Raw genomic sequence first — 144,179 nt, forward strand, 5'->3', positions numbered from 1 at the left:
TACATTAATGCAGAACCAGCTGTGTTTAATCATAATCACGTGATCCTCTCGAAATTAGTTTATAAATAAACTTCACGTTGGACAAACCAGCAGGCTGAGCACAATGTAAAACATCTGAAATATTGTTTTGGCCATTTTAAAATGGCGTAACTATTTCAGGATTAGTGTTATTATATTATTAATGGCCTCCAGAACTGTCAAGAGCATTTGCTCTCTGCATCTCATGTCATTAAATGCCACCAGGTGTTCATTGCGTGTTGGCATCGTCTTCTGAGGTGAAAGTCATTTATTAAATAAGTAAAAGATTCACGCAGCTTCTCCTACCTCAATAAATTCTATTTTTTTACTGTTGATATTTGGCGCCAGTTAATCAGCAAGTGACAATTTTATTCTCTATGACTCCTTGGATGGAAATGCTGCTTTATTCGCATGTATTTTATGCGTCTTCCAGTTTTGCACATAAATTTAATTCACATTTTTTGGATGGAAACCTAGCTAATGAGTAATACATTGTAGTTTGTGCATTCTTGGGGCATGGCTTTAGATAGAGATTTGTAGGTAGGGTGGGATGTAGGCTTTAAAGCTACCAGACTAAAGTTAGCATTTTTAAGATCTGCTATTGTGCCTTTAATTCATTCATTGTCAATAGATCACTTGCTGATGTTGAAGAATTTTACATTAAATGTACCAAAATACTCATCTTTGTTTGACATCTTTGCAGTCAATTCTTGACAGAATGATGAGTCAAGACTCAAAACTGTTGTGAAAAGGATTTTCTCTGCATAACTGTAAAACTAAAGCAACTGTAGTGCGCATAGGAAACTGGCATCATATTCCATCAAACAATGCAGTATTGAGAGACCTGTCCTCCATTCAGTGAAGATTTACATTCATCTGAAGCAGTTTCTCTCCCTGTTCACACTGTAGTCTGACTTGCCTCAATTTTTACATGGTTTGTTTCAAGCTATCAAGACAATTCCTCTCTGGAGAACCACTGCAAAGGAACAACAGGACGGGGTAAGCTTGAATAAAAAAAAAAAATAGTCTAATAAAATCTCCAGTGAGATGTACCCGATTCATTTCATGCTTGAAAGTCATTTGACAATCTAAGTGAACAGTAGCAAAGCGCTGGCTCTGTTCAGGTCGCAAAACACAGGGAACCGTACCATTGTCAAATAACTCAAAACATACGGTGCTCTGCCAAGAATGCCATTATACAGTCTGAGAACAGAACTAGAATTAAAACTTTACCTTTAGGAAACATTAGAGTGATTGTTCGTAATGGAATAGCTTTGCTTTAAAATCATTCACGTCAGTCTTGTCTCTTTTCATCCGCAGTAAAGCTCACAGCTGCATATGCAATTAGATAAGCTAAACTTCAAACGTTGGTCTTTCTATTATCCATCTTAAAGAAATGGGGAAAAAGAAAAGTGATGCAGTCATTTGTGAGACACTGGACAAAAATAATCACCACTGTACACACACGAACACAGTTAGATGGATAGACAGACAGATAGATTGAAAATTGAATCCAGAATTGAGTGAATAGTTACACTAAAAAAAAAGAATAAACTTTCATGACAATGCAGATGATGGTTAAACTTCACAATTACTCTTCAGCTTAAAATGATTGTTTTTTACAGTAATGTTAATAGCAACATCTTGATGATATTTATAGGGCTTTGACTGAATGCATTACGACATTTTGTGTGATCTGTTGGTACTAAAATGCTTCTGAGGGCCAGAAGAGGTAATTCGGTTAAGTCGTAAGAAGGAACATTAGCCAGTACATTGTTGGAAACAAAATTAAAGAGCATTGAGAGTAAATACAAAGAAAAAAATGGCTAATAATTCTTACATCATTGTGAATTATTAGTGGTATATTGTTTCATATACACTACCTGACAAAAGTCTTGTCATCGATCCCAACTGTAAGAGCAACAAATAATAATTTGACTTTTAGTTGATCATTTGGTAGTGGCAGAAAGTAGATTTTTCAGATGAATCATCTGTTGAACTGCCTACCAATCAGCACAAATACTACAGAAGACCTATTGGAATCCGCATGGACCCAAGATTCTCACAGAAATCAGTCAAGTTTGGTGAAGGAAAAATCCTAGTTTGGGGTTACATGTAGTATGGGGGCGTGCGAGAGATGTGCAGAATGGATGGCAACATCAACAACCTGAGGTATCAAGACATTTGTGCTGCCCATTACATTACAAACCACAGGAGAGGGCAAATTCTTCAGCAGGATAGCGCTCCTTCTCGTACTTCAGCCTCAACATTAATGTTCCTGAAAGCAAAGAAGGTCAAGGTGTTTCAGGATTGGCCAGGCCAGTCACTAGACATGACATTATTGAGCATGTCTAGAGTAAGATGGAGGAGGAATTGAAGATGAAACCAAAGAATCTTGATGAACTCTGGGAGTCCTGCAAGAACGCTTTCTCTGCCATTTCAGATGACTTTATTAATAATTGAGTCATTGCAGAGTCATTGCAGTCATTGCAGAGATGTACAGTATGGATGCAGTCCTCCAAGCTCATGGGAGTCATACACAATATTAATTCTTTTTCTACTGCACCATGACATTATATTCTATATTGTACATTATTTCTGTTAAGTGACAAGACTTTTGTCTAAGTCAGACCTTACTGTCCTAATGAAATAATTAAAAATTAAAACATGATCATATTTTATTTTGGTAAAAGAAGTGTAATCTAGAGGTCTTTGCCTTTCATATAAGCCACATCTGATACCAAATGAACAACTAGAAGTCAAGTTATTTTTTGTTGTTCCTAAAACTTGCATAGGCGACAAGACAGATAGATAGATAGACAGATCTCACATTGATTGTAAAATGGACAGAAGGTTGTGTCAGAAGCACACAAAAAATAAAATAAAGTTCACATAATGCAAGTTATGTTTTATATGAATCACAATATTGGATCTGTGAATCAGCATCGTCTAAACATAGCAACAATATACACAAACACAACTCAACCAGACCTCGACCCCTTGGGTGGGAATTATTTAAATTCAGGTTATTAAGGCATGTACATGACAGAAAATCAAAACTACAATCTTTGTAGTTTAGGGTGCTTTCACACCTAGAGTTTTGTTTCGGAACCTGGCGCGTTTCCCCAGTTAGCGTGGTTAGTTTGGCATATGTGAATCCAGCAATCGCGCTAGGATCCAAGCCAAAACAATCGGCCTGAGATCACCTGAATGAGGTGGTCTCGGCTTGATTTAAACGAACTCTGGAGAGGATCGATTGTTAGTGAGAAAGCAATCCGATCCGAGCCAGGCTATATCACAGTGTATTATAGATATGTAATAGGCATATGAGTAGGGCGGGCAATATGAAGAGGACATTATGAGTAGGGCGGGATGTCATTCCTACCGGTAAATGTGCATTTCAGGTCACAGACGAAAGTGAAAGCATGTAACTGTTAATCCGTTAGGAAAATTGACTGAACTGCAGTCTTGGTTTATCTGTTATTTCTCTCTATAAATGTAAAGCCTATAAAGCCAACTTCGCATGTAGGAGAAATTCTTACCTCTGATTTATATTTGGTGATGATGTCTGTGGGTGTCACCATTCAAAATGAAAGCGCAGCTTTTCGCTTATAATGTCTTATTGCTCATCATCATAAATTAAAATAAGCACACATGACAGCTGAGCGGGACTCTAATCAAAATAAAACCATTAAACTCTGACCAATGTGAGGAGAGTTTACTCACACGTGACTTGTTTTAGCTCATTTTGGTCCGTTTAGAAACTTTGCCGTGTGAAAGTGAACCGCACCAAGAACAAAGAGCAACACTGTAACAATTTTAATCCCTGTTTCGGAACAAAAAAAAAAAAAAAAAAAAAAAAAAAAAAAAAAAAATCGATCCACAGGTGTGAAAGCATCCTAAAACAGTGTACAGTCAGTGTACATCATTCCGATTATCTTTTCATTCTTGCCTGCTATGAGTTCAAAACAATTTCAAGTCACAAAGACTCAATTTTCCAAACAAACATTGCTATTCTGCTTGATTTCACCTTTTGTGAATCATCTCTTTTAAAAACGGCTGCATTAAAGCATGATTACAGCAAGATTTTTAAACCCTTCTTTTGGCCAAATAGCATCCACCGCTTCTACTTTTCCTTATCAAACAAATTCAATGGAAACCTGAAAATACCACCTGAGACTCTGAGAAAACATTTGAGTATTTCTACACTTCTTATATTCCGTCTAGACTAGTCTCGTGTGTACACAAGTCCGTTTACGGAGACTTCACAGCAATCTGCCTCTTCAAAGTAAAGCTCCAGCAGCATTTCTACCTCATTGAATGCAACTAGTTGCTTTGATATTATCAGAAACTGGAATGTCACTCGAAAGGTCATCCGCTGACATTTGTAATTTCTTAAACAACCGACACAATAAAATGAATCTAAATGTGCAAGAAATAGAACGCAGTCTGAACTCAAATATACTGTTAAATGCTGACATTTCTCTCGGTGCACTTTCACAAAGAAAAAAAAAAGCATTGGTTTTATCCTCTCTAAGCCCTGCTAAGACTAATGAGTCAGAGAGACATTAGTCATTGCATCTACTGATAAGTGATCACAAATGGTCAAGTGCACTTGGAAATCCAATATTTATTTAGTTCTGCTTATGTGCATCCAACGACACCCGGATTTCCAATCAGAAGATAAGGAGATAAAGCATGATCGAATAAAGCACTCAATGAAACAAACCCGATCAGGGGGAAATGGACGACTCTCTGACCTTTTCTACATTGTGGGTTGGATCCAATGGCGTGTTTCGGTCTTATCAAAGCACTGAGCAAACATACATAGAAGGCGAGGGCTTTCCACTGCAAACAGGGCTTTAATCTAATTCCTCCATCGAGTTATCAGCTTCTCCTCGGTTTCACTTGTAAACCGGGTTTGGCTTTTAAACTTGCACTTGTAAAATCACAAATTCTCTTTCCTCTAGAGAGAAGCGAGTGTGTTTGTTGCACATTTAAAACCCATCTGATTAATTATTCAAGGGTATTATTTTCAGCATTCAATCTATTTCCTGCATCAGCGGTGCTGATAATGGGTCCCGGGGGAGTTGGGGAAATCAAGCATGCATATTCCTTGTTTATTTCATGCTCACCTGATAAGAACTTCACATATGTACTGTACCTGCCACAGAAATCAGTGCTCGCATGGGTATTAGAATACATTCAGGGAGCAATTCCACAAACAGGTGATTTGCAAGAATTCGGCGAGGTGTTGTGTATATTACTTTAAAGCTTTTTTTATATTTTGACAGTTTCACTAAGAGCTTGAGACACACTTGTTTATTTATTTATTTAAATATCTGAGTCCCCAGAGGTTGTTATTTTTCTTTCCCAAGGTGCATAATTTCAGGCTTTGTCAGCGGCTAAGTGCACACTGACACCGTGGAAGTACATTTTGTCTTTTTAAAGTTAACTACTTGCCAGAAAATAGGTGACTCCATTGACACAACTTGCAATTTCAAGAACAAAGTTGGAACGTTAAAGAAACAATTAGCGATAAGTGTATATATTTTTTCTATTTTTCAAAGTATTGCTATTTTTAATGGTACTAAACTTTTTCCTTTTTCATTCATTCATTTATTCATTCATTTTCCTTTGTTATTTATATATTTACTATTCCAGCATATGCTTTACACAGCGGAAGCCCTTCCAGCCACATCCCGTTAATTTATTCAGTTTACCTATACCGCATGTCTTTGGACTGTGGGGGAAACCGGAGCACCCAGAGGAAACCCACACAAACACGGGGAGAACATGCAAACTCCACACAGAAATGCCAACTGACCCAGCTAAGACTCGAACCAGCAACCTTCTTGCTGTGAGGCAACAGTGCTAACCACTGAGTCAACGTGCCACCTATTTTTTCTTTTTTTTTTGGAAAATAACAGATTTTGTAGATTATGTCTGATAGTCTGATAGATTATGTCCCATTATAGTTTGCTAACTAAACAAGTAATTTAATGAACAACTGTAACTGCAAATTTCTGTAATTTTAAATTTTTCTTATTAAAAAAAAAATTAAAACAGCATTAAAGAAAGAATAAATCTTGACTTGGCATATCTGAAATTGTTAGAACATTGTTAAAGTAAAAAATCTCTGATGGCCTTGAAAAGATTGTTTAATTAATCAAAGAATATTGCAAACAATAAACAAATCAGTTATACAGCATGTCACCATTTTTAGCAGACACTTCGTGTTTATAACTGCCATGAAGTAGCATAAGTCATTAAGTTTCAATTATTATTGCAAATTATAAAATAAAATGAATAAAAAAAACATTATTTATCAATATATTTATCAATTATATGTAGTGGTGTACGGATCATTTGGTTTTAACAAACAGAACTCAGAACCAGTAATTTTTTTCAAACTAAAATGAAGAAACAATCAGCTGAATAAAAATAAACTGTAACATTTTCAGTACTGTGAAAAATTCACTGTTACTACTGTTGCTGATAACACTAAATGTAGAAATCTAACATTATAATTTAATATATAATATTATAATATAAAAATATACTTATTTTAAGTCTCATTTACAATAATGGATTCAGTTTAGTCTCATCTTCAATAAATGATTCAATTATTCACTCAAAACTTCATGTTTCATTGCCAGATGTGTCATTTTTGAAGAATTATTCAGTGGCATATTTTGATGACTCGTTGTCGCCACCTATTGGATAAATAAAGTAATTGCTGCCTACAACTTTCATTTTGGGCATACGACGGTTATTTTAATCTTTACCATAAACATCAGTGGTTTTATCTAAATTATAAACTGTTATCCCTGTACTTCTGTGTTGTTTGACTGTTCGTAACTTCATAATAACTCAAAAGACTAACGACTCAATATCTTTCTTTTCAAACACAAATTTGAATGCAGCAATTTGAAGGATTAATAAACTTATGCAAATCACTATCATTTATAATTTATATTGAGTGAGTGTTGAAATCCCGATCTTTTAATGATTAATCGTGCAGCTTACACTGAATGCATTAATGCAGGCTAAACAAGTAGTGAAAGAAAACACCTTTACACTAAGAAACCCACCACATCCCAAATAACCCAACCACAACTTCTTCCGTCATAATATTTTACAGGAAAGCCTAAATGCTTTCATTCATGTTATTTGAATGACGCGAAATGCAATCTCTCAGTTACAAATTTAGGATTTATCAATGAGTAAATTCGTCCGCGAGTCACGTGTGTTCCAAACAGTGAGTTGTGATCCTTATGAATCACTGATCAACCATAATCCGTTACTAATTATATGACAAGTGTAATATTAGAATTTTTTGCTCAGCATTACATAATCTTTGTTAACGTTAACTTACTATAAGTTGCAGTTACTCAAAAAATACACACTAGGAAAAGTAAGTTGAGAATAAGATATAAGGACTAGAAAAATTTAGTTAAACAAGAAAAACTTAGTTATGAGAACTACAAAAAATAAGTTGCAGTAACAAGAAAATTTAAGTTATGAGAACTAAAAAATGAAGATGCACCTGGTAACACTTTACAATATGGCTATATTAGCTAAGATTAGCTAATGTATAAATTAACCATAAACGATGCATCTGTTATTGCTTCTCTGTTCTGTTATCTGTTAAGCGTTGCTTAATCTTTGTTAATGTTAACTAGGCATATTTAAATTCCAACCATTCAGCATTACAATATTTGTTAACTTAATAAAGTAGTATTTAATTAAGTACTGGGCAGCACGGTGGCTCAAAGGTTAGCACTGTCGCCTCACAGCAAAAAGGTTGCTGGTTCGAGTCCTGGCTAAAGGTCAGATGGCATTTCTGTGTGGAGTTTGCATGTTCTCCCTGTGTTCGCATGGGTTTCCACTGGGTGCTCCGGTTTTCCCCACAGTGCAAAGACATGTGCTATAGGTTAATTGAATAAGCTAAATTGGCCGTAATGTAATGTGTGTGAATACGAGAGTGTATTGGTGTTTCAGCTAGAAGGGCATCCATTTCATAAAATATAAGCTGAATAAGTTGGCGGTTCATTCCTCTGTTCAAGTCCATTCATAATAACTTAGTTAGTGACAAATTATGTTAGTAAAGTGTCCACAAATATGAATAACATGCAAGTTGAAGATATGGAGCTGATCCATCATTGTTCATTATTTGTTTGCTTTACTAAATTAGCAAACAAATTACTATATTTGTAGCTTTACATCAACAAAGATTTAGTATTTCTGAATAGATGTAGTGTTTATAGTTAAGTCATGTTTTCTACTCCTAACAAATAAATAATTTTTAAAAATTCATACGTTGCCTGCTTGATCTTGGCTAGTAAGGCATTCTCAGCCCTGCATTCATATTTTCTCAAGCATGCTTTCGACTTGAAGTCACACTAGTTTAAATGAATCATGAGTGCATTGAGGGAAAGAGATGAGGTGGTCAGGTGTACCAGACTGAAAGTTTGGATTTACTGAACTGAAAAACAGTCTACGGGGATGAAAGCTCATTAATGAAATCACCCCAGAACATGAATCTGCATTCTGGCACAAAGAGGTCAGGGCTCAAGTCAGGATCTGAATACACTTCATTTAATTTGTTAGGCTCTTGCTAAGGGTTGTTTCCTGACAGGAAAGTTACAAAAGAATGACTTTGCCAAGAACATGAAGGAGATGAGATTTGACCCTGCTACCATTTGGAATAACTACAATGTCTAAACAGCTCTGAAAATCTTTAATGTGACAACCTGGAAAAAAATAACAATTGGAAATCCTTTTCACGTAAAATAATAATCTGTTATTTATTTATTTTTATTATTATGGATTACTTGTCTGATGTGACAATCTGAGTAATAATAGAAAGAAATCTTTTATCTTCACGTTTAGATTCATAGACAGAACATCTCTCAAAAAATAAAACTCTAACAAACCCAACCTCTTGCTCTCAGAATGAATGCCTCTCTGGGTTTTGGCTAAACACTTAATGTGAGAAATAGCTCATTCGGTAAAATCATGTCGACTAAATAGGGACTAGTATCAAACACATTCATCTCTGCTCCTCAGATTAGCATCTCATCTGCTGAGCTGTGTATATACCGAGCCAAAGGCAATACGTTTCCTAATGAGCCAATGCACTATAAAGCAAACATTAATATTAGCCAACAGACAATAAATGGCTTTTTTAATGTTTATGTACAGAACTCCAAAAATATATTTGTTATTTGCTGTGGAGACCCAGTCAAATAAAAACGCCTAACATCCCTTTTGAAAAAAGAGCCAGGCGGGAAAAAAGGTTTATGAATTAAACAAACCCAATTCATGACCAATCATTAATTACAAATTAATCTTCACTAAAATATTCACACACAGAAAAAAGTAAATGAATCTACACGTCTGGGATATCTTATATTTTACATAATGACTGCAGATAAATATATTAATCAGAGAACAACCACATGCCATGGGTATTTATGAAACAAATTAGTTTCATTTTTAAATGTATGTTTCCCCCAGATTAACGCAACACTCGTTTGCTTAAGCAAATGTGCATTTGCCATCAGGAACTGATTATTTTGAGGGTTTCTTAACAATGCAAACACCCCAGTGGCCTCAGAGAAAACCTGATTTGGTATTCCACACAGCACACGCGATCACAATTACATTTTTATCAATGTCGCCATAAGATGGGGCTTTAATTTAGGAGGGAAACTCTTCTAAAACCACAACATTTCTATGCAGAAAGTGCTTCAGGAAGACAGCAGAGACTAAAAAATATGGTGTTCTCATCTAAATATTTCAGTTTCAGTTTTCAATTTATATTACTTTTAATATTAATCCAAAATATACATAATGTAGCCTGAAAACCTTATAAACACACAAAACTGATACATATGAAAGAAAATATCAATATACATGAATATGTTTTGATACTACATCAATTTTCAAAAATACTGCATTAAGTTTGTTTGTTTGTTTGTTTGTTTGTTTGTTTGTTTGTTTGTTTTTAACTTTGCTGTTTAGCTTTTTTGTTTTAAAAATAACCTATGGGCAAAAAAGTCAGCCAGGCAGTTATGGTGCTTGTTAAAGGGTTAAACTATCACTAGTTTGCAATCTTGTAAATGAGAGTAAACTGCAGCGAAAAGAGTAAAGCTGTACTATTTACATTAGCATTACCAAAATCAGCCCTCAGTAGTTAGTGCCATTGCCAAAGAGTTACACTGGCTCCCATATACTGTACAATATAGTGCAATAAGACAAAAAAGAGAGCTTAATTCAGTTGTCGCTCGTAGTTTAATGTGTGCAGACAAAGAAAGCAGGTCACTGAAAGCTTGTGAACACTGAATTGAGTTATTTTTTTTACGTTGTCTTGGGCGTGGACAGACAAATACATACAGACTCCCTTCTTCAGTAGTATGCCTATTAAGAGTACCATAGACTGCTTGGTAATGTAAGCAGTTGAGGAAGAATGTGATGTGTATCAGTATATTGGATCCGTGAATAAACGCAGCTTGCTGTATTAGACAGCTATGTTTATTCAAACAAAAAAAGTCCAACTAAAATCATTTGATGACATAATAACTCAATTTAAGGATCTCAGTAGAGCACCCAAATACTTATTAACTGTCATTTTAAATTTTAAACATTATACTTTGCTACTATCTTTCAAATGCTTAGTTTTTACCCATTTGCCAGCACAAAGGAGCAATAAATTAAATAACAAAAATGCACCATACTGTTGATTGTATCTCATTTTTTATAAAACCTACACTGAACAACTTCTCTCACAAATTGCATCTTTGGGAAAAAAAGTTCCCTTGCTATTTCAAACCTTAAGAAAACAGTATAAAATAGTCATGTTAATAATATAGCACAGCTATAACACTTATTTGAAATGTGCCATAGAATATACTAACACAATATAGTTATCTAATAATAATGATAGAAGGTATGTGTTTTAGGTAAGTGCAAACATTCTCCAGAAATGGTTTTATATGTCAATGAATCTTAGGAATTGGTCCAAGAATGAAATAGTCTGTTTTTACCTTATTTGGAAGGGTTGTGAATATTAATGAGCTCTGTTCTGATGCTCCCGCTTCCCATGTCAGTCACTGACATTGACTCAGCGTGATGTACTCTGAAACACACATACCAATTAATTACAATTCAGTTGTCAGAAAAATTATTTTCTTGTCAAATGACAATCGTTCAGCTGAAGTGATGGATAAAGTCCCATTACAGTGAGTGAGCTAACGTTACCTGTAAAGCAACCAGGAGTCTAATTTTCTCCTGAGTTATGTGTTGTGGATGAAATATACAGTTGGCCAAATTATAATTCATCCCGACAAAAAGAGCTGACAAAGATGTATTAGAGTTGTTTTTTGTGATTTAACATATGAAAACATGGGCAAATTAATACCAACCTCTACGAAAGCAAATCATCATTCTATTATCATCCCACCTGAAAATGACCATAACTTTTATTTTACAAAGTTCATTGCTGTCATTTCACTCCGAAATAAAATAACACAGTATTTTATAGTAAGAGTTAAATGAGACACAGAGTAGAAACGTGCATTAATCACTTGTACAGTAAGCGTAGTTTACTGTGATCCTTTGCTCAAATGAGATGTCATTTTATTTACTGAACTCTTATTATTCAACTATGACTAAGTTCGGTATACAGTTTACCATTCTATGACACCTTTGAACATACATTTTATACTTTTGTTGTTTGTCTTTTATATGTTTATTTGAGGGGTGACGCAGTGGCCACACAGCAAGAAGGTCGCTGGTTCGAGCCTTGACTGGGTCAGTTGGTGTTTCGGTGTGGAGTTTGCATGTTCTCCCTGCGTTTGCATGGGTTTCCTCTGGGTGCTTCGGTTTCCCCCACAGTCCAAAGACAAGAAATACAGGTGAATTGGGTAGGCTAAATTGTCCATAGTGTATGTGTGTGAATGAGTGTGTATGGATGTTTCCCAGAGATGGGTTGCGGCTGGAAGGGCATCCGCTGCATGAAAACATATGCTAGATAAGTTGGCAGTTCATTCCGCTGTGGCGACCCGGGATTAATAAATGGACTAAGCCGAAAAGAAAATGAATGAATGTTTATTTGAACATCATAGGGTGTCATGGTGGCGCAGTGGGTAGAACGATCGCTTCACAGCAAGAAGGTCTCTGGTTCAAGCACCGGCTAGGTCAGTTGGTATTTCTGTGTGGAGTTTGCATGTTTTTTTTGTCCCATGTTCACGTGGGTTTTCTCCAGTTTCCCCTACAGTCCAAAGACATGCGGTATAGGTGAATTGAATAAACTAAATTGTCCGTAGTGTATGTGTGTAAATGCAAGAGTGTATGGGTGTTTCCCAGTGTTGGGTTGAGGCTGGAAGGGCATCTGCTGCATAAAACATGTGCTGGATAAGTTGTCGGTTCAGTCCGCTGTGGCAACCCCTTATTAATAAAGGGACTGAGCCGAAAATAAAATGAATGAATGAATTAATTAATTAATATTATAGTGGTAAAAGCAAGATCCAGACAGTTACACAGAATGACAATCATATTTTGACCTTTTATTTTATGATGATTATTTGAAATATTCATTTTACTCTTTAAATTGCATTTAAAATTATTTCTGTGTTTTAAAACATATATATAAATTAATTTTTTATTTTTTTTATTTGATTAACAAACCAAAATGGAATGTTTCATCTTTGACCTGTGATTAAAACAACCAGACTTTAATCATGCTTAGCCAAATTAAATATTAGATAAAAGAAAGCAAATAAAGCCTAGCGAATCCCTAAACCAAAATGTTTGCAAAAAATGCCCAATTTATTTCAATGCAAAGCCCGATATGTGAAAGCCAGTCCTAAAGATAGCACTAAAACTTAAATGCCATATTCCACAAACAGTGACCAAGGCCTCAAAAGCCAGTTAAACTTTCAACAACGAGAAAGACCTGGTGTTGCAAGTCTTTTATTTCCGACAAAATTGAATTCGGTCTCTCCAAACACTGCTGCTCTTGATCTCCTATGCTCAAAGCAGCCATGTTAAAAATGAATGTAATAAGATTTTTTGGGTGCTAAATTAAAGTGACTCCGGCAGCAGCAGAAGCCATTATTTGTGTAATGGAGCATTTGCAGCGGAGACTCGGAGCATGATATCACAGAGAAGCTTATTTTCTTGTGAACAGCGTTGAGTCAAGCAAACACAACAAAGCTCTGCTCAAACACCACCCTAATCACTGGCAAACTCACACACAGACATACGAGAAAGGTGCAACTATCATGAACGCCCAATATAAAATGACTTGACTGCCCTCTGCTGGCCATAGCGGATCAGGAGCCAGAAAAAAAACTTCAGTACGCACCATGGTTGGCACTGAAGATTGGAGCTAGGGTTTAGGGTGAGATAAGAGTACAAGGTTATTATTATAGATTGACCTGTCCTTTTATTCAAATACCTCCTTTACAATTAAAATCCAGAATCATCATATTTATTGGCAAACATTCTGGTATGAGTGAGTCAATGATAAGGGGGTTCTTTTTGGTGCATGGGGCAGATTGAGACACAATTTTGGACTGGGAAAATCCACATCCGCCCAGGCCATTCTTTGGTAAAATGAACTATAAGTGGCTGAAAGTTTGGAAAATGGAACGGTATTCTATCTTTGATGAAGAAATGGGAGAGACTTGTTTTTAGGCTTTGCTGTGGATGGTAGTGACAAAAGAGATCTAGACCCTTAGACTGGGGCAGTACAAAATAATTAAATGCTTTCTCTCCAATGCTACCCTCTCTTCCTTTCTCTTTCCACAATTTCCCTAACATCTTTCTGCATCTTCCTTCGATCGCGATCATCAGCTTCTACACTGACTAAAAAAGAAAACTGGAAACTTGTTGTACTTGAAACTTAAACCATCGTCTGAATGGCAAAATGGCAAAAATCTGTGGAAAAAAAACTGGCCCAATTGTTTAACCTGCAACAGTGTTACAAACAGACTGTCTCCAAAGTCACTTACAAATTATGATTATTCTTTAATTCTCTTTTCGGCTTAGTCCTTTTATTAATCTGGGGTTGCCACCGCGGAATGAACCGCCAACTTATCCAGCATATGTTTTACGCAGCGGATACCCTTCCAGCTGCAACCCATCTCTGGGAAACATCCATTCACACTCATTCACTATAGACAATTTAGCCCACCCAATTCACCTGTACCACATGTCTTTGGACTGTGGGGGAAACTGGAGCACCCGGAGGAAACCCACGTGAACGCAGGGAGAACATGCAAACTCCACACAGAAACGCTAACTGACCCAGCCGAGGCTCTAATTAGCAACCTTCTTGCTGTGAGGCAACAGCACTACCTACTGCGCCACTACGTAGCTCCCAATTATGATTAGATATAATTAATATCAAAAAAAAAAAATGTATGCATTTATTCATCTCAAAATGACTAAAGAACAATGTTAAACAAACAATCGTAGTCATTTTCTTCTGTTCTCACTCCCTGAATGAATCAAAGGTGATCAACGCATCACAGCTAGTGCTACTGTTGTTGTTGTTTTAAGCAACTTGAAACAGGAAATACAATAACAGCAATATAACTTGAAATAAGAACAAAGTTTTAACCATCAAAAATTGGTAGAATATATATTTCTAAAACTTATATAAAAAAAATTCCTTACTCTTTGCTTTCCCTCAAGTTGTTCCAAACCATTGACTTTCTGTCTTCTGTTGAACACAAATGAAGATAAATTTCTAAAAACATGTAACCATTGACCACAATAGTAGAAAAAAACTATGAAAATCAATATTTACAGGTTTCCAGTTTTCTTCAAAAGTTCTTCAAACAGGGCGACACGGTGGCTCAGTGGTTCGCCTCACAGCAATAAGGTCAAGGGCATCTGCTGTGTAAAACATATGCTGGATAAGTTGGCGGTTCATTCCGCTGTGGTGACAAAGCTGAAGGAAAATGAATGAATGAATGAATGAATGAATGAATCTTCAAACAACAGGTCAAACTGGTTGAAATAAGTAAATAATGACAGGATTTTCAGTTTGGGTTAACAATCCCTTTAATAATTACAATATGGTTTGTTGGTTTCTTTGTTTTAGAAAAAAAAATGTTAAGTGAAAACATATTTATGTTTGCACTATAGCTCCAGTCTCCCTGCACCTTTACTATCTAAGGTGAATATCTGTCTAATAAAGGATATGTAACTTTTTTAAATGAATATATCATTCATTCATTCATTCATTTTCTTTTCAGCTTAGTCCCTTTATTAATCCGGGGTCGCCACAGCGGAATGAACCGCCAACTTATCCAGCAAATTTTATGCAGCGGATGCCCTTCCAGCTGTAACCCATCTCTGGGAAACATCCACACAATCTTGCATTCACACACATACACTACGGACAATTTAGCCAACCCAATTCACCTGTACCACATGTCTTTGGGGGAAACCGGAGCACCCGTTCGCGAACGCAGGGAGAACATGCGAACTCCACACAGAAACGCCAACTGACCCAGCCGACCTTCTTGCTGTGAGGCGACAGCACTACCTACTGCGCCACTGCGTCGCTGAATTTATCAATATATCATATTTTATTTGATGATAGGGGCGCTACCGCTAATATCCTGCTAATATTAGCGGTAAACAAAAAACTACGGTAGCAGATGAACAACTGACCTGAAACTGAAGCACTGGACAGACTTGAAATGTTGCCACTGCATCTTCTTGAAGCGCTTTCATTTTACGTGCCCTTTCTGCTCCACTTGGTAATTGCTCTCCACCCTGTTTTTAACCGTTTAAAAATGTTACTGTGCGAGAGCCACACCAACGGGTGGCGCTACAATAGGACCTCCAACGTGTCAAAATGCGTTAACACGCAATAAACGCGTTTACACGCATTTAACCAGGCCAAATAATGAGCTGTAATGGCTCCGACGGCCTTCCACAGTGTTTGATGTCCTCATTACTCGCCATATACACCGCAAGCTGCCCGAGCTCCACCTGACCAGCCTCGCCACCTTACGGTCACGTGACACAATTAAAGCGGCTGCTTTGAGTTTGTTGAGGAAGGATCTTCAGATGACTCAACCATGGGTGATCAGTTTGTGCGAGAAGTGCTCAGCTTATGCTTGCAAAGGCTTGCTATTGAAGAAGCTTCCAACTCTGAGCTCGGTAAGATACAATAGATACTGTTTATTTACATTTTTGATTGTCATTTATAAACCCTTGAGTTGACAGGTTCCGCAAGTGTACATCTGCTAGTGCAAATCTGTTTGATGTCTTTCTATGTATGCATGTGTTGAGGCTATGTAGTATGTATAATTCATGAAGGCTGTTTTTGCAATGATATATTGTACTTCGATCTCTCAAGTGTGTTGGAGAGAAGTAATCATGGGTAATCATGGATATAACATAAATAATCATGAAAATAAATAATAAATAATGATGAAATAATAATCTAGATCACTATTACACATTATTTTAACTATGTTTACAATAACTTTTGATAATTTTAGTATGCCTTTATGAAATATTATTTGAACAAAAGGAAATCATATATAGTAAGTGTTGGGGGTAACGCATTAAGTAACGTGAGTTACATAACAATATTACTTTTCTAAGTGACAAGTAATTATTTTTCAAAAATAAGTAATAATATTTGATTACTTATTTGAAAATGTAACAGGAGTAACTTAAGTTTAATTAATTAACTTTTAAAAAATAAATTACTGAATTAAAGTTAAAGTAGTCACAATGAATGACGTAGTCAATGAGAGAGTGTGTTTATTACTTTGAACGCATCGAAGAAAAGAAAAGGGAACTGTCTCAATGGCCAGTGATTTTTTTACTTAAGACAAATAGCACAAAAGTAGCAAACACATCACTTTAAACTTTTTAAATAATCTACATATATGGCATGTATAGCTCTGGGGTCAGGAAGTACTACGATAACATTATCCTAAAACATATTTTTATTTGTATTTTTAAAGTGTAAATGAAGGTTATACAGTGCGTTGTTAATTGCGAAGCTCCTCTATGAAAAAAAGAAAGAAAGAAAAAAGAAAGAAAGGGAAAAAAAAAACAAGCTCTGAAAGAGATCAAGCCTCAGCCAGGTAATAAAAAGTAATGCAAAAAGCAACTCAAAGGTAACATAACACATTACTTGTCATAAAAAGTAAGTAACACAACTAGTAACTTTTTCTCGGAGTAACTCAATGAAGGTGTTATACAGTAGCATTGTTGCTCCTCTATTAAAAAAAAAACAAGCTCAGAAAGAGATCAAGCTTCAGGCATGTAATAAAAAGTAATGCAAAAGCAACTCAAAAGTTCGTAACACATTGCTTCCTATAATAAGTAGCGCAATTAGTTACTTTTTCTTGGAGTAACTCAATAATGTAATGCACTACTTTCAAAAGTAACTTTTCCCAACAATGTAGTTGATGTACACGCTGTAAAATGTACTGAAGTATTTGCCAAGGCATGACCCAAACCATCAACATTAGCGAAACAGTCATTTCACTGAAAATTGCATATCCACTTTATCATAAATCCAATACTTGAACTTCAATAATATGTCTGCCTTTACCAAGGTCTTAGGTGAAAGGAAACAACCTGAATTAATGGCCAGTTAAATGTATACATTTTGAAAATTACTATTATTTTTAAAAGGACACCAAAAAGTGGGGAGCTCAGGTCAATTTCAGTGTAACATGAGGGATAATTTAGACATCTTAAAAAAAGTGGTGTTTTGTTTAAACAGTAATTTTGAAAACCAGGAATACATTTTATTCAACCTTTGTGATTTTTAGGAAGTAAAAGAGAAGGTGATTATTTTTAAAAGCATTTGTGTTATGACAAAATGTCCACTTTTAACATAAAACTTATAGTGATGGCTTTATACCTTTGTACCAGAATTCTAAGCAACTGCAGCTTTTAGAATATGCATGTTCTGCGGCGATAGCTGTTCTTTGATCTATATTGTCTTCTTGAATTCTCACCAGTTGTCTCTTATCTTCAAGAATTTATTGAGGTGGTGAGGAACTTTGAAGCCGCCAGGAAGAAATGGCTGCATGCAGAGCTGGAGCTGAAGAAACAGAAGGAGCTGCTTGTGAAGTCTGATGTGGCTCGAGCTGCTCTGGAGGTCAAACTCAAACATGCTCGAAACCAGCTGGATGTGGAGATCAAGAAACGCTACAAAGCTGAGGCGGACTATCAGTGTCTGGTTCGTGAGAAAACATCTATTTATATGCACTCATATCTTGATGATTGACAGTAGTTCCCATCATTTGTGCAGTGCGTAGAGGCTATGTTCTTGTTTGATGCAGGGCCATTAACATCCATAAGTGATTATGGTTTATTTATAAACTAATTTCGAGAGGAGCATGTGCTTATGATTGATCACGGCTGGTCCCGCATTACTAAAGCATGATTCACCAATCAGACGATTCCTAAAGCTGCAGTAACTGCACTTTTCTGCCCATTGACTTCCATTCATACGCACGAGAATGCGTCATACTGGAAATCCAAAAGTTGTACTGCAAGTTTTGCAGTTCACTGCGTTGGAAAGTTCAAGCTTGGTGACCTCTGACTTGCGAAATTGCATCACATGATTGCGTGAGACCAATCGAGGATCAAAACATGACCTCTCTGGACAGAAATTTAAAACATGGACCAATCGCGCGCTTTTTTTAATGTCTACTCATCTTGTGTAATCCCACCCCTTTTTGCAGCACCGTACTTCAGAATTTCGCATGCACAAACTCTAGTGTGACTGCGGCATAACTCACTATATATAACCAGAGTTTCCTACTTTAGTTATCTTTGTCTTGAAGAATCCACCCTTCCACCCCTACTCCTCCACCTTTCTCTTTATAGGGTGGCATGGCGGCCCAGTGGTTAGCACTGTTGCCTCAAAACAAGAATGTCCCTGGTTCGAATCCTTAACAGGCCAGTTGTCATTTCTGTGCAGAGTTTACATGCTCTCCCTGTGTTCGCGTGGGTCTACCCAGGTTCTCCGGTCATAAGTGAATTGATCAATCTAAGTTAGCACTATAGTAGAGCTCTTAAGCAGCAGTATATCTCTATATAGCAATTTATAATCTGTCATCAGCCCTGACTAAAGGGGGAGTTCTCAAGACCTACCTGAGCTCAAACACTCTTTTGCCCTGCAAACAGAAGGGAACCCTGGGCTCGAGGAGCTTATGAGCTCAGGGCTGTCTCCTGGGACAGCATGCCAAACGTGCTTCATAATCAATAATCAGCTAAGCGTGAACTCTTGAAAAGGATAATAGTCAACCACATGTTGAATTGGCATTACGTTTATGACCCCTAAAGAGTGTAAGATAGGATGTAAGTAGCTAAATGTATATTTAAAAAATGTCTTGCGATATAAATATAATGCAAGCAATGTTTTTTTTTAAAGAAGACTATTTGGAATTGAAGATGCTGTATGAATTTTTCACATAGTTAATATGATGTTGAATGTCATGTTTTAGATGCCTTTTTATTTATGCACAAATGATTGATGATTTTATTTTTTATTTATTCATTCAATCTTGTCTTGTCTATTTTCCCTTTAATTGTTTTTCTTTTTATATATTTTTTGTTTTTACATTTTATTTTAAATATTTATTTAATGAACAGTAATTTAGTGGCATGTTTTGCATCTTTATAAATTTTTTAATATTATTAAATTATGTACATATGTATCATAATTATATACATTTTATGCAAGTGCTTTTGTGTATTGTAAAACACATTTTCTCCATCTAAAATTAACCTTTTTTTTAACTGCACCTTGCAAAATAGAATACATTTAACGCATATTATATTATATTATATTATAATGTGATTTAGAATGTAAAATAATATTATAATTTAAATGCTTTTTAAGAAATATTTTGAGATTTTCACACTAGAATTGCTAGAGCCCCTTTAATAATATCATATCTCATTCATTCATTCATTTTCTTTTCAGCTTAGTCCCTTTATTAATCAGGGGTCACCACAGCGGAATGAACTGTCAACTTATCCAGCATATGTTTTCACGCAGCGGATGCACTTCCAGCCACAACCCAGTACTGGGAAACACCCATACACTCTTGCATTCACACCCACACATACACCACGGCCAGTTTAGCTTATTTAATTCACCTATAACGCATGTCTTTGGACTGTGGGGGAAACTGGAGCAAACCCACGTGAACATGGGGAAAACATGCAAACTCCACATGAAATGCCATCTGGCCCAGCTGGGACTCAAAACAGTGACCTTCTTGCTGTGTGGCGACAGCGCTACCCACTGTGCCACCATGTCGCCCATTTAATATTATTTAAAATACAAATCATATAGTTGTTCTTTCACATTTAGTAAATTAAATGTGCTCTATTTGCTATTGTACTGTACCTTGCCCATAAGACCTTGCCCGTTTGGTCAGCATAGCATTACATAGCCAGAGCACAAACCTGGTAGCGAAACAAAATGCTAAGTGCATCGCCAACGTCATATAAATGTGTGTGGTCAGGTGTTAATGTGAACAGAGAGTTCATTAAACACAAGAGCTCAAGGATTTATTAATGATACTTAAAGTGTCTGTCTCTCATTAATTCCTCTGACAGGAACGGCAGATGCAGCTGATATGTGACGTACTGGTGCATGACAGCAAGTCAAATGCCTGTCTGAATGATGAGCAGAGGTCAATGCTGACCAGCTTCAGTCATAAAGGAGCCTGTGTCCCGCAACACAGAGGAAAACGGTACTGTAACTATCATTTCTTTATTTAATCCTCACCTCACTGGGGCTTTTCTCAGTTTTCAATGTAATTTTTCCATGTCTTTTCATCAGGTTATCAGTGATAGATGAATCTTCGTTCCTGTCGCACTCTGACATTAGTTATGACAGAACGGATGATGATTTGGTGGAGTATCACTTTGTTTTGTATTTTATTCATCATGTAGAATTCTTGTTAGACATGCAGGGAAAGTGCATGCGTATAAAAAACACTGACAAGTTCAAATCAATTGGTTGTAGCAATTGTTTCCCTGGTGTGATTTCTAGGACTTGGACAGCACTGCGTTTGTCAAGCCTCTCAAGTCAAGAGCTCGCGAGAGAAGAGTAGGTGATGTCTGTTTTCTAGATAACAGGTTTTCAAACTCGGGGCCTCAATGGAGCGTTGGAGGGTCTTTGAAAATGTTTGGAGAATTTCGTTGAACTGATCAAATAAAAGTGAAAAGTATTTTATTAAGTCAAGGAAACAAATGATTGTATGAAGGAAATAACAAAATAAGTAAAATAATACAAGTATAAAATAATAATTTCAAAATATTATCTTAAAGAAAGGATATGACTAGTGTTTTTGTTACTATAACATATTTAATAAGTTAATCAGGTTCCAAATAATTTGTGTATGTTATACAAAGTTTAATTTAATCTTTTAGTCAGTTTTATTGATGCAAGTTGAGATGACTAGAAAAGTTAATTTGATTTAACTAAAAAATAAGGGCAGCTAAGAAAATTAGTTTACAGTTTAAGTACATATGTACAATAAATATATACGCTACTGTAATATGGAAAAGAATATAATGGAATTAAATACAAACATTTTTCAGGTAATATTTTAGACTAATTTCTAATGTTATTCTTTTTTCAGAGTATATATCTGGTTGTAATGTAAGAAATTATGGAGATGTATTTTTAGATTTTTACTATGTGCGTCAATTCTACAAGATTGATCATATGCGGATTATAAGTTAACATTTAATACAATTCGTCACCTTGGAAATATAAGGTTCTATCTGCGTTCTAAATGATCTTGAGATATTGAGCTTCAAAGTTTTTTTTTGCATTCCATATAACAAACAGTATGTGTGTAACCGTTCTCTTTCATTCATTAACATGACCGAGACCCTAAATGCACTCTAAATGTAAATTATCAAAGTTCTCTTACATTTACAAACTGGAGTAAAAAAAGCCACAGTAAATGCAGATTAGATGCAGAACCTTCTAATTCTGAAAAGTCATTTTCCACTTGGAATTATAAGGTTCTATCTGACAGATCATTCATTGAAGCATTACTTTTCAAGAAATACAATCAAAAAAATATATGAATTGGTGTTGTAACGACTATGTTGATGCTTGAGAAAGTAAAATTTTGCTTTCTAAACATTTCATGAATTTTTTTTCCTATTCAAATTAAATGTACAAGGCTGTACTAAATATATATTGTTCAGTGCAGATGTTCATTTTATCTAATTAATATGGTCATATTTATTAAATTGTATGCTTTATATGAATTAATGAATTATATAAATTGAATTATATGCCCCATGAATTAAATTCCGTTTTTACCCTTCAAAGCTTAATATTAAATTTAAAGACTTTAAAAGAAAACAGACAATGAGCAAATCAGTTTAATAAATGTTTCACTGTCTATATATACACAAATAAAATATTTCCCATTTAATATATCACATTTTTTAATATTAGTTTCTTTTTCAACAATGTAAAACTCAACATTTCATCTCAATGTCAAAAAATGCTTCCAAATCATTTCAAGTTCAAAACATTTACACGCATCTTAATTCTGTGTGGTAACCAACTTTGATTTTGTGTGAATTTTTTTTTTTTTTTTTTCCCTATTCCTGGTCTTTCCCGCTGTCAACGGAGCAGTCCAGCGAAATAAAAAAGAAAGCTAACTTTAGCTTGGCTCTATAAGGTTCTTTCTGTGAGCCAATCAAGAGTTCAACTTTGTAGATAAAACCTTTTTTGTTTTTTTAAATAAAATGTCTCAAAATGTAAACAACTTCACAAAAAAACATCCCATAATGTAAATAATTTGTCATTTCATAAGAATATGTCAATAACTCAATTTTGACTAAAATGTCAGATAGAACCGTATAATTCTAAGGTGACGAAATGTTAATATGTGTAAATGTTGTGCTGCTTCCCATATTTGTGTAAATGAATACATTTCATAATTATTTTTGATTAGAACATCAATATATTAGAAATGGACTGTTTAATTCATCCCTGCTTTTAATCCCTGGATTTTTACATCACAGCATTAGGACTCTTTGAAATAAGAAAATGTATATATCTATACTATGAATTCTTATATAAATGGTTTTGCTTACTAAATTTGATCTTTTAATTTCTTCTTAGATTACCAAAGTTATTTCATTGTGTCTGTTGTAATTATATACGCTTGTTTTTAGTGCGTCTCATGATATCGCTGCTTGTTTTCAGCGTTCATCGTTGGGCCCAGTTGTTGGTCTTCCAGTGCCAAAACGGGGAAGAGTCAGTGGCCGTTCAGGAGATCTGCTGGTCTCTAGACCGCTGGAGAAGGTTGGAAGATGTTTTCTATTAACTGATAAATCACTATTTCCTAGTACTGGCTACTGATTGCAGCCTTCAAAAAGAAAATAAAGAAAGCTGTGTAATGGGTTGTATTAATAAAACATTACATATTTAAGATTCAACATGGTCCGCATGATACATTTTTGATATCACTGTGCATAATTTTTAAAAATCAGAAAATCAGATCCTATCCGATCGTGAAAGGGGGGGGGGAACCTTTCAAGACAGATGTTAACATGATCACTCAAACCACGACACTGCAAAAAATGCTTTTCTTACTTATAGTTTTTGTCTTTTTTATAGTCTAAATATCTAAAAATAAATCTTAAATGGCAAAAGCATAAAAATATTGTCGTTTTCACAAATAAGTAAAAACGAAACGACCTTTTTTTAAAAAAACTTTCTAAATAATCTGGCATTGGGGTAAGCAAAATCTTGTTTTCACTTTGAAATAAGACTATTTTGCTTACCCTGTTGGCAGATTATTTTACTTAACCATTTTCTTTCTGAAATGTGTCCAAGTATAAATGCATTTGGTTGTTGAAACCACATAAATTTTATACCTCCAAAAAAAAAAAGAAAAAAAGCATGAGCAGCTGTATGACAGACATTAGTGCTAATGCAAAACTCAACAGCAACACCATTTTGGGATGTTTGTTTTTTTTTGTACATTTTTATTTTTGCTTAATATAAATGTTGACATCGATCATTAAGTGATTAAGCGATTTAAATTAGAATGTAAAATTTATTATCAAATGGCAGCATTAACAACAAGCGCCGCCTCAGTGAATGGAGTGGAAAAATAATAGTAAATGATAAAATTATAGTGTTTCTTTAGTGTACAAATGCACAATATTTTATTTTCGGGAAAGTATAGACTAATTAATGTAATGCAAATCTTTACAATTTTAATTGATGCCTTGCATGTATCTGTACAACACAAGTAGATGTTTAATTAAGCCTGTATTGACCAATCATGCTTGTGTTTTACTGGAACATGAATGAAGTGTGTGTTGAATAAGATGTATATAGCAAAAGTAATTAAATGAAGTGCATTTATCTGACATTTTAGTCAACGTAACCATATTTATGTGCATATAGCATAGGACTTTTTGGTGACTTATCTGGCCAAATGAAAATGCAACCAACTATGCAATCTGAAAAAATGCATGAAGTGACCAGTTGTGAACAGACCCTTAAAGTCATCATGTTTAATTCACCAGGTTTAAAATCTAAATAGATTCTAAATTGGTCATTTACCTCTGAATTAAACGGCCCCTCTTGGCTTGAATATCATTGGGAATTGTAGCATACAGTTGGCAAAGCATGAGGTTCATCTCCTGAAATGTACAACCTCCTTCATTACTTTTTTCTTACTTTCTATTAGTTAAGGGATCATATTCCCTCTGTAGGTTAGTCTAGTGTCACTTCTCATCCACTCGTGCCTTCATCAGTCCCCCGTGTTGTCCACACCCACTGAAATTCAGCTCAGATGAGAGCGGCAGTGGACTATGTCCTCTGTATCTCCCTCCACGGGACTCCTATCACTCCCTCAGCTGCCACTGATCACTGAGAGAGAAGCAAAGCAATTTGGCACTTTGAGAAACTACAATTGTCCTTGTTGCCAGGAATGTGGACACAAGTTAGATAACCAATTGTTATGCTCCTCTAAGGGCATTGCATTCCTGCGGAAAGAATGATTGGCTTTAAATGCAATTTCTTGTGTGTGTTTGTGCTTAGGAAATCGAGACGACGGTTGTGAAGGCGTCTGTCAGTACTCCAGAGACTGGAAGTCAGATTCACATGGTAATAGACATAACCCAGGAGGCTCCAGAACATCCATCCAGAGCTCTCAGAAATGAACATTTTTCCTCTGTTGTTGGTAAATAAGCCTTAGAGGCTCCACTTTTGATGACACATTCTAACCTTCCCAAACTAAGCGGAGTCCTCCGTGCAGAACAAACATCTGTGTGGGCTCACAGTGAAGTCATCCAGGCTGAGACGATGGTTGAAATGGAGGTGAGCGCCGTGGAGCCGGCCGTCCTTCAGGACCTCACGCCCACTGTGGAGAAAACTGTGCAGCATGTGTTCCAGCAGAAAACAGTAAGAAGAGCTTCTGCTCCTCTCAATGTGTTGTGAGGTTTTTATGTTTTGGCGTTAACATCTGTTTTATGAGTTATGGATCAAAACATGTATTGGAATTTTCTATAATATAATATAATGTACCTTACCTAAAGTGTATTTGTGGTGAATGGAAACTGCAGCAAATATAATTCTGTGCTTAGAAAAAAATAGAAAAATATCAAGTAAAAAAAAAATCCATGATAATGTTTCTTCATGAATGAGGAAAAATAAGTGGGTGGGAGTGAAGGGAGAAAGCTGTCAAAATGTCATTTATTTTCAGCGTAATATGATCAATTGTAGGTTATGTTCAATTTAAAAAATGAAAACATAGTAATCCGTGCTTAATTTACAATATTTATAACTATTCTCTATATTATATTATATGATATTATATTATATTATATTATATTTTACTCACCAGCCACATTATTAGGTACTGTCCAACTGCTCGTCAACGCAAATTTCTAATCAGCCAATCACATGGCAGCAACTCAGTGCATTTAGGCATGTAGACATGGTCAAGAGGATCTGCTGCAGTTCAAACCGAGCATCAGAATGGGAAAGAAAGGTGATTTAAGTGACTTTGAACATGGCATGGTTGTTGATGCCAGACGGGCTGGTCTGAGTATTTCAGAAACTGCTGATCTACTAGGATTTTCTTGCAGAGCCATCTCTACGGTTTACAGAGAATGGTCTGAAAAAGAGAAAATATTCAGGAAGCGGCAGTTCTGTTGGTGCAAATGCCTTGTTGATGTCAGAGGAGAATGGCCAGACTGGTTCCAGCTGATAGAAAGGCAAAAGTACCTCAAATAACCACTCGTTACAACCGAGGTATGCAGAAGAGCATCTCTGAACGCACATATCCAACCTTGAAGGATGTGTTGTGATTAAACATCTACAGCACCAGAAGGCCACACAGGGTGCCACTACAGTCAGCTAAGAACAGGAAACTGAGGCTACAATTCGCACAGGCTCACTAAAATTGCACAATAGAAGACTGGTCTGACGAGTCTCGATTTCTGCTGCAACATTCGGATGGTAGGGTCAGATTTTGGGATCAACAACATGAAAGCATGGATCCATCATGCCTTGTATCAACAGTTCACTTTGGTGGTAGTGAGGGTGTAATGGTGTGGGGGATATATTTTCTTGGCAAACTTTGGGCCCATTAGTACCAACTGAGCATCGTGTCAACGCCACAGCCTACCTGAGTATTGTTGCTGACCATGTCCATCCCTTCATGACCACAGCGTACCCATCTTCTGATGGCTACTTTTATCAGGATAACTGGTTTCTTGAACATGACAATGAGTTCACTGCACTCAAATAGTCTCCACAGTCACCAGATCTCAATCCAATAGAGCACCTTTGGGATGTGGTGGAATGGGAGCTTCACATCATGGATGTGCAGCTGACAAATCTTCAGCAACTGCATGATGCTATCATGTCAATATGGACCAAAATCTCTGAGGAATATTTCTAGTACCTTGTTGAATCTATGGAAGGATTAAGGCAGTTCTGAAAGCAAAAGTAGGTCCGATACTAGTAAGATGTACCTAATAAAGTGGCCACTGAGTGTATATTATATTAAAGCTTACAAAAAACGTTTTTGCCCCTGTATGATATCAATCTCATATTTATAGCAAATGATAGAAGCCATATCACAAAATTAATTTCACAAGTGCTGTTTTTGTCCCAAAAACCAATATGGTATGGAATGTGTGCTACAGTTTAGTAAATAATTTAATTTAATAATAAGTTTTATTTTAGACAAAGTTATTTTGTCAAAAAATGCTCTGAATGTTACCATTTGGAAGAAAAGTTGTTATAATAAAACAATGTTTTTTTTTTCAAACAGTTATCACAAATAATGTCAATACCAGTTCATTGTTTTACATTTTGTTTCAGGTGATTCGTCCTGAAACATGCATGCCATGTGGAAAACGCATTCGCTTTGGAAAGCTAGCTGTAAAATGCAGAGACTGTCGAGTGGTGAGCCATCCTGAGTGTAAACACCTGTGTCCGGAGAGGTGCAGTCCTAATGCTCACGGTTCACCCCACCCCAATGAGGTAGTCAGCTTCCATATGCACACATCCTTGTATAAAAAAATGAAATGGTAAAAGCTTGTGTTTGTCTCTTCTTCACAGGAAAAGTTAGAGAGCTTTGCCCCTTCCACACGTCCAAGGATTCCCTCTATCATTGTTCAGTGTGTTTATGAAATTGAGAGACGAGGACTTGAAGAGGTGTTTTTTACCAAATGATACACCAACACAAGGATAGTTTCTCAAACTGAAAGCATAATTACAGTGCTGGTGCAAGGCAATGCTGTGTAATTGAGCTTAATTTGGAGTTAAGAAACAGTCTTTTCTATCATATTGCAGCACATTACAACATTCAGTGAAAGTGCATACGGGTGATGTGTGTGTGTGTGTGTGTGTGTAGAAAGGCATTTATAGAGTGCCAGGAGGAGAGCGGCAGGTGAAGGAACTGAGGGAGAGGTATCTTTACGGGAAAGGCCCACTGATGCTCCACAAAGTAGATGAGGTTCATGCTGTCTGCGGGCTCCTCAAAGACTTCCTGAGGAAACTCAGTGAGCCTCTCATCACATTTAAGCTTCACAGAACCTTCATGGAAGCTTCTGGTAAGTTTTCGTCCAGTAGTGTCTGTTTAAATTCTGAACATGAGTTTAATGTGTGTGGTGGTAACTTTTGACCCAAGTTTGAATCCACTCTTTGCAGTACCGATTCATTTCTCATAATGTGGTTTATTTATAAACTAATTTCGAGAGGATCATGTGCTTATGATTGAACATAGCTGGTACCGCATTAGCTCCGTATATTTGCACAAATCAGATGAATACTGACACGCTATAAATTACCAGAGCTTTCTACTCAAGTCATCTTCGTCTTGAAGAACCCCCCCCCTTCTATGACAGGGTGGCACGGTGGCCCAGTGGGTATCACTGTTGCCTCACAGCAAGAATGGTTTGGCCCTCTCCTGGTCAGTCTGTGTTTCTGTGCGGAGTTTGCATGTTCGCCTTGTGTTTCGCGTGGGTTTTCCCCGGGTTCTCCATGTTTCCTCCCACCGTCCAAAGACATACACCATATGTAAAATGACTTCCTCAAAATAACATCTGAAGGCAACTCTTAGTCAGATATATCTCAGCAGTTCACAAGACCTACCTGAGCTCAAACGCTACTCTCGCCCTTCAAACGGGAGGGAGCCCCTGGCTCAAGGATATTCTGAGCTCAGGGCTCTCTTCCGGGACAGCATGCCAAACACACCTTATCATCAATCATCAGCTAAGTGTGAACACTTGAAGCATTCTCAAAAATAAAGGTACAGTACAAGCGTTGTTCAGTAGGTGTGCCTTTGTACTTCTTAGGTAATAATATGCAGTGGTGTAGCAGAAACTGTTTAGGCTCCTCGCAAAAATGAATTCAGGCACGTTACTGCACAATAAAAAAACAGCTTGTACTATTCGAATGCCATGTCGTACAGCCTACTAAACTTTATTTTGCATTAAAATAACTGCTATATATTTTTTTTTACAAATGAGAATGAAATGAAATTCTTTTTTTGTCATCTATTTTTTTACATTTAAACCATAAAAAGCTTGCAAACGAATCCATAAACATTTCACAGTGCTTCCCACACATAGACTTTACTTGGGCAGGCCACCCAGGTATATTAACAGCCACCCAACTAGATTTAGTAACACTTTTTTTTTTTTTTTTTACTATTATTATGATCCTTTTTTTTGTTTCCACCCAATATAAACAAACATCCGTGATCGAGTAGTGGAAAATATTCTTTCATACTGCTCGTTCTGTGTGCACGAGAACTGTCAACACTCCCACAGTGTCACGTGCTCTGCAGACCCACAGAGACCCACACCTTTTCCCATCCAGCCGGGGTTTCTAGGGCCCAATCCCAATTGTATTTTTGTACTCCTTCCCCTTGGCCCTTTAAAAATGAGTGTTAAGGGGAAGGGCTTTAAAATTTAACCCTGGGACAGCACTACAACACCTGCACACGTCGGCAATGTCATCACAATCTCATGCTTCATATGAGATCAGACGATCACGACTGCTGTAGTTATTCCAGTTGCGTTATTTTTTTGGTATTTATCCTTAGGAAATCCCTGAAGGCATATATTATGTTATCATCTAATGTGGCAATAAGATCGTAACGTACTACTGTGCATTTACACACTGGCCATATTCATCTATGTAATCACACGAAAACAATATTAACATTATAGCAGACACTGTAAAAAGCTCATTCTTAGCCACTAGACTTTTCTGACAGGGTATTTGAGTGTCATCGAGTGACAGAATGTTGTAGGACTACTATAAAGCAGTTATTATATGGGATTATAGATAGCGAAATTTAGCATTTTTTTTATTTTAGCTGGGTTTTTTAAAGCATTGCTTTTATGAATGTATTAAAACGTGCTTGTTTGTTGAAAAAATTCATAATGATGACAAAAAATACTAATTTGTGGATCTCCTTACTTCCTGGTGCAGCTGTGGCTGGTGTATTCTGGGAAATTTTCTTACCCCTTGGTTTCGAGTGGGGTCCTGAAAAGTCTTTGTTTGAAGGGGTATCTACCCATTGTCCTTAGCCTTCAAGCTAAAGAGAATTGGGACACCCCTATCCCTTGACGAGAACGCGCAAAACGAGGGGTAGGGGTAAGGGGAAGGGCTGAGGGGTAGAATTGGGATTGGGCCTAAATGTCTGGGATTTGGTTTTGCTTTCGTTTTCGATGCTGTCGTTAATTTTATGTGCACAGCTGCAGGTAAAAAAATATTAAATATTCAAAAAGTGAAAATATAAAATGGCTAAACAGTCTTTTATAAGAAAATGTTGATTTTTAGGGGTAGGTGTAAGAAAGGCTTCATTGTCATTTTCACTAAATATGGTATTTCAAGAGTTCACACTTAGCTGATAATCAATAAAGCGTATTTATCATGCTTTCCCAGGAGAGAGCCCTGAGCTCGTAATATCCTCGAGCCCGGGGCTCCCTCCCGTTAGAAGGGCGAGAGGGGAGTTCGAGCTCAGGTAGGTCTCAAACTCCCTGCTTGTCGCCGTGGGAGAAGTGTAAACTAAAGTTGTTTTAGGTGATAATTTGGTTTAGTCGATTGGCTATGGTTTGTTTTTGGGCGGTGGAAGGAAAATGGGGAACCCGGGGGAAACCCACGCAAAAACGGGAGAACATGTAAACTCTGCACAGAAACACCAACCAGCCAAATAAGAGGTTAGACCAGCTGTGTTCTTGCTGTGAGGCAACAGTGCTAGCCACTGGGCCACCATGTCGCCCTATCGGAAAAGGGGGAGGAAGTAGGGGTGGAAGAGGGGAAGCTTCAAGACGAAGATAACTGGAGTAAAACTCTGGTCATTTATAATGCTTCTGTAATCATCTAATGGGTCAGATTACGAGCTAATGAGGAGCCAGCCGTGTTGATCATAAGCACGTGATCCTCTCGAAATTGGTTTATAAATAAACCACACTTATGTATTTATACATCTTTTTTTTTGTATTGTAGACTACTAAAATACTAAGGTGCACATTTCTACTGCTATTTTTACTTAAGATGTGCACCAAATGACTCAATATACAGTATGCATTTTTACATGGATGGATGAATAAAAATATCTTTGCTAACTGAGCCAGATAGTAAAATACCTACACAAATGTTGCAATGGGCTCCAACTTGACTCAACCAACTGTGAGTTAAACTGAACCAATTGGGTCTTATCCTGCATACAAATTCAGAAAAGCAGGTCTTGATGCATGCTGGATGCAAACTTTTCAGCACAGAAAAAAAACTGCCAATAATGGTACAGTTGATTTGAACGCAGTCTATCCTGAACGTCTTATCCTTACCCCCTAAAAACTTTTTCCCCTGAATCATCATCGAGTCCATCAGGAGACCAATCTTCTCCTGACATTAATAGCCTCAATTTGACTTTCAAAATTTGGTATTCCTTGAGCAGCCTGACTAGATTATCCAAAATGGTTGCAATTTTGCAGAGGGTGGCTTCTATAACAGGCATCTGGCATTTGTGTATGCCGGAGGCGTGAGGACGTTTGATACCCTCATTCATTTAGGGCGGATGGTTATTTCCCATTACTTCTGATATAGTTGACAAGTCCCTGATGACTCGGAAACAATCAATGTCGAACGTTATCTCCCAAACCAGCGCTTGTCTATTCCAGCGTTTTAATTTCAGTCATCGCCGCTGAATGGAGGGTAAGTGGCAGATTTAGGAGCAGTCAGGGTGCTTCTGCTATTATTACGGAGCTTTTTTTTTTTTCCTAGCCCTCATAGATTCAGGATGACTCCAGGGTAAAGTACCTCCCTTTTAAATTATAAATTGGATTGGATGTCATGGGGAGAGCCATATTGTTTAATTTCCTTGGCCAGGAATGCCTGTATAGCATGTAAATGAGAGCAAGTCCTTCATAATGCAGCGCCGCTACAGGTGTTTTTGTACCTGCCTTGTGAAAACTGATATCCTGAAAGTCAAAAAAGTTGCTAAACTGATTAATTCATCCATAATATCTGATTCATTGCCTTTGCGATGCAGCGTAATTGAATCTGATACAGTGGCTGGCTCAAACAAAGTCATTTTTTCACTCTCAGAGATGGCTGACGAAGACAAGAGCGTAGAAACGTTATTAAAGACTATCAGAGAGCTGCCGCAGCCTAACAGAGACACCCTGGCCTTCCTAATGCTGCATTTACAGAGGTAAAATAAACTTATGTGGACAGTTCTGCTCTTTTTATGCTCATTTTAAAGCATGCTTTCTTGTTTTGCTTCTGTTTTTTAGGGTGATGCAGAGTCCATTGTGTCAGATGGATCTGAATAATTTATCCAGAGTGTTTGGACCTACAATTATTGGCCACGCAATGTCAGAACCTTCTCCTATGACCATCATGAGAGACACAAACACACAACCCAAAGTGAGTATCAAGAAAATCAGAAGTTGATTCTTCACATGTGTGTTTGAAGGAAGGAAGTCCTGATGTGTTTAAGTATGTTGTCCCATGCTCTGCGTTTCAAATGGCTCAGTGGTTAGCACTGTCATCTCGCACCAAGAAGATCGCTAGTTCAAGTCCCAGCTGGGTCAGTTGGCATTTCTGTGTGGAGTTTGCATGGTCTCCCTGTGTTCGCATGGGTTTCCACCGGGTGGTAAGATTTCCCCCACAGTCCACAGACATGCGGTATAGGATAATTAAATAAGCTAAATTGGCTGCAGTGTATGTATGTGAATGTTTCCCAGTACTGGGTTGCAGCTGAAAGTGCATCCGCTGTGTAAAATCATATGCTGAATAAGTTGGTGGTTCATTCTGCTGTTACGACCCCTGATTAATAAAGAGACTAAGCTGAAGGAGAATGAATAAATGGATGAATGAATGAATTTTGTTTATATTTTGCACCATTCCCCGCCCCCTGACGACCACAGCAGCTGTGAGAAAATTTCGTGAGTTTTTCGAAGTCAACTGAATGATGTCTCGCTGAAACGTTCAGGTAAAATTATATTACAGCATGGGCGGGTTGGGTGGGTAATAGTACACCACCTTTTTTTTTTTTTAGGACTACACCACTGGTGTGGAGTATGCTGATTTTAGTCGCATTATTGAAGTGCATTACTTATTACTTATGAACTATTACCGTCATGTAGAACTTTTTCGCAGCATTTTGCCACAGGATAGTCCATACATACACACACACACACACACACACACACACAGCTGTTTGACACTCTTTGCACCTATCCAGTCAGCGCAGACCACTGCATCCTGAGTTTTTTTTTCTTCCATTCAGCATTCGGTATGAACTTCCATTAAAACAACACTCTTCCAGCAGTTCATAGTTGCATCCAATATCTCGTTTATCACGGAGGCATGCATGAAATGATCCTGAATGAAAGTGAAAGTGCCAAACTGCAGTTAAAGTCGACAAATTAAAAATGAAACACCCGTAACTGACGTTAATCGAATTATGTGCTATAACATGTAAAACGGGATCATGAAATAACATTCAAAAAGCAACTCATGTAAACACCTTAGTCTTATTATTCTCTTAATTAGATTAAAGCAAATAATTCGATTACTGATGTCCATGTAAACGTAGTCAGTGTTAATAAGATGTGGTGGCCGTTTCTCTCTGTCTCGTGCTGAACGCTGTCGACCAATCACAATAGACTGGGTCATCAGACCAATCAGCGCAGATTAGCATCGCACTAAGGAGGTGTTCGGGAACAAATGAATCGCTGAACAAATCATATGAGAGTCAGTGGGATAATTAGGTAAAAATAAATGTATATTATAAGACAATGAAAATGATTTTTGACATTGCATGCATATCAGCCTGTTGTCGGAGACCCCCAATACTAAAATATGATCTTTTTAATGCACAATAGGGGCTCTTTAAAATGTAATAAATGTGCTGAAAATATGGTTATGAAATTTCTTTCTTTTAATTTTCATAAAGGATATTCAGAAATACGATGCATTTATTGATCTTGACAATGGTGCATAGGAACAAAACCTGAATTGAATAGAATGAAATGAGTTGATTTGCTGATTGCAGCAGTGATGAAAGTTGAACATTCAGCTGCATTCACATTGTCTTGTAATTACAGTGATTCCAACTAGTGATTCACATCCTCTTACAATTCTTTGACATAAACCCGCACGAGGACTAACCCACCTGACAACCCTGATTCATTTCATTTGGAGTTGATAGTGTTGCCAAAGAAATATATAATTTCGTCTGAATGACATGCACAGCTCACAGTAGAACTTCACGTGCTGTCATCTCGAAATTATAAGGCAGATGTGAATGAAGCTAACTCATTATATCCGCGTAGCTACCATTAGTCCTCCCATATCAGACGAGCAACCACATGAGTAGGTGTTTTAATGTATTAATTAAAACTTGATACATTTAAATTGAAAGTGAGTAATACTTTATTAGAAACTAGCTGAAATAAGGCACTTTCTCTTCAGTTAACATGCATATTAATAAAAATAACTTTAGTTTCCGTTAACTGTAATAACCCAGGTAAAGCACTATAAAACAAATGACTGACTTGACTGTCTTCTTTAAACAGGTTGTAGCTCGCTTACTGTCCTTCCCTTCAGATTTCTGGGAAGGTTTTCTTGCTGAGGAAAATGATCCAGTCAACCCTCCTGTGATCGAGAAGAACATCGCTAGTGTTTGTCCAAGCACTAGCAGAGGTACATGCATCTATATCCTACATTTAATGAGTTAAACTCAATATATACTGTAACAGTTAAAGCCCTTGCTTGCTTACTGTTTATCTAATGCCATTTAATTAATGTTTAATCAAACATAACCTTAGTCTTGTTTAATTGTATTTTAAGATGTTGCTTTTTTCCCCCTCTAATCATTTGTGTACTTCAGATAAGATATTCAAACCTCTGACCTCTCCTGAGCTGAGCAAATACTCTAAAACTACATCCGGCGGCTCAATCAAGGGTCGGATAAAGCATTTTGGTGGCACTTTCAATAACCCGTAAGCTATTATTCCTAATGCAGATCTTTTCATATCCTGAAGGCTTCCATAACCATTCTTTTATTTACTTATTTTCAGAAGCAAACCAAGAAATGAACCTGGAAAAAAGAAATTCTTCACTTCACCCAAATGATTTGCTATTTTTTTTTTTTTTTGTGCCAAAAAATTACACTGTGACAATTTGCTTGAACTGTTTCTTTTTTTTTCTTACAGTATAAAAACAAAACACTTTATATCCTTATAATACCTTATAATATTATAATATAAACGCAAGTCTGTCCAGAAAAGAGAAAAAAAAAAAAAAAGACTAAACTGTGTTTTTCTGTAGAATGTTTGTGTATTTGTAAATATAATTATGTATGGAACTGTCCTGCAAAATATCTAAATGTGGCTTAAACACATGGTGATGAAGTATATGTAATAAAGCAGATGAATTCATGTTCTGTTTAATTAATATATATATATATTTTTAAATCCATAAATGAGTGGACTGTGTCTGTAGCAGTGCCCTAAGAAGCGTATATGTGTACCCCATAATGGTGCCATCAAATTAAATTTACAAAAATGATTTTATATACATAGAAAGCTGTTAAATATAAGTAAAATAATTTTATTTGTGAAGGTATGAGTGAAAAAAACTGTATCATTCAGTGTAACAGATACGTTTGTCTTTTAATCTGATCTGTACTTCTTACTGTGTGTGTTTATGTACACACCAAGCATGTAATACAGAATATGTACTTAAAACATGTACACGTGTGTATATATACAGTGTATAGTATTCGTATAAATGCATACACTCAATGGTCACTTTATTAGGTACACCTTACTACCGGTTTGGACCCCCTTTTGCTTTCAGAACGGCCTTAATCCTTCATGGTATAGATTTAACAAGGTACTGGAAATATTCCATTCCATATTAATATTTTTGTCCATATTGACATGATAGCATCACACAATTACTGCAAATTTGTCGGCTGCACATCCATGATTCGAATCTCCCATTCCACCACATTCCAAAGGTGCTCTATTGGATTGAGCTGATGCTTAATTGGTAGTAATGGGCTCAAAGTGTGCCAGGAAAATATCCCCCACACCATAAAACCATGCTTTCATGTTTCATGTTGGTGATGCCAAATTCTGACCCTACCATCCGAATGTCGCAGGAAAAACAAAGACTCTTCAGACCAGGCAACTTTTTTTAATCTTCTATTGTCCAATTTTGGTGAGCCTGTGCAAATTGTTTCCTGTTCTTAGCTGACAGGTGTGGAACCCAATGTAGCCCATCCGCCTCAAGGTTGGACGTGTTCAGAGATGTTCTTCTGCATACCTCAGTTGTAGCGAGCGGTTATTTGAGTTTCTGTTGCCTGTCTATCAGCTGGAACCAGTCTGGCCATTCCCTTTGACCTCTTTTGCTTTCTCTTTTTCAGACCATTCTCTGTACACCCTAGAGATGGTTGTTTGTGAAAATGCCAGTAGATCAGCAGTTTCTGGTCGGCGCCAGTAGTGTGTTTTGTGCGTCGACACATGCAATCCGGTGCTCACGGCGACCTGAGTTCGATTCCGCCTCAGTCCTATGTTGATCCTTCCCCTTTCTCTGCTCCCCATGCTTTCCTGTCAATTCTCTCTACTGTCCTATCGAATAAAGGTGAAAACCCCTAAAAAATAATTATGAAAAAAGATCAGCAGTTTCTGAAATACTCAGACCAGCCCATCTGGCACCAACAACCAAGCCACAGTCACTTAAATCCCCTTTCTTCCCCATTCTGATGCTCGGTTTGTACTGCAGCAGATCCTCCTGACCATGTCTACATGCCTAAAGGCACTCAGTTGCTGCCATGTGATTAGCTGATTAGAAATTTGCGTTAACAAGCAGTAGGAAAGGTGTACCTAATAAAGTGGCCAATGAGTGTACACAGCTGTATGTCACATAATACTATAAATTGCGTAATATAATTTAAATATAGTATCCATGGTATACTGTATAAATGAAAAGCTGTGGGACATTTTATCGGTTGTCAAATTGTTCACATTTTTTTTTTTTTTTTTGGTCACCCCCGAAAATATGATGTGAAGTCTAGTTAATTTGTCTCAATCGTCAAGGTTAGGAAAAATAATTGATCCTCATGTAGCTCTATAACCATAAATACAGATGGTGATTTCTACAAGGGCAGCAGTAAATCACTTCATTACCCTTTGTGACTTAATCAAAATATAATTTATTGCCGATGTCTAAATCTTGCACTCTGCTCAGCTTTCATACAGGGAGCAGTCACAGAAACATCAATTATTCAAAACAATTACCAACACGGCTAGTCTGCAATCACAAGATTTTACCATTTGTCTTCCCTTTTTTTGTGCTGCATACTGTATATTAATTGCTGGAAAAAATGGTAACAGAGTTCACAAATAGCATTTCATTTTGACATTTCACTGCCACGAGCCAACAGCAAATAAAACATTTCAAGTCATTTCAAAAACACTTTTCTTATGTTTTTTTTAATCCAGCTTTGGCATAATAACACGTCTGTTAATCCATCTGCACTCTACATCACCAAACATCTAAACCATCTAAATCTTAATGTTTATTTTCTTTTGTTTATATCCAAATGTCCAAAGTACTCACGAAAGTGGAACTACAGTATGATCTGGTTCTTAAAGCTTCTGTTGAGGTCTTTGTGCGGCAGGACGATAGAGTTGAGAATGATGACCTCAGATGGGATGTTTACATTACAGCCTGAGAGAGAAAATCACATTAGATGAATCGCTTTCGAATACATTCATGATGACGTCCCACACAATTACCTAGAATTGTAATGGAGGGAGTTAGTTTTCCATCTCTGAAGAGCGTCTCGCTGTCAATTTTGGCGTATGGGTCATTAGGATTGGGGTCACTGGGAGTTCCTTCCACTCTGGCCCATTTGCCAATGGTGCTTTCCCAACCAACAATGCTGTTCAGCACGCAGCTGTGATCCTATAGAACACACGGTCAGGTTATATACTGCATATTGCGATAGGAGTCATTGGGTTTAAATGGCAGACTAAAAGCAACATGGAGAGAAAGAGAGTGGATGGGGTGTACTCACTTGTAAAGTAGCACCATGAAGGATGATGGACTCCCTCACCCGAACTCCTGCGCCGATCGTTACACCTGTTCCTATTGACACATTTGGACCTAACTGGGAGGGAAGAAATAAAGAAACACCAATTAACCATTAATTAAAGGGACTCTGTATGGTTATTATGTTTTAAAGGTCCCATGAAGTGCTTTAAAATGTGCATTTTCTATTCAAAATGTGATGTACGTAATCTCAACTGAAACATGAAGAAAGGGCAGGGCATATAGTAGCTCCTCCCCTTTAAAAAACAGCCAATAGCATTTTGTTTTATCACAGCTCTGCCAGAGAGAGGGGTGGAGCTCAAGCGCATCAAATGAAAAGCAAATGAGAAGCGTCTTTGAGGAGGGGCATTTCAGATACAAGTGAGCATTTGATTGGTCAGGATTTTATGAGATACTGAAGTTTGAGATGATGTAGAAAAAAAACGTTGATCCATTTAGGCGAAAGTGACGAACTGCAAGCTTTTGATGTTCATGTCAGATTTATTTCTTCTGAATACAAATTTTGTCACTGTTTCGGAGCACACCAGCTTATAGACATCCTTAAAATTATCATACTAATACGAACATGTAGAAAACTTTAGTTTAATTTTACAGGACCTTTAAGCAGTGTGTAATGTAGCTGAATGCAATACTGCAAACATTTTGAACTGCCTGAAAAAAACATGTCAGTAATTCCAATCTTACTTCCAGCACAAACCTACACAAGTTTGAAACATAATGCCTTGTATCTTTAATTCCTTGGTGAATGTTGTTGTAAAACAGAGATGCCCAAACCAAGGCCTACCAGACAAAATTGGCCCATGAAAACTTTTGAATTAGAATGTCATGCCAGATCACAAAAAAAGGGAAAAAAAAAAAATATATATATATATATATATATATATTTTTTTTTTTTTTTTAAATGTTTAATTTCTCGTTTATCTGTTCCATTAAACGTAAATATATATATGTATGTAATTATAAAATTTATTTATTTACATTTAATATAAAGTATATTCAAAGTATAAAGATATAGTATAAGGTCCCGTTCAAAGTATAAAGGTTTTGAAAATATGATAAACACTTTACTGCTGAGCTTGAGACTTTTCTTTTAATCAAGTCTACAGTGTTAAAATAATATAAACTCACTCAAGCTGATGACTGTGAACCAATGACTGATCTGAATTACATTTTTATATATTATTTTCATAATTCTTTACTTTTTTAATTAAATTCATTTTGGATTAACAAATAAAAACTTTGTATATAAATGTACCATTATTAATTAATTATGTGTTTTCCTCAAAAAATCAGATTTGCTGCTTATTGATAGTATTTAAATTGAGTTTTAGGAAATTAGCTGAAACTACATTTCATTTAAAATTAAATTTAAATTACATTTAGTAATATTTAAGTAAATCAATATTATCATGAAATATAAGCCATTAAATGTGCTTTATAATTGCTATTAAACAGCCAGTTTGCTAGTAATATGCTTTAGTAATATTATTTAGTAAGATAATATGCTAGTATATGGTTAATAGTCAATAGTGAATGTGTTCTCTAAACTCAAAATCTCTGAATCTTTTAGCTACAAATATCAGTTTAATTATAAAAGAGAAACACTCACCACAGCAGTTGGATCAATGCTGGCAGTAGGATGTATGTAAACATTTCCTACAATAATAATACATAAAAATATTAGAGGAGGTGCATGCTGAGCAATTTAAATAAATAACTAAATAAATAAAGTTTAATATTTCCACTTAACATTTACCTCTGGTCTTTGGTCCTCCCTCTGTATTAGTAGCTAACCTATCTGGATGCGTCTTGTGATATTGATTCAGATACAAACGGCTTGCATAAATAGCAGATCTGAAAGTAGAACATAACAATAACTACAATAATACCACAACTACAAAATGCAACAACATAATCAGAGCATAATTGGGAAAATAATGTCAAGCACTAACCCAGCAGATTTGATCTGGCTCCAGAATCGGTCTGTTTTGTACACATAAAGCTTGCCCTGGCCTGCCAGAGCAGTGAAGATGTCCTGCTCCAGACGGATCACTTCTGCCCGATGCCAGCCATTGGACTGCTCCTCTCTGTAGACCACAAAATAAGTCCTCATTTCACTCTCGGGTCATATCATTTTCTCTAACACAGATGACAACATAAAAGACAACATAAAATAATACTATGATTGACAAACATATAATTAGTAAGGGAAATTTGAGCAGGTAGAAATGAATTATAAGGATGAATGGTGTTTAAAAACAAGATGAAATAGCATTTGCAGAATGTTCATTCATTCATTTTCTGTTCGGCTTAGTCCCTGTATTAATCTGGGGTCGCCACAGCGGAATGAACCGCCAACTTATCCAGCATATGTTTTTACACAGCGAAGGCCCTGCCAGCCGCAACCCATCTCTGGGAAACATCCATACACTATTATTCACACACATACACTACGGACAATTTAGCTTAACCAATTCACCTGTACCGCATGTCTTCGGATTTGTGGGGGAAACCGGAGCACCCGGAGGAAAACGACGTGAATGCGGGGAGAACATGCAAACTCCACACAGAAATGCCTACTGACCCAGCTGAGGCTCGAACCAGCGACCTTCTTGCTGTGAGGCAACAGCACTACCTACTGCGCCGCCACGTCGCCCATTTGCAGAAAGTTCTATTTTCAAAATGCATTGCTAGTCATGGGAGTAACTAAGTATTTTTAATTTGTTAGTGTTCTTAAATATATAGTTAATAATAATATTAATAATAATAAGTAAATTTCAGTAAGAATTTTTATATCATTCACTTGCTCCTATTTGAGTTTCTTTTGTTGATGATGCTTTGAGGAATATTGAAAGCCAGTAGCTATTGACTTCCATTGTATTTTTTTTCTACTATGTATATTACTGATTGACAGTTTCCAACAATTACATTTTTAATAATGCCAGTAACTGGCAGCCACTGACTTGCACAGTATCATCAAAGACTACCAGTTTCCAACATTCTTCAAAATATCTTCTTTTGGGTTCAACAGATTAAAGAAAATCATAAAGATCTGGAAACACTTGACAGAGAGTAAAGGGTAAGTAAATGTCATATTTTTAATGATAACCAACAGTATGTGTACGTTTTTCTGTACTTGATTGACTGCTTTATTTTTTTTTTATTATGAAAAATGTTTACTACAGTACATAAAGTACATTAAAATGAAGTATTACAAAAGCAGCAGAGGCGTAGCGGACATTTTAAAAGTGGGGGGGACAGCTGAATGAGATTCAATATTTTACGTTCATATAATTATTAATCATCTGTTTCTAAATGGTCGGTATAAAAAAGTGAGGGGGACGTATCCCCCCCGGTTGCTACGCCCCTGCAAAATACCATTCCTGGAATAATATCCATGACTTATTCAAACCTGAAAAACAACATACTATATGTGACCACAACATGCAAAGATCACACAAGCAGGTTTAATCACTACAAAGCCTACATCACACTTGCTCCTCTTTCTACATCATCATGACCAAACCATAGTTTCAGCCCATGTTCAGACTTACCCCTCATATGAATATCTGATGATGGAACAGGAAACAGAATGATGGCAGACAGGAAAAATTTGAAGGGGAAAAAGAGAAATGAAGAACCAAGGAGGGAAAATATATATGTATGTATGCATGCACTTCCACCCGAAAACCTGACAGGCTTTGCGCCACTCACAACAACATTTCCTGCTGGTTCTTCTGGAAAACTGATCCGATGTGCTGGAAAATCTCCGGAGTAAACAGGTATATTCCACAGTTGATGATGTCGCTCACAAACGTGCCAGGCTTCTCTACGTAATGCAAGACCTGGGAGATATGATGAGAGAGTTATGATTTCATTTGTTTTTGCTTTAAAGTGACAGCACACCCAAAATTAAAAGTACGATTGTCATTTATTCTCTCTCCACTTGTTACAAACATGTTTGAATTTCCTTTCTCTGTTGAACACAAAAGATGAAATCCTGAACTATGCTGGAAACCACTGACTCCAATAGACTTTTTTACTTACAATAGAAGTCAATGGCTGTTTCTAACATTTTTCTAAATTCTGAGTTCATCAGAAAAAAAGAAACTCATAAATGTTTAGAACCACCTAAAGGAGAGTAAATGATGAGTAAATTTTAATTTCGGCTAAACTAAAGACTTTAAACTGTGAAAATGACATTTAAAAAGGATTATGGATTAAATCCTATATTGTACTCCAAGTCCAAATTCAAAACTTACCTCATCAGTTTGTTCATTCTCAACAATACAGCCATAATTCAGGGACTGTTTTCTGTTGGCCTAAAACATACAATTTAAGTCTATCCATTAGATTTACAAGCACAACAATAAAATAACAAAACATTAAGGATTGATTACCAAATATCAAGTTTAAAGCCATCATTTAAAAAAATCTGTTTATTATAATTGTCGGCTGGTAGAGATCCAGCAGCTGGCTGGTCTTGCGTCATAAAAGGTCTATGTTTAGATGCTTAAATACAAAGTAAAAGAACTCCTAACAGTGGTGCCGAGGATGACAAAGCTGTAGGTGTCTCCATGCTCCTTCTGGAAGTCCAGCATCTCTGGTAGAGGAAACTCTGAGCACACATCAGCATTCATGACAAAAAACGCCTCTGGACTACCAGACAAGATCTGATCTCTGAAATGGTAGATTCCTCCTCCAGTTCCCAGAGCAGCGTATTCCTGAAGATATCTAAGGGGGATTGCAGACAATCAGTGTAACACTAATTTAAGGGGAAGTACAATTTTTAAATGTCAAAATAAATCCCCTTAATTCAGTTTAATGTTATTGATACGCAATAGCCTAGTGCCTAGTGTACCTAGTGTAGCCTTGTAAATCTAATGGTTAGCGTGTCGACATATGGTGCAGTAGCATGTCAGGGTGCCGCGAGTTCGAATCCCGGCTCGATGACATTTCCCTACCCTACCCCCCTCTCTCTCTCCAACTTCGCTTCCTGTCCTAAATACTGTTCTATCTAATAAAGGCAAAATGGCCAAAAATAAATCTTTAAAAAAAAAGAAACACTGAGAGTGGGCAACTCAAATCTGTCAATCATTGTCCAGTTCAACCAATAGCGAGAGTTAGGGGTGTGGCTACATTGTGAGACAGGCAGAAACAGAGGTTGTTTAGCTGGTCTGGGATCATCATGACTGATGCTTTACATGAGAAAAGAAATTCAGATTTGCAGATTTATGTAATACAAAACTTAAAGGCTTGACAAAATATGCACAAGGATAAACAAATCTCATGCTTCTATAAGATGGATAAATTGAATTAAATGTTTTAAATTTAATTGAGACACCAAACTTGCAGAGTTTCTTCTCAATAATTTAAGGTTTCGGTGCACATGTTAGATCTTTATTGTCAAGCCCCATATAAAACAGTAAAAAATAAGAATACATTTATTTTTAAATCTATATATCTATGCAAAAGGGCATACAGACTTTGCAAAGTTCTTTTAAAATATTCTTTATATTTGTGTTTCTGATAGGTGACACTAATAGCGCAGGAACTACATACTTCACTTCCAAAGGAACTTTTTCAGTTTTTACACAATAAACACAAATGGAATATAAATATTATACAGAGACGTACCTTATTAATATTTTAAAATCTTGTTGAGCACATGACAAAAATCTGTTTAGTTCTTCATTGGGCTGATAAAAGCCAATAAGTAAGATCTCCTTCATATTTGGAAGCTGTTAGAAAAAGGGACAAAGATTATTTAGTTCACAAATGCAGAACATCTCCCATTAGGAACCAAGTTTATCTATGGTATATATTTATCTCCATACACAAACATTAAGAAACTTTAAGAATTGTCAATGTTTTAGAAAGAATTCTCTTCTACTCACCAAAGTTGGATTTATTCATTCATTTTCTTTTCGGCTTAGTCCCTTTATTAACCAGGGGTCGCCACAGTGGAATGAACCGCCAACTTATCCATGTTTTACACAGCGGATGCCCTTCCAGCCGCAACCCAACACTGGGAAACACCCATACACTCTTATATTCCAACACATACACTACGGCAAATTTTGCTTACCCAATTCACCTATATAGCATGTCTTTGAAGGGGAAACCGGAGCACCCAGAGGAAACCCACAAGAACACAGGGAGAACATGCAAACTCCACACAGAAATGCCAACTGACCCAGCCGAGGCTCGAACCAGCAATCTTCTTGCTGTGAGGCAATCGTGCTACCCACTGCACCACCGTGCAGCTCAAGATGGATTTACTTGATTTGATATTCAGTTGATTTGATGTTGTGCAATATTATAATAAATGTTATTTATTCATGTAATGTTCAGAAATCATTACTGATGTGCTAATATATCGTATTGTTTCCAAACCAGTACAAAATGAGCATATATGCTTTACCTTAGAGCAGGCCTCAATGTGATGCTGCAGCATTGGCACTCCAGCCACTGGAAACAGAGGTTTGGGCACCTCAAAAGACAGTGGCCGGAAGCGGGTCCCTGTTTAAACAGCAGGAAATCCCAAAATCAGACTCATATATACATAACAATTATTGTTGAACTTGAATACCTGACAAATTGCTTTAGTTCCTCTTTTGCATGTCACTTCAGATTAAAAAACATGAGCCAGATGCATAAAAGTAAATGTATTTTAGGGTACATATGATGCCCACTGATAGTTAAATAGTTACTTTTTCTAACAGTTTTCTTCAAGCAAATGTGCCCAACAACATATAACATTTTTCAATAAATGTAAGCTTCTTATATATATATATATATATATATATATATATATATATATATATATATATATATATATATATATATATATATATGTGTGTGTGTGTATGTATGTATATACAAACTTGTTACTATCTAATATGTTAACTTGATTGTTAGAACAAAATATTTTAGAAACAGAAGTTATTTTATTGAAAATACATATTATTTTTAATGTTTTGTGAAAATAATGTCCAAAAAGACATTAGCATATTCACTGATTACTTATTCTTTTAGAAATAAAACATACACTACACATACACTTACACATTGAGGTAAGGTTGGTTTTATATTCACACATTCAGACATTCTCCTTAATATTATAAATTCAGAAACTTATTTGCGAATACTAAATAGTGAAATCTTATTGGCAGCCAATAACTATCAGTGTACAACATTGTTTACAGTCAAATAAATAGTGGTAATGTTGTTTTGAAGTCATATTTACATGTGATTTCAGACACAATATTCAAAGTACCATGGTAAACAATATAGAGAGCATGTCACAGGTTATCACTGAACGAATGTGCGAATATAAAACCAACTTTACCTCAATCACTTACACACAGGTACACATACACACAGGTGAAAGTCGTTTACATTTAGCATGTTTTATATTTTTCTGATTATTCCATTCACTTCAAAATTATGACGTCAATCTGCACCACTGAAAAGAGTCAGACGAGTGTTTACTCACCTTTTTGGGGGCCTCCGATAAGAATGACAGCCTTCAGCATGCTTGCTTGCTTGCTTGCTTACTTCCTGTAGATATGTATATGCATAAGGCAAAACCAACAGACTGTAAAATGCTGCTGAGTTTGGAGTAAACAGATTGTCAAGTAGGAACTAAGTGCTCGAGACCCTTCAGTGAATCGTTTTGATGCATATATTTTCTTTCATCCTTGACTTCAAAACGCAAAGCGTAACAAAAAAAGCTCTTTACAGCACCAATTTCTAGGTAATCAACATGACAGCAGCGTAAACCCAAAAAGCTCACACAGTGGCAGTTCCGGAAGTGCCGAGATAAACAGTTTCAAAATAAAAGACTATACTCCTTACTGTTAGATAAATTATTTTTACGTTGTTGCACATACACAAACTATTATAAAGTCAAATTGTATCTGGATGCAGCCTTTATGATGCTTAATATCTAACACAGACATGTCTAAAATGACAATAAATAATAAGCTTTTACCATCGTATCTAAAGTAGAGTGCAACATTTATCAAAAAAAAGGAAAAAAACTAATTTACTGAAGGTTTAGATTTAAATATCTAAAGAAATATGAGTTTATATAGATTTAAATATCTAATTTAACTATCTAAATTTAGTGTACACATTATAGTATTTAAATATATCACAATAAGTTAAATACAAAATTAAATCATTTGTTTGAAGTTTAATAAAATGAAGTACAACAATTTAGCAACATATTCAATGTTCATATTCAATGTTAATGGTAACAAATCCATGCAGGTAAAAAAATTGCACTTATATATTTCTAAGGTTCAAGTGTTTGATTTTTTTTATTTTTTTATTTTATTTTATCTTTTTGTGTGTGATTTAATTCATTTGCCTTTTATAAATTCTTCTGGCTTTTACAAAAGGTGTGTATCGTAGAGTTTTGAAACTGTGAAATGTAGACTGAAATGAAATCTGCAAAGCAGAAATGCAGCCCTGGACAAACATTAGCATAGCTGCTGCATTAGCACAGCCTTGTCTTATCCATCAGTCAAGACCTCCAGCACTTTCCTATTGTAATCTTTACATACATTTCAGTTTCTATTAATTCTAGTACCACAAAGAAATTATACTTAATGATGGGCAAATAATTTCCAATATTGATGCTGTGTTCATGAGATCGGGGAGAAAAAACTCTCTGACTTCAGGACTCAGATAAGCAGATCTTCTGCAGGGTATTTCAGACTCTTTGCCTTAACACCAGTGCTAAATTATAAAGATGGGCACATGTTACACTCATACATTTTTACAGCCAATGGCTACCACAATGGAAAAAAGTACTGGAAGCTCAATACCCAATTTTACACCAGAATTTACATGAACAACCCAGACAATACAGTATACAGTATTGCTCTGGCTTCCTCCACAGTTCAAAGACGTGCACTATAGGTGATTTGAATAAGCTAAATTGGCTGTAGTGTATGTGTGAATGAGTGTTTACAGTATGTGTTTTAGAACAGGGTTGCGGTTGGAAGGGCATCCACTGTGTAAAACTTATGCTCGATAAGTTAGCGGTTCATTCCGCTGTGGCAACCCCTGAAAAATGATTGAAATAATTTAGAACTATTTTAATAAAGCCATAGACAGTATTTGTTAATTTGGCTTGCTGCACAGTGCACACCTAACAGATAGTGAAATGTTTTCAGTAGATAAAAAAGAATAAACTTTGTAAAATTAACAAAAACTATTTACTCTAAATTATTAGATTTTAAATATAAATACCTTGAACCACACGTGTTCTACAGTCTAAATTTGAACAACTTAAATTTTATTTTCATTCATTCATTTTCTTTTTTGGCTTAGTCTCTTTATTAATCTGTGGTCGCCACAGCGGAATGAACCGCCAACTTATCCAACATGTTTAACACAGCAGATGTGCTTCCAGCTGCAACCCATCACTGGGAAACATCGATACACACTCATTCACACACGTACACTGCGGACAATTTTAGCATACCCAATGCACCTGTACCACATGTGTTTGGACTTGTGGGGGAAACCAGAGCACTCGGAGGAAACCCACGCAAACACGCGGCGAGAACATGCAAACTCCATACAGAAATGCCAAGCCGAGGCTCGAACCAGCGACCTTCTTGCTATGTGGCGATTGTGCTGCCCTACATTTCTAATTATTATTGTATTATTTCACATTTTGTAAAAGTCTTTAAATCTTAAAAACCTTATCAACTAATAAACAAACAATCCAGTCTGATTAAAACTCTGGATATAAAGTTGTCTTAGCGCCGTATGTAGACTGATTTTACAACAGAATAACTGATGATGATGATGATGATTAGCACAAACATCTTACACTTAAAGTAAGTTTACAAAAGTTTATATGGGCCGGTGCTGATGACCCCATATCTATCTTTTCAAGCTAATAAAAAAGAATTTACATCACTTTCAAAACGAAAACCGGTCACATAATCCGGTACCTAATTAGGTAAGATGACTAGACTAGTTCTAGAAACAGATATTGAGCGCAGCCCAGTGAGAACTGAAGCTGGAAACTGGAGACGGACTCCTAGTAGCGTTGCTTAGCTCCAGCCAATCAGAGCGCTCCAATGGGCACCTCGCGCCCTCACTGCATCAGCCGCTGTGTCACTGACGTACAGCAGAAAGAGTTCAGTCTGCGAGCGCTCGGTTAACTAGTGCTGTTGTGAACGTGGTAAGAAAAATATATTTGTTTATTTATTTATTATAATGATGATTCCACACTAACAAAACAGCTAAGAACAGATTACTTTTGTGGTACTTTTGTCGTAGAAACTTAACTAACGTGAGAAAAGTGCTTTGTTTACGTTATATAACTTTGCTCTCTTCTTGTACTGCATTTGAACATTTGTTTATTCCATAACGCATGTGTTTAATTGTAAATAAAGAAAATTATTAGTATTAATCACCCAAATAGGGTAAAAAAAGTAGTTATTACAATTTATGTATTCAGACAAGCTGTTTACAAGAATTGAAAAACCGTAATTTAACAATAAAACAAGATAAGCTCTAAAATGTTACGTTGAAATATGCAAATGTATCATTATTTAATTCAATGTGCTTATACGAGTCCAGGGTAAACAGTATTGTAACAATAGATGAAGTCAGGTTCAACAGTTTAGTTATGTTTTCACTTATTAGTGAACTTTTTTATAGAGGCGATCTTAGAAATCTTTTTAATCACTCCAATCCAGAAAATCTTGTAAACAGCCAGAGAACAAAAACAAAGAACAAATCTTTTTCTAAAAAAAAACCTGTACACAAGTTGATGTAAATATGTATGGCCTCATACAGGAGAGAAAAAAAAAAAAAAACACATTTTGAGAATATACAGACACGAACTGATATGACAAAAGACACACCTAAAATGGTATTCTGAATGTTTTGAAAACCCCCAAATCTAAAAATTGGCGTGTCATATGCATGAAAATGTTTTCACTTGCAGTTTCTCATCATAATATGTCATTGTAATAATGTGTAAATGTAATAACATGGCTTTGGTTTCAGTGGCATCAAAATGTCAAAATCGGATCCGCCTCCAAGTTACGAGGAGTCAAGACAGCAGTCTTATGGCCCACAGCATGAAACCTATCCATACCCTCCCTATGGATTTTCAGCTCAGCCGGGGGTTTACACAGGCCCGGGACAGGCTGCCATTCACCCACAGCCAGGGCTCTGGCAGGGGCCTGGATATCCCTCTACAGCAATGCCATCTATGATGCCGTCCTTTATAGCACCAGGGATGTTTTCCTCCAACATGAGTAAGAATCAAGTATTTTTTAGTGTGATTTCTATAGCATCATCTGTTTACTTGTGTACTTCATATATACTTGCTTTTTTTTTTTTTTTTTGCATAATTCAGTTTATTTTCCGGCAGTGTTCTGTACAGCGCAACTTACCTTTGTACTTTTTATTTTTACCATGTTTTGACATATTAGTCTGCTTTATGAATAAAATTGTAATATTATTGTATAATACAATTTTATATATATAAATATATGGTGTATGGAGTCTCTGAAATGCAGATGTAAAAAAAAAATGTACATTTGCTTAGTTTATCTGGATGTACTGAATTTATTAGGTGTGGATTTGAGTAAAATTCCAAAATTTTAGTACACTATAAAATCGACTAACATTTCATTCTAAAATTCAAATAGAAATATTATATTAATTATATTATATTTTATATTATTTCCATAAAATCAGAACTGATCAGAGTAACAAATGCTTTGTGAATGCAAATCAGGGTTATTTCAACAAATATTGATTTATTAACTTTTCTGAAGATTTTGTCAAAGTAATTATATCAATTTTTACAAAATCTTCAAAAAAGTTAATAAATCTTTAAAAAAAATCAGAAAACAAGGCACCTTTTAGTCGTTTTATACAAATCTAATATAAAACTGTTTGATTTTTTTTTAAGATGGAAGAAACATCATCAGTACTTTACAGAATAAAACAAAAGTTACATTTTATTCTAACACATGACTAGACATTTTAAATCCAGAGAGTTTTCAAGTGGTCTTTTAATGTTTTTCCATTACTATGCATTTAAAATGTTCCTTATAAGTCAAAATGCATTTGTTGTAGCCACCAGTGGTGAAAAGACTACTGAAAAATCATCCTCATGTACACGTACCATTACTTGCCCCAAAATGTAGTGCGAGTAAAAGTATCTGTTGTAAATATTACTCAAAGTATAAGTGAAAAGTAGCCCTTTTAAAAATATTCAGTGAGTAGTGAGTATTACGCTGTAAAAAGCTGATGTGTTTACAAGTAATGTGTGCATGTGTGTGTACACGTAACATTCTGTAGTGCATTTAGTTATTAGTCATGAGACAGTCAAAATCCTTTATACAATTGACATCCATCATCTTCTCATCAGTGACAGGCATCTAAACAGTCTCTTGGTCAATGCGTGTAAAGATTTTGGACATCTTCTTGGACCCTTTTATTGCTTCCAAACAGTTTTGTGTCTTGAGGTAGTTCAGTATAATGTGATTTACCTTCTATGTGGGATTTGATTGGACAGGAATCACAGGACTGATTTTTCTTTTCCCCATAAACTAATAAATAATGCAGATGCAGGTTGAAGGAAAGTAGTGGAGTAAAAGTACCAAAGCTGCATGAAATATGTACTCAAGCGAAAATAAAAGTACACATCTTTAAAACTACTTACTATTTCTGAGAAAACCTACTCAATTACAGTGATAGTATTTGTAACTTGTTACTTTACACCACTGGTAGCCACATGTATGATGTTTACAATCAAATCTGATGTTTGTGTGTTATCTTTTGTAGGAGATGCAGAGGACGTTTCATCAGCTGGTGTATGGGAGAGTATGAGTGTTCGACATACCTTCATTAGAAAGGTATTAAAACTATTATTAAAGAAGAGGCACTACAGAACATACAGTATATAAAAGCCTTACGTAGCAATAAAATGCAAACAAAGTGATTTGTATGGATGTTTGTTCCAGGTTTACCTTATTTTAGCCGCTCAGCTGTTTATCACTTCTTCAATCATTGCAGTGTTTGCGTTTGTGTGAGTACAGTAAATCTATTACAGAACTTGTAATGAATGGAATTGAGTACATTGTGCTTACTAACGTAATGAGAGGTGTGTGTGTTTGCGAACATTCTGTATCTTACAGTGAGCCTGTACGCCTGTTTGTCATCCAAAATCCTGCTCTTTACTGGGCGTCATTGTGAGTTACTTTGCTGTCTAAATAAATCATAACATCATAAATCCTGCACTACATATTACAGTAAAACGTTTGGGGTTAGTAAGAAATGTCAGTGTTTTCGAAATCTTTTATGCTCATCAGGCCATTTATTTGTTTGGAAATACAGTAAAAAATAATACCGTGAAATATTACGCTAATTTAAATGATTTATTTTATGTTTTAATATATTTTAAAATGCATTTATTGCTGTAATGGCAAATCTGACTTTTCATCTTCATTATTGCAGTCACTGATCACATGATGTAAACAATAGTAAAAATTGGCATTCATATAATAATAATAATAATTATTATTATTATTAAATAATTTGTATTATTTTTATTTATTTATTATTTTATTTATATTAATATGTTGATTTTCTGAACAAATAAATATTAAATAAAACAATTATAAAATATAATAATGCATTAATTATAGAGTTTGGATATCAAGTAATCTTTTGTAAAATTATAAATACCTTTACCGTAACTTTTTATCAGTTTGTTGACTTCTTATTGATGCATCCTAAGTATTAACATCTAAATATTATAATGCTTCCTAACCCCAAACTTTTTATACAGCCTACATTAAAGTAACAGTGAAAAATTTACACAGCCCGATTTATCTGGTTACTTACCTGATGCTGGTTTGCTGTGAAGGACCAAGGTGAGTTCATGAATATTTCAAGTCTATTAATTGTACATTATTTGTACCAGAGCTTCTATTTAATAAGGCCTCCGTCTGTGCTTTTAGGAGACGACATCCATGGAATCTCATTCTCCTATTCATTTTTGTAAGTGATGATTGCATTCTAACTGTTCTTTCGCATACAGTATGTATTGTAAGTTAACAAGTCTCTTCTCTGTCCTCTGCAGACCCTCACATTATCTTACATGACGGGAACAATATCAAGGTTTGATTAGAATTGCATTAGTTTCACACACTTCATGTGTTTGGTTTCATATCTTACATATTATTAATTATATTTTTTTGTTTTTTACAGTTATTTTGACACCAAAGCAGTGTTTCTGGCCCTGGGGATCACAGCGATAGTGTGCGTGATCGTCACAGTTTTCTCTTTTCAGACGAAGGTAAGACCTGCTGCGGCTCAACGCACGCCTCTGGTCCACCACTGAATGCCACTTTGTTGCTTGTGTAAAATAACCCCATTGTATTTGATTACAATGATGGCCTGTCTCTTTTTAAACATTCATGGCTTTCTGGTCAATGTCTCATGCCTCCTTGAGACAGCTTTTTTGCATGTTTGTCCTGCTTTTTTGATGGATCAATTTGTTTTGTGCACAGTGGAATATCGTCTTTTTTAAATCTACTTTTATGTTCGTTTTCTATTACTAAAGCTACAGTTTGGTTATAGTTATTATATATATGAAATAGTAACTAGTATGAATAAGCTGTAGTTATAGTTACATGTCATTGCTTATTCGGATGGGTTTTAATCTGGATGTCTTAAAGATGCATTGATGCAGAATATTTAGTTATTTTTTTAAGAGAAATACTTATTTTAAAATAAATCTTTCTGCGTGATTTTTGGAGGTATGGTGTATGGACTATCATTTTGTTAAATCAATATCCCCATATCTAACATAGCAAAAAACAAACAAACAGTTTTTCTTGCTTAGAGTTTTTGTTTCTAGTCCAAATATCTAAAAATTCTTAGATGTAGACTAAATATTTTCTGGACACATTGATGATCACTTTTTTTTAATTAAAAAATATGAAATAATTGCAATTTAAATACAATTTATTTCATTTTTATTTATTTTTTTCAGACTATTATTTATAACCCTGCATCACAAAGATTAATATGGCATTATGATTTGTTTAGATGAGACAATATTTGGCTGAGATATTAAAATCTGGAAGATTCCAAAATCTGAGGGTTCCTAATCATTAAGAAAATTGCCTTTAAAGGGAACATAGTTTACCTCTTTTTTATGATTTAATATTAATATTATGGTTGTTCTGAGTGTGTCAATTTAGGTTCAGTTCAAAACACAATTCAGATTTTTTTATTATAATGTGTTAAAAAGTGTCATATTGGGGGCGTGTCCACAGTTCGCTGATTTAGGGGTGTGTTGCTTCACATGTAAATTAGTTTCGACTTCCCGCCAACATAACAAGGGGGCGGGCCCATGAGCTCACCCGCTCTGCGTTTGCAAGTCTGACAGGCAGACGGAGAAGGAGAGAGACTCTGTACGACTCTGACACAGACCAAGCAGAGAGTACAAAATCGTTTGTGTCTTTGTACAGTTTTACAGCCAACTGTGTGCTAGTTTCAAGTGCCGAGCTTGTACACAGAAACTAATAACCACGCACACTGAATTAACTTTGACTGAGGCACCGGATGCGCCGCTTGAAGCCACGACACGGCACACCAGACACTCTCTGTGGCGCGGCAGAGACATGAAGTGTCCCGAATCGTCGCACCACGCGTTTTTAAATTCTAAACATAGGTTTCTGCAGCGGCCCGCGGCGCTCAGCCATCGACTTGAGTGTACCCTGATAGAAACCTATGTTTAGAATTCTAAAACGCATGCTAGTTAAGATCACAGGGAGCTTCTGGGATCGCGAGAAATGCAAACGGTTGAAGTATAAGGTAGACTCGATGAGAAGTACACATGTTTGCAAACCTACCTAAAGATACAACCAATAATTCCAATTATAGCGATAATCTGGAGAATATTGCTCTTGTGTTGAGCCCAATGAGCCTTGCGTCTAAAAATAGAGCTAGGGTGTTCCTTTAGTGATATTGCTTTGACTCACGCTGAAAATGGCGGCCGTGAATCAACAAACTGAGGATATGATGATGCGCCTGTCAATCAATATTGGTGGGCGGGGGGACCGCTCTCCTACGTCAGGTAGCGGTCGATTTGAAAACAGCTCCAATTGGTCCACCGTTTTTTATGTTGTTAAGTTGAAAAAAAAAAAGCACTGGGTGTGCTTATATCACCCAAATATGACAGTCTATAACCATACATGCACATATGGCTGTCCAAACAGCTTAAAAAGTAGATTTTTTACCATAGGTGCCCTTTAAAGTTGTCCAAATTGGGTTCTTAGAAATGCATGTTACTAATCAAAACATTTCTTCAAGATGATATTTACTTACTATTCTATGTAATTAATATTCACAGTATAATGTGATGTATATGTATTCTCACTTAAACGCCTATGCAAATAAGGTGTTATGGTCCAGGGTCACATATATGCTGTTTGGGCTATCATGAAATGTAAATTAGGAAGAAAATGAAAACCCATTCATTCCGGTGGGGTTAATACTGATAATGGATCTCAGATTTTATGTTCTTATAAATTTCAACATTGATATAATTATATAAAATGATCATCTATTAGAATAAATGCATTAATAACATAATATTCTAAGCTTTGACCCAAAAACAAGTTGCCTGAAAATTTGATTGGACATGGAATTTATCTTAAGTGTTAATTAATCCACCTTCTCATGCAAGTGTTTTCCTGGTCTGTGTGTGTGTTTGGACAGGTTGACTTCACCTCATGTACAGGTCTGCTCTGTGCTCTCTGTGTGGTTCTGCTGGTGACCGGCATTATCACTTCTATAGTGCTCTCTTTTCAGTATGTAAGTGACACTGTTTTTATCTATGACTTTACATTTCTTTAAAGTATAAAGAAGCAGAAGGGTGAAGGAAATTGTAGATCTAATTCCTTTTGGGAAGTAATCATTTTGTATTCAATCTGTCTAATAATATTTTAAAATTGCCACTGAATTCTCATGAGCATTTAGAACTTAGAGAAAAATCCAATTATTGATATTAATTTTAATTCACAGAAACAGTAAGTATCCATATGTTAAACTTAATCTAAGAGGCCTTTAAATATTGTTTTGGACAATTAGTTTGACATTACAGCTTATGGTCATGGCTATTCTAACTCAATGAAGTATTTGGGAAATTAATGGCTAATTTTGAACAATAACTGAAATGTGTGACAGATGGATTGATTTTTTTTTAAGGAAGCATTAAGCTCCATACGTCAGCATAATTGTCACAATGGTGTCTGGAGATTCTGTGAAATAATAGGAAAGATATTGTACCAATTCTTACAATTTAACTACTACTTTACTGCATATTTTATAGTTTACGTACACTAGCAGAACTTCTTTCCAACTCAAACCTATGCCTGTATCTCATTTGGTGAATAAATAATCTGCTTCATAATGATATAATGTATGTTTCATCGATGTCTCAGGTACCCTGGCTGCACATGTTGTATGGAGCTTGTGGAGCAATAGTTTTCACCTTGGTGAGTTTATCAAACATTATTTAATGTTGTTGTTTTTTATGTGAATATGTAGTCACCGTTCATTGAAAATCAAAACTAGCTCTTGTGAGAAACAAGTAGGCCAACACTTTAGTACTCTACAATGTGTGTGGGAAGGATTGTAATGTTTCAAAATATCCAAGGGCATGTTAAATATGCAACTTAATGAAATGTCACTATAGTTTAAGAATATTTTATATAACTATTTGGACCTGTTAATTGTCAGTATCCCTGTGGTGAGATGCTTATTATGCTTCCTAGATAAGATATAATTCTTATAAAATAACAAGTTCAATAAAATTTACTTTCTGTTGTCTCTGAAACAATACTCTAAATGCTTTTATGGAGCCCCTCTGCCTCATGTTTCTTTACATTTACTGTGCAAGTATTCTATAATGTCTATAAAATTTGTCCTAATTTTGGTTAAAATACATTTTGTTGGAAATGCCTGGCAGTAAAGATTTATGTTATGTGAAAGAAGTGATAATGTGTGACAGAAAAATCGACAGGAAATTGAGATTATGGCAAACAAACAATTAAAATGGTTTGGGTGTCACCTGGTGGCTATTTTTGGTAAAGTGTTCAAAGAAAATGTCCTCGATTCTTAACGTATTTTCTATATCTAATATTTTAAGAGCAAATTGAATGACTTTAATTTTTAACAAGTAATTTCTAACATTTATTTATACAATACAGTACAGCTTGAGTCTTTAAAAAGAGACCAAAGCACTTCTTCAGTTTAGTGAATTTTGTCATCTAATTCTATAAGGTTCTTTAAAAAAAAAAACACTTACACTATATGAAACACTATATATAACACTATTTATATATATATATATATATATATATATATATATATATATATATATATATATATATATATATATATATATATATATATATATATATATATATATATATATATATATATATATAGTTATATATATAACTATATATATATATAGTTATATATATATATATATATATATATATATATACTATATATATATATATATAGTTATATATATATATATAGTTATATATATATATATATATAGTTATATATATATATATATATAACTATATATATATATATATATATATATATATATATATATATATATATGTATATATAACTATATATATATATATATATATATATATATATATATATATATATATATATATATATATATATATATAACTATATATATATATATGTATATATAACTATATATATATATATATATATATATATATATATATATATATATATATATATATATATATATATATATATATATATATATATATATAACATATATATATATATATATATATATATATAGTTTTATTTATATATATATATATATATATATATATATATATATATATATATATATATATATATATATATATATATATATATATATATATATATATATATATATATATATATATATATATATATATATATATATAAATAAAACTATATATATATATATATACACCCAGTATTTAATATTTTAATATTTTTTTCCACACAAACATGGCCATTTATTTCAATGTTATCTGCAATGTTTTTTTTTTTAATACATATAATTTGCACATTTAATATATATTTTACAGTCAGTTGATCTACAGTCAGATACTCATTGCTTGCTTGTGTTCTTGTAGTTTCTGGCTTACCACACTCAGCTGCTGATTGGAAACCGAGCGAACAGCATCAGTCCTGAGGAATATGTCTTCGGAGCTCTTTCCCTCTACGTTGATATCGTCCAGATCTTCATCTTCCTCCTTCACATCACAGGGGGCTCGGAGTAAAACATTCCCATTTTAGAGACTGAGCTTTCTTTGAGAATATCTTCACTTCTTCAAAATCACATGAATCTCAGATATCGGCCTTCAACACTACTGACGGACTTTACAACGATGTTATGTTGTGTTGCTTTATCCGTTTCTCATATTGAATGTCACTTCATTAATAATAAGCACTTTATTTTTGTAACTTGCACTGTGAAAACTGTACTGCAGAATTGTGTGAGTGAGTGTGTACTAAAAGAGCTACACTGTGATTTGATAAATATCATTTAGCTTGTAACTTGAAGGTAAATAAAATGACAAACTGTCAGTCAATGTATTTTTACAAAGTGCTCATGATTTCATAAATGTAGGTAAACAGTGTGCATATTTTCGGCAGTCATAAATGCAGTCAAACCTACAGTAGAAAAAAAAAAAACTCAGACAAATAACATTGTTAATTTATTGTGCATGTGCGGTTTAAATTATTTGTTATAATTCTAATCAAAGGAACATATGTCAGTAGAAAAAACCTACATGTAAAGTGTGATTTTAATAACGCTTGAGCTGAATGTTACCAGTTAAACATTGATTCCCTTCAATGGCTTAAAGCACAGGTGTCAAATCCAGTTCCTGGAGGGCCGCAGCTCTGCACAGTTTAGTTTCAACCCTAATTAAACTCACCTGATCAAACTAATTAAGTCCTTCAGGCTTGTTTGAAACCTACAGGTAAGTGTGTTGAAGCAGGAATGGAACTAAACTGTGCAGAGCTGCGGCCCTCCAGGAACTGGATTTGACACCTGTGGCTTAAAGAGACAGTTCAACCAAAATGTTAAATCATTTATTCTCCCTCATGTGTTTTTAAACATTAATAATTGTCTTTCTTTTGTTGAACAACAAAAAGAAGATATTTTGAAGTATGCTATAGTAATTTTTTTTTAAATGACTATAGCATTCTTCAAAATATCTTCTTTTTTAATCAACAGAAGACAGACAATTATTAACGTTTAAAAACACATGAGGGAGAATAAATGATGACAGTATTTTACATTTTGGGTGAACTATCACCCTTAAGCTTAAGTACATTAGTTTCCATCTAACGTCCTGCTGCGTCTGCTGATAAGTGTTAAAAAACTGGCGTTATTTTTGTGGATTAAACACCATGGCACTTCCAGATCCCTGATGGCTGGTGTCCTAGAGGTTCTACTGTTTGAGGTGGGATGGCAGATGCGAGGCCGATCGGCTGCTCTATTGCTTATGGAGTGAGGCGTTTGGGGTCACGAGGGAACATGGAAGTCTGGCGTACATTGTGTAGGCCGAGATAAAGCATGGTCACTCTCTCAAGACCTATGAGATAAAAAAGAAGACATACAAGGGATCAGTTTAATATTGAAAATACTCCACGTTTAATCGCTTAAAATGGCTCCTATCCCATCACACTGGATAAGGTCCGGCTCCAGCTTTGAGATTGCGAGTTACATTCCAAGTGTGCTAGAAACAAAATGTTTTAAATACAGAGTAAATGTATGATCAACTGTTTAGTTATCAGCAGTCACTCACTTAATAATGTTAAAAATGAATGTTTTGAAGCCGGTATGCAGAATGAAGTAGTGGAGAAATCACACGGCTTACTGTACAAGTGAAGTTTTACAAACTAATTTTGAGAGGAGCATGTGATATGACTGATTGCAGCTGGTCTCTCATCTGTAAAGAGCAATAATCCAATCGGATTGACTCAAGCCTACAATAAATAGACAGATTTCGCCCTACTGCCTTATCTTCGTTTTGGAAGAATTCCCCCTACCACCCCATTTCCTCCTTTTTCTTCCTTTACCAGGGGGAGCTCTCGAGACCTACCTGATCTCGGACACATGACCAGGCGGGAGCCCAGGGCTCAATAATCTCCGAGCTCAGGGTACTCTCCTGGGACAGCATGCCAAACCTACTGTTAGCGTCAAGCATATCTAAGTGTGAACTCTTGAAGTATAGTATTTTCTTTGAGTGCATGTAATAATGTTTACAATATTGCAACAAAGAGGCTATGCTCAAGTGGTGAGAGTTTGAGTGTACAAACTAAGAGTTTATAGCGCAACGTTGATCATTATACATGTTCTCGGTCTGATATTTTAAAAACAGAAAATATATATGACTTAACCGCACCAGTTTCTGGTTGTTTATTTATATACTAATAAACAGTCTATATATATATATATATATATATATATATATATATATATATATATATATATATATATATATATGTGTATATATATATGTGTATATATATATATATAATATATATATATATATATATATATATATATATATATATATATATATATATATATATATATATATATATATATATATATATATGTGTGTATATATATATATATATATATATATATATATATATATATATATATATATGTATATATATATATATATATATATATATATATATATATATATATATATATATATATGTGTATATATATATATATATATATATATATATATATATATATATATATATATATATATATATATATATATATATATATATATAAATAAAGGTTAGCACTTTTTAACAATTGTTGTTTTTTTAATTCATCAATAGTTTCCTGCCTTTATACTGTAAGCTGTAAGTTAAAATAAAACAAAAAGCAAAAATTGTTATCAAGCGCAACTGTCTTGGTTTAATGAAGCTATAACAAATAAAAATCATAAACATGACAATACTAAAAGTTATCGATAATTAAACACTGCATCATTAGTGTTGGTATATAATCAGACACTTGCACTCAACATTATATGAAAATCAAGCTCAAATCATCTAGACTCAAAGTGATGATAATCTGTGTTATGTCTGTCAACAGGAAGGCTGTCTTTGATTTTTCTATTCTACTGAACTGAACTTTTGGAGACTCATTTTACAACCTTGCATTGATAAAGGAAAATAGTTTTATGCATTTAAAATAACATGCATTGTGAGCTTTTAAAGCATAATCGGTTCAAAAACATGCATGCAAATGCAAATATGTTTATATATGGTAAATATGTTCTCAAATAAAGCACATAAATTCTCACATTTTACCTTTAACAATGCTGAGAACAAGCATGCTGCTCAATATTTCAAAACCAATTTGCTTTTCATGATTCTTTGATTAAAACATTTATTTTAAAATACTAGTCTTGAAACCATTCCAAAAAGAAAATTAATTACAAGACTATAAATAAAAATAATAGTAAATAAAATAAATAAAGTAAGTAAATAAATAAAGAATTTAAATGTTACCTATGCCACCACCAGCATGAGGAGGAGCTCCATAACGGAACGAGTCAATGTAGGCCTTGATCTTCTCCAGGTCTGTAAAACAAAGCCAAAAACACATCATCTACCAGAAATCCATTAGTATTTACCAAAGAGATGAAATAATCAACTACGATCGCTCAGCATTTCCATGTGTTGAACATTTTTGTCTAGCAAATCATCATGTTTTGATAGCTCTGCTGTTGTTGTGTTTACCGATGTTGTGGTGCGTTGCTCTTTCAGTGAGCAGTTGAGCATCGTGGATTCTCTGAGCTCCAGACAGGATCTCTTCTCCTCTCATGAACATGTCATAGGAGTTGGAGTATTTCTGCAGGAACAACGTGTGGGGATTGATATCGACCATATGGATTCAGAGCAACAAACTATGTATGTATATTCATCAGGTCTGAAAACACGTACCGGATTGTTGGGGTCAGGCATAGTGTAGAACGGCCTCACAGCCAGTGGATATTTGTCCAGCACATAAAAGTCAGTGTCATACTAGAATAAACATGAAGAGGAGGTTCATTATTATGCACCATTTTACATCTGTTTGGAGAATTACACCAATTCAGGAAGGATTTACTAGTAATAAAACACTGATACATTAGTTTGGTTAGCATCAGAATGGTTTGGTTTTAGCTATTTTTATAAATTATCTTGGTATGCGTTTTCACTTTTATAACAATATATCCAATACAATTATTCTGATACTGAACCATTTGAGGTCAGTATTACTATTAATTTTTTAAAATAAATAATCAAATATTAAAATATTCCACAAAGACGCATACAATTGAATTTATAAACTTACACTGAATTATTAAACTTGAAAAAATTCTATTTTAAACAAAAAATAATTTGTCCCACTTTATATTAAGTGTCACTTAAACCTGTGAACTTACATGGTAACTGGATGTGTAAGTAGTATGTAACCACAGTGTATTTACACACAGGTACATAGTATTTACTTGTGTAATACTGGTATAACTACTGTCGGAATTCTCAATCAATTCCATGCGTGTTCAAGAAAAAAGGTCAGGAGAGGTGTTTCTTCAACGTCAAAAATCGTAACAATCTATTGGATACAAACGAATAATTCGATTCACAGAATTCTGTTATCCTCAATGCAATGCAAAAGTTACATTAAGGAGGAGTGCAACAGTTTTCATTTCCTGACTTCAACTTATATAGGCAGCTGATATTAACAGGTGGCCGCACTCCATTGGCCGCACCCTAGACATGAGTCCTCTTTTTCTACAAATGTTCTGCACAACGATAAAAGCATGAGACTTTCTGTGTTCAATTTTAACATCTTTCTTCAAACAGGAAGTTTCTGCAGAGCTGAATTTAATTTAGGACCAGCATTTATATACTTCTGCAAAAATGCTAATTAGTATGCACAGCATCACACACATGTAACGACACACTGAATAGTATGCGTAAGTTCAAATGCGTAACAGGACATTAATAACACAATCTTTAGTAAACTACCCCTTTAATGTGAATTACTGATGTGATTCTACAATTTACCTTAAAGCAACATAAACATAAGCTATTGCATATTTCCACACTGAAAAAAAATGCAGGGTTCCACCCAATTCATTCATGTTGTCCCAACACAAATTGAGTTAACACTTTTAACAAATTTATGCTGATTGAACATAAAAACATAAGTTTCCCAAATGAAATCTCAAGAATTGTGTTGTTTCAGCTCATTTTAAATAAGTACTTTGAATATATATATATATTTTTGAGTGTCTTTACACACACTTTTTTGGCAGAAGTTTGCCGTAGTTAAAAAGTTGCACAAAGGCTTAGGTTTTATATATTACACAGTAATTTGTGACCATTTTACACTTTATATTGAGCGGACAATTCCTGAGGATTTACCCTGTAATAACACTTGTATCACAAGGTGGAACCTTCTAATGCAGCATAAGTTCTACCATTCTTATTCTAATACAGTGTTCAGAAGTACATGGTATGCAAACAGATGTGGAAGTGGGAAAACACCTGCAAGTACATATTGTTGTTACACAATGCACTGATGTAATTCTTGTTACAGATGTGTATTTTTTTGTGTTGTTACCAATGTCCTGTTACACATTTGAACCTTGACATACTATACAGTGTGTACTGTATGTTACATGCGTGTAGTTACACCAGTATTACACAAGTAAATACTATGTCCCTTGTGTACATACACTGTAGTTACATACTACTCACATGTCTAGTTCCCATGTAAGTTCACAGGTATATACGACACGATATAAAGCGGGACCAAACATTTTTTTATAAATGTTTCCGCAAATTATTAGCCATAACAATGGTTTAAATATAAAAAATAAAGCAATAATAATATCAATAATATATTTTAATATATTAATAATGTACTAATATCAATAATTTAATTACAATAACATTACATAATGCTAATCCTACTACTGTACTTTTTAATATTAGACTTAAACTGGATTTCGTTGCCTTGTACTTGTACATGTGTAATGACAATGAAGTTGAATCTAATCTAATTTTTAATAAAAATAAGTACAGTGTTTTTAAGTAGTGTAATTTACACTTCATTACATTTTGTACCGTATTACTGATCAATTAAATGCTGCATCGACGACTGCTAAATAAACATAGTAAAACCCCTTTATTTTAAAATAAGGTTTACTTTAAAACCTTAAAAATTACTAACAATAAACACTAATAATCTTAAATTCATCTTAACTGCTGTATTCACCAATGAGCTGCTTAAATCAAGAGTAGCATCTGTTTAACAAACAATTAAAACATTAAAATGATAATAAGAATAGCTCATTAATCATATTTACTTCATGTTACTCATACTGTATGTATTATCTACTGTTATCTTACTACAGGAAAACTTCTCTCTGATTGGTTAACCATGTCATCCAGCAGTTTTGCTATCCCCCAATCACAACCATTAAGGCGCTGACAACACAACTTGACATTATCCTAATGAGATGCTCTTTACCTTCTCTTTCACAAGACGACCAAGCAGCTTTTCATTGGGTGTGCTAAAGAATTAGAAGAAGAGCTGATTAGAGATCTGTCAGATAAGAAGCGTGTGAGTTTAACTTTCTGAGAGACTGACCTGAGATCTTCTTCATCCCCCATCTCCACACCAGCGGCTCTCAGCATGGCCAAGCCTTCCTTGTACTCCAGCCTCAGCGTGGGCTCCAGGAACTTGAACGGCTCGCTGGGATACTGCTTATTCACCGTCTGGATCTCCGTCTGGAAGCTGGAGACCGTTCACAATACAGAGAGAGCATAAGAGAGATGAACTGGATAGAACACGCAATTAAAATTCAACTCAAGACCACAAATAATACTGATCCTGAAGCTAAACTGTTTATCAATCAAACTATTTCATGATTAGATGTTAGTAATGTTACTTATCAATGTGGTTAGTGAATGCTGGATAGAATTACTTATGCATTCCATGTGTAAGCTTTCCATTTTATATGTAACATCTACCACATGGTTAAAGTCTTGCAATATACAGCCTTGAAATAAAGAGAGTGACTGTTTTTCTGGATTTAAGTTTTAGCTATTTATTTTTTATTAGTTAAGGGTTTGGTACACTAAAAAATGACTTTTGCTGCTTGTTCAGACTTATTTAAAACCACAATTTGCAGGTTTTTTGGGGACAATTTAACTGTTTTATGATCATCCCACTTAAATTTGTAAAAAATGATTAAGTTAACTTAATTTGTTTTGGGACAACATGAAGAAATTGTGTAGAACGCAGCATTTGTTACAGTGTAAGATGTTAATATTCGTTTTATTCTATAAAATTCTCACTGCATTTCCTCCAAATTCAAATAAAAGTTTTTTTTATGCTTTTAATAACTTACATTTTTAAATATTACAAATATATTACAAAACTTACATAACATTACAAAAATATACATATCAAATCAATTCACTTTTATTGTCACATCATCAGCAGCATGTATACTATGATGAGTGAAAAGCTTAGGTGCCGATTCCAGACAGTGCAAAATACAACAGCATACTCCAAAAACTAAACAATATACTATTAGCAATGTTGACAGTAAATACTTAAAATACAGTAAATACGTGAACTATTATTTTACATTAAAATTTGTTATTATTTGCTGTGACTGAAAATTATTGTAATTCAGGCAAAAATATAGATTTTTTAAGCTCTTTTGAACATAAAACATCAATATTGTGTTGTCTAGGATTTTATATAAACAATATGGCTTCATTCTCTTGTTTTTTTATGGAAGACATGTTACTCAAACACATTAATAACAAATAATAAATCTAGACAATTTTTTGGTTGGTGTCTATTTTTTCCATACATATGTAAATGTTTTGAAAAGAAGTCTCTAACGTCACCAAGGCTGCATTTATTTGACCAAAGTAATGCTGTAGTAACTGTAATATTGCTTTGGAAATATGTGTAGAATTTCCATATCGATTAAAAACATTTGGGGTCAGTACAATTAGCAATCTTTAAAATATACTCTTATATTAACAGATGACTAAAAATGTACAGTAAAATAATAAGAATATAAATATTTCTGCGGTGTTTCTCAATGCTTTAATTTAAAACTTTTATCTTTCAAACTATTTCAAACTAAGCATAGCAAACCAGATAAACTGTTTACATATTCAATGGAAAGACACTCCTGGAACATATTTGCATTACATGTAACACTTATCACAATTCAATGAAAAGACTTGAGTTCTAAAATGATAGATGTGTAGAAATCAATAACCACATAAGCCCCTGTCCACTAGATGGCAGTGTACATTCTTGTATTTTTAAAACTCGGAGCAGTTTTTTTTCACATCAACTCAGATTCAAGTAAAACTCGTGAATTAATTCCTAATAAGATGAAATGGAACTTGGCTTTTTTTTTTTTTTTTTTAAGAACTTGAAAGGATTTAGTCTGGTCTCTCACCGGTCACGCAGTCCTTTAAAGATCTGAACCATGGTGTCAGTAATGGAGTCGATGACCTCATGGTAATGATAACTGAAGGCCATTTCAATATCCAGACCCACAAACTCAGTGAGGTGGCGATGAGTGTTGGAGTCTTCAGCCCTGAACACTAAAAGAAACACATTCACAAACCACCATATTCACACCAACACTAATATTTTAATTTACACTTGTGTCCAATACAATGTTAGACACATTTATCTGTTTGTAAATAGAAACTGACATATATTTCTCATAAAGCAAAATATGCAATTTACCAATTTAAAATACTTTAATTGTACATAATATAAGTTGTAATAAAATATAAATATAACATGAAAAACTAAAATAAATTAGGCATGTTGACTTGTCAGCTGACTGAAATTAATGAACTTAAATGAGAGAAAAATAAAAATAAATTTATTATTGAATTATTAGCCCCCCTGTTTATTTTTTCCCCAATTTCTGTTTAACAGAGAAAGGATTTTTTCAACACATTTCTAAACATAATAGTTTTAATAACTCATTTTTTAATAACTGATTTATTTTATCTTTGTCATGATGACAGTAAATAATATTTTACTAGATATTTTTCAAGACACTTCTATACAGCTTAAAGTGACATTTAAAGGCTTAACTTGGTTAATTAGGTTAACTAGGCAGGTTAGGGTAATTGGGCAATTTGTATTGTATTGTGTGGGTTTGGTTTGTTCTGTAGACAGTCGAAAAAATATAGCTTAAAGGGGTTAATAATTTTGACCTTAAAATGATTTTTAAAAGTTTAAAAACTGCTTTTATTCTAGCAGATATAAAACAAATAAGACTTTCTCCAGAAGAACAAATATTACCAGACAAACTGTGAAAATGTCCTTGCTCTGTTAAACATCATTTGGGAAATATTTAAAAAAGAAAAAATAATAATAATAATCAAAGGGTTTAATAATTCTGATTGCAACCATACATATTTTTTTTTAAAACTAAAATGTCAACAGCACATAAAATAAAATTAACCATGAAAAGCTAATTGAAAATAGTGAATAAAATGTTGGAATATTGCAATAAACGTTACTTGAATTTCTAAAATGTAAAAATAAAATACATCCCACACATAAATATATACAGTTGAAGTCAGAATTATAAGCCCCCCTTTGAATTTTTTTTTACATTTTTTATTTCCCAAACGATGTTTAACAGAGAAAGGAAATTTTCACAGTATGTCTGATATTATTTTTTCTTTTGGAGAAAGTCTTAATAGTTTTATTTCGGCAAATATTTAAAAAGCAGTTTTTAAAAACCATTTGAAGGACAAAATTATTAGCCCCTTTAAGTTTTCGACCTTTAAGTCTACAGAACAAACCATCATTATACAATAACTTGCCTAATAACCCTAACCTGCCTAGTTAACCTAATTAACCTAGTTAAGTCTTTATATGTCACTTTAAGCTGTATAGAAGTGTCTTCTATATTTACTGTCATCATGGCAAAGATAAAATAAATCAGTTATTAGAAATGAGTTATTAAAACTATTATGTTTAGAAATGTGTTGAAAAAAAATCGTCTCTCTGTTAAACAGAAATTGGGGGAAAAAATAAATAGGGGGGCTAATAATTCTGACTTCAGCTGTATTGATGTATATATATATATATATATATATATATATATATATATATATATATATATATATATATATATATATATATATATATATATATATATATATATATATATATATATATATATATGCAGAGATGAGAGACAATATTTTAACACGTTTTTGAATAGTTTTAATAACTATAGTAGATAGTTTTAATAGCTATTCTCGACTAACTAATTTATTTAGTCTTTATTGCCATGATGACAGTACATATTACTAGTATTCAGCTAAAAGTTCAATTAGGATAACTAGGCAAGGACAACAGCGCCTTGTTCTGTAGCCAAATAAACAAAAGTATAATTCCTTAAAGGGGCTAATAATATCGAAAGAAAATTCCACCCAAACTAAAAGAAATAAGTATTTTTCCAGAGGAAAACTATGATAATAGCGCAAAAAATACCTCTCAAATAACTGAAAATTGGTTTTACATTTAAATGACTTAAAGCTTCTTTATAAAAAAAGAATAGCACTGCTTAACTTTTTTAATAATAGCTAAATCTGTAATATGTGACCATGTTTAAATTTCAGTGTGAAATTTAACACTGAATACTTTTCCAGTTATATTAAAAAAAATATATATATATATATAATTTTTCTCATCAGCAGAGGTCCCTGATGAGCTGTTTTTCAAAACTTTACAGCCCGCGTTACTGAAAGTCAGATAGTCTTCCACTATTGAGCAATTGAATTTCCCGCCAAACGAGCAGCAGAACATCCTGATCTGCAGACATACTGCACTTCACTCAAAAATATAAGTACAGTCCTCCTTTACTTACCCTCCAATCAAACAAAGAAAACTATATTCATTTTGAATGTAGTAAACCGGTGGCCAATGACTTTTTGGTTTCCAACCTTTTTCAAAACTGCTCATTTAGTGTTCAACAGAAGAAAGAAACTGATAAAGGCTTGAAATCACTTGTGTGAGAGTAAATGATTAGTAAAAGTAGACTATTCTCCTCCACACACATATACACTAATGCAGACAGCAGACATTTTTAGGCCTGTCTCTTCTGTAGTATGATGGCAGTAATAGTGCCGTTCACACCGAATGCATGTTTCCTTTTGAACATGCTACTTTTCTATTGCTTTTCAATGTAAACACATGTATGGGATGTGTGTAACTTATGTTTGCATGTTTTGAAGCACCACGAACGTGATCTCTATGCTTTTTAGACAGTGTTAACTTTGATCTTCAACTTTCACACAGAGCACAGCACATCACCATCAGTTCCATAGAAGTGGACCACTCAGAAGAGCTTAGAGGTGGGGCAACCGTTTCAAAAGCTTCCGTTTACAGGCACTTCATGATCAGATACCCTCGTGCTGCATGTTGTGCTTTTTTCCCCAAAACATTACAAACCTTTGCATCTCAAGCCCTATGACAGTTTTTGGACGTTCAGTAGTTTTTGTTTTGTGTTTTTAAGATGACCTGAGGGTGGGAAGAGCATATTCATTGGGGATAAGTATGTATTGAGGGTGTATTTGTATGTTTCACCTGGTCCGACGCAGAAGACTTTGTCAAAATCAGCACAAATGCACATCTGCTTGTAGAGCTGAGGAGACTGAGCCAGATACGCGCTGGTCTTGAAGTAGGAGACGGTGAAGACGTTTGCTCCACCTTCACTGGCAGCTGTTTAAAAACACACATCTGGAATGTCAAGCAATGAATCATTTATTGTTATTATTTGTTTTATTATTATTAAACAGATACAAAAATATCAACAACAATATATATTTTGTATTGTTATATTGATAAAATTATTCCAAGTGATTATGACAATGGTGATTAACAACAATATTAAAATAATATAACAACAAGAACATAATAATAATAATCTTATTTATTGATACATAAATGATTCACCATGTCATTTTAAAATATGATTATCTTTAATTCTGACTTTACATGTAAAATTGTATTAATATTTTGAAATGTATCTTATTTTTTTAGACAGAAATGGACATCCATTGAAAAGAAAAGGTTTTGAAACCAGTGAACTATTCAATCAAGCTTAAAAAATACAAAAGTCTCTAAAATATGTTAGATTTTTCTACACAAAGAGATTTCGGTTGGCGCCTAAAAACACACACACCCACACAAATCAATACAGTGACCATGGGAAATATGGTTTTCATGGTCATCATGAACACGATGTTCTCTATAGGGCACGTACATCTGGGTGTGTGTACCGGATGCCATGCGGTTTTACTGAAAGAACATGATGTTGATGTGTGGCAGATCACACCAAATAGGCGGCAAAGTTTTGAATTCAAAATGCGTCATGTAGATGGATTTTGATTGGCTGGCTGGGTACAGAGGAAATGAAAGTAACTGTTTTTCCTTAACAGCGAAAACCACATAAACACAACAGTGGAGCTGCTGAGAGAAAGTGTTGTAACACCCCTGAGACCATCAGTGACGCAAGTCCCAGCCTTTAAAATCATTGGTGGCCTAAAAAAGCAGCATATTTAAGTGACGGGTGAAGATGTAGAATGGCATCATTTGAGCATTAAACCGCCATCTACTATGACAGCGCCCTGTTCAACAAGCAATGAATTACGCATTTAAAATATAACGGATAACAGTAACACAATTGCAACAAAAAAGACCAAATAAAATATTTAGGTATTTGTTTTAGTAGATTTTTTTTTAACAGATTGATTAAATTAATCCATCAAATTCAGTCAACGTCATGTCAATCCGGATTGTTAACCTTGAAACTCACTTCTATTTCTACCTCAAAGTATAAATAAAAAAAAAACCAAGGTCAAATATAAAAATGTACGTTCATAGTGTGACTTTATACGTAAAGAAATTAACTCTTATTTTTAAATGTATCTTACAATTATGTATATTTTTAGAGGTAGAAACTGGGTTTCATACAAAAGCCAAAAATGTTTAAAAACAAATAAAAGTTTGTAAAGTCACTTGATCAAAAAAAGTACTGTGAAATATGATATTTTTTCTTTGTGAATATATTTTAAATCCTACTTATTCCATTGGTGTTCATCATACTGTCTGAAAAACGAAATCATGGTTTCCACAGAAACATTGCTTAATGTTTCTGTGGAAAACATGATTTCGTTTTTCAGACAGTATGATGAACAGAAATTGAAAGAAAAAAAACATTTATTTGAAAAATGAAAATTTTGTAACATAAATCAACTGTTTAGCAGCAAAAATTCTTAAGCAATTCAAAATACACTCACTGGCCATTTTATTAGGTACACCTGTCCAACTGCTCGTTAACACAAATTTCTAATCAGCCAATAACATGGCAGCAACTCAATGCATTTAGGCATGTAGACATGGTCAAGACGGTTGACACAGCGCATCAGAATAGGGAAGAAATGTGATTTAAGTGACTTTGAACGTGGCATGGTTGTTGGTGCTAGATGGGCTGGTCTGAGTATTTCAGAAACTGCTGATCTACTGGGATTTTCTTGCAGTCATTTCTAGGGTTTACAGAGAATGGTCCAAAAAAGACAAAATATCCAGTGAGCAGCAGTTCTGTGGGTGCTAATGCCTCGTTGATGCCAGAGGAGAACGGTCAGACTGGTTCGAGCTGATAGAAAGGCAACAATAACTCAAATAACCACTCGTTACAACCAAGGTATGCAGAGGAGCATCTCTGAATGCACAACATGTTCAACCTTGAGGCAGATGGGCTACAGCAGCAGAAGACCACACCGGGTGCCGTCAGCTAAAAACAGGAAACTGAGGCTACAATTTGCACAGGCTCACCAAAATTGGACAATAGAAGATTGGAAAAACGCTGCCTGGTCTGATGAGTCTCGATTTCTGCTGCAACATTCGAATGGTAGGGTCAGAATTTGCTTTCAACAACATGAAAGCATGGATCCATCCTGCCTTGTATCAACGATTCAGGCTGGCGATGGTGGTGGGGGATATTTTCTTGGCACACTTTGGGCCCATTAGTACCAATTGAGAATCATGTCAGAACCACAGCCTACCAGAGTATTGTTGCTAACCACGTCCATCCCTTTATGACCATGGTGTACCCACCTTCTGATGGTTACTTCCAGCACAATAACGTGCCAAGTCATAAAGCGCAATTTATCTCAGACTGGTTTCTTGAACATGACAATGAGTTCCCTGCACTCAAATGGCCTCCACAGTCACTAGATCACAATCCAATAGAGCACCTTTGGGATGTGGTGGAATATGAGATTAGCATCATGGATGTGCAGCCGACAAATCTTCAGCAACTGCATGATGCTATCATGTCAATATGAACCAAAATCTCTGAGGAATATTTCCAGTACCTTTGAATCTATGCCACAAAGAATTAAGGCAGTTCCCGGTACTAGTAAGGTGTACCTAATAAAGTGGCCAGTGAGTGTATATATTTCATTCTGTCTAACAAAGCACAGGAACTTACACCGGATTAAAACAAGTGAGTGAGTGAGTGAGTGAGTGAATGAATGACGGCAACTTTCATTTTGGGATGAACTTTTAAGAGCCGGGAAAGCAATCAATTCACCCGGATTTGAGTCAAGTCAACAGAAGCAGTCTGTGAACTCTTCACAGAGACAGCTGTGCTCATGAATTGCAGCAGAAGCGATAGCACTCTGTGTACCCACCATCTCACCAGTGCCAACGTGCCATCCTATCAGTGACTGGAGACATATCTCCTTAATAAACAACACTTTTTTCCTTCAGCCAGTGTTTTGACAGTGTCGCTGTCTCCATGTTTTTTTTTTCCTCAGAAAATGAAAAAGTATCAATCCTTGAAATTGAAATTTTTAGAGACTGAAGGTGCCGAGAAGGAACAATAAACTAAGTTGGACAGCATGAGCAGGAAATCATTCAGCGGAGATAAGAGCTGCTCTACTCAGCCCTGCTGTCATGAATACAGATCCTCCAGTGTGAACACTATTCCCCTCGCGTCATTTTTATTCGAGTCGTGATGTAACGGAGGGAGCCAAGGATGTCTTCTTACATATCGTGACATATATCTAACTGAAAAAGATCAATGATTTAAAATGACTGTAGAACGGATTATGTGAATGTGCGTCTGATTGTAAGAATGAGAAATCTGTTGGATCACAAAATGAAAGATTTGATTTCGGAGTAAGTTGTGTTAGAAGTGTGCTACCACCATTTTTAAGAAATTCTGTTACTGATACACACAATTTCTTCTGGAGATTTTCTGGTAGCCTTTTATCCCTTCCCAACAGGGCTCAGAATACTGACCGATACAAAGTATTGATCCAATACCCGAATGTATATCTGTATATACAGCAGTGTACAGAATGTAGCCCTGAATGAATTGTTAGAACTATTTTATGTACTGGTGTGCTTTAGACTCATCCCTTAAATAAATGATGAATAAAAACGTTAGAGAAGTGTAGTATTTTTATTATGCAACACGCATTTGAACTAAACAGTAATATTTCTAAATAGTTTGAAATAATATTAATATTTTACTGAAAAAGTTTTTTATATATATACACACATATATAAATACATATACATATATAAATACATATACATATTTAAATACATATACATATATAAATACATATACATATATATATACATATACATATACATATACATATATATATATATATATATATATATATATATATATATATATATATATATATACACACACACATATATATACACACATATGTATATACACACATATATATATATACACACATATATATGCACACATATATATATACACACATATATATACACACTTATATATATACATATCTATATATATCTATATATATCTATATCTATATACACACACACATACACATACACATATATACATATACATATATATATATATATATATATATATATATATATATATATATATATATATATACACATATATATATATATATATATATATATATATATATATATATATATATATATATATATATATATATATATATATATATATATATATATATATATATATATATATATATATATATATATATATATATATATATATATATACGCATATATATATATATATATATATATATATATATATATATATATATATATATATATATATATATATATATACGCATATATATATATATATATATATATATGTATTCTGGCTAAAACGACGATCACGATTTTTTATATGTTTTTTGCTTGAAAATAAAAACGTAGACGTAAAATAAAGATTAATATGAGCAGGCTATTATTATTGTAATTTCACATATGGTAAAACAACAATAATAATATTGGACCTATGTATTATTATTCCCTCTAGCATTATATTCAATATATTATATTATTATAAAGGCTAGAGTAGTAACACTGACCCAGTAAACATTTATTTTCATGCACAACACTTATAGAAAAAATATATCAAATGCTTATCGTAATCTTCAATCTAAAATGCGATACGATCATTTAAATTATGTGCGCTTTAGGTTTCACTTTTACTGCCGAGTGCGCTTATGTCATAGCTGCTGTCACTTACATACTGTACATGCAAATCATCCCTCCCCGCACAGCTCCCAAACTATCTCTCTGTGCAACAAACTGAACATTATTTACAACTTTTTTATCTGTTATTGACCGCCCATGCAGGTTCTGTTCACTAAAATAGACTTCATTCGCGGACACGCGCACGTCCTCTCTGTAGTAAACAAACATTGCGCCAACTCATGCGTGATATCGCAGTCGCAAATACGTCATTACATTAAGACAGAAATGACATTTTTGCAGCCACTTCTGTATTGTGGGTTCACATGACTAAACCATTCATACCACCAAGAAAATGCAACTGAAATGCCAGCATAGTTTAGAGCTCCAGACATTCCTCTTGCTGGTAGCTTAGGGGGAGACCTAGTCCCGGATCGAACAACCAAGAATGAAAATGATGTCACAGCAGTAGAAGCGGTGCAACTATATCCCACCCATTTTAAGTGGCACTAAACAGCAGTGGAAGTGCAAACCAAGCAAATCTGAGCAGTACCATGAAGCGGAATACCATCCATGCACTGTATGCCCGAAGTTTAAACTGACAAGACTATAAAACTCAAGCAGATGTTTAGTTTGTTGAAGGAATACCTAAGGCACAAGCTTTAGTTCCCCCCACCCCTTTAAAAAGAAACTCATTTGCATAAAGACACACATTTGCTTTCAATGTTATACAAGACTCAGGTTTACAATAATTATAAGGTATAATTTATGTAAATTATGTCCTAATATATTCAAGCCTTACATTGTTACAAAAGCTGTAAGATTTTATAGCACAAATACTTTTTTTAATGTCAACTGATTTCTATCCAAGCTTTTAAAGGGGTCATACAAATAATCAATGGAGCGGTCTACTCCAAATTCAAAAATCCAAACACTTCTACTTCCATAAATCTTGACATTCAAATGAGCGAACATCATGAAGACGAGTATAGAATTGATATTTTTGTCTGAAATGACAGTTTAAAGTTATCTGGGGGGAATAGTCATTTTAATTAATTCGTTTCTCTTTTATTTCACCAACATAAAGGTTAGAACTCTGTGAACTCTGACTGAGCTGTGAACAAAAGATGAAGTGCACTAGGAGATGTCCATACCAGAGATGATTTTGGGAGTCTGGATCTCCACAAAGCCCTTGTTGATGAGAGTATCTCTGAAGAGCTGACATACGCCCGACTGCAGCCGGAAGATAGCCTGGCTGGTCGTGGTCTGTGAGAGAAGACACGTGTGTTAGTAAACAAGTTATGTAACCTGTTAGTATGGGTGTGCCATGTGCTGATGTCAGTGCTTCTGTTTTTCAACCTTCCACTTTGCAGCATATGTTTTGCAGATGAAAACATAAACGCTAGACCTCAGAAGACCTTGTTTTATTGTGTTATAATAAAAATCTCTCTGGCAGTGGAATATATTCTCATCGTTTTCTCAGAGATACAAATAAATTAGGTCCTCTTCACAGTACCAAAGGGACACGGCACTTGCGAAATCAATCAAACCTCCTGAATCCTCCATTCTTGAGCAAAAGAGCTTTCTCAGCAGCCTGAATTTCCTATGAATCAGATCACTCCCTGATGACCCGTGATATGGGACACGTTTTCTTTTATTCTCCCTGCCAAATACAGAGTTCCCATAAATCCTACAGAAGCAATCGGGTTGAGTATCAATATTTCAGGGCTCTTGTTTATTGAATTTGATTAAGTTAGGACAGACTCGCTTTTACAAGCAACAATTCATTGCGTGATAGTATAACAAAGATTTCTCTGGAGATTTAAATTAATAAGATCTATCCTGGTTCTGTGTTTGTACTCTCAACCTCATTATAACCACATTAAAAAACCCCAAACTCCCTAAGGGGATTTCTGACATGTTAGTAGCATAGATTAACTCTGTCTGAAAAGCAAAGTGAGCTGCAGACTACTGTATATAGGCAGCCATCTTTTAAGCGATTATCCTAAAAAATATAACCTCATTATTAACTAACACCAACTCTAACACTAACTTTGCAAGCAGATCTACGTAGTATATGCATGTGCATTACCTGGGTCTGTTTTAGGCATGGGACAATAACCGTTTTCAAAGTACACCATGGTTTGGAATAGTCAGTAGCTATGTTTCCATCCAAAAATGCGAATTAACTTTAACGCAAAACTGGAATATCGCATAAAAGATATGCGAATAAAGCAGCGTTTCCATACAACGAGTGAAAGAGAACTAAATCTTCACTTCCTGATTAACTGGCACCAAATATCAACAGTAAAAACAGAACTTGCTGTGGTAGGAGAAGCTGCGTGAATCTTTTCTTCATTTAATAAATGACTTGCACCTCTGAAGGCTATTCTGACACGCAGTGAACACGCGGTGGCATTTAAAGGCATAAGATGTGGAGCACAGTTCTGATGGTAATTAATAATATAATAACACTAATACTGAAACAGTTAGGGTGTTTTAGAAAGACCAAAGCAACATTTCAGATGTTTTACAATATGCTCAACCTGCTGGTTTATCCTTTCACACATATCTTTATTGATGATCTCTTATAACAAAGTCGCATGACCTTTTTTGATGCGCATACTGGAATTTGTTCAGTAAACAGTGTTTCCATCGCAGTTCATGCACATCTTTTCTTATCGAATAAAAAGTTTACCCTACTCAGTTATGCGCACGTTTTTATGCACTTTTTTAAAATGTATGCACATCTTGGTATTTTAATCAACTGTTTTATATTCGCATATCAAAAAATGCACATAAAAACAGGTGGATGACAACGTAGCTAAGGTTTTCAAAGCACCAAAATTCTGTTACACCATTCCTATGTTATATGTAAGAATTTTTTAATGTTTTTTTTGTTGTTGTTGTTTATTTGAACAACAGTATCTCGAGCAGAAAAGATATCCAAAGAAGCCGTTTTAAATTGTAAAGAAATCTGGATTTTTGAAACTAATGAAGACAGCAGAATTCAAGGATTCATTTGAATTATTTAGCCTGACATGTTTACAGCTCCAAAATGTTTAAAATGTTTCTCCAAAAAAATTATTGGCTGTGTCCAAAATTGCAAACTACTCAGTAGGCATTGCATTTGAATTTACTACTCGACTAATAGAAAAGTACGCTCCATACAGTAAGAATGTGAGTTGTATATATGGAGCTCGCACTTCAGATTCTCACCAGAAGTAGTAGGTCATCCAGGTACTTCTCGCATTTTGTTCGCATATTCAATGAATTTAGACACACTACTCAGCTCACATACTGATTTTAGCGTACTATATAGTATGGAAGTATTTGATTTCGAACACAGCAATTGTGTTCAAATCGAAAAAAGTTTTTAATCCAGACATTTTAAAAAATAAAACACAACTGGCTAAAAGTTTGGGGTCAGTGGGATTTTTAAATGTTTTAAAATAAGCTTATCCTGCTCACCAAGAATGCATTTATTTCATCAAAAATACAGTAAAAATTGTGAAATGTTATTGCACTATAAAATAACTGTTCAAAAGTAGTTTATCATTTAATCATTTATTCCAGTGATTTTAATGATGAATTTTCAGCTCTCAGAGTCTCAGATTTCAGTTTTCCAGTCTTCAGAGTCACATGATTCTTCAGAAATCATTCTAATATTAATTATTATTATTATTAATATTATTACTATTATTGGTAATAGTAATAAAAGCAATAATGACTGGAGTAATAATTTCATTTGAAACTACATACAATAAGAAAGCATTTATTTAAAATTTTAATAAATATTTAACAATTAACCATTTTTATAAATAAATGCCGCCTTGATGAACATAATATATTCTCAAACAAACATGAAAAAAATATACATAAAACTGACCCCAAACTATTGATGATTTTGAGCAGTAATCATAAAACCGTGAAACCGTGATATTTTTATCCAAGGTTATCATACTGTTCGAATTTTATACTGGCCCATGCCTAGTTTGTTTTAGTGTGATTTGAGTTGAAGAGGGTTGATTTATGACACAATTATAGCGGATTTTAAATCTAATATTTGACAAGCAGGCTTGCCAAACAGTTTTGGAGTTTCTCGTCGCCAAGCAGATAAGAGTTGCACTTACTGGTAAAGTGTATTTATCACTGTGGCAGCTCCTAAAAATATGTACACTACAGACCAAAATTAGATTTAAAAAAAAAAAAAAAAAAAAAAAACAGCAGTTATTCCAGCAAGTCTTTATTGTCACTTTTGATTACTTTACTGCATCCTCCTTGCTGAATAAAAATATTCACCCAAAAATAAAACCTACTGTAGTGTATATTTTATAACTAATATCAATTCTCATATGGAAAACTACAATATTATTCTGGGTGTTTGTCATAATGCATTCTGGTATCGCCTTCTTAAAATATGAATGCAATTCTGCTTCAGAATTTGGTCAAAACAAAATATCTAGGAAGGCAACACATATTTCCTGCCTTCCTTTTGTAAAACGTTTACATCTAGGTAGACAGCTGTAATTTTCATGACCATGGGAAAGCTGCAGAAATAAAATGTTGTTGTTGTTTTGTTTTTTTTTTTATAGGAGTTATTGTGTAATAATTTATGACTATAAAAATCAGGCAGTAAATGTACAGTAAACAGGACGATATGACTTCCTCTTATTAATCTGCTAATAAACATGATAAAGTCAACTAATTAAGATAGGCTGTCTTTACTTTAAATGCAGACCATGATAACCCACTGCCAGGGACATGCTGGCGGGACATTTAATGACTGGTCTGTGAAGCAGAGTGATTGTACAGTTAATATGCAAAGCTGTTATCAGTGGAGTGTGTAAACACGTAGGTTTCAGTTGGCGTCTCTCGCTGGGGGTGTGGGGAAAGGAGCTGTGTGCGTCACACTAATGTTCACAAGACTGTAGTGAGAACTGAAAAGGTGCAAAAAAATGCTGTTGTCCTGTGGTTTGACTCCCTCGCTTTGCACTCTCTGATTTCTGCCATCAGCTTCTGGAAGTTCTCAAAAAATGAGTTGCTTTCTCGGTGCACCGACAGTCTTATAGCCCTGCCTGATTTCCATCTCATTTGGTGTGTATGAAAAAGAAAAAAATAAGTTGGTTGTTGTGTGGGTGCATATTAATACAAAGGCCTTGCTTTATGACAGAGCTAAGCCTGCCACTGCTGGAAACAAAAAATTAAAGTGTGAAAGCAGGCTTGGTTTGTTCACACATACTCACAATCTCAGAAACAGGTGCTCTCATAAACGCACACAGAGCCTGAGATCCACAACCACATCAGGGCTTCGGAAATCTGAGCTATAGACTCTAAAATTAGATTTCTAAAATGTACAGATTTGTTTATGTTTCCCAACGTCAAACAGGACAGGCCATTTGCACACAAAACATTTTTCTTTAGTTTTAAAGACATGAGACTTATGTCAGTGGGACAAAAATGCAATGTTCTAGAAATGAAAAGTGCAACTTCTTTTTAGATGGCAAGCTGTGCACAAGACAGATGCTAGTGCAGTTAAATGCATCATAAAACTGTAGAAAACAACAGTAATGCAGTGGAATGGAAAGAAGTGTTCTATGCGAATGGCCCTCAAGGAGGCCTAGAGTAACTGAAGAAATCTGTGTGTTTTGACTTCAGACGACCACATCAGTGTGATGTACACCACTAAAGAGAGATGATGATAGAAATGTCAGAAAAAAGATGAAGGACTTCATTGTTGTCATACATTTGACACACATACACATTTGTGTAGGAGTTTATAATAGGGGGCTGTATGAATGCTTGATTGTGGTTGGTGAACATTCTAAGTTAGGTCCCTGGATGTGCATTATTCTCTAATAATTCATCAAGTTATGCAGCTTATGTTGAACTTTATTCTTGTACACCTGGGTGCTGTTAACCAAAACTTAAAGGATGGTTTACCCAAAATTTCCACACACCTCTTTCTCCTGATATTTTGAAGAATGTCGGAATGCTGGTACCCACTGACTTGTATGTTTATTGTCCTACTGTGTGTTTCAATAGCTACCAGTATCCAACATTCTTCAAAATATCCTCATTTAGCCTCAGCAAAAAAGGAACTAACAAAGGTTTGGAACCACTTCAGGGTGAGTAAATGGTGAATGCTGGGAATGGGCCGATATAAGTTTCCGAAGGTATGATAACCTTGGATAAAAATACCACGGTTTCACGGTATTGTGAGTACTGCTCTAAAATAAGTGCTTTTTAAATGTCTGAGTATAAAATAATGATAATAAATAAATAAAAAAATGTCTTTATTGAAAACAATTTATTTGAAAAAACATTTATAATATTTTGTAACAGTAAATTCTTTAAATGGCAGGCTAAATTAAAAAATTGACTTCTCTTCATTAGTTTCGAAAACACAGATTTGTTTCTAACACATAAAAAATACATTTAAAAAAACAAACATATACCTTGGGAACCGTATAACAGCATTTTAGCGGTATTAAAACCTTGACTTTTCCAAACTGCAGTAAACCTTGAAACCGGTTGTCGCCTCATGCCTAGTGAACACATAGAATTTTAGGTGTATCTATCCCAAACATTAAAAGTAGCTAAGAAATGTTTCCGTTCTGAAACTTGTTGAAACATCTATGTATTTGACAAACAGTGCATCTTATCCACTTCATCTGTGAAAAAGTACGCAAACCCTGATGAGTGTTACTATGTGAAGCAGATAGGGTCTGACACTTACATATTTACTGCTCACCTGACTAAATGCAGCAAAAATTGCCAATTGGTTAAATCCAGCCAAAGACAAAAATACCCATTTTACATTTGCTCAGCTTGTATAGGGCCAATCATCCATAATCCGAGTCACATTGAGAAAATCACCTGATTCATAAATGGCATGAGACTAATTAAGGGGCCTTGCTTAACAACCACATCTGAGACTTACTTTTGTTATTAAACAGCATTTTAGAATGAAAATGCTCCTTATCTAACACACACTTTACATCCGAAAATGCATAATACATGACCATTCACGATCCATAGGCAAACATACATTTTGCCAGAATCTGTAAATGCTGTATACCCCTTGTGAAATGGTCATATGAGTGGAGATTGTCAAATCAGAGAATAATACTCAATAATAGAAAAAAATTTAAAAAGAAAACACTAGTGTAAATGGCACCTGAGTGTATGGCATAGTTGAATCCTCTAAAATGAAAAGAAAGAAAAGAAAACGGGCTTACTCTCAGATCGATAACTCTGTTGTCTAGTCTGGTGTCCTGATTGACAGTGGCTCTTGCCTCCTGAAAAAAAATGACAAAAGATCATTTATAAATGATAATGAAGGTAATGAACATGTATTTTGAATTATTTTGACATATTAACTTTTTAAAAATCAGCCTGCTCCAAAGTTACAGCACACCAACAACATAAATGATTCCTCCATCAGGGCTCAAAAACAATTTACATATTTAAACTTGCACTGCCAACTAGCCCAAAGAGTGACAGACAGACAGACAGACAGACAGACAGACAGACAGACAGACAGAGACAGAGATTATAGACTGGGGTACAGTTCAGTTGCTTTCAGGAATATCACAATTTTTTTCTGCAAATTCTACACAATGCCAGATAACATAATTTTACTAACAAATCAGCAGAGTTTGCAACAACAGTCTGGATCAGATTTAAAAAAGGAACCCATCCTATTGAGCCCTATAAAAGTTATATGCTTTCAATAAGACAAAACATGTGGGAAGCTTGTTTCAACCTGATAAAGCCAGAGCTGCAGATAACCGTTTAAAGGTCTGGTGTTTGTACTTTTTTCCCTTTAATTATTAAATCAATTAATAATTTACCAGAAATAAATTGCATTTTAGAACATTATTTATTATTTAACCAATCGCCCTTTAACGCCATGCCAGCTTCAAGGCTATCTTCGTAGTGGTTTCACAATACATTAAAAAAAGATATAAATAACATAATGCGAATGAAGATTTTTCAGATTCACACCAAAATACAAACGTACTATCTGAATAAATCAGTGTCTACTACAAATAATAATAATAAAAAAAAATAAATAACTGACTGTTTTCAATAATATTTTACAATGTTAGTCTTTTGTCAAAGATAATACTTTAATGTAGGTCTCAATTCACAGTATTAATAAACCATTAACTAAGACTACCAGCTAAATAAACTACTAATTATATATTCATTAATAGTCAGTAAGGTAGAAGTTAGGTTTAGGGTAGGATTAGGGATGGAGAATAAGATCATACTATTTACCTACTAATGAAGAGTTAATATCTCAAAAATAGGCAAGTAACAAGCAGTTAATAGCATTGTGACCTAAACTAAAGTGTTACAGTGTCTATTTACATAAAGTATGACATAAAAATGTACATAAAACTAATTTAAATAATATTTCACAATGTTAGTCTTTAATAATACACATTTAGAAGTTTTAGCGCATACAATTGAAACCAAATTCTCAATGTTTCTTGTAAAGTCTGCACCAAGACCAAGAGGGTTAATTTTCCTCTGAAGCCTGTAGGAGCCGAGACTGATCAACAGGTTAGTCATTGTCAGAGCGGGCCGATAAGACCCAGGCGTAATGAGGCGGCAGACGCTCTGTCTGACTGACACTGTGGAATCCCTACAGAGAACAACACCTGGACTGCCGCTGCAGATGGTTTTGTCTTGCTGCAAACACACTACGCAAAACCATCAGCTTTCTGATGTCAAGTATAAGGGTAGCGTGCAGTATGTATACTGAGAGAAGTATGCAAACAGATGACGCCACAAGTGATATTACACACCACAATGCAATGCTCTCAATGATAGCTTATTAGTATAATATGGTTTAAAAGTTTTCAGCTGCATAATCCATATGAAAAAATACTACTGTACGCAGTGCATTACGAATAGAGTAAACATACTTTCTGTTCTTAATAGTAAAGCAATAGTTCAGCCAATAATGACATTGATTTTATGTCTTTAATGTATCCTCAAAAAGTCATGTATATTAATTTGGTTTAATTAAATATGCTTTTTTGACTCACCAAGACCACAGATAAAAATCTTTAATGTTCTACTAAAGAAAAAAAAAAACGTGGATGGCCCGAGGTTGAGTAAATCAAAAATGCATTTTCATATTTGGGTGAATTTTTCCATTCTTTTAAAAGAAATACAGAGAAAGAGAGAATTTTATTTTTTAAACACTTTATCGGATGCAGAAATATATATGGTAAAAATTGACATTGATCATTTATTATTATTTTTTTATTTCTAGTTATAGAAATTTTGAAAGTTTAACCCTAAGTTTAAAGTTTAACCCCTAGCTTCGCTAGATCCCATTTACTGGGGCACGTGCCCCAGTAAAAATATCACCAGTGCCCCAATAAATGCTTTGAGATATGATTTACTTTATATGCAAGTGTATTTATTAAGAGGTATTCCCAGAATATAGACATTATTCTCTATGGGCAACCGAACCAACGCTGATGAAAGCAATGTAGTTTAACCAAAAAAGCAAACTGAGCATGTGCGCAGAAAAAAAAGCCTCACGGATGCACCTCTCCTGCTTGACGCTGACGGGCTGCTCTACTCCTGGTTGTGAACATGCATGTCGAAAAAATAGCCGCAAGCCGACGAAACATAGTTTAAATAATATGATGGTGATCTTATTTAGACTAAGCATGGCTTCTGATAGATTTTTTGTATGAAGCAAAAAGGAGGGATGATAAGTCAGGGAGGTAAGACTTATTAAACCTAATTCTCTGCCATGTGTCGGGTCTAAGACCACAGATAATTCTATAAAACATCTTTTTTTGTATTCCATTGAATTGTCTATAGAATTTCATTGTAATAAAATGAATATTCATGCAAAAGATTTCTTAAATTATCTTAGCATCACTCCAGTTTTGTCTTTCGATTGTTTTTTCAGTTACATTTAGGATTAATTTCTGTTATTTATTTAGAATAATAATTGTATAATAACAATAATACTGTTACATATTTATATATACTTATATATTTTCTATATATAATAAAATAGGGGCGTGTGCCCCAGTAGAGCTTTATGTCTAGCAACGCCTGTCAGTAACACTTTAGAATTTTGCACTGAGTACTTAAATGAGAGTAACTGTCTAACTGAACTTGGACAAGATTATCGTAAAGACAAGCGATCAGTTTAACGTTTTAACTTTTGTTAGGACTTTTCACCTCGGACTCTTCACCCACAGCATTTTAACTTTGTCACCGCTCCATTTCTCACCTCATCTCCTTCTCCTTCTGGCCTGACAGCATCTTCCAGCTGAAGGGGGAGTCTGGCCTCAGACTGACTTATCACAAAGATCTGGCACACACACACACACACACACACACAAAAAAAGCTTAAGTTAGGACTTCAACTTTAATGCAAATATCTTAACAAAATAAGTAATCGAGCAGAATGCTCAAGCTGCTCTTTTTCAACACAATTTAAGTGAAGAATGACGTCAGCTGTCCCTTATTTCTCATCCCCCTTCCACTGTATGAACTATGAACTGGAGGGATGCAGGCCTGGCGAAAGAGGTGCATCGCTCTGGACGAGCATTTCAAGTACAAATTCAAGAGTAATTCCAACTTACAGCAACACGGAGACATTTCTTCATCTACAATTCTGTAAAGCTGCTTGCTTTAAATCACTCGTGTATAAAGTGCTGTATAAATAAGCATTAAGTGACTTAACTAAAATGCCAAAATGCAGAACTCTGATGCTTTCTTACCACTGTTATGTGTATGTGTCTTACCACTGTTAGTTGCATGATTATTTTGTAATTATTATTTTGTCATCTTTACATATTCATTCAAATGTGACTCTCAGTAGTGAGATTCACTATAAAACATTACTATAAAAGTAAACAGTATACCAACTGTATAAAAGCATACCATTATTCTTAGAAAAATTGATTTGGGTTGCAAGTATATCAGGGCATTAATGGGATAGTTCGCCCAAACAATTGTAAATTCAGTTTCATTAACTTAGCCTTTACTTATTCCAAATGCGTCTGAGATTTTTAGTTCTGCTGAATACAAAAGATATATTGAAGAAAGCTGAAAAACCTGCAACTACTGACTTCTTTAGTATTCGCTTTTCCTACTATGAAAGTCAGTGGTTACAGGTTTCCAACATTGCTCAAAATATATTAGTTTGTGTTTAACAGAACAAAAAAAAAAAACTCAAACTGGTACAGAACAAGTAAAGAGTGAGTAAATGACGAATAACATTTTTTTGGATTAACTATCCATTTAAAGTAGCTTGTAGACTTCTGCTAAACAACTTATTTAATGTTCCACGGCAGAAAGAATGGTTTAATACAACATGAGGGTGAGTAATTTATGACTCAATAGATTGTATTTCAAATGAGTTCATTTGTGATGCTGCATGATCTTGTAAGATATAAAGATGATACAATCCATGATGACAAATGTTTACATTTATATTTCAATTATTACACTGAACAGTTTAGCAATAGGAAAATAGAGATTAATGTGTGATCTCTACCCTCTCCACGTGAAGCTCCACATCCTGCTGAGAACAGCTCTCAATCTTCTGCTCCACCTTCTTTACCACGGCCTCCACATCAATGATGCTCTCCTTCGTGATGCTGTGGAGGACCGAGAAAAAAGGCATTCGGACAGTTGACAACATGAGAGCAGTCAAACAATGCTCTCCAAATATGCTTCTTTATTTTTAATATTTGCACTGACATACAGTTTTATGGGAAGTTTTAGTCATAATAATTCCACTAAACAAATCTAGGGCTTGTAAAAATGTATGTTTTTGTTCAAATGTTTTGCTTTAAATTTGATCAGGAAACCAATTTCCTTGAAGTTTCTTTTAATTAGTAGTTTAAACCTGAATGAGCTAACAATTAAAATCCTTATAATCGGTTGAAGATTTATTATCTGAAAAACAAAAAAACAACAACAAAACAAAACCGGATACCCCCGCAGAATTCAGAAACAGAAACTGCAAAGCAGCTTCATGGAAACAGAGATCATACGGTTAGGAAACAGTTTGGTTGAAATCCTATTTTGTTTTAAACCATTTCTCTCTTGAATTGCACACAGTTCTCCTTTTCAACACACACAAACAGACTGCTGTGATGATAGCAAACCACATCTGATTTATCTGATGAAACTGTATTTTACATTCTTTACACAACAAATCTAAAGGCCACAGGTTTCTCACCACCACAGGTACCACAAAATAATATTTGCTTAAAAGGAATTTTTCTAAAAATTAATTTGAAGCTCTGTTTGCTCCAGAGTCATATGAGTGTTTCTATTAATGGAGATACAATTTCCATTTAAAAAAAAAAGTGAAAAAAAAAAAAAGGAAACTCATTACATTTAGTCATTTAGCAGACACTTTTGTCCAAAGCGACTTAAGACTGAGGAGGTATTCAGTGATTCAACAAGAAGAGGCAATACACAAGTGCTAGTTAAACACAGTAACTTCTTTGTGCTCAGAGAATTTAGTGCTAGGATTTTGAGGGAGTGAAAGAGAGAGAGAAAGTGCTTCTATGTGGTCTTGGTTTTATTAACCAGGGTTAAGGTGCTCTCAGAACAGATGTGTTTTTAGCTGTCTTATTGAAAACACACTCAAGTTTAATGAGTCAGAGCTTGACAAACAAGTCACTTCCTTTTATAATTGAAAAAAAAAAAAGAAGAAAAAAACATTTGTCAACTCTGTTACACAACGGTAATCCTGTTGTTCTACCTTGGTAACCACTCTACCACTATTCTGCTACCTGTTTGTTATGTTAAATATATTCCCACCCCCACACACAAATAAATATGTGACCCTGGGACACAAAAGTCATAAGGGTCCCTTTTTGCAATTTCAGATCTACAAAACTGCATTGCATAAACAAGCTTTCAACTGATATACAGTTGAAGTCAGAATTATTAGCCTTTGAATTTGTTTTCTTTTTTTAAATATTTCCCAAATGATGTTTAACAGAGCAAAGAAATTTCCACAGTATGTCTGATAATATTTTTTCTTTTGGAGAAAGTCTTATTTATATTATTTTAGCTAGAATAAAATCAGTTTTTAATTTTTTAAGGACCATTTTAAGGTCAAAATTATTAGCCCCTTTAAGTTATATATTTTTTTCGACTGTCTACAGAACAAACAATCATTAAACAATATCTTGCCTAATTACCCTAACCTGCCTAACTAACATAATTAACCTAGTTAAGCCTTTAAATGTCACTTTAAGCTGTATAGAAGTGTCCTGAAAAATATCTAGTCAAATATTATTTACTGTCATCCTGGTAAAGATAAAATAAATCAGTTATTAGAAATGAGTTATTAAAACTATTACGGTTAGAAAAGTGTTGAAAAAATCTTCTCCCCTTAAACAGTTTGCTGGAGTTGCCACTACTCTGAAGAATCTAAAGGGTCAAAATAAAATCTAAATGTTATAAAATTTGCATTTAAAATTGTTCAAATCAAGTTCTTAGCTATGCATGGTATTAATAAAAAAATAGATTTTGATATAACATGAAATTTACTAAATATCTTTATAAAACATGGTATTTAGTCAATATTTTCATGATTTTGGCATAAAAGAAAAGTTAATTCTGACTCAAACAATGTGTTGTTGGTTATTCCTAAATCAAAAAGGTATCAGTGCAATTTTAGATGAAATGTCAATTTTTTTTTTGTTCATCACAATCTACACTGAAAGAAGCACTATAAAAATTAAGGTGACTTGACTTGATCAAATGTTCCTGCGCTTTTAGAATCACTATGACAAGCTATATTTATTTACACAAAGCTAAAATTTCTGATCAATCTTTAAACCTAATTTTTAACGCTTGACCCACATTGTCACTATAAACTATCAATCAAGATCTGTCAACCAAATGAACAAACCAAGCCCCTTTGTTGCGACACGAGGACGAGTAATTGATGGCAGAATTTTCATTTTGGGTGACCTATTCCTTTTAGAGAAACAATATTAGATTGGAAAGCCTCATTCTCTCTCTCTAAGGTCAAATGTAAAGACGACGGCCAACTGTCTGTTTGAGAAGCAGACGGCATAAATTGAGATTGCAACCTTCAGCTCCGGTCATTACAAAAGGAGTAATGAGAGACCAGAGAGAGATGAGAGAACGAGGCGCGCAAGTCCCTGCCAGCTGCTGCTCTGGGATCAGCTCCGCTCTCTAACAACCTCCATGCAGACCCCGCTGCTCTTCATAAGTCCTGATTAAGTCTGGTTACTGAACACTAAGCCGCCTGTGATGGGCTCAAGCATTAGTGCTTGTGCATTGAAAGGACATTGGCCTAAAGGGAGAGGTGGCTTTAAAGAAAGGATTATACAGAGCGAGTGTGTTTGACCTGCTCTCTGATTGTGCACATATGCTTTATCTCACACCACATTTGATTTTCAAGAACATTTACTGAAGAAGCAGAGTAAGCGCTGCTAATAAGTATGAACCAGAGCATCTGCAGGGTTTTTTTAAATAACATTTAAGACTTGGAGAATTAATATGAATACCATAATGATAAGCAATATGGTAATATGGAAACTATGAAATAAAAACTACTATAAACACAATCACAAACTCGACTGATAATAAATACTAATTTTATTTGTTACATACATAGTCATACACAGTATGATATGCAGTGAAATGCTTACACAACCACTCGTGACCTCAAAAAATAATAACAACAATATCAAAAATAATAATTGATAACAATAATAAAAAACAATAATGATCTAAATTATTGAGATATAGAAGTTATGCCATATAAAATAAAAGCTATTCTAAAATATTTACAGACTTTAGATATAGAGTATGTGGTTGTAGAAAATAAAAATATTAATGATAATAATAACAACAACAAATATTCTATGTCATTTTTTTTCACAATAATAATGAAATAAATAATAATAATAAAAATGTAAACAATAAACAAAACATTTCAGACTTGTGAGTAGGCCCACATGAAATCTGCGCGTGCAGAGTTCCGCAGCTTTCTAGCTCATCATTTGAGTCTACTTATTTACGCGTGTAAATGTGTGTAAATGTATATTTATTCAGTTTTTAAATTAATTTCAGTAATATTATTGACTAATACGAAAATATACATTTGATTTATTTACAACAGTTTGTGAAGTCATATTTTCTGTCTTTTAGTAGATTTATTATATGAATAACTTGCTTCTTAACTAAATAAGTGGATCTTATTGTATCTGCATTGTAAACATTAAATAAAAGTTAAACAGGTATTACTTTTTATTTCATTTATTAAGGTTTTAGTTATGACACTTCCAAAATTATTCTGCATAAATCCGCAGATCTTTAACACAATTCTGAGCATAAATAGCAAAAAATGTCTGAAGATTCCGTCTGGCCCTACTTATGAGTCAAAATTTTGATTTGATTTATGTATATGTGGCCAAATGAGCCGATTTGTTATCTGCATTATATTACATTTTCAAAAATGATTTGAAATGCATAGAAAGCGAATTAAAAATACATATTAAGTGTCTAATTCAGGGGTGTCCAAACTCTGTCCTGGACACTAGGCTGGAAGTTTTAGTATACCTAGAAAGAGCTTGATTAGCTGGTTCAGGTGTGTTTATATTGGGGTTAGAACTAAAATATGCAGGACACAGGGCCTCTAGGACCGAGCTTGGGCACCCCTGGTCTAATTAATGTTTTAAAAGACTCTGAAAACAAAACATAAGCACACAAGGGAAATAATCGTCATTCAAAAGTTATTCTTATTTCTTTTAGCTTGGCTGGAATGATAATAAAGTTAAGACTCACAGAACTACAGGCTACCGAATAAAGCACTGTTGTCCAAAGACTTGCCTAATTAATCTAGTTATGTACAATATTAAGTACTGTCAACTTGCAAAGACAAAAACAATTATTAGACATTAGTTATTAAACATATTATGTTTTTCAAAATCTTATATTAAAAAAAAATCTCTTCTGTAACTAAAATATATATTTTTTTAACTATGTATTAAGCTTGATTATTGAAAACTGCATGTCCACTGACCCACTGATCATCAGCTAGAGGGAGCTGTGATCCATTGCACATGGTGCTCGGGTGTTTGAGCTGGAAAACTATCAGGATCGGGAGCGTCATATTTTCAGGAAGAACTGCTTAGTAATAACACTTTGATATGACATGAACAGGAGGTAAAGAGGTGTAGAGTAGCAGGTGATAATACTGTGGGAATTAGCATTGGCTTTACAACTTGGACAAAATAACTAAATCATTTCAATAAATACATATAAGGTGTAATAAAATAAATATTAAGCATGAGAAGCTGATTATTACAGTAATTCTCGCATTGTGCAAGATTAACTTATAAATGTCACTGCTATGCATTGTAATTAGCTTCAATTATTGTTTTTAGAAAATTGTTACCAAAAAACACAGGATTAAATGAATATTTACTGTAAATAAAACAATATTTTTTGCCAAGTAATAGAACACTTTCAGACAGATTTTAGATTCAGAACTACACATTTTGTAAAGTGACTCTTTTTTTAACTTGTATGATTTTTCTTGTCAGGAAAAGCCTTCAAATATTAGCAAATTCATAATAAACATGCCAATAGAGACAAGGAGGAACTGTGATTTTTCAAAATCTAAGCTTGTTGCCTTTTATAATAATATAAACAACATTTTATACATTTAATTAGGTTACATAAAAACACTGGGGAAATCTAAAAAATACATAAACATTTTTGAGTACGTTTTGTGAAGTTCGCATTATTATGATGAACTTAAATGTCCAGTGAAGGGCTTTGAAACGTGCATTTTTATTCAGTGTTCATATATTCAAACCTCAACTGAAACACGAAGAGGGTGGGGCATACAGTAGCCACTCCCCTTTTAAAAAACTGCCAATAGCATTTTGTTTCATCACAGCTCTGCTAATGAAAGTGACTGAGCTCAAGTGCATCCAATGAATAGCAAATAAGAAGCGTTTTGAAGGGGACTGGGCATGTAAGATAATAGAGCATTTGACTGCTCAAGATTAGAGGAGAAAATATAAGGTGACAATTGTTCATCCATTTAGGCAAAAGTGACAAACTGTAAGCTTTGTTTATATTAGGCTTATATGATCTAAATGCAAATTTTATATCTAGCTTATAGGTATTCTTAAAAACGAACATAGTGATACTAACATCCTAAAAACATTAATTTCACAGCACTCTTAATTTATATTATTTGGTGATTTTACTTGTAAACTATTTTAGGTACACAATGAAAAACATGACATTATCATTTCAGGTCATATCCCTAATATTAACGACATAATTGGAAAATCAATTTGGGTGTGATAAGCAGTGGCATGGGGGGGCTATATTGCAAAAAGCCCCTGATCTTTTGGAATACGTTGCACTTATTATTTAAAAAAATAAATAAATAAATAAGGTTGAATAACGTTTGTTGTCCAAGTACTAAAAATGACCACATACATCACGTGCATTCCACTTAACGCAGCTTTTGTGTCGGGTAATTAAATAGTCCGCTGCTCAGCAGTACCTGTTTCTACCAACAGGTGGGAGTGAGACTGTTGTCACTTGGCAAGTGTTAAAAAAAATCCCGCCACTGCACCGTCATCCTTCATTAATTAATTATTTTGAGGAGCTGAAGCTGATGAGGTAATAATACAACTGTTTCGTGAAAATGAATAGTTCTAACTACGGCTGAAGCATAATATTTGTTTTCACAGTATACAATGTGTGTAATTTTGGTGAAATAAAATAACTAATCAATAAAATGTATGTCATATTAATGCGTCATATTTATAAATACATGCGAATTATTCCCAAAAAACGTTAATTGTACTAGTTTTACAGATAGGATATAGATATCTAGACATATTTATCTAGATATGTATAGCCAGTCACATCTGTTTCTGTATTAGTTAAATCACAGTGAGTCCATGCATATAGCTCATTATTTTATGGCTACTGTAACATGCTATGTCAGTTAGCATCGTAATATAAATCGACTTTATTCTCATGAAAATATCTAAAATGGCTGGAAGAATACATATAGACCATTATTGTTGCAGTCATGTAAATGGTGAGTTAAAGCCTTTTTATTTTTCTTCAGATCTTACTTTCATTCATTCAACTACAGCAACAGCTGGATGCCTTCACTTTTGTGAGGCATGTGTGTAATTTCTGCTCAAGAGCACCCAGTATGGGGGTGTTCAGCAGGGTGAATTAGTGATCTGTTTTTTAATTGTGGGGGGATTTCTTTGGAGCTAAGCCCTTTATACTTTTCAACTGGAGCAACAGCCCTGGGGATAAGAATACTGCAACAAAATTCAACAAACAAACAACAAAAAGTCTACATATTATGTGGCAACCAGATTTCATTAACATCCCCTAACTGAATTTCTAACTGAACCGTTTTGTTACTTCACTGAGATTTACGTAACACAAAGAGAGGAACTTTCTCTGCAAAGCACAAAAATCAGCTTCAATGATCTTGCGAGTTTAAGGAAACGCTCATCTAAGATTTGCTGAGGTGAAATCTTTCAGTTAGATAAGAAACAAGCGAGTGCACAGATATCAGGCAGGAGCCTTTTCAGTCAAGAACAATCGCATTCAACTGTGAGCAATGGGAAACTAAATCCGCCACGTAAGGAACTGGAAAGGAACTCCCCAGACCACAACACCCTTCCTAATTCATGAGCGATAATGCGAATAGAGTTTAGCCTCCATTCAATGCCGCATGAGCAAACAGAGGATGTTAACATGGTCGAGCACAAACCCTCTGACCCTTTAAAGGACTTGAAGTGGACTTAAAAACAAGTGGACAAACCTTGTCTGTTATATAGTTCGGAAAGTTTATCAGATGAAATATTTCATGCAGCAAAACAGACATTCACATTTTCATAAGTCAATTCACACTTTCTAACTGTCCAGAATAGAATAAGTAATAAAGCATAACCAAAATTATTATTATTTTAGCTATAGACTACATCTCTGCACAAGAAGTTTGGCAAGAGGAGAAATGGTCGTGCCTAACTAAGCCTAGTTTCTCTCAAGGTTTTATCCTTCACTTTCGTCAATTGGTGAAGTTTTGTTCCTTGCCACTGTTGCCACTGGTTTGTGACCTGTGGAACTGCACATCGATGGATTTTCTCTTCAGTGTTTGGACTTTCTGCAGTAAAAATAAACTACCTTTAACTGAACTTCTGAAAACTGGACTGATGCAGTTTCAGTTTACTAGAACTTCTATGTTAAGATGCTTTGACACAAACTACATTGTAAAATTATTTATTATTATCATTATTATCATTATTATCATTATTATCATTAATTAGCTAATTATTTTGAAGTTTTTCTTAAAAGAAATCAACACTTTAAAATGATCAACAGATAAATCAAATGCAATTTCCATAATTAAAATCAGTATAAATGCTTTTCAGTATAAATGTTTAAAAAATATTAATGCAGATATTTTTAAGACTGGAAATATTTTGTTCCGCAAATAAACATTAAAATGGATTTTGTTACGCTGAAGGCTATAGTAATGATGCTGACAAATAAATAAACTTAAAGTATATAAATAAAATAAGAACAATAAGGTAATTATTATTATTATACATTAGAACTTACTAATAATATTTTTAAAATATTATTTTAATAATTTTTTTATTGTAATATTGGCCAAAATTTTACAAGAATAAAGGTCTTAAGGTCTTTTTTCTGATTTATGTCTGAAACAGACATTCCCATTTTAATACATCCAGACTAAATTGATAAATATAAAACTACCTGGTACCTAATGTGCCTCAACTGGTTGTGTTTTTGGCTGAAAGTTGGTCCTATTGTCCCACAAACCTCTATTTGACCCCAAACTCATTCATTCATGCCAGACTTTTAGGTCGACGTGTCTCTCTGATGTATCTCCTGTTTGTTGTTTTAAAGGGAACGACCCACTACCATGTTGAGGGAAAGCTGTTTCCGACTTTAAAAAAAATGGAGCTTTTGTTTTGAAGTGAAACTTTATCGATCGCCACTTAACATGTTAAAATGGAAGGAGTCACTAGGACTTCACTTTTTCCCACAATTGTTTGACAGGAAACGTGGCCTATACTCACTTAGCAGCAAACTTGACCATCTGCTTGCTGGCACGATCTCCCACCGCGAGCAAAGCCTGAACCGTGAACTGCTGGTGACGCAGGACTAAGAAGCACTGCTTCCCTGGAGAAAAAAATAAAATAAACTGTCAGAAAACATACCTGAGAAAAGAAAAATGTAAAACAATGCTTGCTGGCTGACTAGAATAAAGAGCACAATAATAGGACATAAACTGGTGGTCTTTGTTTGTTGTTTAAGATATTAATACTTTTTTTCACCAATTAAAGATTTAAATCCATTAAAAGCTACAAAAAAAGCTTTTATAAATGTTACAAATTATCATTTGAAATCAATTTTTATTCGTCAAAGAATTCTGTATTTATATAAAAAAAAAACGCTTTGCCGTTTCTGCAAAAAATATGATGTATTTTTTAAATAATAGTGACTGTTTTCAACACAGATAATAAAATTACTACAATAATTTCTAAAGGATCATACAACAGTGAAAAACAGCAATAGTTTTGCTTTAATATAAGAGGAACAAATGACATTTTAAAATATATTAATATAAATGTTATTTTATATATTAATAACATTTCAAAATAGTAGTTTTTGTTTTTGTTTTAGGTTTTTGATTTAACAAAAGCAGCGATGCTGAGCATAAAAAACAAGAGATAAAATGAAATGCTGTTTTAATCTTTAGGCAGTTTTAGTCTGCTGTTTATTGCTTTTAGAAATGCAGTATAATAAAATGGTCACAATTTACAATAAGATCAATGTTTTTACTAACATGGACCAATAATTAACAATACTTAATCATAGCTAAACATTACCTAATGCAATATTAAAATCTAAATTCATGCTTGTTAACATTAGTTAATGTGAACTATCAATGAAAAACTTTTCAATTAGCTAACCTTAACAAACATGAATAAATAATAAACATTTGTTCATTGTTTGTTCATGCTAAATACATTTACTAACACAACTTTATTGTAAAGTGTTCCAGATAAAACACAATCAAAGAATAATTAATATAATATAATATAAAATAATATAATATAATATAATATAATATAATATAATAATAAAAATGCGAGCTATATATATATATATATATATATATATATATATATATATATATATATATATATATATATATATATATATATATATATATATATATATATATATATCAGAATCAGTTTTATTGCCAAGTATGCTTCACACACACAAGGAATTTGTTTGGCTAAAGAAGCTTCCAGTGTACATAAAGTGACAAGTGACAACACAAAATAAATCTGAAAAAGTTAAATAATAATGATAAAAAAAGATAAACATTAAACAGATGCGGTTAGTGAAGAAACCTGGATGTTGAGTTGTATGTACAGATTGTTATAAATATACAGGTTATAAGGTGCTGTGTACAAGTGCGAATGTAGGAAGTATTGCATTGAATATTGATATAAGGTGCTGTGTACAAGTGCGTATGAGAAAGTATTGCACATATTTATTGCACAGTAGGGGAATATTTAACTGTTCATAAGGTAGACAGCCTGAGGAAAGAAACTTTTCCTGTGTCTGGCTGTTTTTGTGCTTGGTGCTCTGAAGCGCCGACCAGACGGTAACAGTTCGAACAGGTAGTGTGCTGGGTCTGAGGGGTCCAGAGTGATTTTGCGAGCCCTTTTACTCACTCTCGAAGAGTACAGTTCTTGAAGTGTAGGAAGGGTTGTGCCAGTGATTCGTTCAGCAGTCCGGACTATTCGCTGTAGTCTACGGAGGTCGGGTTTGGCAGCTGAGAAACTGTTCATTTATATATATATATATATATATAAATCTGTAAATATTTATATAAATTATTTTATCAATAATCACATGCCCACTTTCACACACAAAAAAAGGATTTCTCTGAATTTCTTATGCCCTTCAAATGCCATGATCATGTTATCTTAACAAAAACATGTAATGTAGACAATTTGTGATTACCAAACCAGTACGACAAGAATGAGATCTTCAACAACACATTTTCCTGAGAACACTATCATATTTGACTCCAAACACACAGAAACCAGCTCTACAACTATGATCCCGGTTAGAGATTATTGCAACACGGGCCATAAAAGCACCAAGTTTACTAGCACCAATCAGCCGTCAACAGACTGCACAAATCTCTTTGAAAGACACAATATACACAACCCTGTCTTGTCACCAAATTGCTTATCAGACACCTTGAGAGTGAACAAACTGGGATCTGTGTAAACCTGCCACGAAGCAGGTCAAGATCAGAGACCACCCAAACACTTTGAAGCCTGACAGATAGTCGAGTGCTAGTTAAAAAACCAGAACCCTTCATCCCTGAACAAATCAGGATGTTGTTGTGCTAAAGGACATCCTTCAGCTTGGAGCTCACTGACAGAATGAGGGAAGCTGGAGGTTAAAGGATTCTTGACATGGAAGTAGTCCGGGAAGGAAACTTCGGGAGATACAGTCATAATACATCGTTAATTCATTAGCGCACTCTTAAAACAGACGGGTTCGTATGAGACCCTCAGACCTGAATTGTGTGGGGCAGATAAGGGAAAGCCACAAGGTTTCACTTGGGCTGTGGATTCAACTGTTCAGTTTCCATTGTCATTAATATGAAACAAACGCAACCACAGAGGGAGTTGATCAATTCCCTGGTTTCATTAGCCTTCATTCCCTTTTCAAATAAGTCAAAAACTAATTTGATACTAAATAATGTTACTGTTAATCCTGTATTAAATCAAGTGTGGATTACAAGACGTTAAGATTAAGTTTTTTTTAAATAATAATATAATTATAATATAATAATGATAAAAGTATTATATTATTATTAACAGGCAATGGACACTAACTGGTTTCAAGGTTTACCCCGATTAGAAAAACTCAGTTTAAACAGCTAAAATTTTCTGATATACCATATCTGCGGTATATCCAAGTTGTTTTTTACATGTTGTCAAAGACTATTTATTTATTTTCTAGGGCAACAGTATCTCCAGCATCAAAGGAGCATCCACATCAACAGTTACTGGTCAGCACACGATTCTGGAAAGAAGAAAAAGATATCTAAAGATGCCTTTTTAAGTTGTAAAGAAATCTGTGTTTTTGAAAATAATGAAGACAGCAGAGCCTGACAGGTTTACTGTCTCAAAATATTGTGTCAATGTTTTTAAAAATATATTGTGTTTAATGGGGGGAAAAGTTGTTGTTTTCTTACCCAAACATTTAAAAAGACTTTACTTTAAAGGAGTAATCACAATACTGTGGTACAATGAAACTGTGATATTTTTATCCAATGTTATCATACCATCAGAATCATAATTATTTTTTATTCAGGGATGTAACGGTTCACCGTGAGCCGGTTGAAAATTGATTCAAATATGTGATGATACAAACCAGTAGAAATGTTGGACGAATTGCGATACATTTTTTGAGCAGAAGGGGCGCTGTGTTTACTCGCTTTACCTGCACATCACTCTTGCAAGCAGACTCGCAGAGTAAAATGACAGCGGTGAAGTGTGCCAGACAAAACACAAACTGTGAGCAAATACTGCAAAAAGAGGTTTACTTGCACAAACAGAACAATGAATATGATGCACCTAAACCGTCAGCACAAAGAAAAACTGTCACACACGTCTATACGCCAAAAAAAAAACTGCTAATAAGCCAAACCACGCGGACCGGATGATTTGCAGCGCCACTTGCTCTGAAGAGCGTTACGGAGATCACCCGGTGCATCAGTGTTTTCATAGCGAAGGTGTGAAGATGTTTTTCAGACTGAAAGAGAAAGTTCTGTTCCAGAAGCAGGTATCAGATTATTTTTACCCTTTCATTTTCAAATTAGTTTATGCATATTTTAATAATTTGCTTATTATTATTATTGAATATTTAAAAATGTTCAAGATTATCTCTTCTTAAGTGCATCACATTGATACTTATACCAATGTATCATACAATATTAATTATTCACCTCTATAATTATGTTCAACTCCTGTCTCTATCCTACTATAAAATTAGTAATTTTATAATCAGTATTTTAAGCCAGTGGCCCGTTGCCTGGATCAGAGGGCCTAATGACCACCTCTGTACCCACTGCTCTCTGGTTTAGAAAAGGCTTTCCTCTCCACACCAGTCACCTCAGACCCCAGTGAAAGAGTTTTTTCAGCAGGGGAGATTATAATGTAAAATTATTGTTTATTTTAAAGATTCTTCTTTAGTTTGTATTGTTCTTTTCTTACCTGGATCAGAGGGCCTAATGACCACCTCTGTACCCACTGCTCTCTGGTTTAGAAAAGGCTTTCCTCTCCACACCAGCCACCTCAGTCCCCAGTGAAAGAGGTTTTTTCAGCAGGCAACATTATAATGTAAACTTATTGTTTATATTAAAAGATTCTTCTTTAGTTTGTGTTGTTCTTTTTTAATTTATTTGTATTTAAAATAGCAATTTAGTTATGGCAGAAAACATTATTTTGCAAAAAAAAAAGTGCCACATTTAAGAAAAAAAAATGAAAGGGCTCTTCACCTTAAATTTGGTTCAAATAATTTTGTTTAAAAATCTGTCAAAAATGAGTCAAGTCTATATTATATTATATTATATTATATTATATTATATTATATTATATTATATTATATTATATTATATTAGATTATATTATTAAAAAATATATATAAGATATAAATATGGAAATTAAATGGTAACACTTTACAATAAGGTTCATTAGTTAATGCATTTACTAACGTGACCTAATCATGAACAACACTTGGGCAGCATTAATCATAATTGAACATTTACTAATGCATTATTAACATCCAAGTCCATGCTTGTTAACATTAGTTAATGCACCGTGAGTTAACATGAACTAACAATGAACAACTGTATTTTCATTAACTAACGTTAACCAACATGAACAAATACTGTAGTAAATGTTATGTTAGTAAATGCATTAATTAACATTAACTAATGAACCTTATTGTAAAGTGTGACCAATAAAATTGCCATCTTTATGAACTGTTATGCCACTATTAAGACTAAGAATCTAATAATTGTGACTTCTGAATTTTTTCAATGCGCATTACACACATTAAGAAACCTAAAAAAAATTGGAATAGTTCATTGCTGTGCATACAGCTTGCTGTGTATTATGCATGTATTGTATACTACAAAATGCTTTAATCAGTAGTAAGCCAAAACGTTGTCAATGATTACATATAGCATGTCATTTTAAGAAAGTGGAGTCCATTTATCAACATTTTACATTTCTTTTTCAACTTTATGTTAAAATCTCACAGCTTTTATCAGATAAATTCACTTATGCACTTGTCCTTTTATCTCACATTTATAAATTACATGCGTTTATAATTTGTATATTTCATGTATATTTATGTTTGAACTGAAAAGTTAGCTTTGCACAATATTCATAGCAAATGTATTCAGTAACTCACAAGTGGTTTACTTTATTATTCAAGTTGTGTGTCATTCTTGGAAGTATAGTCAAATACTAAACCGAAAGTGAGAGATCATAACTGTTGTTGGCATTACTTCCTGTTCATTCATCAAGAAACTAGAAACAGAACGTACTGTGATTTCAGGGAAACTACATATGTTTGTCAAATGCAGTAAAAGTGTGCTTTCATTAGCTAAACCTACCAATAAAAATGGACTAGTGTATCAGCAGTGTACAAAATACATTACACAGTATATATGAAGTATAACGTTCCTTACATTTAAATGCACATGCTTTCAAAACATATTTAATATAGTGTGCACAAATGCAGACACTTGTACTTTGTACTCTTGAAAATATTCATCCTCATCTATGTCTGCACGTTTTCTCTCCAAAAGTGATAACCAACCAAAAAAGTCTTAGTACTCATTTAAAACAGTCATCGCCATCTCAAATCTCCTTTCATGTTGTCATTTTAAGGCTCCTATTTAAAGTATTAGTTTTGACATATACTTAGAAACTGTATAGTTAAAAGGCAGTTTTTTAGGTAGTTAGAAACTGTATAATTCAGTTATGGATTAATTAATTATTCATAAATAATTAATTCACCGTCCCCTTTGACGACGATGCCATCGTCTATCACAATGTTTTACATTAGACTCGTACGATGCCAAATTGGTTGACATCACTCCCTAGTTGACAGCAACAAAAACAACTGAAAACACATGCAACATGCAAGAAGCACTGTTACATCTCGTGTGTTTTGTTTACGTTCACTTTTTTCTTACTCTTGTCATTATGTGTGCATTCTTATTTCACTCTTAGGTTCTCCAATTTCTCCTCTCCATATGCACCAGACACTTTATTAATGTCACTCGATGTTTCTGAATGTGCCTCACGCAGGTAAGTGGGCCTGAAAAAAAAAAAAACCTGTACAAACACACTCTCTCCTTGAGTCAAGGTGTGTGCCACAGCAATCTGATAGATTTTTATAGATTAGCTCTTTAGTTATTGGTTAGTACTAACTTTGTGAAGTGTGAAAAAGTAGGCTGGTGTCCATGTTAGAATTTCAATCAAAGACCAGCGTTCATGCCAGTGTTTTGAGCTTCTTAAAAACAACTCTGATATTTTTGTTTATTTCAATTTTTGTTATTTTTTATTTCATTTTGTTCTAAATTAGAATAGTTTTGTTAGAACATTTTTGGAGAGTTTTGCCATCTTTGTATTTTTGTTTCTTTAATGTAAGTAGTTTAGTTTGGGCATCATGTGCTGAAGATTTTGGGTTTGTTTCATTATTTTGTCATTAGTAGGAACGTTACAAGGATTGTTTTATTTTGTTGATTTCTTTGCTTTGCCTTGTGCTCCTTTTTGTATTTGTGCAAAACTTTGTATATTTCTTCCGTTTGTTATTGTTGATTATTTGTATTTTTCTTATTATTTTGAATTGAATTGAATAATTTTCTTATTTGACAGATTTTAGACAAAAAAAATAATAAAAATACAAATATCCTATACATCTTGAAATAAAATCATTGAGGATAAAAATCCAATAAAGCCCTGGGCTTGTTTCCATTGTGGTCCTCGTTGTTTAAAAAACTAAGTATGGCTGCAAAATACAGTTAATGCATAAAACAAACAGTACCTCCACATTTTAAAACAGGAACAAAATTATTCACAATAAAAAAAAACGTATAAAAAACATCATCCACCATGCTAACTAACCATCTTTTGATGGCTTTTTTGAACCTCCTTAAGTCTTTTATTTCCTTGATCGATTTTGGTCATTTGTTCCACATGATTGCACTGGTGTATCAAAACTTATATGTTTATATATATATATATACATACACATATATATACATACACATATATATATATATATACACACATATACATATATATATACACACACACACACACACACACACACACATATATATATATATACATATATATATATATATATATATATATATATATATATATATATATATATATATATATATATACACACATATATATAAATATATAAATATAATATAAATATATATATATATATATATATATATATATATATATATATATATATATATATATATATATATATATATATATATATATATATATATATTATTATTTTTTTTTAACAAATATTAAAATCCCATCCCCTAGTACTATATGAATGCTGTTGCCTCAGCATTTGAAACCATTCACTAAATAAATACGAACCACATTATTAAACATTTGACTTATCACTTCCAGTTTTAAAAAAAAATACTCTTTAACAATACTAATTCTTTAAAAAACTCTGTGCAAATGTGCTCTAGGATACATTTTTTTAATTATCCATACAAATTTGAGTAAAGCCTGCAGAAATTTATCCTCAATTTCTTTTCTTTATTGGTCTGTCCCACACAATATTCACTGTTATTCTTAAATCTTACAATATCATACGGTCACACTTTATTTTGATGGTCCGTTTGTTGAAATTAAGTTACATTCCATCTACATGTCAACTAATTCTCATTAGATTATAAGTAGACTGTAGGGTTGGGGTTAGTATAAGTTGACATGTACTTGCAAAGTTATTTATAGTCAGTTAAATGTCTGTTGAAAGAGCCGTATCAACAGATATTAAGCAGACAGTCTAATACTCATATGGACCATCAAAATAAAGTGTTACCTATCATACTTTCTAAATATGTAACAAGCACATACATCACACTCAAACTTAGATAAACTACTTACAGTGCATGAATTCTGTGCATATGACAAAAGCATATGCAGAAAAACTAAAGTATACCTTTTATTTAAGGCCACTTCCTAAACAGTCACTTTTGTTTTGTCAGTGTGCGATCTTGAAAGTGTTGATTTACTTTGATGCAAAATTACCATGGAGAAACGTTGCCTAAAATTCTATTGCACAAATTCCAAATAATACGACAGCACTTTGCAGTTTGTACCACAGTGTTTAGCCATGAAAGGTTCATTTGTCCACACTAATCACCTGGGTATTGTATGACTTCTGAACTTTCTGCATGAACATGATAGTGTGTCATCCATTGTGACTCTACAATCTGAGGTGAACCATAATGACTTTCCATTAATGCAATAACACAGCCAGCAACACCAAATAAGAAACCTTTACGCTTTGGTAAGAGCAGCTTCCACATGTTGAAACGAATTGAGCAACAGCAGCAGATGAGCTTGTGTAAGAGCGAGGAGGAGTTTACCTTTAGCTCTGCTGGTGTGAATTCTGGCACGCACCCAGATCTGCTGCTCAGCCTTCTCCAGTGTCAGGTCCTGGACACGCACCAACGCCCTGTCTGCCTCCATCCAGAAGAGAGAAAAAGAAAGACGACATCAAAGACGACAGGCCTCCCCCCTTGTACACAGATCCCCACAAAAGACATTCGCTCGGATTACAAAGCCACCGGGAACAGAGCTAATAAATATGAAATGTTACAGGGCCCCGTCTGAAAGGTGAGCATCACGTGAACAGTTCTCCGATTTGGCAAACCCAGCGTCACCCTGCCTCCGCCGACTCACTTTATGACTTTATTATGAGGTAGCAGAGACGGGGCGGTCCCGCTCAGCGCCAGTGAAAGTGCTCAGGGCGTTTGGCTGATCCCGAATCCACCCACATGAAAGCCTGGTCTATCGCTGCCGAGAGGAATGCTGGTGGGGGACCACTTTGTTCTGTAGCAGCGGAGCTTAAAAATCTCACCGCCGGACAGTCGGGAGTAAATGTCACCCTAATTCCTCATCCCAGATTTATCTCATACTGTTACTTAAGATTATTATGTGTGACAGTGAAGGGAGGAACATCAGGGAGACATCAGGGGAGATCCCAAGAGCTTTAGGTTATGTCTTGAGCTCAAAGACGTGCCTAAATTATCATTCTATATTTTGCATAGGAAAGCCTGTCTATTGATATCCTGTGGGAGCGAGATGCCCTCGTAAATCTTCACTTAAAGACTGTGAAGGGCACTGACCCAGTTTCTGCTGGGATTGGACCATTGGACAGATCCCATAGCGATCCTTGGCAAAGTCCTGAGAGAAGAAGAGGAGAATATTAATGAAACATTTCTGTGCAAAAGAAGTCTTCTGTGTCAGCATTTATTCACCCTCATGTTGCTCAAAATGCAAAAGACTTCATTTCTAGAGTGTAATATTAAAAGCGGCCCTGGTTTAACCCTTTATTGGGCACTTGGAAAGTCTGGAGTCTACTCACGACCATTGAACTTGTATGACTTTTAAAAAATGTATCGTGATCAATGTCAATTAAGTTACCACATTTGGTTCTTTGTCCAATAAAGGGTTAAATTATGGTTGGAATTATGGATTCCAATCACAAGTGCTCAGTTAAGATGCATTATCATTTCCACATGTTAATGCTCTTTAAAGATTAAAACTTGTATTTGATATTCTTTGAGAGCGTTCCCTCTGGATCACTTTCGTGTGCTTTCTTTGCTTCAGAAGAAGAAATCTTTAGTGTTTATTCAAACATTCTGGACTAAATGGATAAGCAATGAAAAAACTGACTGATTGTGTTTTTCAACTACCACTGGAACTAACTAAAAATGGACAAGCTTAAAATGTTCTAAAAACCTGTTTATGCTTGTATATGGCATCACCCACTTGTGATTGATTTGACAAAAACTTTTGAGGAAAAGCACCAAAAAATTGTATAGAAGTCCAGATGATCACTACAAAAACAGTCAAACAGTCTTTACAAGCCATTATTCATTGTTAATCATCAACTCCAGTAAGATGTTAATTTTGGATCATCTGCAAGTTCAATGTAATAAACAATCTGATCATTTGAAATAACTAATCTGTACATTCAAAATTTTTAAAAAATCTAAATAATAACAGCACCGCAAAAAAAAATGTTTTTGTCTTGCTTCTAGTCCAAATATCTTTAAGAAATTTACAGTCAGCAAAAAAATATTTCAAGTAAAAACTAGATTATTTTGCTTACTCCATTGGCAGATTGTTTTAATTGTTTTAAAGAAAATCTCATTGCTGAAAGCAAGACAATCATTTTTGCTCATTTCAGAAATGCTTACTGATTTAAGAACTGAAATATTTGTACTAGAAACAAGATAAAACTTAAAGAAAAGCATTTCTGCAGTGTGTAACGGGTCTGGAACACCAAGAAGGAGAGTGCATGAAAAATTTTACTCTATGCTTGAAAACAGTAAGGAGTTGTGAAATTCAGAGGGAATAAATGTACGTTACTTACATCTTCCTCAGTTTCTTGCTGCTCTGCGGCCTGAATCAAAGACAGGAACTGATTTCAATAAACTTCAACAGTAGAAGGAAATCAGGCACTCAGTAAGGGCTAACATCAAGATCAAACATACTGATTATAATTTGCACAGGCACTGCAAGTTCACTATAAAACTAAACTACATATGCTGTCCTTTTTAAAGTAGTACTAGATTCTACAGAAATGATTTAAATAAATGTCAAACATAGTAAGCATTTAGAACATTTGTTCTGCTGTTATTTCATGAAATTTGTGTCAAATATCAAAGGGGATTTTAAAGTAAAATAAAAGTTTTACATTTGTTTTTTCTTTTTTTTCTCTGAGCAAAAATTATTTCACAGTGATTTACAGAAGACAGATGTCATTCAGTGTAACAATACATTATATGCCAAACAAAAATTTTGTTAGGTATGTTTAGGACAATAATCATTTGATGGCATATTAAAAGACTCTATTTAGGGATCCCAATGCAAAAATTAATTACCTGACGTTTGAAATCTTTGAACTTGGGCATTATCCATCAAATCCTCTACGTTTTACCTCAGATGTTTTAATCATTTAGTAGAGAACAGAATATTTTTTAATATATATTTTTTAAATATATCTGCAATGCTGAATGGTGATGGAAAATTATTTTGCTCGTATATTGTCATGCTATTTTATAATTTGTCAAGTTATTGAAGACATTGAGGTAGACAGTTTGTTTGCATTTAATATGCTATATACACCTCTAAAATTACTTTTATAATTGTATTTCATGTTGAAATATAAAATAAATGTTACATTTAATGTATTTCTTTCATTCATAAGTTTTCAATTTATTATAGTTGTTTTGAATGCATATGTTTTCTCATATTTTCTATACATTTCAAATAGATATAGTTTCATATACATCATACATAATTACTTTCCCTGTTTTTAGCTTCTTTTTTTTTTTTTTTACTCAAATAAATTTAAGGACAAAAGTAAACGCAAATACAAACTGTTCAAACTGTTCTTCTATGCATCTTTTATTCTTTAAGACTGCATTGTTTGGTCAAAAGAGACAAAGGCATTTATAATGTTTCCAAAGAATTGAACTGAATTATATTATATTGTATTGTATTGTATTGTATTGTATTGTATTGTATTGTATTGTATTAATTTATATTACATTACATTACATTACATTACATTGTATTGTATTGTATTGTATTGTATTGCATTGCATTGCATTGCATTGCATTGCATTGCATTGCATTGCATAGCATTGCATTGCATTGTATTGTATTGTATTGTATTGTATTGTATTATATTATATTATATTATATTATATTATATTATATTAATTGTATTGTATTGTATTGTATTGTATTAAGTTATGTTGTGTTGTGTTGTGTTGCGTTGTGTTATGTTGTGTTATGTTGTGTTATGTTGTGTTATGTTATGTTATATGTTATATTATATTATATTATATTAAATCATTAGGCATTTCTGTCTTCAAATATCAGAAATAAGAAATGTTTCTTGAACACCATGATTTAAAGCATCATGAAACACTGAAGACTGGCATAACGGTGGCTAAAAATCCAGCTTTGCCACCACAGGCAAAAATATACAGACTATGCCAAATATATGCATCCATTTCATTCCCTTCAAATGAAATAAGACCACAAAAAGAAAACAAAATATGCCATATCCTCGGTTTGGATGTTTAAAATGTTGGAGAAACATGGACAAATGCCATTCTTTTTGGACACATAAACAGTTTTGTGAGCGCAGGAAATGCGAAACAATAGCAGGCGGGGATTGATTGGTGGGCATGACTGCACTCACCAGCTTGGCCTGCTTCTCTGCCTTCTTCGCCGCTTTCTCTGCTTCCTTCTGCTGTTTCTTCAGGGCTTTCTTGGACTGGGCCTGCTGCTCCTCCTCGCCGCCTCTAAAACAGGAAGACAACGCACAACAAAAACAGCTCTGTCAAACTTCCATCTACCTTTTTCTTCTGTTTCCTTCCGGGAAGCTTTTCTGATAGACTGGGAAAAAGCATTCCAACCCAGTTCACACACACACGCGCGCACATACGGGCACAGTGTCCCGCTGGCGTTTAGTGTTACTGTGTCTTTGATCTATTGTTTAAAAAACAACAGAGGCTAATTTAGACTTTCATCAGTGATGTTTGCTTGTTTGTGCTCTCCTGTGGTTTAGACAGTCCAGTTATAGCAGTACAGGAAGAGTGATGTCTGTCTACTGTAACACATGGAAAATCATTCAGACGAAACAGCAGAGGTGTACTGTAATGGCTAAGAGAATGAGCAGCTGAGCACCTGGAAATGACAGCATTGCTCAATAATATATATATATATATATATATATATATATATATATATATATATATATATATATATATATATATATATATATATATATATATATATATATATATATATAATTGCATAAATATTTGGAGTTAAAGTGGTCCTTGAATGTTATTTAAACTTTTTAACTGTAGTTAGGGTGTAATATGTTTGCTTTATGTACATCTTACTGGGAAAAAAGCAATATTTCTAGGCATTTTATTTGTTATTATTCCATATTATAATGATCACTGACCAAAACATTTTTTAAAATCCACTTAAAAGACTCCAGCACCCTACCACTGAATATAACAAGAAATAAGCTTACTTACAAAGAATAATAATAATTATTAAATGTTTAAAAGACATGTGTCCTAATAATAACAAAAATGCAATCCATTCCACTGCAATGACATTACCCTTAGGCATTAACACCTGAGCCCGTAGGTCACCAGATAAGGTCAGACACTTGGTTTACCAAGTCCATTAACCAAGTGAGTTCAACGTTTACCAAGACCACCATCCATCCATCATTAGTTAACATGGCAGAGATTGATTACCAACCAGTATTTAAAACAAACACAATTACAGATAAACTCCAACAATATATAAACTGATCACAGGAACCCTAAACCTCTAAAGGGAATTCCAATCCTTGAACCTTCAGCACACTGGTTAACAGGACTTTAAATGCAACCACTTGGAATAACTCATTTGATGACTTCCAAACTATTCTTTAGACTCCCATTTTAAGGATGTTAAATATGGGATTGCAATAAATGACACAATTTAGGTGGTATTTGTACTAGTGCATTTTCATTTGAACAATGTTTACACTTTGTTTCAGAAAATATCTCTATCCACACTACGTTAATGCAAACTAGCTGGACGATTAATCGAAATTAAGTCACAAACATAATTGAGCAAAGCTGCGATTGTCATTCATGTCTTGTCAAGAAAGAATGGTTGTGTGCTCAGTAGTAAATATCATGCGAACGCCATGAGCACCCTTGCATGGAAAATACAAACACCCACAATGGAACTAAGGAAATCCCCAGATCATTGTATAATAAAAATCCTTTTAAAATCAACTGCTTTCATTGATCCAGTGCAACTAATAATCACATGACTAGGCATGGGCTGGTATAAGTTTCAGACAGTATGATAACCATGGATAAAAATACCACGTTTCAGGGTATCACAGTATTGTGATTACTGATCTAAAATAAATTGTTTTTAGATGTCAACAACAACTTTTTTACCCCATTGAACACAATATATTTTACTTTAGGAAACATTTATAATACTTTGGAGCAGTAAACATGTCATGTTAAATCATTAAAATCTTCATTAGTTTCAAAAACACAGATGTATTTACAACACATAAAAAAATAAATGAACAATAAAACCTTTCATTTATCTTTGCAATGGTATAACAAACAATTCTAGTGGTTTTAAAACCTTGACCTTTCCAAACCGTGGTAAACCTTGAAACCGGTTATCATCCCATGCCTACACACGACTTAGTAATAGTACTAGTATTTGCTAACAATCAAGATAAAAGTAAAACATATATAGATAAATATATAATTACACCATAAACCTTTATGTACAGATTAAATTCAACAATTCATATTCATTAAAAACTGCATATTTCTAGTATTAAATTGATTTGAAGAAAAAAACATTTCTTTCACTTAAGTATTCGACTATAACTTAAGTATTCTAAAGAAAAGAGATAAAAATGTGAAAATCTATACTATAATATACAAATGAGAATGGCAATTGTTATAAACTGTGAAGATATAGTATGCTAGGCATATAAATGTCTTTGAAATTAACTGAATTTAACTAAAGCTAAACAAACACTTCACATTTGGAACTAATGCAATTTTTTTTGTAATATTTTTGCAACCAAATACAACAAATTCAGAAACACCAAATACAACAAATTTAGAAACAACACTATAAAAATTAACCACATACAATAAATTCAAAACAACACTATGAAAATTGACTAATATTACTCTTAAAAAGAGAGTAAATTTTGCCTGTTGCTTTTAATGTGTTAACTTCACATGTTCACAAGTGAATAAACCCGTTGCCATAAATGATTTAGTATAATAGCTATGTGCATAATTATAACCAATTAAATCAAATGAACAGTTCCAACTTACAACTATTTTACTCACTTTTTAAATTAGTCAACTTGTAGCTTTAAAGGCAACTAGTTTACTCACTTTAAGTAACTAATCACTTTTAACAGTGAAGGCTTTGTACAAAAGTTGTGCTGTGCATTTTAAAATGACGCACTTGTGTAAAAATAACCTTAATCTGAAACCAAAAGAGTAACAGGTGGTCAACATTACTATGAGCAGGACAAGCCTGTGCTCCTCCTCCAGACATTTAACACACTTTATTATTACACTAATTGCAGCACAAACAGAGAAACTAAGAATCCGCTGCATAGTTCTGCTCTTTATCCAACCCCAGATCTACAAAGGACCCCCAAAAAACAGTGTAATCTGGGCAGGCGACCATATGGCAGCCCTCAGGCACCAGAGGATCAAGTGCCTGCACACAGAGAGCAAGAGAAGTTTAAACACAATGGATCAGTGAATGTCTTCCTCTGCAATACCGCTTGCCAACACAAGAACAGAGCCGCCGCGGGCACCACTGAGGCTCAACCGTGCCAAAGTGGGCAATAAACAATCTCAACTCCCCCCTTTGCATTATGCATCGGCACGAATGGACATAAAAGGGCCACGGTGAAGGTATGCGTGGCACGGAGGGTTTTTCAGGGGAATTCATGGACGATGGTTCCCCAAAGCATCGCTGCAATTTCTGCTCACAGGAAATTGGAAGCAGTGGGGCAGAGAGAAGAGAATGAGAAGGCTGCCGATAATTAAAGGCCTGTGCCAGGTTTGGGGTTATGTATTTACACAGAAACACAAGGCCCGGGGCAATGCTGGGATATAAAATGAAGGGTGGAGCTTTCGGATGCCCTCTACACCACCACAGACAGCAGCTGTTATCATGTGACTCATCAAATTGTGGTTTATATATTAAACCATTGTCGGTGCTGGTTACTTATCCTTGCTGTTGGCAGCACGTTGTTGTTATTGAAAAAGTGTGTAATGATGGTTATTTAAGGTTTAATAATTAAAGCGAGAAGATCATCGTGTTAACAGTTTGAGTTATTGACTGCTTTTCTTTCACTTTAATTAAATGTGACTTTCACTTTGTTTTTTGAAACTAAAACTAGCTTGTGCTTGGTTAGAAAACATATTTTTGCTCATTTATGATTAGGCATTTTTAAAATTCTATTTATATAACATGTATATACTATAATCATATTTTTCTTTATTATGTACCAGTTAAAAGTATGAGGTAAGACACTTGTATGTACCGGAGTATGTTAAAAAAATTATATAAATATACAGTGCTAAGCATAACTGAGTACACCCCATTTTAAAAATGAATATTTGTATCCATTTCTCAGTGAATATAGGCAACGTATTTTGGTGCATTCAAACAAAACAGATTAATTAAACAGATTTATTTATTAAAATTATATTTTAGCAACCAAACAGATTTAGAAACTGAAAGATAATACAATTAAATTCAAGCAAAATTTTGCAAAAATAAATTACAACCTAAAAAAATTTCTACTAAATTTTTCTATTTGTTGGTTTCTTTTGATTTTTCCTCATCTTTTTTAATTTATATTTAATATTGTTCTATAACATATAAATTTGGGTGTACTAGTTTTTTTGATTGTTATCATAAGTTATTTTGTTAGATAAGCTCCAGATTTGGCTTCAGTACTGACTAATCTACTGTATATGCACAAATATAATATTGTATAGCTTCCTATTAAAAATATGAATTTAAAAGAGCTATTTGTTAGGGGTGTACTTGTATATGCTGAGCACACGTGCACACACACATGCACATTTAGCTTGCATTCATTTAAGAGTGAGAGTATAAGAAAAAATTCTAATGTTAAAAAATATTTGTTTCAAATACATGATCTTCATTTGAACTGTCTATTTTATTTATCGATCACACAATAAAAAAGACTTCAAAAAATATATCAAGCAGCAGCTATTATCAACATTGATTTAAAAAGCATATCAGAATGTATCACACACACATACATACATGCATGCATAACTACACACATACACACACATATATCTATATATAATTTATTTTAGTGTGTTCATTTAATTTTATTCATAGCTTACCTTAAGATTAATAATTGCATTTCATTAACTTATAACATTAAAAATATGTATCTGATTATTAAACACAGGAAAATTCCTGCAAATCTTACTCCATATTATAGCATTGCTTGTAAACACAAAACGGTTTAATTTACTATAAAAAAAACTCCTTATACTAAATCAGTTTAAACTCAGAGATAATACATATTTTTATTTATTACCAATATTAATATTCCCCACACCGTAAAAGCTCAAAGACGTGAAGCTCTTATTTACGTTCACAAAATAAAATCTCCAACTAAGTTTGTAGGACAAGATGCCTCGTAGTGAACACTGTAGCAAAAGATTATAGCACGTATGATTATCTCTTCAACTCTAACAATAAGTACACAAAAATACAGTTGAGCTGTCATAGTTAAAGATCTGTGTACTGCTGATGCAATCAGCTGAAACTCTATTAGACTCTATTAGCAAGCAGCAGGGCAAGCTAATGAATGCCCAAACCAGCACTACGAAACATCCGCACAAAACAACGAGACTGGTTTCTCACCCTTGTACATTTTCTTTAGTCATGGTTCGGCTCTGAAGGGATGTGGTGGACAAACAGCAGTGAATATTTAAAGTTTCTGTTGTGTTAGTGTGCAGTGACAGCCACAGTAGCGCTGGACATGTGGAAAAGAGGTGGAACTATTTTGCTGTTACACATTCAAGACTTCCTTCGCGAATCCGTGCAGAACAAGACTCCGCGTAAAGGGTTCCTAGCAATTGTTTTATCCGCACGCTCTCCAGGTGAAATTTGTACAAATGCAGTTTTTCAGTCGCTTTGGTACATTTCTCAGATTTATTATTCTGAATTAATATTCTATTGTCCCCGTTTTGTTCTTATACCCCACCAAACTCTTAAGACAAACATTAAGGCCCATTACGCTTGTCTCTTTAGCTTGAAGGCATAGGGCTAAGGGGAAGGGTAGAGATACCCCTCTAAACGAAGATTTTTCAGTACTACACTCGAAACCAAGGTAAGAAAATACAACAGCGTGGCTGCACACAGAGATGCACAAATCAGTATTTTTTGTCATTATTACGAATTTTTACAACAAACAATCATATGTTTTAATAAATTCATCACTGTGGTGGTGTTTTACTGTCATGCTTTACAAAAACAATACAAAAAAACACTAAATTTTTCTATCTATAATCCATAAACTCCTGTATAGAAGTTCCACAATATTCTGACACTGGAATACCCTGTCAGAAAAGTCTAGTGGCTGGGAATGAGCTTCTTACAGTGTCTGATATAATGTTAATGTTGTTTTTTGTGTTTATTTAGATTAATATGGCCACTGTGTATATGAACAGCATAGTTATGATCACATTGTCACATTATATCATTACGATAACATAATATATGCCCTCAGTGATTTCCTAAAGTTAAATACCAAAAAATAACGCAACTGGAATAACTACAGCAGTCGCCATCGTTGATCTCATATGAAGCAAGAGATCTCAATGACGAGGTGTTCAGGTGCTGTAGTGCTGTCCCAATTTTTTTTAGGGGTAAATTTTGAAGCCTTTCCTCTTCACACTCTGTTTCAAGTGCCAATGGGAAGGGATAGGGATACACAAAAATAATTGGGATTGGGCCTAAACAACATTAATAGTACTAAAAGCAACAACTACCTCTTCCCATTAAAATTCAGCAAATCAATCGCACAAGGAACAAATGAAAATTTTAATCTGTTGGTCCTTGCCAAAGGGACCCTATACCGAGATCCTGAGGGAAGGGTTTGAAATGAATAAAAAAAAAAAGAATGGGATATATCAGATGTAATCTGATAGGCTTTCTTTAACACCTGGATTTCATACTTATCTTCACATCATTGTGTCACTTGTGCACATAAAAAAAGCAGTTGCAAATGTTTTTCAATGCAAATGATTTTGTGCAACTCTTATGTCATGTTGGCCAAAATGTATTATAATGGTCTCTGTCTGAATAGTCTCACCCCTACAACATTTAATCCTTTATCAATGATAGTTGTACATGCAAAATGGCTGAACGAGTTGTCATAATATTTTGTCATAATATATTTTCTATACATCTCCATCAGACTTTTTTTCCAAATCTGTCTTTATTCATTCATTCATTCATTTTCTTTTTGGCTTAGTCCCTTTATTAATCTGGGGTCCAACCCATCACTGGAAAAATTGGTAAATTTCTCCCAGATTAATCTTGACTTTTTCTATGTTCACATTTCTACTTTTATTTAGTTTTTTCTTTGTGCCATGCTGTGCTGTCTATGCAGTGCTGACAAAAAATGTCATAGTTTACATCAGAACACCCGTCCAGAGTAAACTCATCCATACACAATGACACAAAGATTTTGTCATTCTGACAGGACTGATGAACTAAGGATTTTCAGCAAGAGACTGCATGGCTTTAGGTTATCGATGGTGTTTTGCTATTTGTATGTGTTATTTTGAGAAATGCACTTACTGTTTCGCAAATTTCTATGTAATCTGATTAATGTACCAACGTGACTGAGAAAAAGATAGCAATTAAGTAAAACAGTCTGTCATGAAAAAAGAATACCGTAAATTTTTTTATCGGCGATATGTACAGTATAGATTATATCACATTTAATATATCATTATATCATAACATTTAATGGCTTAAATGTGAACTCTTCATCTCTAAACAAGTACACACACTTAGGCTAGGCTATAACTAGGGCCAGACGGAGTCTGCGGACATTTTTTGCTATTTCTGCGCAGAATTTTGTTACAAATCTGGGGATTTATGCGGAATGATTTTGAAAGTATCATAACTAAAATCTTAATATATGAACTAAAAAGTAATACCATTTAACTTGTATTTAATGTTTGCAATGCAAATCCAATTAGATCCACTTTATTTGGTAAGACTTCAATATAATATATCTACTAAAAGACAGAAAATATGACTTTACAAACTGTATTGTGAATAAATTATATTAACATTTTCATATTAGTCAATAATATTACTGAAATAAATTTAAAAACTGAGAAAATATAAATTTACACACATTTGCACAAGTAGGTAAACAGAATCAATGATGGGCTAAAAATCTGTTGAAATCTGCGGAAGTCTGTGCATGCAGATTCCATGTGGGCCTAGCTATAACCTATAGGCTACACAAAATCATTGGAAGAATCATCAGGCAATCAATAACCTAAAAGGAGCCTTTGTCTTGAGTTAAAGACCACCAGTTCTGTTTGTTCTATTCAGTGGTTTTATGTAGGGCTATAAAGTCTTTCATTTGTCACAGGAGGTCCTGATTCAGGAAGCTTCCTTCCCCATCCTAATTTTCCAGCCAAAACAATGTAAACATAATAATAAACTAATAGCAAGGAGTAGGAAATACCGTTTAATCAACCTTCTGTGCAAAACCTCTTCCTTTGCAGCCTTATACACATCTAAATAAACAGGTCAATCACATTTCCTACCATATTTGGGAAGCAGCTTGCTTTTAAAACGTATAGGTCATTTTAAATTTACAGTTTTAAATAGAGGATGTAAAGCATAGTCAAATTATATTTAATAATTTTCAGTTAATTAATTGATTTGATTGTATATAGCTTCTCTAATCAATGTTAAAAGTGTTCTTTGTTGCTTTCAGTTGACTCCTTTCCATTTCTTCCTCACAATAATTTCGTTCTTTCATTTTTTCCCCCCATTTAAAACATCAATTATTAAAAGGATTGGTGTGTCTGGATGCACTTAACATCTGCTTTTAACCTGTAATGTGCTTGGCTGAAGGTTTGTCTGAGCTTTAATAACAGGGTTTTACCAGCTGATTTCCAGAAGCTCCTTTTGGCTGCTCTATCTTCAAATGGCAGTCTGGAGACAGAGAGAAGGTCCAGCTGAGCTCAATGGAGTGTTAATGGTGTGGCGTGGCGTTTGAGAACTGCTCTCATGCTAATGACCAAACCATTCCAAAACATTTCCAAATGAACAAAACGCAGCACTGAATGCTCTATTTTCACCAGCCTCTTACTGTGAGGGCAGACAGTGAAAAATACCATAAAGCTTAATGCATGATGCAGGGTGCTTCACACCTCATTGAGCTCTTTAGAAATGGTAATTTCAGCCCAGTGTGTTAAACATGAGTCAGGTCATTACAGTAGAAACCATGCGAATATCTGTGTTCTACCTATATAGTTTCTTCAGGGCTGATAACTTGCTTCTGTAACTAATTATTCACTGCGCACTAGTAGACCACATCCTGGTGATTGGCATATTTACAATACAAACCGACGCCAAAAGTGCAAGACATTTATTAACAGTAACATTCGTACTGCCATGCAAGATGAAAATTATTCTAAATTGACATCAGATGCAAAAGATAACATGACTGCTTATATTTGTCATTTTTCCCAACATAATGTATGTGACATGTATATATGTAATTTAACACCCCACTTCTACTAAAAATAGGCTTGTAAATTAAAAGCAAAATACTTGCAAAATATTTAATTGCTGCAATACGTTTGTTTTGTTACTGCTACTATTTTGCTACTGTACAGACTACTGTTTTTAAATACAATATTTTCAAATATATCTCTCATTGACATTGCAGTATCACATTAATGGGAATTATTAGCGCTAATATTATAAATAAAAAATTTTGTGTATCATGTCTTGAAACTGGCATTTAGGTGTCATATATTACCATTCAAGCATTGCATGTGTTTTCAAAACATCACAACACTCTTTTCTGTTGTTTATTAAGCTTTTATTATTTTTGTATTATTAAACATATGCCTTTAAAATCTTTTTTGCTTCTTTTTTCTTAGTTTTTTCTTCTTTTTTGAAAGCAAAGTGTTGTTTATATGACAATAATCAATATGCCGTTATATTAAAAACATGATTATTGTAAGTTTTCACAAAATTTTAATAAAATGTTTATTCTTTTCTGCTTCAAATCACCATGTTTATTTTTTCACTTGATTTGTTACTTTTTTCTTAAAAAAGATGCACAACCAATTTTGCGTAAAATAAATTGTTTGTGCACAATTTATATACCCCATCTGTGTATATAATAAAACTAAAACACCATAAGAAATTATAATAAGAAGTGAAAGATAAAACATGTTTAATTGTCTTCAATATATAAAACATCTTTCTTTAGTATTTAATATGTGAATTTGTGCAGATTTTTTTAATTGTGGCATAATTTTCATGACAATTATACACCCTATTTGCATTATTTCAATTTTTCAAATTTGAATAATGTATTTTTTTAACTGCAGTACAGTAAGAAATTACTATATTACTTTAATGAGAATTCCAAGTAAAAATAACTGTAATAATATTTTTTCTAACTATATTGGACTGGATTAGCATTTGGCTGATTTTGTTTAAATTAACTACCTTATTAACTTCTTTCACATGTCATCTGATACAACAACTGAAAACCCAAAGGACAGTCAGTTCTGCCCCTTTGTAGGTTGCTGGGTGTCTTGTATCAGCAGTTGCTTAAAATGCTAAAGAACACAGATGTTCTTAAAATTACAGACCCTCTCCTCAACCATTCTGTTCAGTGGGAGATCAGGTGGAGCTTTTGTTTTGGTAACTTGACAGACCTTCACTTCGGATCTACCAACCCCCACTCACAGATTGGTGTGTGTGTGTGTGTGTGTGTGTGTGTGTGTGTGTGTGTGTGAGGCCACTGGAGAGATGCAAGACAACACTACATCAGACGTCATTAAAAGGTGTTTTTTTTAGAATTTATTATGAAATGGAAGTCAAAATGCGTCAAAAATTTGACAATTAAATTACAAAACTTGACATTTTAAAAAGTTTGTACAGTGTGAGCTACCAGTTTAATAAATATAAGAAAAAGCCAAGCTGAGTAGGAAAAGCTAAGTGCACACATACACACATTCACAATGGCAAACAATGAACTATGTACAAATAATTTACACTACGAATTCTAAATCAAACAAAAGACTATGCTAACATTCCTGATAAGACCTTCAGTAAGAATACAGACTTTGTCAAGGCTCAGCCTTTAGGTCCCGCAATAAAAGTACAAACATGTATATAAAAAGTTTTAAAAAAGATTTTTTTTAAAAAGCTGAATAAAAACACAATGAAAGTCATCATATCAACACAAAAACACTTTACAATGTACAAAAACTGTAGTAAAGTCCTTTTTTATAAGCTTAGTCTTCAGTGTAGAAAAGTTCTTTTTTTGTATATACACACACTTGCACACACTAACTGGACAGTGCGCTGGACGACTCTGATTCAGTAGATACAGATGATATAGGCCCCCTTTTCTTGGTCAGCATCTTGTGACTGGACCTACTGCTGATGCTCAGAGCATTACGGGCAGATTTACTGAACCTGACGCCCAGGAAAGCATAAAGGATGGGGTTGAGACAGCAGTGGAAATACGCCAGCGCCTCCGTAAAGAAGATCCATTTCTCCAGACCCTGTTCCAGGAAACAGCTGTGAGAAATGACGTTCAGCATGGTCAAAGCGTCCACCAGGATGCCGGCACAATAAGGCAACCAGCAGATGAAGAAGCAGAGGATGAGGATGACAGTGGTCTTCAGCGCCTTCCTTTTTAGAGTCTGACCCTTGGAGTTCTTGGACAGTTTTGAGATAATGATACAGTAACAGGTCAAAATGATCAAACCAGGCAGCAAAAAGCCAACAATGATGTGTTGGAAGCGGAAAACAGCCTTCCAAATGACATTGGCCTTCTGCGGGTAGATGAGCTCGCAGATGGTAACCATGCCCGAATTGTGGTTTTTGGCAAACACCAGATCAGGAATGGTGAAAAAAGTCGCTGGAAGCCAAACTCCAATGTAGATCACCCTTCCCGCAAGCAATTTCCTCAAGTTTTGGCTGTTTGTGGCACGTACTACTGCAAGATACCGGTCCAGGCTGATAAAGGCCAGGATGAGCACGCTGCTGTACAGATTGAGAGTGTAGATCATGTTGACGGTGACGCACAGAAATCCCCCAAAATGCCACCCACTGGCTGCATCGACCGCCCAAAATGGCAGGGTGAGTACAAACAGGAGGTCTGCGATGGAAAGGTGCAATCTGTATTTGTCTGTCATGTTCTTTGACTTCTTCTGGAAGCCCATCACAAGCACCACAAGTCCATTGCCGATGATTCCTAGGACAAATATAATCCCATATACTGTAGGGAGGAAAATCTTCTGGAAGTCATTGCTGACTGAGAGGTCGCAAAGTCCTTCTCCATCATAGTCCCCAGAACCAGAGTCAGAACTGTTGTCTAAAATGATGCTCTGCACGAAAAAAAAGTATTTTGATTAATTTCATATAAATAACCCTTTATTAAAGAATATTTAAATTTAATAATAAAATAATAATTCAAGAAAAGAAAATGCAAAAGTTTTATACAAGCACAAGCTTAATAATAAATTACAAAAGACATAATAAATAACAGAAAAAAAATATATATAGTTAGTTTTCAATGCTTCAAAAACACAAGCAAAACCTGAATGGTAAAAGGTGACACCCAAGGGCAGGTAATAAATCATGATACACATAAACTAATCTTATTAATAATAAGTATCAATGAAATGTCTGAGAACATAGCGTTACAAATGAATCACAAGTCAACTTACATCGTAAAATTCCATCTTGTTCAAATAGGTATGCTCAAATACCGCGCAATAAGTCTCCACACTTCAGTCAACCGACCTCCTCGCACAGCAGCATTTAAATACTCCTCCGTTCCCTGAGACACGCCCCATTTTATTCAGCAGGGCGGGGTCATGACGCAGGCGGTGCTCGTGCGGTGTGGGTGTGAGTGGGGGGTGATGGGAGTGTGGCGGCTCTCTGGCAGATCAAAATATAAAGTGTTAAATGCATGCGCTCCAGCGGATTTTACAGAGGAACCCTAACATTTACATGTTCATTCTGACTCGATAGCAAAAATAGCCTGTTCACAAAAAAACATGGTTTGAAAAACACTATTGAACAACGATTTCAAGAAAACATTTTTAAGACGATTTGCTTTTCTTCCCTACATGTAAAAATAATATATTAGCATATCTATAGTCAATAATACTGTGTTTTTAACCATATTATAATAAACTCTATTTTATTGTGAATCATATAGTATTTCAACTTTGTTATTGAATGATTCATCGCTGTATAGTGAACTGTTCAACTGTATAAAAAGTGGTATACTTTAGTTTTTACTACAGTAAATTGTAGTGTACCAGTATAATATACCCTATTGTTGTAGAAAACTACAGTATGTCATTTGTTTATATTACTGTTTTGTTGTGTTGCTATAGCGACTGCAAAATCAAAACAACAGATCAAAAATTACTACCACAGACAGTTTCCATAGCAACTATACAAATACAACACCATATTAATTTAAGTAGGCTACATTACTATAGTATGGTTTGAAAACACTAGTATTACTATAGATTTCTATTGTGATAGATAGACAGACAGACAGATAGACAGACAGACAGACAGACAGACAGACAGACAGATAGATAGATAGACAGATAGATAGATAGATAGATAGATAGATAGATAGATAGATAGATAGATAGATAGATAGATAGATAGATAGATAGATAGATAGATAGATAGATAGATAGATAGATAGATAGATAGAAAGGTAGGTAGGTGGATGGATGGATGGATGGACGGACGGATGGACAGATAGATAGATCTATGCACCATCCTTTATATTCAAAGAATTATTTGATGTCAATATATTTATTTATTTGCTAAGAAGCTGTTCAACAAGGGGGATAATGAGCAGTCAGCAGGTCATTATCGCAAATTAATTCCCTTAAGGGCAATACAAGCCACTTTGTTGTGTTGAAGTACTGATCACCATGCCAGGGTTTATTGTGTGTTAAAGACTTCACAAGATCCCTCACATATTCATCAGATCATCTGTGTGAACTTTCTCTCAGAAATCCCAGCAGTTTGTTTATTATCGCGTCATGTGAAGAGCAGTGTGAAGGCCGTTACTTGAGAACACTTCAGGCTTTGTAGTGTGATTTACTGCATGACGGTTCTCCTCTGGTCCTCCCTGCAATATATTTGATGCAGGGCTCTGATTGTGAGTGATGAAGGAAGAAGGTCACCCAGTCGCCTCCATCATAGGCCTAAACTAACATTTCCTGACAGATCCAAACTCTCCGTGACTCCAAACGATGATCATATTTCTCTGACACATGATGCACTGATTTAAGTGAGTTGTTCAATTAATTTGTTTGCTGAATGCGAGTTTAGAGTTGGCTAGTATTTTAATTATTTATTCATTTTCCTTTGGCTTAGCCCCTTAATTTATCAGGGGTCTCCACAGCGGAATGAACCGCCAACTTATCCAGCATCCTTTACAAAGCGGATTCTCTTCCAGCTGCAACCCAGTATTAGGAAACACCCATACACTCTCACATACACTACAGCCAATTTAGTTTAGACGTCCCTGCCTTCTGGCTGAGATCAAGACCTTTTATTAAGTTTAGCTAGCTAAATCGATCTACTCCCAGGAGGGGGTCGTGCGATTTACTTCCAGAAGGTTGTTGAAATTGGGGGGCACGTAATTAGAGCTGTAAAGCTTAACTTTTTCGATTGTAGGTGAAAAATCGAATCTGTTGGAGACGTCCAAATAGATTAATAGATACCGAAAAAGTCCACAGAGGGGGGTGATCACCAGAATGGGGAAGTCCCAGGGTAAAATAAGAAAAAATGAATCACCGACGTTTTTGGAATATGGAATACTGTCTTTACGCTGTTTTCATCTTCTGTTTCATCTTACGCTGTTTTCATCTGTTTTTATATTATTTGTTTCTATTTGATTTATTCTTGTCTCTTTTATTCCTGTTTATGTAAAGCACTTTGAATTGCCACTGTGTATGAAATGTGCTATATAAATAAACTTGCTTTGCCTTGCCTGTAGCGCATGTCTTTGGACTGTGGGGGAAACCGGAGCACCCAGAGGAAACCCACGCCAAAACAGGGAGAACATGGAAACTCCACACAAAAACCCAACTAACCCAGCTGGGACTTGAACCAGTGACCTTCTTGCTGTGCGGCCACAGTGCTAACCACTGAGCCACCGTGCCACCCCTATTTTAATAAAATGTATTTAAATATTACTTTTGAGTATTTTGCTGGATCAAAAGCAATCAGATGTAATCTGTTATTGAATATTTGAGGGTATTTTGTGTTTAAAATATGTAAAAAAAATGCTGTTCTGAAATAATAAAATAATTTTGAATATTTAGTTTTTGGCTAATAAATCATTTGACATGTTACATGATGAATAGTGCACTCATTGTGAACTAAAAAAGTAAGGAGATGCACATTGCAAACATTAAGATATGTTAGATAAAATCCGAGAGCTTCCTGACCCTCAGACAGTAGTAAACTCCCCGACCTGATAGGGAAGAAAAGATATTGGAGGACAATATTTATACATTCATACAGTTTTTTTGGCACAAAAGTGTTCAACTACTAAAATCACGTAGAATGTTTTGACAATGTCTTTCTTTTTCTTGACTTTAAACATCTCAATATCGTTGTTGTCTATGGTAGATAAATAAAGGTCTCAGGAGATTTGCTGCTCTAGATCTTGTGGAATTTCTTTTCCAATTAGCAAGTGTAAGGGCGGTGCAGTGACGCAGTGGGTAGTGCTCTCAAGAAGGTTGCACTCATTCAAGGTTCGAGCCTCGGCTGGGTCAGTTGGCATTTTTTGTGTGGAGTTTGCATGTTCTCTCCGTGTTTGTGTGGGTTTCCTCCGGGTGCTTCAGTTTCCCCTACAGTCCAAAGACATGCGTTATAGGTGAATTGGGTAAGCTAATTTGTCTGTAGTGTATGTGTGTGAATGAGTGTGTATGCGTGTTTCCCAGTGATGGGTTGCAGCTGGAAGGGCATTCGCTGAGTAATACATATGCTGGATAAGTTGGTGGTTCATTCTGCTGTGGCGACCCCTGATTAATAAAGGGACTAAGCTGAAAAGAAAATGAATGAATGAAGTGTTATTAGCTTGATAGCCAATGTTAGCTGCTTTTTATTTAGTTAGTATCATGAAGAAACATGCATGGATAAGAAAATAAAGCATAAAGGACTTGCTTGAAGTTAAATATAGGTTAGAGTTGAAGAGTTCAGATGCAAAAGCTTCTAAGTGCCGTTGAAATTTTCAGCATTTTTGCCAGGCTCCTATGTGCATGTTCATTTATTTCACTTGTATGGAAAAGAATAGGGGTATGGCTCAGTGGTTAGCACTGTCGCCTCACAACAAGAGGGTCACTTGTTCGAGTCTCGGCTGGGCCAGTTAGCATTTCTGTGTGGAGTTTGCATGTAATCCCCATGTCCGCTTGGGTTTCCTCTGGGTTTCCCCCACAGTCCAAAGACATGCAGTATAGGTGAATTGGATAAGCTAAATTGTCCATATAGTGTATGAGTGTGTATGTATTTGTGAATGAGTGTATATGGGTGTTTCCCAATACTGGGTTGTGGCTGGAACGGCATCCACTGCGTAAAACACATGCTGGAATAGTTGGCAGTTCATTCCGCTGAGGCGACCTCTGAAAAAGAGAGGAAAATAAATGAATTCATAGGTTATTTTCATGGCCTTTAATGTGAAATAACAGAACATAAACACAGGAGGCCGAGAAAAATGCTCATTTTAAAAATTTCAGATAACACTTATAGGTTTTTGCATGTGAACTCTTCAGTTATTAACCTTTTTTGTGGTTTGAGTATACGTAACACACAATCTTCATACGTTGTTTTGGTATTACTTGGGTTAATATTTATACTAGCCACGTACTACTTCTAATATTTATAATAAGTGTATGTTTATACTTGGTCATAATAGTGACCGCATGGTGGGAAACAACATTTAGAACTAATCTGCAATTGAATTGTTTTCACTTGAAACTGTTTAACACTACCATTCACAACTGAGACTGTTAACATATTTACACCTCTTAGATGCGCTAGCAGGAAGCACATAAACACATTACATAATCTGACATTTTAGTCAAAACAATATATGTTTTTGCATTTAAAAGTTGAATTTCTCATCTAAAGTCTACAATAACACATCCAAAAATAAGAATTATTTCTAATTATTACCATGAGTAACATGCAATAAGCAGTAAAAATAATTAAAACAATACTTAATAACAAAATACACCATTGAACATTTACTGCACTGTGACCTGAAGTGGCCTCAGACAGAATTTGATGCATTATCCAGTTAGCTTCATTACATTTCAGATGTCTAAAAACACAACAATTGTCAAAATGACTGACTATAATGTTGATCATGTCAATAACAAGAAAAAAATGAATATCACTATATTGGATCTTAAAGTGATAGTCGGATACAGTGCTATTCATGTTCTTTGGTTTGATCAAACAATAAAATAAAGGTACTGAAATGACTCCTTGTAAATTTGGTATGTATCTTTTGGTGTTGTCATATTAAAAATAACATGCATTTTCTGTATTTAGTAAATGTATATTTAATTAGGGTGACACGGTGGCCCAGTGATGTTCCCTCACAGTAAGAAGGTCACTGGTTCGAGCACCGGTTGGGTCAGTTAGCATTTCTGTGTGTAGTTTGCATGTTCTTCCGGTGTTGGTGGGGTTTTCCCACACAGTCTAAAGACATGTTCTGTAGTTGAATTGGGTAAGCTAAATTATCTGTAGTGTATGTGTGTATGTCCTGGTCCTCCAGGTTGGAGGTTGAGCATTGGGCTAACAACCCATCTCATAAAACTAGATGTTATGAAACACCAATATGGTGCGGCTAAATATAAACTTTGATATAAATGGCTCTGGGAGTAAGTAAGTATTTAATCAGTTTTAAAGGTTTTATTTTACTCACAAAATTGATTCTGGGTGAAAATTGATTCTATTCTGAATGAAATACATTTGATTTGTAAGTATTTGTAATTTGAAATAAACACTTTTTTAATTCTGTTTGTTGTTGTGTCTGAGTAAAGCTCTTGGAGTCGGAGTCATATACAGATGGGATTCCTCCATCCATTGTGTTCCTGTGAAACTTCAACAGCTCGGGCCTCTGGTGAGTAATGGATACGCAGTGAAGGTGACTCGGGACAAATAGGAGTAGATGTAGAAGTGTTCCCTGACGGATGATGACATGAGAGAATTTTTATGCTTTTTTCCTTAAGGATCGTGTAACTGTGTCCAATAACAATAAACACTTGATCCTATCTTTTACAGTTCCGACACTTAAAAGTCTAGAGCTTTCTTTTTGCTCCGCTGATCATATAAATCTTTCTTTCTTTTTTTTTTACATTTTAATATACTACATAGTACACTATATACTTGTATACTATATACTTTTATAAACTTTTTTGGCAATTGAGGAATATACAATATATGAATAAAATTGTTTATGTTTTCTATTCCAATTTGTGGGTTTCAAATGTTGTTTGTTTAAAACATAATAATAATATCTGAAATTATTTACACAGTTAAAGTCTGAATTATTAACCCCCTTGTTAATTTTTTCCCCAATATCTGTTTTATGGGGTGAGATTTTTTTTCAACACATTTCTAAACCTAATAGTTTTCATTTCTAATAACTGATTTATTTTATCTTTGCCATGATGACAGTAAATAATATTTGACTAGATATTTTTCAAGACACTTCTATACAGCTTAAAGTAACATTTAAAGGCTTAACTAGGTTAATTAGGTTAACTAGGCAGGTTAGGGTAATTAGGCAAGTTATTAAAAAAATAGCTTAAAGGGGCTAATAATTCTGACCTTAAAATGGGTTTTTAAAAAATTAAAAACAACTTTTATTTTAGGCAAAATAAAACAAATAAAACTTTCTCATAAAATACTGTCAGACAGACTGTGAAGATTTCCTTGCTGTGTTAAAAATCATTTAGGGAATATTTAAAAAAGAAAAAAATTCAAAGGCGGGCTAATAAATCTGACTTTAACAGTATACCCAATGCAAAAATCTATGCAAAAAGTATTTCCACTTTAAATTTTAATCTTTTTTCCCCCTTTTTTTTCCTTGGTAAAACTACCAAGTGAAAAATAGTCTTACACCAGATAGACCTGCAAAATTTACAAGCAATTTCTGAATGAAAATCTTTTTATAGTAAAAATATTTTCACCATACCAGCAAGCATTTTTTTGTTTTTAAAAGATGTCTAATAGACATCTAAACATAGTCGTCTTGGCTAAAACAAGGCTAAATTTGGACTGCCAGGAAATATCAAATAGACATCTAAGAATAGCCCAAAATTAGACTAGTCTTCAAATAAACAGAAATGAATGACTACACATATAAAGTCCATGTAATCTGTCTATTTGACGACTAGTCTAGTTTTGAGCTATTCTTGGATGTCTATTAGATTTTCACTGACGGCCCAAGTTTAGCCTTGTTTTAGCCAAGCTGTCAATGTTTAGATGTCTATTAGACGTCTATTAAACTGTTTCCTGGGTAGTTATCTTAGCGTTATTTGAAATTATTTAATAATGGATTAAAAAATGAAGTCAAATGACACATTTTTGATCAAAAATATGCAATATAATGTAATATATACTTTTACATAAAAAAAACATAGGATTACACAAGAAAACTGCCAATTTTTCCACAAGTTTTCCCCCAGATTTTCACAAAACTACTCTCACAAGTGCATTCAGACTCAAACTCCAGCATGGAAGTTAAAACAGGTTTTGACAGGCCGTTTCAGACTGAATTATTAACCTGGCAATGTCTCTGTGTTTTGTTTTCTTTCAATTATGCGAGTGAGGGTCAGGTCAGGAGGATGTGTTTCGCTAACCAGCACTAGAATCCCCCCTGTGAAATATAAGATACCCTGTCCTGAGAGCATTAAACACAATCTGTCTGTACCCTGAATACAAAGGATCCGTGCACTGTTTAGAATTCAAATAAAAAAAGTGTGAAGAGCGGCAAGGGAGTTAAGGAGCAGGGAATGAGCATGGAAATAAGGTAAAAGAATGCAGAGGAGATAAAGAACGAAATGTGTAAAGCCTCCAGAGAGTAAACAATGCTTGTTTTTTTGCAGCCGCAGCTCATTCGTGGCCGTCAGCAATGCTATGCAAAAGGATCACACTCATAATAATATGATGAGGGCTGAAGGATCAGCTCTGGTTTATAAGATAGAGCTTTTTGGCAAATATGCAATGATACATAATTAATCATAAAATTCAGAGCTAGGGGGTTTCCAGCAATTACAAGCCAAGTGTTTGTGTGAAGACTGTGGAGATTTTTTTTCTGCTTTTTGATCTGACACTGAAAACCCCAAGCAGGCTGATTTACATTTTGTCAACCTGTTTTTTTTAAACATTTAAAAGTCAAATGTAGCTAGTCTAAATTTTGAATACAGAGTTAACAGTTAAATATCATGTGATTACAGTAGCTGAAATTGATTTTAAAAATGTAATAATAGAGTTATAACACTAATAGGAGTGACTGAGGTGAGTTTTATAAATATAACCCTTCCCTTACAGAAGATAAATAAATAAATAGATTGACTTTAAATACAATACAGATGAGATTAAGTAAATTGTTTAATGTGTGGTTTTGTTTAAAACAGCAACAACAATTTTATGTGTTCCAAGTAGCCTAAATGTCTGTTTAAAACCCAGCAAAGCCTAATTTTAGACATCACTGCGGTCAATATTATTATTTTACATGTATTTGTATGTTTTAAAATGCATTTAACTTCTTGTCTTTGTATTATCCATCAAAATAATAATCATTTTACACTCTAATCAATTATTTGCAGCAGAGGTGTGTTTCTCGGCACAGCATCTGTATTTAACCATTTAATCATACAGCAAAAACGTAAAAGAAACTTCACAATTTTACATTAAAATATTGTATTTTGTAAATTTTTGTCATACATTAATGTTTCAAACACTAACATCTACACATCTTATCAAAAACACAACCATAAGCATGTGTGGATATGAAAGTCATATGACAAACCAATGCAAAACACAAACAACTTTTCCCACAAACAGAGAAGCACACTACAGTAATATACCGAAAGAGCTTAGTGTCATTCACACAACTTCTAAACACCATCATAGTCACACACAGGAAATTAAATAATGCTATAAACATTATTTATCAAAATTAAATGTAACATAAAACTAATGTGCGCAAAAAAAAAGCACTACAATATTGTCAACCCAAAAAGCATAAAAAGTATCATGCAGGGGATTCTAGGAATGTGAATCTATGGTTATTTACTGTATATATTAAGGAAACTTACTGTTAAACAGGTTTCAATGGTTTACTGTTAAACCATTTTCAGAATTTTTACAGGTTTTTTTACTGTTGAAATCACAAACATTTTTTACAGTGCGATGGAGAGAGAGAGAGAGAGAGAGAGAGAGAGAGAGAGAGAGAGAGAGAGAGAGAGAGAGAGAGAGAGACAGACAGACAGACAGACAGACAGACAGAGACAGACAGACAGACAGACAGACACACAGACAGACAGACAGACAGACAGATAGACAGATAGATAGATAGATAGATAGATAGATAGATAGATAGATAGATAGATAGATAGATAGATAGATAGATAGATAGATAGATAGATAGATAGATAGATAGATAGATAGATAGATAGATAGATAGATAGGCAGGCAGGCAGATAGATAGGCAGGCTCGACAATCCAACATCAAGTCAAAATCTTAAACCAACATTTTATGGATATCAAAAACTGACATTTATTTGGCAACCAAAATCCAACATCTGATAGATGTATTATTGGTAATGTCCACATAACATCAAGCTGTTGGTAAGTAACCAAAATTAAACATCTGTCGGACGTTGAACAATGGCGTCGGCCTGATGTTGAATTCTGACATCAACCCGATTTTCATTTTAATATTAAAATGCAACGTCCGACAACGTTAGGGTACAACATCAATTTGACATCTTGTTGACGTCCTGTGCCTGCTTGGATGATATCTTTTTCATAGACCTATATACTTAAGATTGTAAGACATACACTGAGAATTGTAAGGCTATAACTTAAAATTTAATGTCACAAATGTGAGAAAAAAGTCAAAATTTTAAATGTCAAATTCCAAGTTTATAAATCAAAACTGTGATAATAACACGGTATATACAAAATGTAATAAGAAAGACTTGTGAGATCTCTCATTTGCAAGAAAGACAGCAAGAAATAGGACTTTCCAGCAAGGACATATGTCTTTAAAACTCTCTAAATATCAAATTTAAATGTTCACATATAAGCTCTAAGTTGGTGCGCGATCTGAATGGGCCGGAAAACATACATCCTTACTATAAATGCTTAGTATAGTACTTAGATGATGACTTGTGGTATTTGTTAATGCAGATCTGCATTTTGGATGGCTGTTGCCTAATTCATTCCAGCATCTTTGTGGTTGTGTTTGTGCATATTTCAGATTCACCCACCTCCCCTCAACAAGGGCAAATGAAACATAACCAGGGGAAAGACATGATAAGATTTGCCCATTCATGTTCCAGCCGGGAATATTTTTCATCTTTCGTGACTAAATGGTGTGTTGCTCATATATCATAAAGTTTCTCAATTTAGGTGTGTGTCAGGGGGAAAAACAGGTCTTGCACTCTAAAAATGCTGATCTGGGTTAATCTTTAAAGTTACATTTATATTAAAAGTTTAAGCCAATGGATGGGTTTGTCCATATTTGAAATTAATTTGAGTTTTATTACTAAAAAAAGTGTGTACCCATTCACTAATTATGTGTTCGTGTAAAATGTTAATATATATATTTTATCCTTTAGAGCTCTGCTAGCATTTTATAGAAATAATGTCATTTACAGCATGATGCACTGAGGCCAGGATTTCCATATAATAAATGTATTTGCCACCAGTTAAAAAAAAAATTACACAATTAAATGCAACTGAGTTGGTCCAACATGACTTTGTCAAATAAAAGTTTAAATACATTTGTGTTTTTATTTAACTTACACTCAAAGGTCTGATAATATCACGTATGACCAATGAACCAAGAGCCATTTTAAAGCATATTTCACAAGTTGCATATACAGTTGATTGAGACTGATCTTAGAACTAATTTTAGGACAGTTATTGCTCACTGAGCAAAGCTACAAACTGCATTATTTTGCTAATTAAGCTGCCAACACCCAAAGCATGGGTGCTTTTATAAGATGGTAATCTCAAAACTCAAAGCATTACATTAAAATCTTCTAAATCTTCAAACTAAAGTGAAGATTAAACTCTAATAAGTCTTTCTATTAACTTTAAATACCTAAGATTACTTTTATTGTCAACATTTCCTTCTCTTAATTTAATACCATGCAAAGCAAACTGGGAACTACAAATCCCCTAACCAGATTGGTGGACAGACACAGTTTTTTTCATGTTATCCCAACACAAAATGCTTAAGTTAACTTAATGGTTTACAAATGTAAGTGGACTTAATATAAAACAAATAAAATGGCCAAAGAAATTACAAGAATGTGTTGTTTCAGCTCATTTTAAACAGGTAGTTTGAAATTGTAGCAGTAATCAATTTTTTTTGTGTGTGTGTTTGAAAACCTTTTATTCCAAAAGAAAAAACATATATTCAAGAAGCATTTCTTCTACTGAAATTTCTTCAGATATATCTTTAAATTAAACTAAATTCCTATTAAACTAAAGAAAATTGTCAAAATATTGTTTTACAGTTGCTCCAAACAAACCCTGTGAAACTGCTGGGTTCCGCACAATTCCTTCATGTCGTCCCAACCCAAATTGATTACGTTAACTTGTTAGTTTTTACAAATTTAAGTGGATTGAACATAAAAAATAAGTTATCCTGAGAAAAAAAAACCTTAAGAATTGTGTTGTTTCAACTCATTTGAAATAAGTAAACAAGCAGCAAAAGTGAGTACAATAAGCTTAATTTATAAGCAAAACAAATAAAAATTGATCTTGTAGAAACAGGTCTAATGTTGATGTGTTTTCCAGGTGTTCTTTAACATCTTGGTGAAGGAATGTTCACATATTTGATATAATACAAAATGAAGAAAACCAAACCTATTTAAAGACATTTATAGATAATAATTACATCCCAGATACATTTAGGATATGTCTTAATGTAATTTTTTATAACAAAGTCACACGATTGAACAATGGAAATATTCAAAGACAAAGGTTTGCCTTATCTTTGAATGGCACCTTCTTATGCTTCCTATTTGGGTGTGGGGCAGATGTATTGACTTTTTGAAAGCTCTTCCTCTTATAGCATTAGGTCATGGCTTAGCACTTTGAAATTAGAGGAGATGGCCGTTTATTCACAAGAGAATTTGTTGGACAGGCCTTAGTTATACCTTAAAAATGTTTAGAGGTAGACTCAGAAAAGTAATGAGAACAGTTGACTCTCTCTATGCACGGTTTGCAATCAGAAATGTTGACTCTCACTTTCGCAGCATGTTGTTTACACGTGAGCGACAGTGAAACCATGTAAAACAGGCAGTCACATGCTGTACCATGCGCTTCGTGTGGGTGCTGATCTGTGGTGTTGACTTACAACAGGAAGCACTACAGCTTGCATAGAGTGAGAGAGAGCGCCAACGAAAAAAAAAATCTGACACATTTTCTGGGCCCACACGTCCTGACAAGACTTTGCAAAATAAAGAAGGGGTAATGAAAAAGGAAAAAATAGGTTGGGTAAAATGAAATTTCAAATGGTGACACTTCCCCTGGGGTGTTGCTTGAAATTTATATTCATAATTGGCTCATAGCCCAAACAAACCACAGCAGCGACTCTCACAAGCATTTCTTGGATGAAATAAAGTCTGAAGGGAAGGGTGTTCGCTGTTTCTCCATGATAAGTTCCTACCTTCCTTCGCTAACGACTAAATTGTGGTTTGGTGTGCAATAGAGAAGTGAAAAAAGTGACCAATGGGAGAGTAGGGCTAGCTTGTCATGTCAAATTACAAAGAGAAAAGAGAACTTTCACCTAGATTAGGCCTGCTAGTTAAATGCATTCCTCTCACTGCTTTAATAAATGGTTATTGAGTGTTCATTTGCTCACCCTCAGGCCATCTAAAATGTAGGTGACTTTTTTTTTTCATCAGTAGGACATTTAGGTTTTTTTTTTAGCTGAAACTGTGATCCTTGGTGATTCATAGAATGCAAATCAACCAGAACTTTGATAGTACATTGAGATACACTGAGGTCTTATGATGTGGCTTCTGTAAGCGCAATCTGAGAAGGAGAAAAACGTCTGTGGGTAACTTTGGGTTTCAGATGTGGACTTAAATGGATAAATCAACACAATTCCGAACTTCTTGATTTCAGTGCGCAATCTCGTTTGTATATTTTAGTATGATATGCTCATCCCCCAATGATGGTTGAGGTTTGGGGCGGGATGTAGTGACACTTTTTTTTCACCAGTATGTAAAACAGTTACTTTTCTTGTGAGATTAAGCTGGACAGAACCACACAAAAATAAGTCATAATGTCAGTCTTGATGCGTTTGTTGATGTGTAATCATAGTTCAATATGTCTTAACCTTGGAATTATAAGGTTCTATCTGCATTCTGAATGATTTTGAGATATTTAGCTTCAAAGTTTTTGCGTTCCAAGTAGCAAACAGTATGTGTGTAACATTTGTTTTATAAAATAAAAAGTCTTAAAATCGCTTGAATTTGAAGCTTATTTTGGCCACAACTTTCTCTGTGTTTCAGCAAATGAAACAATTTTTGGTGACAAAGCTTATTTGACACATTTTTTGGGAAAATTAATTGGAATTTTTTAAAAACAATACACTGGACAAATTCACTACCCTTTCATTATGTTCATGGCTATTTTTATCCCATTGACTTTCCTAATAATGACATTTTTGTTTGCAAAGCAATGACTCTTTATTGTTAGTGGAATCCCCTTTTGGGAAGAGGTAAAATTTGTCATTTTGACCGTTGATCATCACTTACGATGCAAAAAACCCCATAGTATCTGCCATTCATATGGAGTATAGTGTTAGTGTGTGTGTGTGTGTGTGTGTGTGTGTGTGAGAGAGAGAGAGAGAGAGAGAGAGAGTGAGAGAGAGCCTTTGCACACTTACCCTGATGTGTTTGAGAAAATACTCAGCACATAGCAAATATAGTAAGTGGATTTATGCATGTACACTATAATTTGTTGTTTTACTCCATAGAACTATATACAAATGCCATAAACCTTTTTTTGCTCAGGCCTATCTAAAGGGTTAATAGAGCCAACTGATGATCAATAGTTAAAATAAGACGTCTAACCTCTTTCCAACAGGGAAAACCAAAGAAATCATGATTATGTGGTGTCAAGGCTTTGCAATCAAAAAATGTTGTTATAATGGAAGTCAATGTGGCAAAAACAGCTACCAACATAACAAAAGGGTAGTCAATTTGAACAGTATACACAAGGATTAAATCAATGTAAACAGCTAGAAAAACCATTGGATGTACTGAAATGAGAGGTTTAGGAGTGAGGTTTAGCAAGTCCCTTTAAAATATTTACATTTTCACACAGATGAAAATGCATGAAATTGTGAAAATTAAGCCACTTTTCCACCAATACAGTTACGTTTCTTCTGAGGCTAGACATATACTCTCAAAAATGTGTCTTGATATGTTTTCACATTTAGCTATCTCCTAAATTAATATTTAACTACTGAATGCTTGTCATTATAGATCTGTGCATTCAGGATTAAAGTGACTCGCATAATTCATTCAATTATTCATTTTCCTTCGGCTTAGTCCCTTTATTAATCAGGGGTCGCCACAGCGGAATGAACCGCCAACTTATCCAGCATATGTTTTTTTTTATTTTACACAGCGGATGTCTTTCCAGCTGGAACTAAGTACTGAGAAATACACACTTATTCACACTCATAAACTATGGCCAATTTAGTTTATTCAATTCACTTATACCGCATGTCTTTGGACTGTGAGGGAAATGGGAGCACCCAGAGGAAACCCACAGCAACACAAGAAGAACATGCAAACTTGACACAGAAATGCCAATAGGCCCAGCCGGGACTCAAACCAGCAACCTTCTTGCTGTGAGGCGACAGTGCTAACCACTGAGCCACCATGTTGCCTCTGTTGTATAATGTTAATCAAAAAAAGGTGAGAATAACAACAAAAAGAAAATCTGAGAATAAATATAGTAACTTCAAAAAGAATCAGTGTATATTTAATTCATACTGTGAAGAAGAATCGTGATGAGATTGGATTTTGTTTCCTTACAATAAGCTATAAAATAATGGGATAAATAGTTTCATTTGTAAAAAAAAAAAAACTGCTGTGATTTATCCTATTGGTTTAGTCTTTTTTACTGTATTACACGACTGTTGTTGGGCTACACTGTGACTCAGCATGATCGCCTCACAGCAAGAAGGTTGCTGGTTCGAGCCCCAGCTGGGTCAGTTGGCGATTCTGTGTGGAGTTTACATGTTCTCCCCGTGTTCGCATGGGTTTCCTCTGGGTGCTCCAGTTTCCCTTACAGTCCGAAGACATGCGGTACAGGTGAATTGAATAAACTAAATTAGCCATAGTGTATGAGTGCATATGGGTGTTTCCTAGTACTGGGTTGCAGCTGGAACAGCATCCGCTGAGTAAAACATAAGCTGGATAAGTTTGTCTGTTCATTCCGCTGTGGTGACCCCTGATGAATAAAGAAACTAAGCCAAAGGAAAATGAGTTGACAGTAAAACTACTCTTGAAATGATTAAGAGGTTGGGGTTCATTTTGGGGATTCTATTACATTTAACAGTCAAGACTGTGCTGGATTCATTTTTTTTTTGGTCAATTGGTGAAGTTTCTTTCCTCGCCACTGGCTTGCTTGGATTGGGACCTGTGGAGTTGCGCATTGATGGATTTGCTCTGTGTGTTTAAACCACTCTGAACTGAGCTAAACTGAAGTTCAACTCTGAAATCTGGACTTTACTAGAGCTTCTATGTTAAGCTGCTCTGACACAATCTACATTGTAAAAGCGCTATAGAAAAAAACATGGATTAAATTGAATTAACTCACCATTTGCCAAGGCTGTGAATTAAAAGTAATAATGTTAAAAATAATGTTTAACTTCTTTATCGTTTCACTTCATAATGCCTCAGTGTCTCACCAAAACACACGAGTATACTTTTTATTACTCTTTTTGTGAATCTCAAACCGATGACATTTCACTTGTGTTTTACAAATTACCAAAGACTAAAATGTTAGCTAAATATATCCTTTGATGTTCTACTGAACAAATCTAAATCTTAGATAGCATGAAGGTCAGTAAATTAGCTCTACATTTTCATTTTAGGGTGACCTTGAGCTACCTCTTTAACTTTACAAGCAGTTGTTCGGTTAATAGACCTTAGATGCAGCTTCACTCCACCTGCTTTTCTCTCACAGAGAATTGACTTAAAATGCTCTTCACAACAATAAAAATCAATCTAATCCTACTTTTTTTGACCGACTTACCAGCTGTGTTATCTACCTGCGCCTGATCTGCCAGTAGAGCTCATTGTGAGCATTCGGTTTTGATGTGTGACAGAAGGGTTGAGGGGCAGTCACTCTTTCTGCCCCCTTTCAAGTGTCCCCTGCCCTAAATCTGTCCATATGGCCTGAGTGGCTTAAGTAGAGGAGAAAGGGCACATCAAACACATGGCCTGCTCATTTCTGCTCGACTTGACTCAGATAAGAAGGACGCTTTGCCAGATGACAGCTCATAAGAGCTCATGTGTTAGTGAACGGAGGAGTCATAAGCAAAGGGCTTTAATGAGTGTTCAGTGCACTCACAATGCAATTCAGACTTCTTCATTATTTATTAGACCACTGATGCATGATTAGTCTCGCGTCAAAACAGATTTAATCAGATTAAAATAAAATAAAATTTTATTGAATTAAATTAAATTAAATCCTGTATATTCTAATTTTGTATATATCTGACGTCAGAAGAAAATGTTGCCAGATCTACTCAAAAAGGTCAATAAGATGCAGAGACATTTTCATTAAAATCGAAAATCCTCTTTATAAAAGTTCTAAATCAGTTTTTAAATAATTGAAACTGTATCTAAAATGTATTTTTCGTTAAAATATTTTTCAATCATATTTCTGAGCCAAAATACTTTGTACTAAGTATATAAATATTAATACAAAAATAACAAAAAATCCCTTTTTATAATATAATATTTCTGATCACAAAAGATCAAAGAAATTTGCCTTCCTCAAGATACTAAATATACTTTATAAAGAAAAATATATATGTCAAAATTGTAAAATATTTTCAGTACAACGTTAAAACATTTTAATATTGTTAGTTCTGATTCTTAAATAAATACATTTTGAACTCAAATATTAAATGTACTTAATGGTCTACAATAATGAAATTGTGATTATGATTATAGTTTTTGTTAGTTACATTTGGTATACCTTTTTTACTATTAAAATACTTCAGAGGCTTTTTATTTAGTAGCTATTAAAATGTCAATACATAGTGAAATCCTACATATTCTTAAAATATTTTTTATAACATTTTCATAACAAAATAAATATTATGAATTGTTTTAAATATTTGTATATTCTTAAATAAAAAAAGCACAATTCTTAATGTATGTTTTTAGAGTTAATTAAAACCTATAATATCAAAACACCACACATAAAATGTAATACCTTCATAAAAAACCCTTTAACTAACTAACACTGATGCGTGATTGGTCTCGTGTCAAGTCAGATTTGGTAATAAAATAAAATAAAATAAAATAAAATAAAATAAAATAAAATAAAATAAAATAAAATAAAATAAAATAAAATAAAATAAAATAAAATAAATAAAAATGCACGAAAAAAAAAATACAATCCTGTGTATTCTAGTTATGTATATATCTGAAGCCAGAAAAAAATGTAGAGTTGCCAGATCCACTTAAGTTCAATAAGGTGCAGAGACATTTTAATTGCATCTAATTTAATTAATTCAACTTTTTTTTTATTCTCTATATTTTGTGTTAAAATATTTTTTAAATCATAGTTCTGAACCAAAATACTTTTAAACTAAAAATATAAATATTAATACAAAAATTACAAAAACATACCTTTTTATAAGATAATATTTCCTGTCACAAAAGATCACAGAAAATTGCCTTCCTCAAGATTCTAAATATACTTCATAAAGAAAAATAAATATGTCAAAATTATTAAATATTTTCAATACAATGTTAAAACATTTTGACATTGTTACTTCTGATTCTTAAATAAATAAATATTGAACTTAAATAAATATTAAATGTACTAAATGGTCTAAAATAATGAAATATTTTATGATGTTAGTTTTGATGCAAAACAGTGCTATTACATACCACTTTTACATTTAAAACACTTGAAAAGATTTGTATTTAATGTTAGCTATAAAAATGGCAATCAATCCTGAAATCCTAAATATTCTTAAAATATGTTTATAACATTTTTTTAAACAAAATAAATATTATGAATTGTTTTAAATATGTGTGTACTCTTTTAATGAAATAAATAAAACACAATTCTTACTGGAGGTTTTTATAGTTTATTAAAACCTAAACCTTCATAAAAGACCCTGGTGTTTTAGACAGACACAGTGGACATTTTAGGTCAAGAAAGGCATAACAGACCTATTTCAAAGCAATCTTCACTCAAAAAAATTGCTACTTGTTTATACTTTAAAATGAGCTGAAACAACACCAGTCTTTGGGTTTTTTTAGTAGGCAGTTTATTTTTTAATGTTCAATCCACTTAAATTTGTTAAGTTAACTGAATCGATTTGTGTTGGGACAACATGAATGAACTGTGTGGTACCCTGCATTTTTTACAGTGATGAACTCTAATCGCCATTGAAAAACCACAGCTTAATGTCTCAAGAAAATTCTTGTTAACTGCTGTGTCAGCTTTGACATGCAGATATTTCTTAAACACTAGACTGAAACAAAGCCTTCATAATCATCCCGATCATAGTGGCACACTCAGTCTTCTTTAAGATCTGGTTTCTTGAAGGCTGAAAGACGAGACCAGAGCAATGGCCTGCAGCAAGCTGAAAACAAATGGTTATTTTTTGGGTGCTTCTTGTCTGGAGGGGGGAAGAAAGAGAGAAAGAGGGTTGAAAAACAAGCACCTGTTAACATGACTTGTTTTTGTTCCTCAATTTCATAGTCTGTAAGCTGTAATGATGGCCCACACAGTGAAACTCCTGGCATAATTACAGTCTTCTGAACTGTCTGAACTTTACATTCTGACGCCTGACGCCTGTGCGATGCCAAGTGCTCACAGACACATATATTCAAAGATTATACTTGCTGCATAATGCACATGCACACAGACTTTTTATGATCAGACATTTTATAATTCTTTTGAGTTGTTAGCATTAGTTAACTATAGTTAACTAACTATAAATAAGATACAGTAACACTTTAGTTTAAGTACCAAGTCTCACTATTGACAAGTGGCTTATTACCTACCTATTATTTAGAAATTGGCTGATTATTAGTACATATAAAGTACGATCTTATCACTGTAAAAAATGATTAGTTGACTTTACTTAAAATAAGTGAGTAAACCGCTTGGTTTAAAAAAAATAGTTGATTTTACTTAAAAATGTAAGTAAATGTAAATGAATTATAAAAATTAAGTTCAATCAACTTAACAGTTCTGAGTTACAAAGGGATTACTTACCTTCTAGTAAAGTAAAGTCAGCTTGTCGCTTTTAAGGCAACAGGTAACGACTGTAAGGATTTTTACAGTGTACCTCACTGTTAATGAGCTGCGATTTAGTACTTTATTCAGATAAAAGTCTTACAGGGTGTCTGAGGGGTCTTAAAATGTACTTAATTTCACGCCGTAAGAAGTGCTAAATTGAGTAATGGTGGTGTAACTTTTAAAACATTTTTAACAGGTCTTAATTTTCTTATGTCTATATAAAGCTCTTCAACCAGGCTAACAACCATACAAACACAAACAATCCATCTCAAAATAATTTGACAAAAGTGACATTCATTGACATTCAAGTGACATTTGTTTAAAAGTTCTCTGTGTTCATACCTGGTGAGGACACTGACCTGGACAGAATGATGACAATTTAGCTTATTATAGTTTTTAAACTAGACTTTTTTTTTTAAGAAAAGTTATGCTGAAAAACTACATGATATGTATATAACTATAATTTGTTTACACATTATTTAAAATATTGGGCTAAGGAAAAACTAAAATTGAATTTGTTAATTGAGCTAGTAAATATCTTTGCCATTGGCCATTTTAAAAAATCTAAAATTTGACTTGAAACCTGCAGAAATTCTGTCTAGTAAATGGTTTAATTAACTAACTAACTAACTAACTAACTAACTAACTAACTTACTAACTAACTAACTAACTAACTAACTAACTAACTAACTAACTAACTAACTAACTAACTAACTAACTAACTAACTAACTAACTAAATTGGCCTAAATAAATAAATACAAATTAAAAAGGAATAAAATTATGAAAACAAAAACCTAAGCTGTTTTGCTTAATAACTATTAAACCAAGCAAACAAACCATCAGCTAATTGGTTCACTAACTATCCAGATAACAAATTATACACAGTCAAGCCTGAAATTATTTGAATATATGTGTATGAATGATTTCAGACTTGACTGTGTTTTTCTATTTGTTAATGTTAGGTAATGCATTTATTTACATAAACACACAAATACAGTACATTTATTACAGTATTTATTTAATACTTGCAAGCTAACTAACTAACTAGAATGTCATATAACTAGAAAAATAAACTAAATCAAATAAATAAAAGGGTAACACTTTAATTTGATTGTCCATTTGAGTATTAGTAGACTGTCTGCTTAATATCTGTTGATACTGCTCCTTCAACAGACATTTAACTGACTATAAGAAACTTTGCTAGTACATGTCAACTAATCCTAACCCCAACCTGCAGTCTATAATCTAATGAGAATTAGTTGGCATGTTGATGCAATGTAACCTAAATTCAACAAACGGACCATCAAAATGAAGTGTGACCAATAAAAGTAATAACCAATTTAATTATTAACAAAAAGAAAAAAAACAGTAGGAAGCTAACTGGTTAATTAAGTAACTAACCCAATTAACTATTGAATAAGTGGAAATAATAACCTGCTAATTAACTCATTTAGATGCATTTTCTTTATTACTTCTACATACTTAATTTTTTTCTCTACTCTGCAATAACATTGCAGTAGATTCTTACTGAGGATTCCTGATTTATGCATGATGTAAATGTTATGAAAATTTTTCATATTTCACATATGCATTTTTAAGGTAATTTGTCTGACTTCAGTCTGATGCATTGTTGCTGACTTTCGTCAGTGTTTCTGTGATACAGTTTGATATATTTTCATAGAAATTGTCTTAACCCTTTAACTACCCTACCAAGAAAAAATTGGATTGCATTTCTCAACTCCTAATGTTTCTAGTTAACACACTCAGTCCATTTTAACACATCCCATAATTTCTAAAATATCAACCTCTACCAAACCTCTACCTATTTAAAACCTTAAAAACATGGTCCACCATTTGGTAGAGTAGGCAGTCAAAGGGTTAATGCTGTGCAGATGGGAAAAATGTCTTCAATTAATTTGGACACATTTTTTATCTTTTGTCATAAATAAAATTCCATGACTGAAGTATATATTGCTGTATTGTTTTTATTTGAGTTATTTTAATCACCAATTTCTAGATTAAATTTCTGACCCATTTTGGGTTACATTCAACCCAGCAGTGTAGTAATTTCTAACTAAAAGGTGGGTTAAAAATCACAACCCAGCATGCTGGGTTAAACGTGTAACCCAACTTGTAGGGTTAATGTAATCCAGCGTTGGGTTTGTCCCTTTTTTACCCAGCGTTGGGTTACCAAAAAAACTCAAATTGGGTTGTTTTCAACCCAGCCGTTTTTAGAGTGTAGCTAAATAACTATCAAGATTTTCGTATAAAAACTACTATAATAAAATAAAATAAGAAAACAAACAAAAAAAAAAACTCAGCAAAACAACAACAACAACAACAGCAACAACAAGTATACAGCCTAACTGACAAACCAACTAACATTAAGTTCCTAATAGATACATTTTTTTAAAAGGCATGCATCAATGTCAGCAAAACTTATTGTAAAGTGTTTCCCCTCTATGGCTAATGCAGACTTTTAAATGCTCAAGTTGACTCAGTGTTTCACACATGGTTCATTATCTGTTTGTCAACATAACGCTGCTTTCTTGTTTGTATGTTGAAAGTATATCAAAGTGCTAGACTGAAAGTAGATTCCCATGAGGCTTTGTGTTTTCAGAAAGGTAAACACAGGACTCCCTTTTCCCTCAGCTAAAGTTTCCTCCTCCTGGCTCTTTCTGTGGACAGACAGGGAATCTTACTCCCACCATTAAGGGCTTTGAATGTAACAGCTTCTAAGTTTATTTTGTATTGCATTTCACGCCACAATTTCCCTTTTTTCCTGTTATGACTCGTTAATTCTGAGATGGGTTCACCGATAAAAGCTGTTGTCGACAGATTGTAGACAGAGAAATTGAGAGCACTGCTGTGAAGTAGCCAAAATATAATCCTCATTTAAGCAGCTTTCTGTGTTTACTTCACATTTAACATGGTGTCAATTAAATTTTAACCCTCTTGAAGCCAGTCATAACAAACAGCAGGGTGGTCTTAAAAACATTAGTTTTAATATACATTCCACCTGTGTTTTTAGTAACTACAAGCTAGGTTACAAGTCAGTGCATGACACATTAAACTGATATATCATATATAAATTGGAGATTAATATTAGAAAACAATTAATAAATATTTTTTTATGTACTTGTCTGGGAGTTTTTGACACAGTTTGAGCAACTACGGACGTACCTGTTGATGTCACCAGACAGACTAGGCCACCAGTAGTGAGGTTAAAGGAGTGAGAGGGTCCGTCTGCCACCTTGGAATCCAGAGCCTTGAAATGAATGAACTGTGCTCAGGAGGAGTTGGGGACATGTGGATGGTACAACGATTCTCCTGGAGAAGTGGCGGATCTCTTTATCAATATTCCATTGGATGGGGCTGAGGATTAACTTGGAGGGGACTGTGGGTTCAGGGTCGATGTGATCGTCAGGTAAGCCAATTCTTGACAGTGCGTTAGTCTTTTCATTTTTACATCCTTTAGATCTTTTTTACTAATTCTGCACAGATTCTGCGTGAAAAAATGGACTTTATGCAGAATGATTTGAGAGTGAAGGAGCTAAAAACCTAACACATAACATCACCGGAGAATTCTATCTGACATTTTTGTCAAAATTGAGTTATTGACATATTCTTATTAAATGACAACTTGTTTACATTATGGGATTTTTTTAAAGGCTGTTTACATTTTAGGACTTTTTATTTATAAAACAAATGTTATACACATACTGTTTGCTATATGAAATGCAAAAACTTTGAAGCTCAATATCTCAAAATCATTCAGAACACAGAAAGCACCTTATAATTCCAAGGTGACGATAAAATAAGTAAATTTTTATTTAATGTTTACAATCAAAATCCAGTTAGAACTACTTGTTTGATAAGCAAAACTACAACAGGTCTCTCATATAAATCAGGTACTAAGCTATATATATAAAAGGATAGTGAGTGAGTGAGTGAGTGAGGGAGGGAGGGAGGGAGGGAGGGAGGGAGGGAGTGAGTCAATTAATAGAATGAATGATGATTCACATAGATTTTGTGTGGGCCTAGTAATGAGGTGGTTGAATATGGTGAAGAACAGGGCCCATGCCACCTAATTTTCATTAATGGCTAACTGAAATTGGTTGCTGCCCTTAAGCTTTTTCTAGGACTGATGGTTCTAAAAAAATGATGAAATCTGGGGCCCCGTCCTTATCTTTTCAAAAGTTGAGAGTAGGGCACTTATGATTCATGTACTAATTTACTCTTATTTTTCCACTCCATTTCTAATTTTTTTTGTTTGACCAAGTCCATTATTTCCTATTTATATATTTTTATTTTATCTGGCACATGTCTACGAAGACCCAGAAGAGACGTTTTTTTTTTTAAATGGGTGGTTGAAAAAAAAATAGAGTGATAGGAAAATATATTTTTTTAAGTTTTTGCATTCCCTCGCAAAGATGTTTTGCGTTCCCTCGCAATTCTGTTTTTCCACAAACATGTTCACTTTGTTGTCAACCCTCCCGTTTTTGCCGGGATTTTCCTGTATTTTACCATTCTATCTCACTATTATCCTATCATTAAATATTTTTCATATTTCTCATGTATTTTTTTATCTTGAAAGCACGTTGGAATGAATGTAAAAATATCTTACATGTCAGACATTTTTATATTCATTTCAACGTGCTTACATGATTAAAAATACATGAGAAATATTGGAAAATGCTTAATGATAGGATGATAGTGGGACTACTTACTTTCATTATGAAAACATTAAAAAGTGTTGGTTCAACATTTTTCGCATTTTTCAACATTCGTTTCGCTTTTTTAGAAACCACAAATCTTCAATCACGTTAATCATATGCGTATTGTCACATTTGGCTGAAATATCAAAAATATATATGGGTCAACTATAAATTTAGACTATCATACTGTTTTATTTTTTTTCGTTTTTATTTTTTGTTAACGATGATTACCAGAAAACATCATTCAGTGTAATAGTTTACATACCACAAAATCTTGTCACAGATATTTAGAAAAACAATCAATTGATGAGATATTAAGACTTTTATATTTTATATATTTTATATTTAAGAACAAAATTAAAATACAATTATTATTTTTAAATTGCAAAATTGCCACCATCCTTTAAATCACTATATTTCATCCGTTTGTAGACAAGTCGTTTGCAAATAATCTAAAATATAATAACAATATACTTTGTCTAATTATAACATAAACATATAGAGTATATATTACAATTAAATAAAAATGTAACATTATTTCTCAATTTTTTTGACATTTTATTTTCACAAAATGTTTTTAGAATTTATTTTGTATTTAATATGCTACATATGAATATACACTCACTTTTTAAATGCTATTTTGTGTAGGCAAAAGTACTGGACATGAATATCTTGTCTTTGACCTTTATGTTAGAAAACAGCATTCTTTTTTAAAAGAACGTTTGAATTCCATGAGAAATAGTTGCAAATCTACATTTCAGCAGTTTTTAGTAACCACATGTGGGTCAGCGTGTGTATTGCCACATTCAGCTGATCTATTAAATAAATACACTGAAAACCATCAGTGTTTTCCCTAAAAGGCAAATGAGGTCGTATGGGAAACTCACATTTTCTGATATCCCAAACATATTTTGAAAAATACATGTCAGTATTTTGTCTTTAAAAGACTATTTGATTTGGACAAGACAATTCCTATTATGTGCTCTGAAAACTATAATTCACATTTTATTTTAGCGTACTCTTTAAACCTTTACACTCACATGGGGTGCTACATATTTCTCTAAAAGTCTCATTCTTCAGTCCTGACTCACTTGCTGAGCTGTGTTTTGAATCGTGCTTGAATTGCACACGACTGTAAGCCCCTATTGTTCACAGCCAAAGTCACTAGGCGTTTGACAAGGGAAATCTTGTTCAGACCTCTTACTTAGAGCCAAGGAAAGTGCTCTTCACTCTCACTTCAAATCAAATCAATGTCTGATCAATCATGGGCCCTGAGCCTTCAGGGTGGCAGTGGGGATCAATCTGCCATTTTTCAGGG

General features: G+C 34.2%; 5 protein-coding genes across 6 annotated transcripts; 2 read left to right on the forward strand and 3 right to left on the reverse strand.

The window, feature by feature from the left end:
* Positions 1-16,124: 16,124 nt before the first annotated feature.
* si:ch1073-416j23.1 (rac GTPase-activating protein 1) lies at positions 16,125-35,084 on the forward strand. Its single transcript, XM_056465198.1, is given in 14 exon segments — positions 16,125-16,206; positions 18,054-18,256; positions 20,653-20,789; positions 20,879-20,951; positions 21,092-21,148; positions 23,279-23,377; positions 25,130-25,492; positions 27,422-27,586; positions 27,662-27,757; positions 27,957-28,155; positions 32,165-32,270; positions 32,353-32,485; positions 34,642-34,768; positions 34,956-35,084. Coding segments are annotated over 14 exon segments (1,956 nt in total). The 3' UTR covers positions 35,072-35,084.
* Positions 34,520-45,994, reverse strand: gmppaa (GDP-mannose pyrophosphorylase Aa). 2 transcript variants are annotated; one of them, XM_056465197.1, is made up of 13 exons: positions 45,687-45,994; positions 44,613-44,710; positions 43,826-43,929; positions 42,730-42,922; positions 42,451-42,510; positions 41,903-42,033; positions 40,141-40,275; positions 39,945-40,042; positions 39,798-39,844; positions 38,154-38,246; positions 37,873-38,041; positions 37,694-37,804; positions 34,520-34,720 (listed from the first exon to the last, which is right to left on the reverse strand). In XM_056465197.1, exons 1-12 carry the CDS (start codon positions 45,724-45,726, stop codon positions 37,704-37,706), a joined length of 1,269 nt encoding a protein of 422 aa, XP_056321172.1. In that variant the 5' UTR covers positions 45,727-45,994; the 3' UTR covers positions 34,520-34,720; positions 37,694-37,703. The 2 variants fall into 2 exon arrangements, with proteins under 2 accessions (XP_056321172.1, XP_056321171.1); XM_056465196.1 differs by lacking the exon at positions 34,520-34,720 and having other exon boundaries at positions 37,639-37,804.
* A 3,247-nt stretch (positions 45,995-49,241) lies between these two features.
* LOC130234876 (protein lifeguard 3) lies at positions 49,242-57,895 on the forward strand. Its single transcript, XM_056465201.1, has 11 exons — positions 49,242-49,485; positions 51,026-51,096; positions 51,205-51,269; positions 51,379-51,432; positions 52,066-52,116; positions 52,204-52,243; positions 52,326-52,363; positions 52,454-52,541; positions 54,974-55,069; positions 55,699-55,752; positions 57,448-57,895. The coding sequence occupies exons 1-11, from the start codon at positions 49,242-49,244 to the stop codon at positions 57,592-57,594; spliced, it is 948 nt and encodes a 315-aa protein (XP_056321176.1). The 3' UTR covers positions 57,595-57,895.
* Positions 57,896-58,019: 124 nt separating this feature from the next.
* On the reverse strand, positions 58,020-112,090 carry dars1 (aspartyl-tRNA synthetase 1). Its single transcript, XM_056465200.1, has 18 exons — positions 111,950-112,090; positions 106,653-106,755; positions 104,811-104,840; positions 103,558-103,615; positions 102,796-102,888; positions 94,118-94,220; positions 85,510-85,612; positions 84,238-84,318; positions 81,203-81,262; positions 75,116-75,227; positions 69,018-69,152; positions 65,851-65,998; positions 64,008-64,154; positions 63,888-63,930; positions 61,304-61,384; positions 61,100-61,211; positions 60,869-60,940; positions 58,020-58,917 (listed from the first exon to the last, which is right to left on the reverse strand). Exons 1-18 carry the CDS (start codon positions 111,970-111,972, stop codon positions 58,826-58,828), a joined length of 1,596 nt encoding a protein of 531 aa, XP_056321175.1. The 5' UTR covers positions 111,973-112,090; the 3' UTR covers positions 58,020-58,825.
* Positions 112,091-117,143: 5,053 nt separating this feature from the next.
* On the reverse strand, positions 117,144-119,130 carry cxcr4b (chemokine (C-X-C motif), receptor 4b). The gene is made up of 2 exons (XM_056464713.1): positions 119,047-119,130; positions 117,144-118,704 (listed from the first exon to the last, which is right to left on the reverse strand). The coding sequence occupies exons 1-2, from the start codon at positions 119,059-119,061 to the stop codon at positions 117,658-117,660; spliced, it is 1,062 nt and encodes a 353-aa protein (XP_056320688.1). The 5' UTR covers positions 119,062-119,130; the 3' UTR covers positions 117,144-117,657.
* Positions 119,131-144,179: the final 25,049 nt, after the last annotated feature.

Source organism: Danio aesculapii, chromosome 9, assembly GCF_903798145.1.
Source record: "Danio aesculapii chromosome 9, fDanAes4.1, whole genome shotgun sequence".
Lineage (NCBI taxonomy): Eukaryota > Metazoa > Chordata > Actinopteri > Cypriniformes > Danionidae > Danio > Danio aesculapii.

What these genes read in the sequence shown, in the direction of transcription:
- gmppaa (XM_056465197.1), bottom strand. Translation starts at nt 45,726, where the DNA reads ATGCTGAAGGCTGTCATTCTTATCGGAGGCCCCCAAAAAG. An exon ending in TATCGGAGGCCCCCAAAAAG is followed by an intron (nt 44,711 to 45,686) that starts GTGAGTAAACAC and finishes CTGTTTAAACAG; the next exon opens with GGACCCGCTTCCGGCCACTG. An exon ending in GGGAGGACCAAAGACCAGAG is followed by an intron (nt 39,845 to 39,944) that starts GTAAATGTTAAG and finishes TTATTATTGTAG; the next exon opens with GAAATGTTTACATACATCCT.
- LOC130234876 (XM_056465201.1), top strand. Translation starts at nt 49,242, where the DNA reads ATGTCAAAATCGGATCCGCCTCCAAGTTACGAGGAGTCAAGACAGCAG. An exon ending in ATTGCAGTGTTTGCGTTTGT is followed by an intron (nt 51,270 to 51,378) that starts GTGAGTACAGTA and finishes TGTATCTTACAG; the next exon opens with TGAGCCTGTACGCCTGTTTG. An exon ending in GCTCTTTACTGGGCGTCATT is followed by an intron (nt 51,433 to 52,065) that starts GTGAGTTACTTT and finishes AAATTTACACAG; the next exon opens with CCCGATTTATCTGGTTACTT.
- dars1 (XM_056465200.1), bottom strand. Translation starts at nt 111,972, where the DNA reads ATGACTAAAGAAAATGTACAAGG. An exon ending in TGGAGCTTCACGTGGAGAGG is followed by an intron (nt 84,319 to 85,509) that starts GTAGAGATCACA and finishes TGTGTGTGCCAG; the next exon opens with ATCTTTGTGATAAGTCAGTC. An exon ending in TCATGCTGGTGGTGGCATAG is followed by an intron (nt 58,918 to 60,868) that starts GTAACATTTAAA and finishes TTTATCTCATAG; the next exon opens with GTCTTGAGAGAGTGACCATG.